General features: G+C 40.1%; 2 protein-coding genes across 9 annotated transcripts; both read right to left on the bottom strand.

The window, feature by feature from the left end:
- Window positions 1-5,247: 5,247 nt before the first annotated feature.
- Window positions 5,248-67,030, bottom strand: TRIP11 (thyroid hormone receptor interactor 11). Of its 3 annotated transcripts, none has more exons than XM_060620584.3 (21): window positions 66,505-67,029; window positions 62,524-62,582; window positions 56,048-56,158; window positions 53,092-53,370; window positions 50,857-50,925; window positions 49,221-49,386; window positions 45,980-46,345; window positions 42,773-42,813; window positions 42,103-42,189; window positions 38,621-38,833; window positions 35,066-38,086; window positions 34,043-34,183; window positions 32,587-32,780; window positions 28,526-28,689; window positions 27,163-27,266; window positions 22,221-22,320; window positions 10,778-10,859; window positions 9,850-9,964; window positions 9,320-9,436; window positions 7,873-8,017; window positions 5,248-5,760 (listed from the first exon to the last, which is right to left on the bottom strand). In XM_060620584.3, the coding sequence occupies exons 1-21, from the start codon at window positions 66,641-66,643 to the stop codon at window positions 5,540-5,542; spliced, it is 5,934 nt and encodes a 1,977-aa protein (XP_060476567.2). In that variant the 5' UTR covers window positions 66,644-67,029; the 3' UTR covers window positions 5,248-5,539. The 3 variants fall into 3 exon arrangements, with proteins under 3 accessions (XP_060476567.2, XP_060476566.2, XP_060476568.2); XM_060620583.3 differs by having other exon boundaries at window positions 62,524-62,585; XM_060620585.3 differs by lacking the exons at window positions 5,248-5,760; window positions 7,873-8,017 and adding an exon at window positions 8,161-9,036 and having other exon boundaries at window positions 62,524-62,585; window positions 66,505-67,030.
- Window positions 67,031-82,325: 15,295 nt separating this feature from the next.
- ATXN3 (ataxin 3) lies at window positions 82,326-120,968 on the bottom strand. Of its 6 annotated transcripts, none has more exons than XM_078447893.2 (11): window positions 120,887-120,968; window positions 113,810-113,974; window positions 113,536-113,580; window positions 111,514-111,599; window positions 110,974-111,040; window positions 106,198-106,285; window positions 100,207-100,339; window positions 99,402-99,568; window positions 97,766-97,862; window positions 91,876-91,964; window positions 82,326-86,640 (listed from the first exon to the last, which is right to left on the bottom strand). In XM_078447893.2, the coding sequence occupies exons 1-11, from the start codon at window positions 120,908-120,910 to the stop codon at window positions 86,546-86,548; spliced, it is 1,056 nt and encodes a 351-aa protein (XP_078304019.1). In that variant the 5' UTR covers window positions 120,911-120,968; the 3' UTR covers window positions 82,326-86,545. The 6 variants fall into 6 exon arrangements, with proteins under 6 accessions (XP_078304019.1, XP_078304018.1, XP_078304021.1 ...); XM_078447892.2 differs by having other exon boundaries at window positions 82,326-86,643; XM_078447895.2 differs by lacking the exon at window positions 120,887-120,968 and adding an exon at window positions 120,041-120,656 and having other exon boundaries at window positions 82,326-86,643.
- Between the last annotated feature and the right edge of the window lie 3,699 nt (window positions 120,969-124,667).

The following is a 124,667-nucleotide window of genomic DNA, read 5'->3' on the forward strand; positions in this document are numbered from 1 at the left end:
TCCCATGAGAACTGGTTAGGGGAAGAAATGTTTGACTTTTATCTGACATTTAATTTGCCAGCTTGCTTTCTTCTAGAGCTCAACTCTTGCTCTAACACGTGCTTAAACACCATTCCCCCTGCTCCTGCCTGCCTGCCCGTGAAGCCCCCAAGCACTTGGTACTCTCCCACTTCTCCAGTGATCTGGACACGCGTCTGTCTCTACCAGTTGACTGGATCTCGCATGCCTCAGACCCTCCCCACCCCATCATTTTCAGCAGATCAACTCCTTGGCAACCTCACCTAATTCCCACAACTTCCCTCCACCCTGATGCACCTGCCATCTGCCTCTGCTCTTTCATCACTCCTGTCCCGATAAAGGCATCTTTCCTCTCTCCCAACCCTCCGAGTTCTGATTCTATCAGCTCCCCCTTCTCAGGAACTCTCCACACTGTCTTCAGCCTCTGAGCTTAACACCACTCTCCCTCCACCCCATTCCTCGCCTCCTCATGTCCTCTTTCCCTTTCAAAGTCTGACTTCTCCGAAGAGTTGCCTACAAACACATCTCCATTTGCTCATCACCTACTCAACTCACTTGACGATATGGCTTTTCCTTCTGCCACTCCACTAACACTGCTCAAACTCAAAGCCAACAACTTCCAGGTCCCTAAATCCAATGGATTCTTAAAACCTATCTTCCCAGTGCAGCAAGCACTTCATACTTTTGATCTCTCCCTACCTTCTTGAAACAACCCTAGGCTTCAGTAATACCCCACTCCTGACATTCTTAGCCACTTTGGGGCAGTAATAATCACAACTTCTAACATCTGTGTAGAACTATAGATTTTGTAAAGCATTTCCACAACTGGTACATGTATTCATTTAATATTGTGAATGAATGTGTCATTTGATCATTTACTATGTGGGTGTTATTTGAGAGATGAAAAAAAAATCTCATAGCCAAGGCAATTTTGTTAAAGGTCGCAAAGAAAGGGTCAATCAAAATCAGTACTTCATCTCTCAGCTTTAAAAGCCATGCTCCTTAAAGACATGAATAGACACTTTTCCAAAGAAGACATCCAGATGGCTAACAGACACATGAAAAGATGCTCAACATCACTCATCATCAGGGAAATGCAAATCAAAACCACACTGAGAGACCACCTCACCCCTGTCAGAATGGCTACCATTAACAACTCAGGCAACAACAGATGTTGGCGAGGATGCGGAACAAGGGGAACACTTTTGTGCCGCTGGTGGGAATGCAAACTGGTGCAGCCACTCTGGAAAAAAGTATGGAGGTTCCTCAAAAAATTAAAAATAGAAATACCCTACGACCCAGCAATAGCACTACTAGGAATTTATCCAAAGGATACAGAAGTGCTGATTTGAAGGGGCACATGCACCCCGATGATTACAGCAACACTATCGACAATAGCCAAAGTATGGAAAAAGCCCAAATGTCCATCAACTGATGAATGGATAAGGATGTGGTATATAGATACAACGGAATATTACTCAGCAATCAAAAAGAGTGAAATCTTGCCATTTGCAACAATGTGGTTGGAACTAGAGTGTATTATGCTAAGCAAAAGAAGTCGGAGAAAGACAAATATATGATTTCACTCGTATGTGGCATTTAAGAAACACAACAGATGAACATAGGGAAAGGGAAGGAAAAATAAGATAAAAACAGAGAGGGAGACAAACCAGAAGACACTCTTAAACACAGAGAACCGAGGGTTGCTGGCAGGGTGTTGGGTGGCCGGGGGGGGGGGGGGGGGGGGGTGGACTAAATGTGCGAGGGGCGTTAAGGAAGGAGGGCACTTGTTGGGATGAGCACTGGGTGTTATATGTGTAAGGGGTGAATCACTAAATTCTATTCCTGAAATTGTTATTACACTATATGTTAACTTGGATTTAAATTTTTAAAATCTTAAAAAATAAATAAAAGCCATGCTTCTTCCAACACTACCATCACATGAACAGTTAACAATACTCAAGTGCCGCATCTCAGGAAAAATGAAGACATAACTGATTATCTTGCAGAAAAACCAAGCCCCGAATGAGCATATTACCTCTGAAAGAAAATTAAAAGGCTGGCTAAAACCTCTCAGATCCTTTTCACACAAAATCCTCAGCATCTATTAAATTGTTCATACTTAACATTTCCAAGGCTCACATAGTATCCTAACAGCCACATCCGGTGAACACTTGAAGACATTAGCTTCCGTAGTTCATCAACGGCTGCTATAAACAACATGTGTAAGTCATTTCTCCCCCTTCTAAAGAAAAAGTCAGCAGCTGTTTGCTAAAAAAAAATTTTTTATTGTGGATAAAGACATTGCCAACTTACATATATCATTTTTATTTGGAGTATTTTTTTTTTTTTTTTTGCCTTGCAGTGCTCCTGAGAAATTCAGAGATGCATTGACTTTAGCTCTATAAAACACAACCCAATATTAAGGTTGGGTTGTAAATTTCCCGCACTTAGATATTTCCCTAAAAACCAAAAGACAACTTATCAATTTTAATTAGAGAAATCTTAATAAGTTAAAAAGCAAAGACTGGAAAATAATCACATGTCAGAACATTAAAATACCATGACTTTTTCCATAGGAATATAGAAAATAAATATCAGTTATACTTACTTGATATTTACAAAATTAAAGATAATTTTTGTTGATGGAAGACGTTTTCAATACTTTGATATATGGAAAACTTTGTTAGCTTTAAAAATCAGATTCAAATGCTTTAAGTTTGACGCAATATGGCACTTCCCCACTAATTCTTATCACTCCCTATCCCTGAAGACATAGTTTGTTTTCCATCTACTGACTGGATAAGTATTTTGAGTCTTTTGTCCCCCTTTCAGTTAACCATTAGAAGGTTAAAATACACAGGAGGCTTTATTTGCAGGGGATAGCTGAAATTGGAATTCACTAGTTTTAAGAAAGTCACTCCTACTCCATGTTTTTGTTGTTCTGGTCTTATTTCCTTTGGTTTTTTATTTTTTTCTTTTAAAAATCAATAATGGCAGGGACTGAAACTCGACCAACCGTGATACAGGATTCTATTAAAATCAAATTCAATGGCTGGATGGCTTTTCTACCGTATTATAGTGGCTGAAAACCATTAGGAATGTTGTGAAAGCCTGGCAGCTAAAGCAAAATTCAACCACAAATTCTAGTAAGTTTACAGAGAAGTAAACAAGAAAACTACTGTAGTTAAAATATTGCAGTAAAAATACTGTTAGCAATGGCCTCTTGCTAACATTAGAATGATATGCTTCATCATCGTATGGTTACTAAGAAGATTCCTTGAGCAGATGGTTCATCTCTGACTCAACTTCGTTTCAGAAAAGTGGATGAGTTAAGTCTGCTTTGGATCAACAAACACTTAGTATGCATACCAGTGAGCTATAGTTTCAACCGGGATACAACTGAAACATTAGGTACTACAGCTTGAGGACAAGGTCACATACTTATTTAAATAGCAGCCATGTAAGGTCATGCTGTGAAGTTTAGATATGCAACCCACCCATAACAGCTTTCAAACTTACGTTAAACAAGGGGTGGGAGGCCAGGCTGTTTTGAGCAGGGAAGGAAATACTCAAAATGTCATAAAAGGCATTTAAAATATGATATGTTATTTAAATATGCACCATGCATCTCCTTTTCAAATTAAAAGACAAAGCTTTTTTGCATGTTCTAGTTCTTCAAAATGAAGGATCGTGTGTCTTTTTTTTCTTTTAACTTAGAAACTTTTATTTCAGATGCTCCACACTGAAATGAAACTTCAATGGCAAGCAGCAAATAATTTAAGATGGCCAGTGAAAGTATCTTTGGAAAGATCATATAAAACCCAAGGGTAATAATTTCATAAGAAATCATAATGGGCAAAACGGACAAGAGGCAGTCGGCCAGTCCTAACATAGAACCTGGACGACAACTTCCTTTAAAGTGTACTAAATCAAGAACGGCAGTGTAAATACATTAGCTCAGGAGACAGGTGATGTTCTGAAGCAGCAATGTCTCAGCTACTGCACATTTCAGAGAAACACGTTTTACCCATCCGTACGCGAAGACTTCCAATCTTCCAATCTAAATACAGTACACAGAGTATACAGTTAATCACAGCAAAATTTACAAACAATGAAACTGAGCTCTGGCCAGAGCCAGGCCTATTTACATATTTGGATTAGTATTATTTTCACCTTTCCTTGTTACACAGATGTTTCTATGTTAAAGACATACTGAAATGTACAAAATTTGCAAGAAATGTCTTCAAATGTACAACTTCAACAACTAACACAAACATGAACGTCTTGATATAATTAAGTTCCAAGTCAGGGACTGAATCTTATGACGGGTTTATAAAAAATTAAAGACCTACTCCCTTACTCTTAAGTTCCAAACACCAGGTGCTGGTGTTGCTGCAGTGACGTCACTACCTTCAGTGACCGTGAGGGTGAGAGGACAATGGAGAACTACTGCATCTGCGTACCTCTCCCTTCACGCCTCGGACAGAGGCAGGAGGTATCGTGTTTAGTGATATTGCTAATTATAGCTACCTAAATGCAGCTGTGTGACTTAACACTTACATGAAAGTTGTGCGTCTGTGTGTGAGGAAACGGTTTTAAGAGGATACCTTGGCTCATAAAACCAAATCCTACCTCCACAGTATGTACTCATGTCAAAAAGGAACAAATTACCCATACGGGCAACAACCTGGATGGGTCTCAAGGGAAGTGCGCGGAGTGAAAAAAGCCAATGTCAAAGGTAACAACATACCGCAGGAGTCCATCTACACAGCCCTCCCGACGTGACAAAGTTACAGAGCTGGAGAGCAGTCGGTGGTTGCCAGGGGCTGGGAGGGGATGTGCGTAGGGAAGGAGGTGGCCACGATTATAAAACATCGCGGGGCAGCACGAGAGGCCCCTGATGAAACCATCTGCTCTCTGTACTGTAGTGGGGATCACGTCAATCTACACCTGGGATAAAATTGCATAGAACCAAACAAACACACATTCCACCTCAGGACACCTACAAGCTCCCAGGGACAACCGTGTTGCTGGCCTGTCGACACAGAGCCCTCTCAAGATGAATCTATGTTTCAGCACTTACAGAAAAGCCGCTACTTATTTTCTTCTGCCGCTTCTTCTTTTTCTAAGTCTCTTGATTATCTTTAAAAGATAGACTATGCGTCTCTAACTTAAATGGGCTTGAAAATCATAGAAAGAAGTAAAGAGCTGATATAAGCTACTAGAAATTTTTATCTTTATCTTTTTTATTATTTGTAAATTAAAAAATAAAATGTTTCTAGCTTAAATGAAAGGTCAAATCAGAGAAGGAACACAGCATGTATTATAGCAAACACTTCCTCCTGGGACACCTGCAATTTCTAAAAGCAATAAGAATATTTTTATTAAGTTTAGAGAATATACAACTGCAAACAATTACATGACTTTCTCCAAAAGGCCACTTAGTGATCAAGTACACACACGTAGTGTTCATGGTTTCTTTAAAGTGCCACGTGTTTGTCTCTGGCTTGGGAATCATCTACTGCTTTAAAAGGTCTTTCAACACAACTCCAGCACTGTTGTCGGGTGACACTGGCAAGGGTGTAAACGTGGGCAACACATCGGAGATGGGTTTCAGGAGCAGATGCCCAGGCCCACCAGGTCCAAGTCCCGCCGGGTTCATAAGAGGCACAGCCGCAGAGCGGGGAGCCAGGAATGGATTCACATCTGTTCTTCTACCAGATCTGGATTCTGTGCCATCTACATGATAAAACACAAGCTGTTCAGTCGCCTATATGTGATTTGGTTAACGGCGTACATGTGTTCTCGGTTCCTAGATTGGGCCCCCAAATAAATTTAATTCTTACGCTGCTGGGTTCTGGATCTGCTAAGCAGAGTCTACGACACATAGAGGGTGAAAGAAGACAAGACAGCAAGAGAGATGAACGGACAAAGAACAGGGAAGGGATAGGAATACCTATATATACAGCTAATACTTTATGAAACGCATTAACATTGTTGTTTGACACTTAAATACCACTTATATAACTGATAAACTTCATTTCCTTTAGGAACTGCCTTTGAGAGGGCGTTTTCTATGTTACGATGCACGCAAATTTTGTAACTACTTACCATAAAGATGACAGACTTGAGAACTTGTTTTCCCCCAATAATTAAAGGCCATGAAAAAAACTGGCACCAACACCACGGTGGTAACAATCAGATCTGACATTAATTTATCCAAAGAAAAACAAGATATACATTATGTTACCTGATCCTCCTCTTTTTAACATTCAAAGGTTTGAAACAATTCTTCCTTAGATTATTTCTCTATAAAGTTAGGCTGAAACTAGTTTTTATGGGAAGAGGTATTTGTTTATGCCCTGATGTCTTGGTGGACAGAATTCCGCTTTGTTACCCGAGACCGCTAACCACGTCACTGTTAAGAGACAAGCACCACTCAGCAATGGGAAACTCAAATGAAGAGTAACCTCTAGAACAAAGAAAGCATTGAGACAAATTCATCAAATCAACTTATCATCAAGTACCCTGGGTCTCCAAGCTTTACTTCTGTGTGAATGACAGCTTTCCAAACTCTGGAAAAGCTTCCGGTGCCCCTTAGTAAGCTCTGACCCTTGCCACATACTTCTGAATCCAGGATTAAAGAGTAGGCTTGCTTTTCTTTAAATGGAAACCCTATACCAGCTCAGAACATCACTAGCTTTGGTCTCTGATCGATCCAAACCAAGCTGGGAACATAGCCTGGTAAGTGGAGAGGAGGAGAGAAAGAAAGAGGAGGAGAGGGAGGGGCAGAGCAGGGAGCAGGAGATCTTGCCGCAATGAATTCTGGAATTCACATGAAGACACTACAACCTAGTGTAGCAGGAAGAAAGCATTTTTAGTATGGTCTTGATGACTTTTCACTAAATTTAGTAGCCAAACCTTTTCTCAAAACAAATTTTACCATTTCTCTTTTTATCAAAATTCAGGAAAATAGAAACAGCTAAATGACTTAAGGCAATTTGTTTTGAATTTCAGAATATAAATTCTTTAATATTTTATTCAAATTTACGTATCTGATGTGCTATGAACTTGGGTATATGATAACACACACCTTTATAGTCCAACTAGCAAACAAGTTAGTCTGTATTAAAATATGTAGACTTCAGATAAAAGAGAGACTTTCTAATCAAGAATCTGTTTATAGTCTAATGGATTATACTTCATTTTCAAGAAAATTTCATGCATGCCAAAATAGGTGATATAAATATAAATAAGACCCTTATGACCTAGTGGGATAGAAAGCTATGCATACAGATCATACAACCACCAGACCATTTGCTTCTAGGCAGACCGTTTAACACATAAGAATACTTTCAATACATTCTTGGATGTCTAAGCCAGTTTACTGTACTGCTCTTATAAATATTATTAACATACCACGGTTTGGTTATTGAGTGTAACACTTAGGTGTTCACAGGGAAAAAAATCTTTAACTATAAACTACACTTTTAACTCTAATTTAGCAATAAGTATCCTTAGTAGGAAGGAAAACAGGTGACCAAACAAAGGTTTACCAGTTCACCAGCACTTCCAAGAAGAATTCAAAGTGGCTTATGCAGAGAGGAGAATTATTCCAATATACAAAAGAAAAATACTCCACATTGTTTAAGCTAATCCAAGCCAATTAAGCATCAGATTGCTATAAGAATATATGAAGCAAAATCTAATGCCTTACTGGAATGTTGGGAGAAGTCACTGTACATTTTCAGAAACACTAGAAATTTAGTTAATATCACTATAAACCATAATTATATATTAAACATTCAATTTTTTAAACTGTAGAAAAACTAAGTAAGCATCTGGTTTTACCTTTAAAACTTTCTGGCACATTTGTAACTGCCTTTCTCCTTCCTGGTGAATCCAGAGGTTTCAGATCATGAACAGAAAGCTTTGGTGGTGGAACAGATGGGTGAGATTCTGTTTCTAGAAATTTAACAAAAAGTTCTGAAAAAGACTAAGGAAACAGTATTTGGGTTAATTAGGCAGATATTATAAATTACATACATTGTATATTATATTTCTACAAAGAAGAAAATGTACCAGCTACTCCAAATATCAAAAACAAATCATGCCTTCTGAATCATTTTTTTATAAGTCATATGAACAATTAATGAAACAATTGTTTATATGAACAAATAAAACTACTAGTGCTTTAGTTACAGATCAATTAAAATCTTTAGCAATGTAATCAATAATGTTTGATCAAACACTTGTTACCAACCTCACAGTCGTAATTAGCTACCCGATGGCACTTCAGACATCAAGCCTTAAATCATTTTAATGACTGTTTACATGGACATGAAACACTATATTGATGGAAAACAGTATTAAATAGTTCTATTTTTCTATAGTAACATCCAATCGATGAATACACAGCAGCAGCTCACCAGTAAGATTATCAGATTAACACAATGTAGTTGTAGATTTTTCCTTTAAAACAAACTTTATGCCATCCAATTTAAAATAGGGTATTGTTTATCTTCAACCAACTCTGGGTATATCACCTAGCATCAGTTTCCTCTTTATTAAAAAACAAAGTAAAATAAGAAAATTCCACATTCTGATTCACAGAGCTACTACTCAATTTATTGTTTTTATTTTTAAATTTTTTTAGTTTTTATTTAGTTAAGTAATCTCTATGCCCAACGTGGGGCTCAAACCCATGACCCTGAGACGAAGAGTTGCCTGCTCTAAGCCAGCCGGGCAGCCCGAGCTACTCAATTTATCAGTATTCATGAAGACTAGTAGGCACTATGTTTTCATGTTTATTAATGCCTCCTCCTGCCAAGGTGTAGATCTGTTGAGGGGAGGTGCTTTGTCTTCTGGTTTGCTGGTGCATCCCCCAAGCTGAGAACAGTCTGGTACAGAGCAGGTGCTCGGTAGTAAGTGTTCAAGGACTAGGTGGACACAAGCATGCATAGCCTCTGTCTTTAAGAATCTCATCATTTAGTAGCAAGACAAATGGCTGTGTGCCTATAGCAGCATGATCAAATACAAAGAAAAAAAATACTTAGTACTTTGAAAAATAAAAGTACCATGTAAATAAAAAGTTCAAACGAAACATATATGCAATAAAATTATTTAAACTGGCTTATGATCCTTAAGCTAATCTCTCTGGAGATCTCAGTTTCCACAATTCCAAAATCAAAGGTCTGTATAATAAAGTAACGTAAAAAAGAAATCTGGTTTTTGCGAATGAATGTGATGTACAATCATTGCGGCACTCCTATTCAGCAAGAATAAAACTGGCTCTTACACTGTTAAGCACAGATTGCTGATTTGGTCTCAGAGGTGTGTTGGGGACGCTTTTGGATCCTCCTCCAAGCCATCCAGTCATCCACCTGGTAACACCACCCTGATCTTCATGAAGCAACTGAAAGATTATTTTCAAACAGAAAAATGTTATCAATACAAGAAAAGAAAAAACTATTTTTACATGATTTCAGATGGTAGCGAACTATGCTTTTCAAGTCCAATTCCTAGTAAATGTTTCCTATTGAGAGAGGCTACCAATACAATAAAATGTCATCCCAAGCACTATCTCAAGTAAAAGTTGAGGACTGCCAGGTCTCAAAATTTCAGCCCTCTGATAGGAGACGTAGTTACGGAACTAATACCATACAAATTGAACAAATTCACCTCTTCACTATAGTATGAAACGGTTCCATTTCCACGTTACTGAGAAAAATGAAAAGTTACATAATATTGAGTAAAGAAGATAATTTTAAATGATGCCACCATGTGAATTATGAATATATTCAGAATGACTTCCAATTGTTTGGTTACCTGCTCCATTTCCTCCCTCTTGATACCCAGGACGCTTCCCATTAATCGTAACACCTCATGGCGCTGATGTTTCGGTGTATGGAAATGTCCAATGAAGAGGTTTCTCATTAGGACTCTGTGAAAATAAAGGCAGAAACAGCTCAAGCTAACTCAACAGTTATCCCAATACTTAGTGTACCCAAACAATAAACACTAAACATATGAATATTTAATTATACTTAAGCAATTGTTACAAGAAACACTAAACGATAAAACGTTTTAAAGTACTTAAAAAAAAAATCTTGACAAGTCTAATGGAGAGTATTTCGAACAACCTAAAAAACGGATACCTTTTAAAACATCATTTATTACCCACTCATTTTCTCCAACAAATAAATCAATCAACTGAGACAGCGCCTAGGTAAGTAACTTTCGGTGCCTATCTGGGCTCTACTGTAAGATACTTAGGATTTCTCCCTCCCCACCTTAAGTGCTGACGACACTTCTTGTGCTTAACAGTTACGCTTATACCTCCCCACGCACGTTTATTAAAAATTTGCTAATAATATCTAAATCTTTAAAACATTAATGACATGTTACATATATACCTAGGTTTCAGACAAGGTATGTTTATTTAAGGACAGCTAAAGAGAACTAAAAAGAATGATAAGAATAAAACTTTCTATTTTCTAAGTGCTTCATATTATGGTGGTGTTTTAACTCTTCCATATGGTTTCGAGAAAAGTAATTTGAGCTGGGAGAAGTCTTTAAAAACCAAGACAAGAGAAGTTATTCTACTGACTCCTCATGAAAACGACCTACATCTCATCACCATACAAGAAAAGGCTTTTAAAAAACTTAATCACATATAAACATCTACATGTAGAAGCTGTTTTCACCATAAAGGTAATCTCCATAAAATACATAAAAGTTAATAGGCAGAGCATACTTGTCCACTTTTCCTTCTGTGCTGTTGACTAAGTTCATCAGTTTCTTTTGTACATCATCCAGCATTTCTTGTCGGAGCTCATCTGTTTTAAAACATGTGAATAAAGAGAGTCGTTAACGGATTAAAATAGCCTGGATGAATATATAATGAGGTTTATAACATCTTTCCTGCAAAATCTGAATACATACACTTATCCAATTAGTGACATTCAATTACTTCCATCTCTTCTTGGTTCAAGAAGCTAGGCTTTCTGGTATAGAAATTACCTAGCAGCCAGAGTATGCACTAATTCACGTGGTTTATCTGCCCCCCCAAATCAATTGTTTAATAGAAAATTTAAAAACCAAAAAAAGGGTTTCATTCTCTTCAGAAACTTAATAGCAAAAAAGAGATTTTTCACCACTGCTTCCTTGTATAAAACATTTCCAGAGCCACTCTTTAATGGGAAGAAATGGAAAGGACAATTTTAGATTTTCCTTTTTCCATTTTCCTGGCTGGACTGGTTTCTGGTGAGCTAAGAAGAGTATTTAACACAACTAAGAGCATGGCTCGGATGCAGCTCCTAGGACAAAGTATTCTGAGGCATAGAACTTGCAACATACAATTCAGATCACTGGTTCTAACACACTAATCAAGATGACTGTAGCTTATATGACTAATTCAGAAGGATGCTGGACTACTTTATAATTCTCATTTATTTAAAAAGGAAGCAAAATCTGTAAAATCTTGGTGAAACAGCTGGAATCCAAGCAGTATTATAGGCAAAGTCTAGAATTACAACAAGAGTACCCTGTTCATATATCCGGCCGTGCCATGGGGCCAACGATCCCCAGGCTAAGGAACGCTCGGCCACGCCCATGGGGTGTTGATACCTGCCACCTGAGAAATGGAGAGTTTGAGCTGAAGGAGATGCTTATCCAAGTTAGATGACAAGTTTGGATCTGAAAGAAATGAAGAGGCGACTGCTTTGCAGCAGAGCTCTACTTTTCGAATCGAGAAACACTCCAATCCAAACACTGGACTCCGATCTCTTTCCACAAACCTCCTCTTTGAATTATGCTGCATTTTCCAGGTAGTAGCTGGATACAAGTCCCTTGTCAGATACAGAACTTGGAAATATTTTCACCCATTCCGTGGGATGTCATTTTGCTTTCTTGATGGCATCCTTTTATTTATCAGAGTTGTCAATTTTGATGAAGTCCAATTTATTTTTTCTTTTGTTATTTGTGCTTTTAGAGTCACATCTAAGAAATCAATGCCTAATTTAACATCACAAAGATTTACTCCTATGTTTTCTTCTGAGAGTTTTATAATCGTGACTTTATTTTTTTTTAAATGTTTTTACTTATTTTTGAGACAGAGAGAGGCAGAGCATGAGCAGGAGAGGAGCAGAGAGAGAGGGAGACACAGAATCCGAAGCAGGCTCCGGGCTCTGAGCTGTCAGCACAGAGCCCGACGCGGGGCTCGAACTCACAGACTGTGAGATCATGACCTGAGCCGAAGCCGGACGCTTAACCGACTGAGCCACCCAGGCACCGCCCCCCCCCCCTGCCCTTTTTTTTAATGTTATAATTGTGACTTTAAAATGCAGGTCTGTGATGCATGTTGAGTTAATTCTCACGCACGGTGTGAGGTAAGGGATTGATTTTGTTCTTGTGCACGTGGACATCCGGTTGTTCCAGCACCATATGTTGAAAAACTATTCTTTTGGCACCCTTGTTGAAAACCAATTGATCATAAAAGTACGGTTTATTTCCAGACTCTCAATTCCAACTATGCAACCTCTACCAATGTTTTTTCTTCTACTTGAAAAGCTCTTTTCCATCAGCACCTCCATATCTAAGGTCCTAGGGTCACTTCCTCAAAGTTTCATCTGAACCCTACAGATTAGGCCAGGTCCATCTGCTTTATGTTTTCATTCTGCCTTGCACAATGCCTAATATTCTGATTTAGAGTACTAAACGCATATATAAAAATGTCCAGTTTAACTGTTTGCAATGGCTTGTGGTCCTTCTAAATTGCAAAAATCTAAATTGCAAAATGTAATTCATATAATAGGCTAACTTTACCAAAATAGAGATGGTTGCCATAACCATATTATAAAAGCAAAGTTTGTGTTCGGAAAATCTACTACAAACGTTTCCTTTCCTGTCTTACCAGTAAGGAATTTAAGCTTGGACATTAAAACGAGAGAGAGGGAGAGGGAGAGGGAGAGGGAGAGGGAGAGAGAGAACAAGATTATTATTAAAGTTTGAGTCAGTAAAAGACATTCTGGATTCTCAACAGGCACATATATACAATGAACACGTGGTACTCTTTGGACCCTAACACCGCATTCTGAACGTAAATAGAATTCTCAACTACGAATAGTGAGTAAACTAATCTCGTGTCAAAGTTCTGAATCTACCATCCCACTCATGAGCTAAAGCAAGAGCCAGAGTAACAATGAGCACGGTCTTCTGTTTCACCCTCCCCCACTATGGAAAGGTAGCAGAAAACCAGAGGTCAAGCTTACCTCCACCTTTCTCGTCTCTCATATTGCCCTTCTCCTATCTAACTTTTTCTAAAATTAATGATTTTTTATATTGATTATATATCAAAATTATAATATTCTGGATATACTGGGATATATAAATTATGTTACTAAGATCAACTTCACCTGGCTACTAAACAGTATTAAATTATACATGTGGCTTGCATTATATTTTTATTGGATAGCACTGCTTTGGAGCATAACCAGGATATAACCACTACAGTATATCGTCTCTTATTAAAAAAACAAAAGAAAGATAAAACTGAACGACAGACATCTTCAGAGTAACGTGCACAAAGCAAAGAATTGATTCTGATTAAAATTTTAGTAAAATTAGAAAAATTTAACCTTGCTCTATAAAAAACAGATCAAGAAATCTGTCTTAATAAAGTTCAAGTCAAAAATATTTTCTTGATGACAATTCATCAAGAATGGTTACAATTCTGATTAAAATCTCTGTTCTGAATGGTAGGGTCATAACATCCTCATGGCCAAAATAATAGGGTAAAAATTTCTCAAACTCATCAGAATATTAAGTTAGTCCTAAACTAATGTGACAGAATTGATAACCCTGCATATGCTTGCAGGCACGCCTGGAACGGTTCAAACTCATGTAGTACTTTCAATGTATTCTGGTTTTTAAGTCTAGGAAAAGACCCTCAGAATTTTGGGGGAGGGCTTGGAAGAACCGTATGAACTAGGAAAGGTTTAGAACAGAAAGGCAATACAGACTTCAAAGGCCCCTATGGACTTCTCTCTTTCTCGAGGCACCCTTATTTTCCTCCCATCAGAGATCCTGAAGATTTCTCCACAAAAACTGAACACTAATTCAAACCACAATTTGAAATCAGAACTGTATTTATATGGGCAGACAAAATAACGGTTATTCAGAAATGGGTTTTTAGCCAAATATAATATCCCTGTGAAATAATCTAACATGCCAAAATAATTCTTTGGAAGTTGAAAACAATAATAAAAAAAAAAAAAAAAGGCAGGGGGATACACTTGAGAGTTGAGCAATAAAGCAAGTGAGATTAGTCTAGTTTAGGGGAAGAATTACTCTAAGTATAGGAGATCCTCAAACCTGCCATATCACAGCCTCTTCTCTGTGAATGCCTAGAGAGGACACCATGGTCTTCATCACTTGATTTACAATCAAAATTGAACATAAAATGTAACTGACTACAACAAATCGGCTCATTGTAACTTTACATTTTATTTGTGATGAGTAACACTGCACTGTAATACTATCTTCACAGCACATCGTAAAATTAAGTCACACTCCTTACAAAGTCATTTGGCTATTGCATGACTTAGCTCTCTTGGACGAGACTCAAGTCAGACTTTTTAACAGTCACCTGACTGAGAAAAGTGACTGGAACAGGACTTGAAGGTCAGGAGAATATATGAATCACGGTCCTGTAATAAGACCTGGATAGGAACCACGGTCCTGTCACCAGGGCCAGACTTTGTTGCCTATTTTGTCAAATATGCATGCTTAATCTCAAAGGATTTTGAATCTACTGATTAAATGTGACTTTTCTAAACAGTGAAGTGCTATATAAAGCATTAGGACTCGTTCATCTGATTTCTTAAAATAACAAAATAATCCATCTTTTAACCTACCCCTAACCAATACCAATAATGTATCACTGTGGTTATATTAACATTGATAATTTTGCCTCCATTTTGTCTTATCCTCTTTTTGAACCAAGGCAAAGGAGCCAAGGAAGAAAAAAATGTTAGATTATTTCATTTACAGGTGTGTCGGTAAATAAACTGAGTCTAGTGTCTTACTTGCACTACACTACCTAAAAAATAAATTTAAATCTAATACATGAAATTCAATATAAGGAAACATAGCCTCTTCGTTTAATATTTAATTAAATATAATTAAGGCAAAGGCTAGAAGTTAGATGGTCTTTTTATTACAGAATGTCAACTTAACATAGAATCATTTTCTTTATAACACCAAAGAAATCTTTTTAAAGAAATCTTATATTTAACACGTGAAGTTGAGACATATTACATCTGCTTTGTCTTTTAACTCCATTCTTTTCAACCATACGATAGAATTTTAAGGTCTAGATAGAGTACATGGTAAGTGCTTTCTCATTCCCTAACTGTAATTACTCACTGATGAATGAAAAGTAATTTTTGAAATTCCACTTCCTCGCAATGAACTCACAGGAAAAGAGTTTTATTAATACAGTATAACCTCACTAATTTGAATTTCACTAGATCAGAATCTGGACTACACTGAAACAGCAACATTGAGGTCTCCTGGATTATTTGTACAATTAAATTAGAGTTGCCATGTGCATTTAAGAGATTTTTTTATAGAAACGTCTTTAATGGAACCAGATCAAATTTATTTTCCCCCTCTACCCCCCTTCCTCAATCCTTCAGCGTGAATTCAAGTAATTTGTACTGCATTCTTCCATATCGAAACAAAAGTTTTTCAAAAGACAATACCGTGAATCAAGTTACATATTTTCATTTTAAAAGGTTCACACAGACTAGCCAAATCCCAAAAGAAAGGGCCGCAATTTTGTCAGAGAAAAGTAAAGTCATTATAATAATGTTGCCACTTACTGAGTATCATCATCACTATAGAAAACAATGACAAAAGGCTAAGCTGCAGACCGAGCCTCAACTCATTTCTGAAAGTTCCCTGTTGCAAATGAGCACTGACTCAATCTGGCCCCCAAAAATGCTTTTTCAGCCCACACAGGTTGTTTTAAATTCAGTGTCACACAGAAAACTGGAACATTTCACACAAAAGTCTGCATTTCCAGTGTCTCTTGAAGGAGCCGGAGATTTGGCAGCGCTGGGCCTACATGCCTGCGTGGCGACAGTCGGGTGGAGCCTCCGTGAGGAACTCTCCGATTCAACACTGTCTCTCCTTGGTCCTCTTTGCGCTTTCACGTGACTATGACTTGGCCCCCAGTTTATAAGTTGTGTTTGTGATCCACACTTACAGTTTCATTTCTCCACAGTAACTACCACTTCCACCTCCGCCTTCCCTTTGGTCATTAGCGGTCACCAGATCTTCAGCCGGTTTCAGATATATGAATTCCTCCCTCTGTCTAGAACGCTCTTCCCCAGCTTCCTGCCTGCTTAGCTGTACCTATTCGTCACTCAGGTGAGGTCCGGTATACTGTACCTTCTCCACCCTTCCACGTTACCATCATCAAGTAGTATGAATTGTTCCTTCCTTTTGAAATCTGTTGCCTATTTGTGATTACATGCAACCTTCCCCTTCGTGGCTGACTACAAGCCTCCTGAAAGTACCAGTCCCCTGTCTTTCTCTCTCCAGTGCCTATCCTGGTGCCAGGTACACAGCAGGAAACAATGAATTTTTGAGAAGTAAATGCGAGACCGATTCATTTTTCTCTAGGAAGGGAGAGGATCTGGGAAGACCAGAACACAGGACAAAAAAGAATACATGATTTATGTTCTGAATTACCCCATCCATATGAGGGAAAATACACAAAACACATTAACTCAAAACATTCTCATCTCTACACAATATACTTTTCCCTTTGTACTTAGAAGAATTAATAAAACACACATTTAAAAATATGACCATTAAGTTTAAAAGGGCTTATTTACCTAATTGATACTAACTTTTTTCTTAACTAAAATCTTGGCATTGTCTAGTATACCCCCAGATGTTTATATCATCACAAATAATTTTTTAACCATTTATGGCAATTCAGAAAACTGCATCTGGTATTTCTTATATGTTTCCTCTAAAATCACCACTTCTGCCAAAAACATCTATAAAGAAATCCCTCAAAAGGTTTGGGTAACAAAGCGTCTGGGAATGTATTTGGCCTATGTTCAACAGGACATTATATGTTTTCTTGTATAAATCATGTCCTGGAAAACGGAATGTCTTTATTTAAAATAAAAACTCTACCATCTAGCACCATAAAGGTAGTTCCATGAAAAACATTTTAAATCTCTTTTATATTTGTAGCTTTAAAACCTATTTTTATGCTTCATATTACAGTAGGTTTATTGGGACTCATTTTATACATTCTTTTAGATTTCCTTCAAAAAAAAAACACAACTACACACTGTAATTTTCCATTCTCAACTTATACATTTTTTAAAAAGCAGTCACCAAAATTTCCTAAAAAATTTTTTAAATGAACCAAAAACCTTGACAACCTCACCAAAGAAGATGTATAGATGGTAAATAAACGTATGAAAAGATGTTCCACATTATTCGTCTTCAGGGAAATGCAAATGAAAATAACACGGTATCACCACACACTATCAGAATGGCCAAATGCTGCAACCCTGACAACAGCAGGCGCCAGTGAGCAGGAGGCGGGGATGCAAAGTGGTGAGGCCACTCTGCAAGAGTCTGGCGCTTTCTTAACAAAACTAAACATGCTCTTACCATACGCTGCAGCAACCACACTCCTCAGTATTTACACAAAGGAGCTGAAAACTTACATCCACACAAAATCCTGCGCTCGTAACTTTATAGCATCTTTATTCATAATGGCTAAAACTTGGAAACAACCAAGATGTCCTTCATTCAGTGGGTGAGTGGATACATAAACCGTGGTGCATCCAGACAATGGAATATCATTCAGCGCTAAAAAGAAATGAGCTCTCAAACTATGAAAAGACACGGTGGAACTTTAAATGCACATTACTAAGTGAAAGAAGCTAATCCGAAAGGGCTACATACTGTCTGCTTCCAACTATATAACGTTCTGGAAAAGGCAAAAACTATGGAGGCAGTAAGAAGATCAGCGGTTTCCAGAGGTGAGGGTAGAGGGAGGGGGAAAGAGATGAACAGGTGGAGAGCACAGAGGACTTTTAAGGCAGCGCAAATCCTCTGACACTATCATGATGTAATTCATTAGACATCTGCCCCAAACCCTTAGAATATATAACACATAGAATACATAACACCGGGAGTAAACCCTAAGGTAAACTGAGGACTTTGGGTGATCATGACGTGTCACTGTAGGTTCATCCTTGGTATATAAACCCAAAAAGTACCGTTCCGGTGAGTGATGTTGATAATGGAGGGAAAACGGTTACATGGGAAATGCCTATACCTCCCTCTCGATTTTGTTGTAAACCTAAAAGTGCTCTAAAAGATAGTTTTAAAAAAACACACACCAACAAAACAAACTTAGTTATGGGGTCCTTTAAGGCGCAGCCATAGACAGGCAGACATACCAGAAGATATTTCCAATGCTAGAATCTAAATTTGTATTGCTTATGAAAACTTCTTTTTCTTCATGTATCGTAACATTCACCATCCTTCTGAATAACTTATCAAAACAAGAACTATTTTGTGCTTTCTACTTCAATTTTATCCCATCTTTTCATTTAAGCAGGAACTGATCTCAAGGATGAAGGTGGAGAACAAGAAGTGAAAGAAGGAAAATGTCAAATCTGGCCATAAATACAGCAAGGTCACAGATCTTTTAATAGCTCAGCTGTAGTCTAGGTTTCCCCAGGGGTACACTTCCCCGTGTCTGACAATTCCACAGAAATTCTGAACGCTGATCAGTTCAGAACAGTTAATGAAAGACACTGTCGTCCTATTTGCTTCACAGAGGACCAGTGTCGTAAGTTTGAAAATCAGGAATACAGGATGGTGTGCAAAGTAAGTCTTTGGAACTGTACTGAACAAAAACACTTGCAGGTAAAATGCTGAAAGAACAATTTATAGAAAGAAGGAAAGCAATAGATCTTCTACCAGCCAACTATGAAAATATAGCACCTATAGGATCATAGGGTTTCCTTTCAATGTTATTTTATGGAGAAAGGGGTCACACTAAGGAGGGCAAGGGAGAGAGAAGTTCTTACATTTTGGGGGTGAAACCCTACTACTAGTTTAGGGCTCTGCTCAAGATCCTTTCCTCCACAGAATGCCCTTGACCCTCAATGAGATTCTCAGGGAAGAAAATACACACTCTTTTATGACCACTGCAGCACATCACTGTCTTACTCTGTGAACCTATTCTGTATCTACGCTACATGGTACTTAACTAAACTCCTTGGAAGAAAGGATCCTATCTAGCATCTCACACAGCATCTAACATGAAGCCAAGTCGTCGGTTCTCATTAATTACTTAATGCCTGAGAAGGCACCTTCATACATTTCACACAAGGGCTGCAAATACCCGGAACCTCAACCTACTGTTGCAAGTACCTAGCACTATAAGAACGACTGAAATCATCAAAGACCTACTGCTTTCATACTGGTGTTATATGTAATAGCTCCCTTTTCATATGTTTGACCAGAATGAATCATCTCATCTCTGGTAGCAAGAACATAACCAAGCATTTTGAGTAAAATACCACTTTTAAGGTGAGTTTCCCAATATTGTTTAAATGTTGAAACTGCGTATCAACTAATCATCAGTCTACAGATGTTTAGAAATAAAACAATGCTTTGCTTCTACAATTCAAGTCTCTATGTACTTTCTTGCAACAAAAGTCAATCTGTCTTTTTCAAAATTGTTTCTCCTGGCAAATATTTTCGCTGTCTGGCCAAGTTTTGTGTTAAAAATAAAGTACAGTATTACAACATCAATCAACATTTAAAGTACTTAATGATCTATGAAAGAAAATATACAGTGATTCTTTTGAAACAACCAAGCCAATCAAGGTCTTATTTATATTATCAAATCAAGAGTGCAGCTTTGAGAAAATAAAATCACATTTGTGTTTACAGATAGAAAAGCAATATTAAGCACTGAGGTAATAAAAGAAAACAGACTGTTAAGAAGAGGCAAGAATGTAAATGGCAAGAATGACTTAAAGACACAACAGAACTGTCTCTTCACTCCCCTTCCCGTCTGTGCTACACTGGCCTCCTGCCTGACCTCTCAAATACCTGCCTGACCTCAAGCATAACCAGAGCTTTCCTGAAGCTAATATTTACTCCACACAAAATGAGTCCAAAGTTCCTACACATTCACACTGCATGACTGCATGGTAACTGTAACTTTTTACATCAGTAGGGACCGAGGCCACCCAAGCTTTGTCAGATATAATCTGAACCTGATATATTCTACTACTGGGAGTTTAAGTGAGTGTCTGAACAAGTCCTAAGTAGCACAGGGACTCATACTATTTAGCAACTACCGTAAGTCACAGAATCTTTAATCTTACCATCATCTGCTGGAAATGACTCAGGTAGATACCTAAAAGAGGATGTGGCCTTAAATATTACACAGAAGCATACCATACAGCACTGGCATGTCCCAGACCAATGAGTTGGCTTAGAATACTGCTTTTTCACTTCCATTAGTCCAGAGCTACCCTAAGCTGTCAGTTCTCTGGCCAATCCCTGGGGTACCCAGTGTGTCCTCTCTGGGTTGGCCGTATGTCTTCAGATAATGCTACAGTTGCTCTGGCATTTTCCCAATAAATATGGCCTTCCCATAGGAGCGATCTTTTCAACATGTAGGGCACAATATAGAGGATGCTGCCCTATCTTTAAAGGAGACAGAGATATACAGAACAAAATAGAAATCAAACTATAAATAACCATCTTCCTGACCGGACAAAATAAAGTAACATGGAAAGATATGAGCTTTGGTCAAGGGCAAAAAGATCAGAGTTTAAGGGTTCAAATCTCAGTTCCTTTGACTTATAAAATGGAACTCATATCACCCACTTTACAATTGCTTGTGAAGAGTAAATAAGAGAAGACTAAACGTGACAGAGTATATGTTACATAAAATGTTCATGATGCTCAATCTTTAATTGTTTCCTGGCTGCCCAGCCCTGCCGCCTATGAGATTTAGAGCTCCAAGGCTGGCCAAGTTCAACAGAGCAGACACCGGACTTTCAGTTGGGCAGTGATTTGCCTCAGAAATCATTATCTTGAGGACAACTACCTCACATCATGTAGCTTCCCGTCTTTTATATTCCTAAAAATCTCTCATCTGCTGTCTGTCGTTAGATTTAGGGCAACTTCCTTTGGCTTGGCTCGTCCTTTGGTACCCGTGCTTCGGTGGTTCCTGCCTGCCTCCTTAGCGGCCGAGTCGCTGTTTCTGTCAGCCGGCAGTGTCTCTTTCTGCTGTGCCATCTCCTCCTAATTTTGCCTATTTCTAATTTCTATTTTACATTAATAAAACATTCTGAGGTACTTAATTCCTTTAATTACGTGCCTTGGTGCTACCACACCCAACCCAGATACCTAAAGGTGGTACATTTCTGGGCTCCACGGTCACCTTTCTGATAACCTTAGATCACTACCTACTGCAGGCAGCCCTAGAATAGCTTCAACTCCCCGGGAACCCTTAAATCAGAGACTGAACGATGAGATGCCAACTTGGTCAGCGGTTAGACTCAACAAAGCATTAGGAACCCCCTGATTACTTGAGGCCCAACTGACAATCCCAAGCACAGGACTCACCTTAGGGAACTGGCAGGGCTTATCTTATAAGCATCACATCATTATATAAATGAGTGTCTATTTGTAAAGCATCATCCATAATCATAAAAGGCTAGTTATGGCCGGAGGTTCAGTCCACAAGAAGTTACTCTTTGGCTCGAGAATACTGTCTTAACACGTCCGATGGCTTTAGGTAGGATGAACACAGAATGATCAGGGACGCCTAACCATAAAAAGTCAGGTCAGTAAAATCATTTCCCTTGATGACCGACAGGGTGACACCCAACACAACTGGACTGCCTCAACATCCAGGAAAACTAACTGGACAGGCAAGGCCAACTTTTGACTCTGGTTTCACGAGGACTGTATTAAAACTGAAGCAAGCTGGTCGAGGGAGATGGAAATAGAGGTCACACCCAGTGGAAGCTGCTCTCACTCAACGGCACCAGTGCCTCTGAGAAGACTACACCTGATTCAGCACTAGTGTTGCCAGGAAAAAAAGGAAAAGAAAAAACACCTACTTTGCTTTTTAAGTTCTTCAATTTGTTCTTCCTTTAAATCTAACTGTTCTGTAAGTCTCGATGCCGAATCCAACGCAGCATTTGCTTCATCGAACCGCTCCTGAGGAAGAGAGAAGTTGGTTAAAAAGCAGCCTGGAAGAACTACTTCACAAACTACGCGGCTGGAGGACAGAGTCTATCAACCCTCTTCTATTCAGTTGATGAAGTTGTACCACTGTGACCTCAGGCAAGTTCACACAGTAAGTATCAAAGACAGAACTGGTACTTCACAGCACAATACTAGCTCCCTTAGTAAGTAAGTAAGATGCTACTAAAAGACAGTATGGTGACAAAAGGGGGAAAAAAGTGACAAGAAGAGAATAAAAACTACAAAAAGCAGATATAAAAAAAGTCAAGAAACGTAACAAATGGTCTTTTTAATTTTTGCAAGCCTGATGAGTATAAAATGACATGTCATTACTTTATTAATTTTTATTTCTCTACTAGTGAATTTGAGCATTTTTCCATTTATAGGAAATTCACAGGTTTTTTTTTTTTTTTTTTAATTAAAAATTTTTTTAATGTTTATTTGCTTTGAGAGACAGAGAGTGAGCAGTGGAGGGAAAGACAGAATCCCAAGCAGGCTCCACACCATCAGCATGGAACCTGATGCGGGGCTGGAACCCATGAACCGCGAGGTCATGACCTGAACCGAGGACCCAGGCTCCCCCAGGGGTGCTTTTCTGTGAAAACTTCTTTGCATATCTTGCCCATTTCTCTACTAAACTTTCTCTTGTTGTTTGTAAAAGCACCTTGTAGGGTAGATGTGAACCCTTTGTCACCAGTGCTACAAGGATTATTTGCCAGATCTGTCATTTGTCTATTGACTGCATAATACCTTTTGCCATGTACAAGTGTTTAAACTGTCTATAGTAAACATGTCCTATTTTGCTTTCACAGATTCTGGAGTTTTAGTCTTGCTTAGGCTCCTCCTCCTTGCCCCTAGACTCTACATGTGGTCTTCCAGGTTTCCTTGCAAAGTTGTTTTAATATTTACACCTTCCAAACAGTGTTTCTCAATAGGTGTGCTTTTGACATTCCTGGCCCCCACCCACTAAATGCCAGAAGACCCATCCGGTCAGTTACAACCAAAAACAGCCCCAGGTTTCCAGCACCACTCCCAGTTGAGAATCCAAGCTTTAATACAATTGGAATTTACTTTCGTATATGGTATAAGATAGGGATCCAATTTTATTTTCTTCCAGACAGACAGCCAGCTGTGGCAACGTCATGTATCAGTTGGATAACCTATCCTGTTTCCATGAAGTTGAAATTAGTTTAGGGCTTGGTTTTAAATGCTCAAATGTATCCTAAGCTCTATTTCTGGATTCTCCTTCCGTTCTACTCATCTAGTCAATATTTGATATTTAGTAAGCAAGCCCCTCCTTACTGTTGTTGTTTCACACAATTTTCCTGGCTATCTAGAGTACTCGCCCGTGTAAATTTCAGGTCAACTTTTACCATCTTGAATCAGAGGGACAGTGTTTTTGATGTGTCATCTTAGATAGACGACAGCCCCCAGTTATGCAATCAAACATAATCTAGATGTTGCTGTGAAGGTATTTTGCAAATGTAATCAAAGCCCCTAATCAACTGAATTTGAGGAAGGCATTTATCCTGAATGATCAGGGTGGACCTGACTGAGCTAGCTGAAGCAAGGCTGAGCCTTCCCTCAAAAGGAGAAAAAATTCCTGCTGTAGACTGCAACATCAGCCCTCCCCGTGGAGTTCTGTCCTGCTTGTGATGTTCTTTCTTGACCGTCTGTGGAGAATACCTTTGGCCTATGCCTGTGGGTTCCAGCCTGCATGTGATGGGATCTTCCCATTGTGACTACCAACTCCTATAATCACACTGCCAATTCTTTAGAATAAACCTCATAGGTGTGTACCTCTACATATCACATATATCACTGTGGGGGTGTGTTACACACCCCACACCCCCTACTGGTTCTGCTTTTCAGGTTGAACCCTAACTGATACACAGAGGGACTGAGCTAAAGATGTTAAATAAAAAATTTAATATTTGAAATCCACAAAACTAAATTTAGTATAAAAGAAATTTAAATAAACCTTCAAATAATTTTTCAACCCCATAGCATTTCTATTTAAGAAATTATTAAAGCTCAAAACTATGCTAAGACTCTTTCTAAAATTAACACTTAGACTTCATGTATATGTATTATCTACCATTTGTTTGGGTTTTATTTCACTAATTTCAGCTTTTATTTTTACTACTTCCTGCATAGTTTTTGTTCGTTTTCTAAGTATATGTTACATTTTAAACTTAAAAAAATAAACAAATAAAGCTGGTTTAAAAAAAAGATCTGGACTTCTGACAGTATCAGAGACGTGATTCTCTGGACCCACTGGAAACAACTCAAAGCGTTAGATAAAATATCTGTTTAAATGTATTAATGAGCTGACCAGGAAGTAAGCATAAATGGCCAATAAACATATTAAAAGATGCTTGATTTTGGGACGCCTGGGTGGCTCAGTCAGTTGAGGGCCCAACTTCGGCTCAGGTTATGATCTCACAGCTTGTGAGTTCAAGCCCCGTGTCAGGCTCTGTGGTGACAGTTCAGAGTCTGGAGCCTGCTTCAGATTCTGTGTCTCCCTCCCTCCCTCCCCCCGCTTCTCCCTCTCTCTGCCCCTTCCCCGCTCACTCTCTTAAAAATAAAAAAAAAATTTTTTAAGATGCTTGATTTCATTAGCAGTCAGACAAGTAAAAATTAAAACCACAGGAGGACAGCCCTTCCCACCTAGTCCATTGGCAAAAACTAAAAATACTGAGAATGCCAACTGTTGCTAACGACACAAAACAAGAACTCTCCGGCACCACTGGTAGGAATACATTAGCACACCTGCTTTAGAAAATAACTTGCCATGACTGAATAAAGTTGAAACTGCCCACACATGTCTCAGGACTCAGCAATCGCAATCAAGATACAGATAAGATAGCAGATAATGGCAATGTCCTTTATCAGTAAAATGGGTAAATAAATTATACATTCATGCAATAAATGCGGCAGTGAAAACAATAAGCCATGCACCCACAGGAACACACAGTAAAATGGCTAAAACTCATGAATATGATAGAATACTAAGTGAAAAAAAGCAACTTTCAGATATATTGAATTTACATACATTTCAAAATTGCATTTATACAGAGTTCAAAACTATGCAAAACCATACAGTGAACTATATGGAGATGCAAACATATGTGATAACCATACAGAAAAACAAGGGGTGTTAAGCATAACGTTTTGGACTAGTGGTTCTCTCTGAAGTAGTAATGATGGGAGGAGATATGGAGGATGCATCAGGAACTTGCAAGGACAACATTTCTTTCCTTCTACCGGGTGGCAAGGGGTTATCTGCAGTATTGCTATTCTTATATTGTATAAGTATTATCTAAATACTCTTCTGCAGCCACTCAGTAATTAATAAAAATTTCAAAACTTTACGTCTTCTTTTATTAGGAATTTAATAGACCTGAACAACATATTTACTACTAATAACAGGTAAACAAATCTTATTACTTTCCACCAGCTATCAACAAAGTCTACTTAGAAAAGTTCACCTTAAATTCTTAAAGTAAATCACTTTCATGTCATCTCTCTTCATGGGGGTTCATTTTATCTATATTTTATATATGATTCTTGTACATATGAAATCTAATAAAGATACTTTATTGTTGTTATTTTTTTATTTTAGAGAATGCACACATGCATGTGAGCAGGTGAGAGGGACAGAGGGAGAAAAAGAAAAAGAGAGAGAGAGAGAGAGAGAGAGAGACAGAGAGACAGAGAGACAGAATCTTAAGCAGGCTCTATCCACACTCAAAATAGAGCCCAATGTGGGCTCCATCCCACGACCCTGGGATCGTGACCTGAACCAAAATCAAGAGTCGGATGCTAAACTGACTGAGACACCCAGGCACCCAAAAAAAGACATTTTAAAGGATTATGCTGCAAAAGAAAAAGATCTAAAGGATAATCTACATTATTTTAATCCATGTGAAATAAAGTGCTCAATGTATCTAGTTGAACACAGAAAATTATAGTTACAAGTGTAGACTAATTTTTTTAGCGTCCCCTAAAACATTCATCTATGCTAAAAAAATTTAAATTTCCACCATCTTGGGGTGCCTGCATGGCTCAGTTGGTTAAACATCTGACTCTTGGGGCGCCTGGGTGGCGCAGTCGGTTAAGCGTCCGACTTCAGCCAGGTCACGATCTCACGGTCCGTGAGTTCGAGCCCCGCGTCGGGCTCTGGGCTGATGGCTCGGAGCCTGGAGCCTGTTTCCGATTCTGTGTCTCCCTCTCTCTCTGCCCCTCCCCCGTTCATGCTCTGTCTCTCTCTGTCCCAAAAATAAATAAAAACGAGGAAAAAAAAAAAAAAATAAAAAAAAAAAAATAATAATAAATAAAAAAAAAAAAAAAAAAAAAAAAAAAAACATCTGACTCTTGACTTCAGCTCAGGTCATATCTCATGGTTCGTGAATTCAAGTCCTGCATCAGGCTCTGCAATGACAGTGCACAGAGCTTGCTTGGGATTCTCTCTCCGCCCCACCCCTGCATGTTCACTCTCTCTCTCCCTCTCAAAAATAAATAAACGTAAATAAATAAATACAAGTAAAAATAAATACAAATAAAAATTCCCATCATCTTATATGTGTTTTGTCTCCTCTAAACTCTAAGTCACACGGAGAAAACCCTGAATAGCCCATCCATCATTAGGCCAAAACATAGGGTAACAAGTAGCCACTCAAACAACATTTATATTGTATGGAGCCTGCTTCATACTGTTTAGGAGATTAACTGTTAGGAGATTATTTCTAAAACAAAAACTCTACAATTGTTCATGAATAATAATACATACAATAGAAAATTATTTTGACCAACCTGTAATGACATCAGTTTTCCTTCTAAATTTTCTGCCTTTTTCTTCCATTCAGCTACAAGCTGTTTGTGCTTTTCTAGTTCGGCAGAATACATAGCTTTTTCCTCTAAGGAGAAAAAAAAGTTACATTAGTATTTGGCAATTATGTGATAAAATTAGCATTTTAAACCACTTGAAAAGTTTTTTTTTAACATATATATTTTTATTTATCTTTGAGAGAGCGTGACAGAGAATTTGAAGTGGGCTCCGTGCTGACGGCGGAGAAGCCAACGCGAGGCTTGAACTCATGAACCGTGACATCATGACCAGAGCTGAAGGCAAACGATTAACCGACTGAGCCACCCAGGTGCCCCCAAACCACTTGCAATTTTAACAGTTCAACAAAAACAGTTCAAATGTCTCAACAAGAAAATTATATATGCCCTAGTTTTTACTCTGCCATAAATCCTTCTCCACTTTGTCCATCATGCAAACTCTTCCCTCTTTTCAGAACGCCACTCAAATATCCTCTCCTTGGCAAAGCCTTCTCTATGGCCATATAACTCTGTACACATGTCCATTCTACTTAGGTATAGCCGGCCTAGATACTTCTTACTTTAAAATTCGAGATTTCAACCATGAGTAAGCCTGAAGATCTACATATGTATGAATTTAAAGGTGTACTTAGGCACAAAATTGTAACGCCTGTTACTTCATAAGCCTCATATCCCCTAATCACCTGCCCCTCACTAGCAGTTAATTCACTGCCCATCACTGCTGAGTGTATGAATAAACAAACGGATGGGTACAATGAAGGACCTAAAGGAGGTACATTTGAGGATGGTGGGTAGATATGAAAAAGCATATTTGGTTATCAGCATAAAACTGCTCTCTGCTCATAGCTACCGTGTCTCCAGAAAAGTATCTTCCACCCGGACTAGAAACTGTAGTTACCTCAAAGTCGAGATGAATAACCGAGAACAAGCTAATCAATATTCGAAGGACAGTGATTCCCAATGATTAATTCTCTGAAGCATATTTAACCTCTGACCAGTATTTCAAAGCTTAAGCACTGTTTCTAGTGATCCTTTCTTCATCACATGATCATCCCTTCTATGTGACTTCATCCTTCCCCAACTCTCACCTTCACGGATCATATGATACCAAAACATGTTTTTAATAATTACCACATGGAGTTCATGTTCTCCAGGCCTAACCGTAAAAAGTCTACGTTGACTTGTTGACGGCTACTTATTTTTTCCTCCTCCAAGTGGGTAACCTTTCAAAGACTCCCCCATGCCTATTTTAAAATAGCACCAAAATAAGCCCAAATTCCCAGTAACTACAATAATTTATCTTCACTGAAAGCCTGACCGCACCACTCACCTTGCTGGAAATGCTCTAGCACCATCTGCAGGTTGGAGAGCGACAGGGCGTACTGCTTCACTTGCTCCCGAGAGACAGACAGCTGCAGGGCGGTTTCGTCCCTTTGCTTGGAGACCACATTCAGCTGCTCCTGCAAGGACTCTACCTGCAAACTGGCTTGATGGCTTCAAACAAAAAGCATACAAGTCAAGTTGTTTCTGTTTACTTGAACCACATAAAACATCTTCCCTACTTCCAACCGAGCCACCCAAGTGCCTCCATTTTAACCATTTTTAAATGTGCAGTTCAGTGGCACTAAGTATATTCGCACTGTTAGGCAACCATCACCACCACCAGCTCTAGAGCTTCATTTCCCCAGGGGACGCTCCACATCCGTTAAACAATAACTCTCCACTCCCAGCAGCGATCATTCCACTTTGCCTCTATGAATCTGACCCTTCTTACATCTTATTGCATTAAACTCATGTTAGATTTCAAAGAAACTTGAAGAGTCCCTCTGATCTTTGTTCTCCCTGTTTTGTTAATTCACTCATTCTTCCCATGAAGATGACTCTGAACAAATGGCAGTCATTTTAAAGATTAGAAGCTGGACTCAACAAGAAGCGTCAGTATAATAAAAATGTACAAATAAGCTGGACTAAGCAAGAAACACCAGCATAATAAGAATTTACAAATAGCCTGCAACTTTCATGTTTCCAGGCTAAAACCCTAAGATGTAATTTACCATAAAATTGTAAGTTGCAGGGGGCCTTGGAAGTTATTTTGACCAGCTTCCAACCCAACAAGCGATGGATTCTGACACCTCCTTGGCTTTTGACACGTGCACTTATGGTGAACTCACAACTTCTCAAAGGCTATCCCATTGACAAAATTTCCTGATTACGAGTTAATTCCCTTTACTATCGTCTTTCTTTCTCATTACGTTAAATAAAACAACTCCTACCCCCGCCACAAATAATCAATCGGAGATTCTGAAGAGATTTATGTAGCGCCTGCCCAGGCTTAGGTCGTTGATGTACTTCCTTGACGTATAATGATTACAAAAAAAAACAAAAACAAAAACAAAACACTGCAATAGCCTTTCCTGGGTTTTTAATATCCAGTTAATAAATTCTTATTCAAGAGCAGTCCCTTAGAGCCCGCTGAGGGGCAGCTCACTTTGAAGAAACTTTACACAACAGCACCCTCTTGTGGGAAGAGTAGTAAATTAATAATTAGGAGACTGAACTCTACCCTCAGATGTTCCTGGACTTTAGGCAACGTTGCTGGTTAGCATATCACTCAACAGTGATTTTAAGGATGAGATGAGCCATGATGTCACTCAAAAAGCTAACAAATACCAGGTATTACTACGGTTAGGTAAGGGCTCAAAATACTACTATCTGGTTTATAGATCTGAGTCACTCATTCAACAAGTACTACTGAACATCTATTAAACTACATGTAAGAACATATGCTGCGGGAAGGTACAAAATAAAGGGCATCACCCTTACTCCCAGTGACCTTACATTTCACTGGATGGGTGAAGACAGAAGATGGGTCAGCGATTACCTGTACCCTAAAGTAAAATAGAAGCGTGCTACCAAAGACTCAAACGAAGCACTATGCAGATTCAAAAGAAAAACATCACACCAGGGTTTGGTTTTGAATTGGAGGAGTGGGATGCTAAATGAAGCATTTTTCATGAAGGAAATGCTATTTGAAGAGGTGGGATTAACGGAAGGGTTAGGAATCAGGCCCGCTCTTCAGGTGGAGGAACATGAAACGAAAAGGCAGAAGAAACAGGAAAACGGTAGCCCTAACTAAAGGACTGAGACACTTTGGCTGCATGGAGATGACAGTGCGGAATTAGGCTAAGGTGGCAGATAGCCCAGAGACAGTGTGCGCGTGCACAAGCAGTAGAGGGAGAGAGAATCTTTTTTTTTTTTTTTAAACATTCAGGAACTTTTTTTTTTAATATTTATTTTTGAGAGAAAGAGAGAGAGAGAACGCATGTATGTGTGTGCGTGAGTAGGGGAGAGGCAGAGAGAGACAGGGAGACAGAATCCGAAGCAGGTTCCAGGCTCTGAACCCGACATGGGTCCCGAACTTACAAACCATGAGATGGTGACCTGAGCTGAAGTCAGATGCTTAACCGACTGAGCCACCCAGGAGCCCTGAGGGAGAGACAATCCTAAGCAGGCTCCATGCCCAGTGCAGAGCCCAATGGGGGGGACTTAATTTTACAACCTGTGAGGTCATGACCTGAGCCGAAATCAAGAGCCAGACACTTAACTGACTGAGCCACCCACATGCCCTCAAAACTATTAGAGAAAAATAAGGGCCCGAAAATGCAAAGATTATCAATTTTATAGTCTGAGGATGTTTTCCCATTTCTGCCAATGTGAAACACATGCACAAATGTTCACTCATTGTTTTAGTTCTCATCTGAAGTAAGTCTTTCTGAAACTAAAGGTACAATAGTATTCCCTGCAAAGGTGGGGAGTTCGTCTCAAAGTGTTTCCTCTACTGGCCTACAATCTCTTCGCAGACAGAGGTAATCTATGATCTCCTTAGATCTCCCTCAGCATCATACACAGTATAAAAAACAAAAAAAACAAAAAAACAAAAAAAAAAAGAAAGAAAGAAAGATGTATTTACCACTAATGGAAATATACATGGACATGATTTTCTGGAAGATTATTTGCCAGTACATCTCAAAAATTTTAAAAACGCCCTTTGAACCAGAACTGCCAGTTCTCAAAATTTATGCTAAGGAACTCATTTGTCATCGACACAAAAATACCTATCTTGGGATATCACGGCAGCACTCTTAGTAATTTTGAAAAGTTGAAACATTTCTAAGTGTCCAATAATAAATGACTGGATTAAAGAAATTATGGAAAATCCAAATAATGGTATACGATGTAGCCATAAAATGGTACTGCAGAAACATGTGCTTTGTGAAACAAGGTTTAACTCATATTATTAAGTGCAAAGGTTACAAAACAGTATGAATAGTATGATCTCAACTTTGTTTTAAAAATACATATATAATATGTACACACATGTACAAGAAGCATGCGAAAGCATAAAAAAAGGATGATCTCTGGGTGGGTGGGACTATGACTTTATGATCTTTTTGGTTTATGAAATTTCCCTGAAGTGGAAAATATGTTTTGGTAATAAGCAAGAAAAAAAAAAAAAAACCACACCTCATTGAGAGAAAGAACATTTTAAAATATGTTAAGCAGGGAATCAATCATGCGGATGTAATGAGGCCTCTGTAAAAACTCACAAAGAGAGGGCTGATGAGCGGTGGGAGATGTGGAGAGAGGTGCTTGTTGGGAGAGAGCTAGAAGGTCTCTCCCAAGAGAAACCAGGCCTTACCCTACAGATCTCTTCCACCTGGCAGCTTCTGAGTTAAAACCTTTTATAATAAACGGCATTCTAGCAAAAATAAAATTTTGGATAAAAATAGAAGTACGGAGGGACCTAGTAACTGAAAATTTCTAACAAACCAAGAGTTAATTCATACTGACCTACTTCTTCACCTTGCTACCTCTTTCACTCTCTCCCTTCTAATATCCAAAATCTGCTCACCCTTAGATCATTTGATTAAGAATAAAATCACACAAATCAAATTAGTTCTTTGGGAGCCTGACAAAGCTAATTAAAATCAGTCAGAATTTAAGTCTAAACTCCTAAAATGATGAGAGGCAATTATCTCAACAGTTAGATTCAGAGAGAGCTAGTACACTTATCATGATAAAAAAAATAAAATGTTTTGGTTTTTTGTTTTTTTTTTTTTTAAAAAAAAAGGGGGAAAGAAAGATTCAGAGAGAGCTGTCTGAATGCCAGATACGGTCAAGAGTTCCACACCTTAGTGTAAAACCCACACACATACTCTGAGCCTGACCTTGGGCAGGTTACTAAACCTCTCTACCCTCTGTATCTTCATCTGTAAAATGGAGATAATGACTCTGTAAGAACAAAATTAAGTAAGCTAGGGAAAATGCTTACTAACCCTGACGCTCAAGAAGTGTTCAGTTAACGTGAGTGCTATGAAGGGGAAAAGTTACCTTGCATTTTCCATCGCATTAGAAGATGAAACTAGCTTTTCCTCCAATACTGTGACTTTTTTTCTCAGTTTGGCCTCTCTATCTTCTGCAGCCAAAGCTTCACGGGTGTAAGAATCCTCTGATTCTAAAAGATGGTTACGCAATCTCTCTAGCTCCTGGTTTAAGCGTAATTCTTTGTCGCGTAAATGTTGAACCTAGGCAGAGGACATGTCTTTATTTTTCTTCTATAAAATGTTCCCCTTTCCCCTCTACAAGCCACTTTGTTATCAGATCTTCTGCCCATTACTGAAGTCTATCAACTATATACTAATTTCTCATACTGTAAGATGTATTTGTATTAGAAAAAAGTCTAAATTCACCTTGAATACTCATCTGGAAGTTTTACTTTGTAAGATCTCATCCCCTGTGGCTATAATGGAAATGGAATTGTGCAAAGTACTGGGTTCTTTGTGACAGATCACCTTTTCAGTAAAAATCCCATTTTTACATACCTTTTGGGTGAGAAATTTTTAATTTTTTTACACTGAAGTGTATTTAACAATGTTCTACTAGTTTCAAGTGTATAATACAGCGATTCAACAACTCTACATTCTACTCTGCTCACCGTTAAGTGTACTTATCTGACACCATACGTTACAATATTATTGACAATACTCCCTATGATGTATTTTACATCCCTGTGACTTATTTACAACTAGAAAATTTTACCTCTTAATCCACTTCACCTAATTCGTCCCTCCCCTCTAAAAACCACCAGTTTGTTTCCCATATTTATGACTCTGTTTCACTGCTTTGTTTTTTTGATTCTACATAAGTGAAATCACATGGTACTTTCTTTTCTGCATCTGACCTATTTCTCTTATCATTATACTCTCTAGGTCCATCCACATTGTTGCAAATATCAAGATCACATTCCTTTTTATGGGTAATATTCAACTGTGTGTGTGTGTGTGTGTGTGTGTGTGTGTGTGTGTGTGTGTGTTGTATCACACCTTCTTTATCCACTCATCTATCGGTGGACACACTAGGGCTGCTTCCGTACCTTGGCTATTGTAAATAATGCTGCAATAAACATAAGGGTGCATGTATCTTTTCTGAATTTGTGTTTTCATTTTCTTTGGGTAAGTAACCAGTAGTGGACTACTCGATCGTATGGTATTTCTATTTTTAGCTTTTTGAGGAACCTCCGTACTGTTTTCCACAGTGGTTGCACCAATGGGAAAATTTTATTTTATATCCAAGATATGCCACGGTTTTCACTTTTGGAAACTGAAATAAAATGCACTCTGGGAGATCAAAATCAGACCATAGCACATCAGAGGAAGACTTAGAAAAGAAATCATCTAAGAGAGAAATTACTTTTAGTTGATAAATCATGCTGCTTTAGCTGCTTTTCTTACTTAAAAGTTATTAAGCTTATTGCTTAAATCACTGTTTCCTTAAAGAGAAAGCATACCTCGTTCTGTAAAGCAGTGTTTTCCATTTGTTTCTGCTTCAGGGCCAACATGACCTGGTCTCTCTCCTGTTGAAACTTAACTGTCTTCTCTTGCATCGACTTAACCGCATTTAAAAGCTGATTTAACTCCCCAGTCTTGCCCTTTTGGAAAGAAAGTAACTTTCACTTTAAGAAAAATACAGAGACATTTTCTTCATTAAATAATTCTGAAATATAGTTAACCATGTCAAGGTCATCAAAAAACAGAGTCTGAGAAACTGTCACCGTCTAGAGGGGCCTGAGGAGGAGTGACTCTAGACATAATGGGGTGCCTGGGTGGCATCATGAAGAGAAAAAAGACTTTGGGAAAAAAATTCCAATAAAGTATGAACTTTACTTGGTAATAATACATCAATATTGGTTACTTAGTTGTTACAAATGTATCATGGTAACTCAAGATGTTAACAAATACGGGAAACCGGGTTTGAGGCATACGGGACTCTACTATCTTTGCAACTTCTCAAATAATCAAGGTATTCTGAAAGAAAAAGTTTATCAGAAATGTTTTTAAAAGAATTCAAAAGATACAATCTCTTCAAATTTACCCCGTGAACAACAAAGTGTTCCCAGATCCCAAAATCCCTCAAGAGAGGATGAGTATGTGTGTGTATGCTCATTCACTGGGCACACACACCCGTCACTAGAGAAGGCACGAGTCACTGGCGGTGAAGAGACGGGGAAGTCCTTTCCACAGTTCTGTTTTCTAAAGAAAAGTATTAGTTGCTACTAAGCTCTTTTTTTTTCCTATTTAAATTAACCTGTTGCTAAAACGTATTTGGAGAGACACAGTAATTTGGGGGAGAAACCCTCCAGGTACCTCTGAGAAAAATGTATTTAGAACGAATCACAAGAGCTTGAAACGAGTATTTCTCAATCAACAACTTCACATTCCCCTTCAAAGACAATTATCAATGAAGTCAATTGACCCGCTGGAACACCTCCTCCACCCCAATTCTCTCCTACAGAACTCCATCCCCAACATACCTGCTCTTTTTCTTTCAGCAGCTGCTCAAAAGCAAGAGCCTTTTCCTTCATTGAATGGCACTCAAACTCTTTTTCTCGAAGCATCATGGAAAACTTCATATTAGTCTCCTGTAATGCTTGATATTCCATTTCCTTTTCCCTGGTTGTTTCTACTAGTTTTTCATTTTCCTCTTTCAGTTTACAAATGTCCATTTCTAAAATCAGTATCCGCTCCTTCAGGTTTGTTACCGCCTGCCTCAAAAGTTCATTTTCATTCACTTTGTTAGTGAAATTTTCATTCAATGAAAGTAACTGATCGCTTTTGGCTTTGATTAAGAGGTCTTTCTCCTTAAGGGACTTTTGTAAAACATCTTGTTTCTCCTTTAGCTGCTTAATTTCCGAATCGGTCTGTTCGTGTTCTTTTCTTTCCAGCTCTGAGGAGGCAGCAATCGAATCGGACAATCTGTGATTATTTTCCTGGAGCGTTTTAATTGTTGCATCTTTTTCCTGCAGTGATTTTCTTAGTTCTTCCAGCTCTCGTTTAGAAGCCTCGCTCGATGGGTCGGGCTTGACTGTTCGAAGAGACTCTGCTGACTGGGAAGACAGCGATGATCCCGAGGACAGCTGAGGCGAAATAATATCAAGTTTTCCTAAAAGAAGATCTTTGGTGCTGCAAAGCTGCCCTATGCTGTGCTGAACTTGTGCTAATTCCTGCCCAAAACTTTTGAGTTTGGTTTCATTCTGTTCGTAACTCTGGATCAGGCCAGTGTAGTCCACTTGTAACTTGGAATTATTATCGCTGTCGACCAAAACTTGTGCCTGAAGCTGATGCAGTTCTTCCTGAAGTTGGGCGGACTCGTGCTGCATATTCTGGACCGTGGTCATCACCTGCTGTTTCCACTCTTCCATTTTCTTTACTTGCTGTTTTAATTTGTCGCGTTCCTGTAGGAGCTCCTCGAACTGGTTACTATTGACACCTCCGACCTCGTTACCAGGGCTGGATGTTTGTAAAACCGTCAACAGGGTCTGGCATTTCTGACTCAAGGCATCTATCTCGATGTCTTTTTCTCGAATGATACGTGATAAATTCTGCACGGTTTCTCTGAACATATCTTGACCACCACCTTCAGATCGAGCGGCCAATTTTTTATTTTCATCTTGCAGCTTCACGAGAGCCGCTTCTTTGGCAGCAACTATATCCATCATTTTGTGGTATTCTGTTTTCAGCTGGCTATTCTCCCTGGTCTTCTCGCTCAAAACAGCTAATACTTGCTCCCGCTCCATAGCATAGGCCTGCAGCTGCTGCTGAAGGTAAACGACATCCTGGGTGTAGGAAGCCGAAGAAATTCTAGCGTGAAGAGCTTGTATCTCCACGTCCTTCTGCTGGATGATCTGCGTTAGCTTCCCCACCTCATCTTTGGACAGCTGATCGATCTGTTTCGTTAAGGATATGTTCTTTTCATTTAGGAGCTTAATCTCCAATTCTCGTTCTTTTATTCCTTTCACTAATCTCTCCGTTTCAGCTTTAGATAAATCATGCTTTTCGCCGCCATTTTCTATATTGAGGCTCCGTACTTTGGTTTCTTGAAACAGATCAGAATTCTCTGTTTGAACATCCTGCCTTTCTTCGTGCAACTGGGCTTTGATTTGTTCAATTGTTTTGTGCAAATTCCTAATCTCCTCATCTTTCTCCAAAAAGAGCTGGGTGTGTGTGACAGTCATTTGCTCGTGCTGGCATTTAAACTCATCCATTTCCTTCTTCTGCTCCTCTAAAGACTGAAGCAGCTGCAGTTTACTCTGGTTTTGATCTTCAATTACCTTTTGATGATGTTTTATTTCCTCCTCGAGATTACCCTTTATCACATTCAGCTGCAACACTTCCGACTCGAGCTCTGTGACGCTATCGAGGGGCTTAGGCTCCGCCACAGGTGCAGCTCGACTCTGCTGGTCCCGGAGTCGTTCCAGTTCCTCTTTCAGATGATTGTTTTCTTCTTTCATGGACCCAAGGCTTCTGTCTTTTTCCTCTATGGTTTGCTTTAAAACTTCATTTTTTCTTAAGGCCTCCGTATGTTTACCTAATTCCTCCTGAAGCTCTGAACCTCTTTCTTTAAGTTTTTCGATAAAAATTTCCTTCTCGCTTAGAAGTTGTGTCAATTGCTTCTGCTCTTCTAGACTAGATGACAAAACTGCCTTCGTTTCCTTACAATCAGCATCCATCTGTTCAAGGTTCTTTTTGAGTTCTGCTATTTCAAAGTCTTTCTCTTGACTGAGTTTCCTTAACTGCTGCTGTTCCAGCTGTAAAGCAGAGGTACTCCAATCACGTGCCTTTGACAGTTCTTTAATCATCTGCTCATACTTATTGGCTTCTTCCAACCGCCTCTCTTCAGCCCGACTCAATTCTGCTTCTAACTGTCCTTTTTCCATTTTTAGGACGTCCACAATAGTGTTTCTTTCCAGAGAAATCTGATTGCTACCAGCAATGGATTCCTCCAACCGACGTCTTACATCCTCACACGCTAAAGCCAACTTTTCGTTTTCCATTTTGAGATCAAAGGCAACTTTGTTTAAATTGTCATTGAGCTGCTCTATTTCTGAAAGACTTTGCTTTAAGCTTCTGACTTCCGCTTCCCTTTCTTTAAGTAAGTCAACCTGAAAATCACTGCCAGAGTCTCGATTTAGAGATTGCGTTAACTCATCCCTGACTCTGGAAAGCTCTTCCTCGTTTTGTTTAATATGCTCCTTAAGTCCAAAGTTCTCCTTCTGCATATTTAAATTACTTTTTTGTGATTTACTTAGCTGATCTACTAAATCTTCTACTTTATCCTCAAGCTTCCGCTTGGCTAAATGCAGATCATTCAGGACCAGTTCACTTTGAACTAACTTTTCTTTCTGCACATCCAACTCTTTAGTCATGTTCCTTTTGTCATCTTCAAGTTGATGGACTCTCTTTTTTTCATCATTTAGATCTTTTTTCAGTTTACTAATGATGTTGTCTTCCTCATTTTGTTGTTTTGTCAGCTGATCTTTTATCAGAATCACGTGCTGAAAAAAAATAATTTGCATGGTAACGTTACGGCATTCTCTCATTTTAGTCACCTGAAGAAAACTTTGTAAAATGTCATAAATAATAGAAGAATAATCTTCAGATATCTCTAATCCTTCTTAAAACAATACTTTTTAAAAGAATCTCAACAAAGATAAATGGTCTATGTTGTTCATCTTCAACTCTTAAAACGCTGAAGCAGGAGTCAATCAACTACAGCCCAGGGCCCAAATCAGGCCTGTCACCTGGTTTTGTAAATCAAGTCTTACTGAAACACAGCCACATTCATTGCTTACATACCACAAGGGCAGAGTGGAGCACGACTGAGAGCACTAAATGGCCTGCAACACCAAAAATATTCACTATCTAACCCTTTCCAGAAAAAGTTTGCCAACCGCTATGGCTAGATTATCAATGAAGCAAAATACCGATTAAATCACAAATTTAAATCACACCCATCGGTTTTGCCTGTTACCCCCGTGTTCAGGCTACTGAGAACAATGTGCTGCCACATTGTTTCTAACATCATGTACCTGTGTGGCTTCTTGGTTCTGTCTGTCTAATTCCTCTAGCTCAGCTAGCAGTGTTTCCTTCTCGGTAAGACTCTGACTCAGTTCCCGTTCTTTTGCCTCCAAAGTCAGCCTTAAATTGTGTAATGTGGAATCCAAATCCATGTCTCTTCCAGTTGTACTTTTAATTACTTCATATTCATTGTTCAATTTTAGAAGTGATGCCTGAAGTTCTTCCTGAAATGACAAGAAGGGAAAAAACAACATACACTGTCAGTTGGAAGAAAACACCAAAAGATTACTTCTATCTATGCATCTATATCTATGTCTATATCTAGATCTACCTATCTACATACACGCGTGCACGCGCACGCACACACACCCCTTGGGAATCTATTCCCAGATGCCTGTGTCAGAAACATTACTGAATAACACTTCAGCAATGATACAGAAAATTCAACAAACCAGACTTCCCTCACGTGCAATTTTACGTGCACCTTCAGGCCAATATTTCTAGAAGATCAGAAATAACATCGGACAAGACGGAATGGCTGTTTAAGTTTCCAGTTCCGGCTTCCTCTTTACCCAAAAACTTTCCCATTTGGGAGCCTTCCTGATTCCACCCCCCACTGCTGTCTTCTCTTCTGTCTGCTCCTTCCCTCCCACCACACACAGTTTTTAAAACGTCCCACATCTTCTGGGCCTCTGCACTTCCTTCCCCTAGCGGCCAATCACCAATAGCCACAAACTACATAAACATCTATAAAATTCAATGCTCATTCGTTCTAAAGTTTGTCCTCTCTAATTAGAACACAAAAGGCTTCTTTTCCCTCACAAAAGGAATTTCCCTTATTAAGGGGTCCTGTCAGAACATGAAACTTTTATATCATCCAAGAAAGTAGACTCCTTCCTTCTTTTCCCATGTAACTTGAACACAGACTAGGTTCCCCTCTTGCAAGCCTAACATCCCTAAAGATCTATCTTTAATTTTTAAACTATATCTTATGTTCTGTTCTACTGGTATTTAATGCTTTTCTTCCAAACTCCAGAAGTGGAACAGTTCTCTTTGCTTCAACACTTTCAACCTTAGATTATGATATTTGTGGCACAACTTTAGAATCTTCTTTCATTGATAGAGAAAACTCAAACTTCTTTTTTTTTAAGGTTTACTTATTTATTTTGAGAGAGCGAGAACACGCAGGGGAGGAGAAGACAGAGAGGGAGAGAGAATCCCAAGACGACTCTGTACTGTCAGCATGGAGTCTGACGCAGGGCGCAAACTCATGAACCCCGTGAGTTCGTGACCTGAGCCCAAACTCATGAACCCTGTGAGTTCGTGACCTGAGCCAAAATCAAGAGCTGGACGCTTAACCCAATCAGCCACCTAGGCACCCAAGAAAAATAAAACTTCTATGGAATCTACTTTAAAGTAAGAATCTCAAAATTGTACAAATAGACTATACATACCTTACCAGGAGTTCAGCGAAAACTAGACTAGAACAGCTGCCTCATGATTCCCATTTCTCTTCCAATTCAAAAGTTTATTCTGAACTATAGTTGATGAAACTAGCATTCTCTTGTCTTTCTAGATTTATATGTCAATCAGGAGAACCACAAAAAGTTTTTTCAGGTAGACGTTATGAACATACACAGCCTTGCAGTTACATTTGGCAGTCTTTTTTTCTTTCTTAGCAATTAAAAAAAAATTTTTTTTAACTTAAAGTTTGTTTCTTTGTTTATTTACTTATTTATTTATTTTGGGGGGGGGGGGAGAGAGAGAGAGAGAACGAGTGCAAGAGCCAGCGGGTAGGGGCAGAGACAGAGAGAGAGAGAACCCTAAGCAGGCTCTGCACTGTCAGCACAGAGCCTGATGCAGGGCTCAAATTCATGAACTGTAAGATCATGACCTGAGCCGAAATCAAGAGTTGGATGCTTAACCAGCTGAGCCACCCAGGCGCCCCAGTATGGCCTAGCATTCTTTTTTTTTTTTTTTTTTTTAACGTTTATTTATTTTTGAGGCAGAGCGAGACAGAGCATGAACAGGGGAGGGGCAGAGAGAGAGGGAGACACAGAATCTGAAACAGGCTCCAGGTTCCGAGCGGTCAGCACAGAGCCCAACGCGGGGCTCGAACTCATGGACCGTGAGATCATGACCTGAGCCGAAGTCGGATGCCCAACCGACCTAGCCACCCAGGCGCCCCTGGCCTAGCATTCTTAAGCAGTGAGTTGATCCCTATCAGAGATAATGAAAGGAAATATTATGAAGGATTACTTAACATCGAAAGAAAGGAGCAAGAGGGACCAGGAACGGCTGCAGAATCCGAAAATATCAAGAGAAGGTCACAGACCCTATCAGGTATGTGCAGAGATCTGCAAACTACAAAGTATACCTGGGCCAATTAGAGAAAGGAGTAACTGAAAGAACAGAATGCAAAGGGAGGAGAAAAGAGCAAAAAAATTATATCTGTAATACAGGAATAAAAAAAGACTGGGAGACACTACTGGCTCTTAGTGGGTAGAAAGAGTTGGGGGGCAAGGACCCCACAGTGCATACGACAGTACACAGAGCTAAAAATTTTCCTGTCTACATGCCAAAACGTCCCTTTGAGAAACACTGCCTATACACTAATGTGGAAGGACGCTGAAAACATGTTAAGGTATACATGAATATATGTATAGTATGCTAACAGTTTTTTCAAATCTATTTAAATAATCATACATACTTAGGTGTAGCCTGAAAGGATGGACATATGAGAAACTGGTAAGAAAGACTTCCTTTGGAAAACAGGCCAACCAAGGGAGGTGGAAAGGATATTCCCTTTGTACCGTCTGAAGTTTTTCGGTATGAATTACCGTATTTGTACATCAGTGAGTATGTGTTACCTTTTAAAAATTAAGATTTTAAATTGAGTTAAGACACTAGCCTATAAATTAATACCAGCCGACAACTATCCTCTGTTTAAACACCTACCTTAGCCAAGGAACTACCCCCAAGTAGTACAAACATAAAAATACCTCTCCTGATACCCAACAGTGCATTATGGAACCTCGTTCCAACCTTGCTTCCAATATACACAAAGACCTTATTTCTGCCAGTGAGATTATATCCCCTTTATCTCTCACCACTAAGAAACTCCTGTCCACAACAGATACGTTCTGGGACGTATCTGCAGCTACGGTTTCTGTAAGATGCCAGTCCAAGCTCGCGACCCACCTGTGTATGTTGCTGCTATCAGGACTTCATCAGAAACCAAAACAGAGCCTTTATCTTTTCTGCTCATATCTGTATGCCTACTGGCTTATCTGTGTGTAAACGTAAACCCTGGCCAGCCCTCATACTCTGAACCTTGCCCAAGTACTTGAACCTGGTCTGACAAGCATCAATGAGATCAGCTTTATTCTAAGGCCTCTCAAGACCTAAATGCTCCATTTATATAAACTGGCCCTTGGCTTGATCTGTAATACACACAATATTTTAATTCTGGTCCCATTTTTATCGCACCCACCTTTTCTTGACTCAATAAGGACTTCTCTTTTTCTAAAATTTCAACATGCATTTTAAGTTTCAAATTGTCTTCAGTGAGATTGTTATCCTACAAAATGTTAAAACAGAGTTTTCAGATAAATTTCAAGTTTATAAAAAAGTAGGCAAGCCATACAAGTGTGCATTTCTACTCAGCATTTCTCTAGTGATATATAAAAATTATAAGCATACAACACTAGACCATCTAAAGTCAATCACTCATTTTACAAACATTCTTATAGATATTTTTTTAATTTATTTAAAAGCATACACAAATATACATAACACATAAATACATTTACAAACTAACCTGGAATCATTAGCACTAGAAACAACTCTAAATTCCTTAAGGGAAATCAAAATGCATTCCTCGGTTGGTGGGAAATCTGCTTCCACTCATATACGTAATATAATGTCTGTCAAATTAATCTTGAAAGTGATATACCTGCATTTTCCAATTATGTAACTTTAAAATTATGACAATTTATGATTCAAAAAATTACCGTTATCAGCAAACGTAAAATTACTAAGATGCAAGTTCCCAGGATAAGTTCATGTGAATTTGTAAAAAAAAAACAAAACAAGCAACTACAATAATCGAAATACTTTTTCTCGATAAAAGCCAGAAGGTTTTTCTCTTAGCATTAGTTTACCTGGTTTAAAATACTCAGTCTCATGATTTCATTTTCAGCATCTGCAAAAACAAAGAATCTGACATTAAAATACTTCAACTTCTTACCTCCTATGTAATAAACTCAGAAATAAAACTCATTTAAAATAAAGTGTATTTATAAGCACAATCAGCAAACCCTAATGGTACTTACTGAAATGTATTTTTGTTGTTTTACATTTCTATTTGACTATACTATAGAATTCATAACATAAATGCCAGTTAGAAGCTCCATTAAAATGTAATTCTATGAAACAGTACAAGAAATAAGTATAATCATATCTGGATGAGTCATAAGTTATTGCCTTGATAAAAACACTAATAACAATGTTTCAAAATGAGTTGATTAGTTTTTGTACAGGAAAGAGTAAAAGGACTGAGATTGAGGGGAAATGGCTAAAAACAAGAATACATATTTATACCACAATAATACAATAATCTCTCAATTCTTTATTTTTTAAAATTTACTTACTTATTTTGAGAGAGAGCAAGAGAGCGCAAGAGTGAGCAGGGGAGTGGCAGAGAGAGAATTCCAAACAGGCTCTCCACTGTCAGCACAAAGCCCGACATGGGGCTTGAACCCCCAAACCGTGAGATTATGACCTAGCCGAAATCAAGAGTTTGACATTCAACCAACTAAACGACCCAGGTGCCCCAATTCTCAATGTTTACAGTGACTTAGAAATGACAGGGGAGCCTGGGTGGCTCAGTCATTTAAAAACCTGACTTTGGCTCAAGTCATGATCTCATGGTTCTTGAGTTCAAGCCCCATGTCAGGCTCTCTGCTGTCAGCACAGAGTCCACTTCAGATCCTCTGTCTCACTCTTTCTCTGCCCTTCCCCTGCTCATGTGACACACGCTCTCTCTCAAAAATAAACAAACAGTAAAAACATAAATAAAGTGACTTGGACATGACAACAGATAGAAAGGCCATTCAAGCTGGTATTATGGATAGATCCATATATAGAAATAGTTCTGGAAGAACACAAAGACAGAATACTTTAAGTCCAGCTGAAGTGATTTATTCAATGTTCACTCAGATAATACTGAACGTTTACTGTGAGGTCAGTTGCTAGACAACCAGATGAAAACCTTTAGTCCCTGCTGGCCCTCAGGGAGCTTTCTATTCAGAGGAAAGACAAACAAGTAAACACGTGACCACAGTACTGTATGATACAGGGAGCGCAAGGTGCTACAGGGAGCAGAAAGGACAAACACCTGCTCGATCTGGGGGTGGGAGAGGGGTGAGGAAGGCTAGGAAAGCAGCAGCATAGTATCTCCCAGTAGATACGATACCTGCAATGAGTTGTAATGTACTTAAGAATTAGCAGAGAGAAACAGAGACACTCCACACAGAGCAGCAAATGCAAAGGCGACAGACCTAATAGACAATAACATCATCAGCTTAAGGAGATGTATAGAAAGTTCAGTACGGCTAACGCCTAGCACGTGAGGAGAATGGGAAGAACTGAAATTAAAGGGGGAGACAGGGACCAGATCATGAAAGACATTTTATGGCAAGTATGAGGTTTAGACTTTATCCTGAAGTTCACAAGGGAGCCACAAAGTATTGCAATCAGGGAAGTAAACTGTTTTGAGTTTCTGAAAAACCATCCTGGCTGCAGAAAGAAAAAAAACTGATTCAAGGAATCATGGAGACCAGAAAATAATAACAGCTAACATTTCTGTAATGCTTACTACGGGATAGCCATTGTTCTAGAGAGAACTCTGCAGGTAGTAACTCAGAGAATCCCCATTACTACTACTGTAACTATGGAAGATAGTATCATTATCCCAACTACACAGAAAAACAAAAGCATAGAGATGGTAATTAAATTGCCCAACGTCACTGAATTAGTGACAGAGCTGGATTCTAGCACAGTCATGTACTTAACTACTGTGCTATTCTGCTCCATGAAGAAACTACTACAGTTAATCAGGCAAAAGAAAATTGATTGGCTGAAGTTATTCAGTGGCATGGAAACTGGAAAAAGAGGAAGGACTAGGGCAGTAGGTTTGTTTTCAAAGCAAATGAATTCATCTGAGTCACCCAATATGTGGAATAAACAGATGCATTTATTTTGAAAAGAGCAGAGATACTCTGAAGTCAAACAAGAAAGAAGTCTAGATCCCTAGTCAACAGCCTTCTCTTTGCCTTCCTGGCAGCTCCTAGAATGGAGGCACTTGTGAGAAACCCTAGAATGCCTCTGAAAGAGTACCAAGCCAGAGATGCTAAGGAAATAGAACCTTCAGGATATGCTAGGTGATGACTTCAAAATCTCTGTTTTGGCAAACTGGTAAATGCCACCAATCACTAAGGCTGGGAGAGGAGGAGTAGGAGGAGGAGGGGGAGGAGGAGGGGGAGGAGGCCAACGACGACCCTGAACCTAACTTTAATATGAATTTATAGAGTTGGCCATCCAGGTCAGGCACTCAGGATAAACAACTAGGCAAGTGAGACAGATTGGAGGCGGGGATCGGGGAGCAGAGCACCCAAGGGCTAGAAACACCCTCCAGAGCAAGAATCAATCAGTTCATAATGTGAGAGTTTATATTGTGAGAAGACAAAAATGCAAAATAAAACACATCTTTGCAGCTAAAGAGCTCCTATTATGTTTTCCTGGCATGAACGAATACTGGTGTTTGGCCTATTTCATTCAATAACTTATTTTTTCTAACACAGAACACAGGTATGGTAACGAAGTACCAGCTTCAGCATGGAAAATGATAAAAGACCTATGGTTATCACTCTTGTGTCTGCTTCGATACAGGACATCATTTCAAAAGGTGATACAGAATTTTAAAAAAGGGAGGCTGCATTCCCTAACTGGAGGGTCTGGACCCTAATGAGTTCCAGAAAGTATTTGGTTCTACACAGATTAACAGAAATACACCCACACCTCCTCCCAATAAACAGCTACTAAACATTTCCCAAAAATCTACACTGCCTCCTAAAGCAATGAGTCCCCTGTAAATACTTAAGGATGAGGCAGGGAGTGAAGCCTTTTTAGTAGAAAATTCCTATTTGTTATCCGTTAATTATGGCACTGAAGCGAAACCAACAATTCGATTCAAATTCTACACAGTCATTTCCATGACTCCTCCATTCCCATACAGTACTCAGTGTGCCTCTAAAACAACTGGTACGCAATAAAACACCCATCATCAGTAAGTTCCAAACATTTTATACCAGACAGTGCCTGCTGCAGTTTGAGCACTTCCTCTTGCACCGAGGCCCCCTGCGACAGGATTCCTTCTCTTCCTGTCACAGCATCGCCTTGCCTCACGGCATCAGGCTGCAATTTACTACATTCCCGTTTCAAGTTTTCACACTCTTCCGTTATTTGTCTGTTTTCAACGTGCAGGCGTTCTTGTTCCTTCTTCAAAACATCTCTGTCATTTTCTGCAGAAGATAATTTTGAATTTATGTCCTTTATTTTATCCTCAAGTTCTTCAATTTTTTTTGTAGACGCTACTTTCTCAGTTTGTAGATCCTGAATAGTTTTTTGCATCTCATGGATTTTCAAGTGATCAGTGACTGCAATTCCTGAGCCACCTAGAACATGAACAGAAAATCAAGGACAGCAAATGTCAGCTACCAAGAGATAAGTAGCTTGCTATATACAGCTACGAGATTGAACAGACGTGAGAACCTGAAAATCTTTGGAAGTTAAGACAACGAGATACCATTACACTCCCATCAGAACGGCCAAAGTTCAGAACATGGACAACACCAGATGCTGATGAGGATGTGGAACAAGAGCTCTCGTTCACTCTTGGTGGGAATGCAAAACAGTAGGGCCACTTTGGAGGACAGTTTGGCAGTTTCTAACAGAATGAAACATAACCTTACCATATGGTTAGCAACTGCACTCCCTGGTATTTACTCAAAGGAACTGAAAACTCTTACCCACATGAACACCTGAACAATGATGTTTATAGCAGCTTTATGCATAACTACAAAAACCTGGAAGCAAAGAGGTCCTTCAGGAGGTGAATGGATAAATTGTGGTACATCCAGGCAATGTGATACTATTCAGCACTAAAAAGAAGTGAGGGATCAAGCCATGAAAAAACATGGAGGAACTTTTTTTTTTTTTTAATTTTAATTTTTTAACATTTATTTATTTTTGAGACAGAGAGAGACAGAGCATGAACGGGGGAGGGGCAGAGAGAGAGGGAGACACAGAATAGGAAGCAGGCTCCAGGCTCTGAGCCGTCAGCCCAGAGCCTGAAGCAGGGCTCAAACTCACGGACCATGAGATCGTGACCTGAGCCGAAGTCGGACGCCCAACCGACTGAGCCACCCAGGCGCCCCAACATGGAGGAACTTTAAATGCACATTACTAAGTGCAAGAAATCAATCTCAAAAGGTTACATACTGTATGATTCCAACTATGTGACATTCTAGAAAAGGCAAAACTATAGACACGATAAAAAGATTGGTGGGGAGGGCAAGTGGGGGGTGAGTAGGCAGAGTAGAAAGGATTTTAGAGCACTGAAACTACTCTGTATATTATGATGAATATGTGCATAAGTTTGTCCAAACCCACAGAATGTACAACACCAAGAGTCAACCCTAAGGTAAACTGTGCATTTTGAGGGATCGTGATGTGTCAGTGTAGGTTCATCTTTGGTGGAAAATGGGCCACTCTGCTAAGTGATGGTGATAGGAGGGATGGCATGCGTTTGGGGGCGGGGGTATGTGGGAAATCTCTGCACTTCCTTCTCAATTTTGTTATAAAAACAAAGTCTTAAAAAATTACAATAGGGACGCCTGGGTGGCTCAGTCAGTTGAGCATCCAACTTGATTTTGGCTCAGTTCGTGATCTCACAGTTTGTGATCTCACAGTTTGTGGGATCAAGCCCTGCGTTGGGCTCTGTGCTGACAGTGTGGAGGCTGCTTGGGATTCTCTGTCTCCGTCTCTGCCCCTCCCCCCTCTCAAAAATGAATAAACTTTTTAAAAAAATTACCATAATAAAGCATTTTTATTTTAGATCTTTTCCCCCTGTAATCTCTACTCCCAACATGGGACTCAAACTCATGACCCTGAGATCAAGAGTCACATGCTCCACTGACTGAGACAGCCAGCTGCCCTCATAATAAAGCTTTTTAAAAATAAACAGTCGAGGGGCGCCTGGGTGGTGCAGTAGGTTAAGCGTCTGACTTCAGCTCAGGTCACGATCTCATGGTCCGGTCCGTGAGTTCGAGCCCCGCGTCGGGCTCTGGGCTGATGGCTCAGAGCCTGGAGCCTGCTTCCGATTCTGTGTCTCCCTCTCTCTCTGCCCCTCCCCCATTCATGCTCTGTCTCTCTCTATCTCAAAATATAAATAAACGTTAAAAAAAATTTAAAAAAAAAAAAAAGAAAAAAAAAATAAACAGTCGAGGAAAAATATTATTTGAATGAACTACTAAAAAGCCTATGTATATGAATTTAAAAGACAGTGAAAATAGTTCTATTGGTTTTTAAGGTTTTTTTTTAACATTTATTAATTTTTTGAGAGACAGAGACAGTGTCAGCAGGGAAAGGACAGAGAGAGAGGAAGACACAGAATCCGAAACAGGCTCCAGGCTCTGAGCTGTCAGCTCAGGGCCTGAACCCACAAACTGCAAGATCATGACCTGAGCCGAAATCGGATGCTCAACCAACTGAGCCACCCAGGTGCCCCAGAAAGTGAAAATAGTTCTAATCATTTATTACCAAAGTACCACCACCAAACAATACAAAGAAATCTATGTATTGTAACTATCTGTCACAAAGGCAAATGGACCTTTCCATTTCTGCATAATCTTTCCTTTTTAAAAAATTTTTTTTTTTTTTTAAATATTTTTTTTAACGTTTTATTTATTTTTGAGACAGGGAGAGGCAGAGCATGAACAGGGGAGGGTCAGAGAGAGGGAGACACAGAATCTGAAACAGGCTCCAGGCTCTGAGCTGTCAGCACAGAGCCCGACGCGGGGCTCGAACTCATGGACCGTGAGATCGTGACCTGAGCTGAAGTCGGCTGCTTAACCGACTGAGCCACCCAGGCGCCCCTTTAAAAATTTTTTAAATGTTTATTTTTGAGAGACACAGAGTGCCAACAGGGGAGGGGCAGAGGAGACACACACACACGAAATCTGAAGCAGGCTCATGCTCTGAGCTGTCAGCACAGAGCCCGACACAGGCCTTGAACTCATGAATCTGAGATCAGATCATGACCTGAGCTGAAGTCGGACACTTAACCGACTGAGCCATGCAGGTGGCCCAACTTCCACATAATCCTGATAATAGTGATGCCACTGCAAATTTCTGGCAGGTGAACAGAACTAGTCATTCACTCATTCTTTAGAACTTAGTCCAAGTTTACATCAGTGTCTTGATCACACATTACTAGGCTGGTCTTTTAATTATATCATCTAATACATTAAGTTAATAAAAACTAACAACCTTGTTGTAACAGCTTTTCCAGTTCTTCAATTCGTTCTTCATAGTCACTTAATTCTTCTCGATGCCGACGACTTATTTCTGTCAATTTCTGTTGATGTGCATTTTGTAACACTGACATTTCATGTTGATGGTCATCAATTTCCTGACTTCGGTTCTGTTTAAGTTCCTTAAAAAATAAAAACAAGGTTAACCCCATTTATAATCAATGATACACCTAAGCTATTTCATTGTGCAGAAGTGTGTATTAAGAATAATTCTCTGAACACGCTATGGTTGAAGAGAATTTAAACACAGCCTCCAAATCTGGACAATTCTGACTCTACCCTTGCCTTTCTTGGGTCTTAAGAACAATTTGAATATCTTTTTTTCTTCATATCTGTGACCATGAGCTTCTCTTGCTAGTGACATATCCCATCGATGCCAGTCCCAACCTTCAGTCTGTAGCTGGTGTCCTATTACTCCCACCTCTTGCTCAGCCCTTCCTTCCACCAGTCTTGATGGGACTCCCAAACTGTTAACCAAGGCACGTTGCTACCCAAGTTGAGACCACCAGTCTCTCTCCTAGGAATCCAGATCTTGAGCAGAGTCCTTCAAAGAGGGAAATTATTTGGACCAGAAGCACTGTGATAGCTACACCCAGAAAAGTTGGTCCACTGTGTCCCACTCTCTAGATCCCCAATGTTATTCCCAATCCTGTCCATCCCCAATGCTATTCCCAATCCTGTCCATCCTAAAACCAAAACGCTCAATACTTCTTTCAATCCTGTGGACAGACTAACCTGGGTCCTTCCAGTAAATCCTCTTTTGCTTTACTTTGCCAGTAATGACTTCTGTTGCTTGTAACCCAAGAATCTTAATCTATAAATTAGCTTCTACTTCCTGAGAAGACAAGTAAGGTTGTTCCTTAATCCTTTGCGCTTACTTCAGTGCCAGCGCTTGGCAAGGATCTTTACATTTAAACTTTAACACAATCCTACAGGGAAGGTATTATGAGATCTACTGTACTAAGGATAAAATGGAAGCTTGGAAAGATTAAGTAACTTGTCCAAAGTAGAACAGCTGGTAAATAGTAGAGGCAGGATTCAAACACAGGTCTGACTTGGGAACCCACCCATGTTAGTATTACAATAATAATAAAACCAAAAACTAAAAAATTCTATATCTGACAATAATTTATACACTAAAAACAATTCAGTGCCATATGATAATTTTATGTAACTAAAATTTTTCTTGAATGAAATAATAATAGACACAAACTAGCAAAATTCCACCATTAAAGGAAAATAATTAGTTACAGTGAATAGTATCAGCATTTTATTTTGTCAATATCCTTTAAACCCTGAAAACTTCAGCAAAACCTTGGAATTGTTTTAATAAAGACCATTTTACAAGATATAGTAACTAGTACAGACTAATGAAATATACTTAAAAAAAATAAATGTTCAAAACCAAACAATTTTGAAGAGACATTTTTATACACCTTACTGTCATAAAGAACGAAGATACAAAACGGAAAAGAAACAATCATACTCTATATAATTAGCTTTATAACTGAGCCTTCCATTAATTTAGACATATATTTTTAATAAGCCAATTTTAGATGTATAATAGCCATTGTTCCAACAACCTGTCTTACCTTAATGATACTTTGCAGTTTGCAGATTTCACTTTGATCAGAGCTATTTGATCCTTGTGGTTTAGAAGTCTAGATCAGAAAAACAGAATTAGAAAATAATTGTATTGATTTTCTTGTAAAAGAGAAAGTCACAAATTAATTTTATTAAACGACATCTTTCAAAAAAGGGAGCATTTCCCAAATTCTGATTAAAGAATGCCAAGCACTTTTGAAGAACCCAGTCCAGTTGTAATACACAACAAATAAAAGATAATTTTCAAGAGTCTGTTAACTAATTAGGGAGACACTTTTACAAAATAACTGTTAAGAAGGAAAACACCAGAGAATATTTTACTTAGCTTAACAAAATGTAAATTTGATAATCAAACAGCTTCCTAAAAGACAATCTTTCAAAATGGAAAGTTATCCAACATTAATTCTAATCATAACCCAGCAAAAATCTTTCTAAAATGATTTTACCTGGATCTCTACCCCAATACAGAACAACCTTTAGTTTAACAATTAAAAGAACTTTTGGATTTTTCTCTTCTCATTCAAAGCTGAATGTTGTTCATTTATCTTTTTAACATTTACTATACAGTGTGTTAGGGAACAAAAAGCTGCTCTCTGGATAAAAAAAGGAACAAAGTATACCAGAAACTCCAGGATTCAGAGTCAAAAGATGTCTGGTTGAGTCACAACTTACTCACTGTGACAATATGTGTATTAAACTTTTACTTTGTTTACCTGTAAAACAGAGGTAATAAATACCTCACACAGTTACTAAGATTAATATATATTAGGATAGCATATATACAAACATCTTGTAAAATATAACACAAGTTTTACTATGCCTTGCTGAAAAATTAAGTCCTGTGAAAGATCCCAATTATGCCTTTTCCACCATGATATCCTACTATAGGTAATATAGTAAACCTTCAAGATATGCTTATATATACATACTCAAAAAACACCTCTTCCCTATGAAATCTTATGTTTCTTAAAATACGTATCAGAATCACCTGGGGTATTTACAGTTTGAATGCAATTTTCAGGGCCCTAAAATAAGCTACAAAATCCTAATCTCTGAAGGTAGGACAGGGAATCTACAGTATTATAGTAGCTTAAGAGCTACTACATTTTTAAAGATAAAATGGACAAGCTGATCATCCTAAGATGTATTTTGGGTACGGGAAATGTCTAGCAACTTGAGAAGCAAAAAAATAATTGGTAGGGTTTCTCCTTTATATAACTAGATCACACTCACAAAAAGAAACAATTTCTTTACTTTTATACTTTTTCTCTACATTGAGGAAATTAAATCCAAATGTGCAATGTTCGAGTTTACTTCGGGTCTCACATCTATTGACAATATCAATAGTATATAAAATCTGATACATAAGATGGAAAGTGTTCCTTAAAAGAAAGTTTACTGTCCAAATAGCAAAGATTTAATTTCTACTGCACAAAAAATAATACAAAATAGTTTAGTGTATTTTATGATACCAATGATCAAATTTTCATCGTACACATAACTAATGATAAAGGAACTTCAGAGAACATCTATGCAAGTAGTTTCAATCTGGTATCTCGGAGCCCTGGAATTGCCATCAAAGAAGCCTCAAGGACTCCAGGGGAAAAGATGGCTAGTTCAACCATAGCAACTCCATTTTTATCTCTTTTAAGTCCTGGACTTGTAACTTTTTATTTAAAAGAAAAAAAATGTTTTTTTAATTATGGAGAGAGGTGCGTGCAAGCAGGGAGAGAAGCAGAGGGGGAGAGAGGGACAGAGAGAGTGGGGGAAGGAGAGAGGGAGAGAGGGAGGGACGGAGGGAGAGAAGGAGAGACAGAGATAAAGAGACAGAACAAGAGAGAATCCTAAGCAGGCTACACACCCAGCAAGGAGCCCGATGCAGAGCTTGATCTTACTACCCTTGGATCATGACCTGAGCTGAAATCAAGAGCCAGACGCTCAACCAACTGAGCCACCCCGACGTGCCTTTATTTTATTCTAAAACATAGTTCTGTTGCTCTAAACTTTTTTGAGAATTTCTTCCAAATATTTTATAGAGGGAGGAAAAAACTAAGATGAGAAAGAAAGATGATCTGATCAAAATCACTCAGAAAATCACTGGCAGGATTAGAATACAGGTTTTCAATTTCCTAGTCTGGGGTTCTTTCTGATAGCAAAAGTTCTACATTCAGAACCACTCTTTCTACTAAGAATGTTCAAAAACTCATGGCAATTTTACCAACCTGAGCAATATGCCTCCAGTGGCCAACTTCAGACTCGAGTCTTGAAACTTCATTTGACAATCTGTTTATTTCTTGTTGGGATGAAATTATGTCACCAAAGTCCATGTCGTCATCATGGAAAGCAGCAGCATGACGACTGATGCCATAACCAAATGAAGACGATGCAGGTGCTGCTGGTACTCGGCCAGCTCCTGAATTTACTGACTGGGCAGCTGACTGAAGCTTCAGCACCTGATCCTGTAGTGCGATCTGTCTTGCTTTAAGATGGCTGATTTCTACCTATACATTTATAATCTGCGTTTTAGAGAACGTACTTTAAAATAACCACATTGATCTGTTTACAGATTCATAACATTAAAAGTTATAATGATTTAAAGCTATCCAATGATGGTAACTCTACCAACTGAATCCTAGTATTTTATAATAGCCTAACCACACATTTTTATTTAAAAACCAAACATGAAAAAAAACACACATGATTACCAGTTAAAGCACAGATAATATTTCAAATAGTGCAAAGATCAGAATCTCACTCATATGTTAATTGAAGCAATTAAATTCTCAATTAAACACGGGTTTACTATTGTCGATGTATCAGGTAGTACAGGCAATTTCCGAGGGTTCTATTTGTATTATCAAACTCTAAGTGAAGAGAAAATGAAAGCTGCATCAGCCTACGTATCAGAAGTTTCCTTAGAGCATCTTTGGAACAGTCTTATATAACTGATCATGGCTGAATTTAGACTTAAAATGCACCATGAATCAGAGGTAACTTTCTACTGGTCTGTACAACAGCTGGAAGAATGCTTTATTAATCTAATCTTAGCACAGTGAGCCTGTGGTTATTAGCCCATGAGTCTTAGGAAAACATCATACATTGAAAGAGGCCTTTGCTTTAGCCTTGGCAAAAAGGAGCCGGTGAAAATTTGAGTTTACTCAGGGAAAGAATAGTACAAAAATACTGAAACCTACAGAGGAGTTTTGACTGAGGACTGGCAATACCACCTCACTGTCCAAAAGAAATTACGGGACATACCATAATGCCAGATCCATTTCGGGTGAGAGATTACTCAAAATATAAAAGTGAGTAAGATAGGGAGAATTGAGATAAGCTTTCTATAAAATACCTACTCTGGAAGACACCCCGCCACGACAGAGGAGAATCTGATACTGGGAGTCAGCCAACAATATTTCTATGCACGTAAAGCCAAGCAATTAGACAAACAAAAACCAAACACAATGACGTCAAATATATTAACAAACACGTTTCTCATCAGAGCCTCTTCTCTAATAGAAATCTATAGCAGTGCACATATTTCATTCATTTTTCCATAAATGTCATGAGATGAATTGCATCTTTAGGGATTATGAACATCACAATGACGGCAGAAAACAGCAGATCTTAAGTATAGTCACATATTATCTTTCATTCTGGTAAAAAGTATGGAAATTCATAATTTTTTCAAGCATAGCTTTAACACAAAGCAAGTTCTGCCTATAAAATGGACACATATCAAGTTGTAGAGTTAAAAAATGCAAACTCTAATAACAAAGAGGCATTTCTAAACTTAAATGCCTAATTTGCCCTCTAATATTCAGTTAAGTAGAAAATTAAATGCTGAATTTTCCACAGCAGTGTTTTCAATTAGGATGTGAGTATCAGAATCACCTATAAAGTTTTTGAAAAATACCAATACCAGGGCCCCTTCCCAGGACACTAAAATCAGAATCTCCTGGAGGGCATAAACACGTATATTTTTTTAAGGTGTCATGGATGATTCAGCTGTAAACCCCTGGGTGGGAACCACGGCTCTACTGTAATACCTAGAGGTCACTGCTGCTCAAAGTGTGGTCTGTGGACTATAGGCATGAATGTTTACTACCAGTCCATGACAGGTACAGAAATAGAATGAGTAAGGCTTAAAGTCTTTTAAAGCAATTTGACAGAGTAATTTTATAATCTGTTAAATCTTTTTAATAAGTGGGCCTTTAGCTCTAACTCGAACCTGTAACTCTGCCTTTTTATATTCATTTTAGTTTTGAAGTAATTTTATTGTATTTTATGAAATCAATTCCCAACAGATTGGAAATTTAACCTCTTCTTTAAATGTTTATAATTATCTTTAATGTGGCTTACTTTCATTTTTCATCTTAGTATGTCACTAAAAGAACTAAAAAACAATGTATTTAAATTTTAAAAACTCATATAATGAAATTATGGTAGAAATGAACATTTACTCAACATACTGAAGAGAGCCCAGATGATCTGGATAAAACAAGAAATAGTTCAATTCAATAGGAGCATTTACTGAATTCCATTTACATACTAAACACTGAAGAAAATTCAACAGAATGAAATATGGAAACATCATCTATATTTTAAGGATTCATGATAACACTGGTTAAATTACAGAATATCTATTACCAGCACTGCGAAGAAAAGATAAGCCAACTCCAAAATAAACATTTCTAACAAACTAAAGGGAAAAAATATTTACAGAACAATGTAAGTCAACTTAATATACTTAATATTCTATTTTCCCATGGAAAATCAAGCAAATGTCAATTCAATATATATTAACACTAGTAGTCAAAATCATTTTTAAAAAATGTCATTAGCAATTATCACACTGATTGACAACTTAAAGTAAATAGATGAGAAATTAGGTTTCATAAAATCAGAAATTATAAGCAACAGATGCCTAAAGATATTTTATTGAAAGAGTTTTCCTCTTTGGGAAAGTAGAAATTAAAGGCTAGCTTATAAAATATAAATATAACAGAAAAGCTTAGAGTTCTTGTTAAATTACTGGTATCAAACTGAGTTGGGGATTATTAACTTCATCACCGTTTCAACATGTTTTTCGATCTGTATATAGCTTGATTTATAACTCTCAAAAACCCTCCTAAATACATTAGAGTGAAATAAATATGAAGTAATTGTAATAAATTTTACCTCCTTCTGCTGTAGCTGATTTCGGTAATTTGTAGATTGCTGCTTTATTTGAAGTTCTGATGCTTCATGTTTCTCTTCTAGATCAGTACAAAGTTTTTTGAGTCTCTCATTCTAGAAGCAAAGAAAAAAGTATTTTCAACAAAAAGACTAAAGTAAAACATGTAAGTAACAGTTATGTGTATGGCATCATGAAAAATATATTGCTTCACACAGAAAATGATATAAAATATAAAAGTTCTCAGAATTCTGGGCTTTTTTATTTTTTTAAAGTTTATTTATTTTGAAAGAGAGAGAGAGAGAGAGAGAGAGAGAGCGCACAAGTAAGCATGAGCAGGGGAGGGGCAGAGAGAGAAAGAGAGAGAATCCCAAACAGGCTCCGTGCTGACACAAGGCTCGAACACACAAACTGTGAGATCCTGACCTGAGCCGAAACTCAGAGCCAGCCACTTAACTGACTGAGCCACCCAGGTGCCCCCAGAATTCTGGCTTTTAAAGTACACTTTCAATCAAAGCTACAAGTGCAATAGCCATGTTAATAGAGATTATGCAAAATTCTGAACCAAAGTAAAAAAAAAAAAAAAAAAAAAAAAATGCTGCTTATTTGATTTTCTGCTAATAAAAAGCCAATGATCAATGCTTCCCCCATCTCTGCATATCCGGGGTCTAGCCTATAGTACACAATATATGTCAAGTTAACGAATAAACTGGATTACATGTCTCAACTTCTGGTTTCTCCCCAAATAGAACTTTTTAATAGAAATCATTTCAAAAAAGACTTGTTGCTGAAGTACAGGCAGGAGGCCAAAGCACCTTATTACTTGTCTGCCTGTCCCCCAGGTTCCTGAGGCACTTCTGAAAAAAACAATTTGAAAAGCATACTGAAACTCAGTTCAAAAACTAGTTAGAAGTTGGAACACCTGGGTGGCTCCGTCAGTTAAGCGTCTGACTCTTGGTTTCGACTCAGGTCATGATCTCACAGGTTCCAGCCCCACATTAGGCCCTGTGCTGACAGTGCAGAGCCTGCTTGAGATTCTCTCTCTCGTTCTCTGTGCCCCTCCACTGCTTGTGCTATTTCTGTCTCCCTCAAAATAAATAAATAAACTTAAAAAAAAAAAAAGTTAGTTAAAAGTACATGAAATATTCTAATTCAATGAATCCAGACATTATAGTCTTTTAAGATTTTGGAAAACATGTTTAAAAAATTAATTAAATTTTGGGTACTCAAATATTAAATTACCATTATGTATTATCATTCCTTGAATTTGAATGAATAAGCACATAATGGAGCAAGATAAATGGACACTAAAACTTTTTGCAAAAGAATTTACAAATTATCACAGATAACTTCCTAAGAATTCTACTAATACCTACAAACACAGGTTAACAATGATAACGGAGAAAAAGGTGAATGATGTGGTAGGGAAAAAAAAAGCTCGTGATAGAAGGTGAAGACTTTTTCACTTTGAGAAGGTGACCTGTTTTCTTAGAGTCTAGGAATTTCTTACGTCAACAGATGTGAAAATTATGATCCAGGGAGATTGGATGAATTCACAGAGAAAATCAAAGGAGTAAATCAACGGAAAAATTACAACACACACAAACCCTACTTTGAGAGTCTATCTCTAGAAATCTAATATAAATCTTGGTTATCTTGAGGAAATTTAAGACACAGGCCCCAAAGTCACACAACTAATTACCTTCTATTCTATTGGCTGCTTTCGTGTGACTTTCTGTAATCTTTTAACATGAAAACACCATGCGTAAAGCAACACAATATACTGAAGTCAAAATCTATTCATAACAGTCCACTCCAGGATTTTTCAGATAAAAATAATTCAGGCTATTTGTTGAACTCTGGTTGAGAATGAGAACTTGAAAGCTTCCAATTTGGCCAATAGTTGTGTTTCTGCCCTCATCTCCCTGTCCATATGGGAGTCACAAAGATGGACAGAGTACACGAAGGACAGATTCTCTTCATGCAGCTGATCTGTAACATATCACTTGTCAGTGGCCATATTTTCTAGAATGTGGAATATGGAACCAAGAGGGCTGGTCTGAAAGGATGAAGAATAAACACATGCAAAGAAGAACAAAGAGGAGTAAAAACGAGAGACAAATCCCTGGTGGTCTGCAGTTCTGTTTGCAGCCCCTTTCTAAAGTCTGGCTATGATTTTTGCCCTTGAAATCTACAACATTCTCATATCCTTAAATTATTCCATCCTGATCAACCCTTGTTACACCATCAAGGTCGGAACCAACTTTACTCAGTGAGTTTCTTTGTTGAGCAGTCCTAACTATGTGTAAGGACAGATATTGATGACTTTTACTCTTTCTTAGATGTCCTCCAACAAAGAGAGAAAATGTACTTATTTTTTTCTTAAGTTTATCTATTTATTTTGAGAGGGAGACAGAGAGCGAGCTGGGGAGGAGCAGAGGGAGAGATGGAATCCCAAGCAGGCTCGCAATGTCAGCACAGAGCCCAATATGGGGCTTGATCTTGTGAACCATGACATCATTGAGTCACCCAGGCGCCCCACTTATTTTTTAAATAAAACAAAACTTGGGGCACCTGGCTAGCTCAGTTGGTGGAGTGTGCAACTATCGACCATGAGGTTGTGGGTTCGAGCCCCACACTGGGTACAGAGTTTACTTAAAAATAAAATCTATAACTAACTAACTCTTATTCTATCTTGTCATTATCATAAGGGGATATCGGGCCCTTTAAAAATCTAACAACATTCATGAGATTGTAATGACCTTGTTTTTTCTGTACTTGAAACATTTTGATTTTTTTATCATCCTAAAAATTTTTTTTATCATTATTCATCAATTATTCTCAACTAGGTTAAAAAAGTCTTAGGTAATAGGAAAAGAGAAGACTGACAGAATCACCCAGTGATTAGTGAAATAACCAGCTTTCTGACTGCAGTGTCCAAAGCATTACATCATCTTTTAAAAAGAAAAAGCTAGAGACACCAACTTTGTGGTGTCTCTTTTATTCTGTTGTGTTTTGCTTTCATTGAACATAGCTGCAAATTCAGAATTTTCATTTCAACAAAGAGAAGAAAACTGACAGAGGAAAACGTTTCACAATTATTAAGACAACACAGAAGATAAATGTGAAGAGACAGAAAACAGCTCTCCAGAGTCTAATGGTTGTGAACAGGTTGTAGAGGTAAAATCCCAACCAAGTCTTCAAATAACGATATCCTAGAACAATTTTCTCAAACTCCAGAACTGATGAGTGAACAATATATTTCTAAGAACAAAAAAGAAACATGGTGTTCTCATCAAGTTAGTCATTCAATAGGAAAAGATTTTATCTCCCAATATTTTGTGACAAGGACCTGAGCCATCCCACTTTGCTAAATGGATATGTGACCAAATTCTTTCATTATACATGATATTTGTACACTGAAGTTTACTTGATATAGTTCATACACTGATAAATGCTGTAGGAAAGTGTGTATACAAAGGTGACTGGGAAGAAAAAGACATAAAAATGGAAAAAATTCAGTAGCCTGATCATTCTAATTGGTATTTATAAATCTAATTAGTATTTATAAATTGGCTTTGTAATTATGGAGCAAAGATGATAGCTATCGTCTCTTCAACAAAATCATGAGCAATCAAAGTTGTCAAAAATATTGGTTTTGGGGGCACCTGGGTGGCGCCGTTGAGCATCCGGCTCTTGATTTTGGCTCAAGTCACAATCCCAGGGTCGTGGGATCGAGAGCCCCATGCTGGGCTTTGTACCGGGCATGGAACCTGCTTGAGATTCTCGATCTCTCTCCTCTCTCTCTCTCTCCCTCCCCCCCCATCCCTCTCCCCAACTCGGGTTCTTGCTCTCTTTAAAATAAAATTAAAAACAAAAAACAAAAAACTGGTTTTAATGACACAAGTCAAGAAGAACCAGAAGTCATGATCAACTAAACTCTACTAGAGATACAACTGAAATCTGGAACCAGTATTTACAAATAAGATGCATTTCAGTTCATGCACAAGAGTTAATAAGCAGTCGACTACATTCAAAAAACACTGCCTATTTTGAGTATATATTTTCAAAACGAGAAACGTATGGAAAATATCGATTTGCTATATTCTTACTAAAATTTCTAATCGGGGGGACTCCTGAGCAGCTCAGTCGGTTAAGCGTCCGACTTCAGCTTAGGTCGTGATCTCATGGTTCCTGAGTTCGAGCCCCGCGTCGGGCTCTGTGCTGACAGCTCAGAGCCTGGAGCCCACTTCAGATTCTGTGTCTCCCTCTGTCTGCCCCTCCACTGCTTGCACTCTGTCTCTCGCATTGTCTCAAAAATAAATAAACATTAAAAAAATAAAAATAAAAATAAAAAATTTCTAATTGGGGCGCCTGGGTGGCTCAGTCAGTTAAGTTCAGGTCATGATCTCACAGTTCGTGGGTTCAAGCCCCATGTCGGGCTCTGTGCTGACAGCGTGGACCCTGGCGCCTGCTTCAGATTCTGTGCCCCCTCCTTTTCTGCCACTCCCTGTTCACACTGTCTCTCTCTGTCTCTCTTTCAAAAATAAACATAAAAAAATTTTTTTTTTAATTTTTGTAGTAAAGTTTTTCATTATCACCTTATTCCTACTTCTATAAATCACTCACAAAATGATTTAACATAAAAAGTAAAGAGTTCACTGGATCCAGATGGGAATTGTGATGCCTATTTTTCTTGGCTCAGAGAATTAAATTGAAGAAATCTAACTAATTCAGTCCACTTCAAGTATTAATGCCTGTAAGCAAATCTAATTTCCTCTGGAAAACACAACACCCTCTGTCTATACCAAAACTTTCTAAATAGAATTTTGTATTTTTAGTTTCCTGCTGGCTTCAATCGTAGTTCCACCTTAATCTCTTATTGCACAATCAAGTAAGGGGTTAGAGTATGAAGCTCTTTTGTGCTGACACATGGCAAGGATCAAAATCACCTCAGAAAACAAAGCCCTTGGGAATTCCAACAGTCTCTTTTCCTCTAGTATTTGAGCAGCTCATGCTACTGTGAATAAGCAGCAAATGAGGAAGGTGGCTTTCATCTGGGGATGCGTTATATAAAAAATATATTTTTTCATTTTTTTAATTTACATCCAAATTAGTCAGCATATAGTGCAACAATGATTTCAGGAGTAGATTCCTTAATGCCCCTTACCCATTTAGCCCATTCCCCTCTCCAACACCCCCTTCAACAATCCTCTGTTCGATCTCCATATTTAAGAGTCTCTTATGTTTTGTTCCCCTCCCTGTTCAAAAATATTTCTAAATGTTAGAATCATGCTCACCATAGTCCAGTGATAACCCTATGAGAGATCAGAACTGAGATCGACAGAGGGACACAAGATCTCTCTCTCTGATCTCAAGCTGAATAAAGAGCAGACATTCACTAAGCAGGTTAACTCTATTTACTTTTTCCCCCAAATGTACATGGGTGAATTTACCTAAATTAATGCCACTAAACACAACTCTACCATTTAATTTTTCTGGGTGGGCCAGTACTAATGAGTGCCTTCGTAAGGATTTCTTTAGGGATTACAGTAACACCTTCCTATCTTGGCCGTACAAAGAAAGAAGCTATTAAGTTCGTCTGTCACCGAAGCATCTACTTATTAGGCAATTATAGCTAAGGACTCAGGTGTCACCAAACTGCCATATCCTATTAAGACAGAATACCACGATAGTCCCTCTTGAGACATCTCTCTACCTCCAAATTCCACAGTCTCACCTCGGTATCCTGGGCCAGAATTTACTAGTGCTTGTTAGTAAATATTTTCTGATATTTTAAATTCAATTTTCTCTGTTTATGGACTCAGCAAAGAGGAAAACGTGCTTAACACCCTCACCCCTCGCCATTCTTATCCAAAGGCTAACTGAGTGTCATTAGTACTTTACAATAGATCCCATTTTAAATCATTTCACTTTCTTTATGGCTTTCCTTTGAACCCTTCCCAAGTTGTCCTCATCCGCATTAAGTATAATGTCCAGAGGTAGTCACCACGAGGCACTAACAACAGGAAAAGAAATGGTGAGATTAATTTGGTATACCTATACCCTTAACTTCTTTGTATACAAATATCGCACTTCTTTTAATGTTAGCAAATTAGAGACGTCTAGAATGAACAGAATTGCATTCTTCGCATGATACTTGAACAAATGCACTACTGTAACTGAGCACACTGTGAGAACATGGTAACTCCTTGATCAATTGGTGCCACCATGATGTCTACACGTGGCTGTTTTCCTACATCCAGCATAGAGAAGCAGAGACAGGAATATAAAATAGCAAAGTGCAGCAACATATATTCTTCATCTAAAGGAAGATAACACTGAAAAAAACCTGAGATAAAGGGGAAGAGATAAAAGTGGTAAGCAGTGCAGTAAAAAGAACTGAAATACAGTATGAGTCACTGTCATGCCTTCAAAAAAGAAAAATCTAAGTTCAATAATAGTCTTTAATTTTCCTTACCTCTGATCTTAAGATTGCATGAATGGCTTCAATTTCCTTTCTCCTAGCATTAGGTAATTCTGCTACGAAAGAAACAGCATACACTGAATATATGATCAACACCATGTGAGTAAACAGGCATTTTAAAGTACATAGATTTCACTGAGCTTTCATCAGAATGGTATGATCTGGGATCAAATTCAGAAGACAAATATCACTTGATTTTTACCACAACTTCCTATTGTCACAAATGTTCTTTATCGTCATGTAAGTTACTCTTTTCGCCTATTGTCTGTACCTAGGTAGAACACCTACATTTCCCCCTTGGAGGTGTTCCTTAAAATTTTATATGGGTAATTGAGTTTGAAAAATTCAATCTCTCTCTGTTGGCTTAGTATAATTTTAGATGAAACTTACACAACTAGGGTTTAGGCCTTATTTCCAACTTCTGCTCCCAACACTGTAAAAACAATAATGACCTATAAATGAAGAATAAAAATGCACTAAAACAACACTCATTTCAACTAAAACGGGCACAATTTATTTAAAATGCAAAGGAGCTCAGTTTGCTTTTGTACATTTTCGTTTAAAAGGAGAGTCAGAGATGGAGCCTGGCTGGCTCAGTCGGTAGAGCATGCAACTCTTGATCTTGGGGTAGCTGAGTTCAAGCCCCACACTGGGCATAGAGTTTACTTTAAAAAAAAGTTTTAATCAAGAAAAAAAATTTTTTCTTTAAAGGGAGTCAGAGGCCAGCAGTATCAAAATGGCACTGTTGATGCTCCCAAAAATTCACCATCCACACAGTTAAGATTTTTTCCTAGGCAGTAAGGTTTTTCATCAGCCACAGCACTTCAATACTATAGAAATAACTTCTCTGATTTACAGTTTAAATAAAAAGAAAATACAAGTGACATCCAATAAATAATGACAAACCCACTTTTCTTGTTTTGAAAATCACCAGGTGCGGTTGCTTCTGTGGTTGTTTATACATCTTGCTTGAAACTCTGACAGGACTGTCTAATTGCTACTCAGAAGAGAACAAATTATAATCTAGTCTGTTTAGGAGGGTCATTGTTAGAAGCAGCAATTGTTTCAAAGAGGGATAAAAAAAGGTTTATGCAGCCCTCCTCCCCTTCCACCCACAAAAAAAAAAAAAAATCATGGCCTTTTTAAGAATAAAGGGGAGACGTTGTGCAGATCAAAAAATTCTTCCTTGCTGAGGGAAAACAAAAATAACAGTTACTGTTTATTAATGCTTACCATCTGCTAGACATTTTACACTCATTTCACTTAATCCTCCTAACCTCATAGTAGGTATGATTATATCTATTTAGCAGATAAGGAAACTCTGCCTACAGAGGTTAAGTAAGTAAAACCTTGGTTTGCAAGCATAATTCATTCCAGAAACATGCCTGTAATCCAAAGCACTTGTATGTCAGTGAATTTCAAGAACCAATGGCTCAGTTGTGATCATGTGACATCCAGCGTCACGTACTACTCGTGGTGCAGGACATTGCTTTTTTATCAAGTTAAAATTTGTTACAAATGTTTGCTCGTCTTGAGAACACTCAGAACAAGTTACTCGCAATCCAAGGTTTTACAGTATTTAATAATTTGCTAAAGATCCCACAATTTGAAATGCATGAAAATGGAATTTATCCATGTCTAATTTAAAAGCCCAACTCCTAAGCCTCAATAAATCAGTACAGTTTTTGGTACAATAGCAACTTTCTGATACTGTAAATATGGAGGATTTTCAAGCTGTACCAACAATGCTATTGTCGAACTGTTATCTTGTTCACTGCTGGCACAAGGTAGATAATTACTTGTTAAATGAATACGTGAACTGGCCCTGTTTTTAAATGATTTACAAAATCAGTAAATTAGGTTCAAGCAAGTCCTATTTTAATAGAAAGGGAAAATAAGAGAAGCATTAAGCAACTTAGCAGATTTATAATCACTAAGCAATTTTTTTTTTTTTTTTTTACTAAGCATCTACTATGTACCAAGGAAGGAGCCAGATACTAGTAATATAAGGATAAATAAAATATAATCCGTACCCTGGGCATCAAGGAAAGAGGTAAATCATAACCCAACGTGGTAAGCGCTCTCCAAGAGAGATCCACAAAGTTATGTTGAAACACAGATGGCATGCAATCAACTCAGCCTACCTGCCACGGACTGAAAATGGTTTCACCAAGTACCGGGCACATGAGCAGAGTCATACTGGAAAAAAGTGTTTTCCAGGCAAAGGAGGGTAGAGGAGGAAGTAGAAAAGGAAGGGCTTTCCAGGCAGAGGCTTGGAGTTGTGCAGGTACTTCACAAAGTTCCATGTGGCACACGCTCTGGGTGCAAGCAAGCAAACCGCGCATGTGTATGTAAGTGTGCACATGTACAGCAATGTGAAGAGAAGAGGACGTAACAGCTAGGACTAGAAAAGGGATGTTGATCATAGCGAGGCTAGGTTTCCAGTGTCCCAAAACTAAGAGGTTTGGATTTTATCCTGTAAGGAACAGAGCTAAAAGATTTTAAAGCACTTAATGTTTTAGAAAACTGGCAACACGCAGAAAATGGGAGTGGAGGAGGGAGAAACGGGTGACGGGATGGGAAGGACAAAGTACACGGGAGAGAAAAGCGCTACTGAAATAGAGAAAAAGGGAGAATTAAGGAAAGGACAAATATAAGAAACAATTCTGGCACAGGATGAACAAGATTTGATGACCAACTAGAAACAGGAGATGGAAAAGAAAGGCAAAATAAAAGTGACAAAGACTTCGTGTTTAGGAGATTGGGCAGATGATGAAACCATTAAAATTGAGAATACAGAACCACATCTGGTAGGAAGAACAAAATGAATTCCACCTTAAGCCTACAGGACAGTCATGTCAGAGGGGATGCTATTTTCTAGGAATAGCCAACTGTTTTCCCCTAACTAGGATACAATGAGAGACTAGTCGTTTCCCTTGTTATCCAGCCCTTTTCTGTTCTAAATTTCAAAGTCACATGACCCTTTCCTTTCCCTTTCATCCCCAACCTGTCCCACCTAATGTACCTCCCACCCAAAGTGTACTCCAAGCAGTAAAATGATTTCTGCAGCTCTCCAAAGTTTCTGCCTTGTAGAAAGGCAGAAATTCTAAATATACTTTCTTTTTATCAATTTATCAAAACTGGGTTTATTTCAACCCAATAAACACAAAGGCTTGATTAAATCAGGATAAAAAGTTAAACCAGAATGCTAGTTTATTAATTTATAAGAAATAAAATTATCCAAGGAAGTGCTCTCATCCAAAAAACCAGCCCATCCTCTCTCTGGAGGCAGACCTACACTGAAATTAAAGTACTCTTTAGATCTAAATACTACTTTCGGAAAGAATATCAAGAAATCAAAATATTAGTTAACATAACTACCGATTACCATGTAACTCTGGGTCACTCTTCATTAGTAAAGCAAAATAAGGACTTCAAAAATGAGCGAAAGTTGCTAAGGATACCCAAATGGGCTATCTTCCTTATTTTACTGTCGAAATATGGGTGGAATGGTAAGTAGGCACAAAAATACATTTCAGCTGGAACGTTTTAACAATACGTTCAAGTCAGAAAGGGCTTAAGACTCTGTGAATATTTTAATGAGTTGCTTCAACTGTTAAAAATCGAAGGAATACAGTGACTATGTGTGAGGCACAGATACTTTTTAACCGAGTCAATACAAAGGAAAAGGATCAAGATCAGATCCGCCCCCAAGTTAAAGGCAAAGTAAGCGGTGGGCGTGGAAGAACCAAACAAAAATAAACTACTCGATGCAGGAACAGTTTCATTCTGAGGTATACAGAGTATTCAACCAGAACTCTTCTCCAGACCCCAGTGGTCTAGAGAAAATCGGTTAAGAAGAGGCAAAAGTGTAAAGAAAAAAGGGAGTGACACTCCTGACGGATGGAAGTGGGAACCAAACGGGAGCTCCCACGGTCCCAGGAAAACCCTCCCTCCCATCGCTCCAGCTGTTACCTTCCACTTCCTCCGTGCCCTCCATCAGCATATCCTTCGTAAAGTTTGAAATCTGGCCAGTGAGGGAAGCCAGGCTGCCTCCGACTTGACCCAGAGACTGGCCCAAGCCGGAGCCGAGGCCCCCAAGCCAGGACGACATCGCTGCAGGTTAGAGAACGACCCGGTCCGCTCCGAGCAAAGCGTCCAGCGTCGTCGGACGACCCCGCCAAATGTCCTCGAACCACCGCCTTCGCGGGGCTAGTCCATATCAAAACACTCAAGATTCCACAACACAATGAGGGGTTCCTAAGCAACGCCGGCTTCGGGGGGCTCCAACCAACGGCCCGACTCTGCCTAGAAACGCAGAGGCCTGGCCCGGGACGTTACCAGGGGCCCGCCTCCAGTGCCACAGTCAACCCCGCGAGGCCTCTGCTCATTCCTACGACTTCCCACCGTCCGGGTTGGGCCACTTCTTCCTCTGCTTTAGTGACTTCCCCCAGTTCCGAAGGCAACTCCTGCCAACTCGACGCCGACCGCCATGACACCCACTCCAAACGCGGCAATGGATCATAGAGAGGAGCCGCGGTGGCATAGAAGGGCTCTGCGGAGCCGCCGGACGCGTCCTTGGCGCAAGGGAGCGTGGGATCGCGGAGGACCGAAAGCGGCCGGCCAGGGCAAGGTCAGCCTCCACGTAGCGCACAGGCTTTGGCCGCTGGGGGTGTGGTCTCATGAGCAAGGGGTGACGCAGTGGCGCCTGCTCCCTGCACCTGAGCTTCAGGCAGAGCCCTCTGCGAGTGGTGCCTTTCGAAGCCAGAGCGGCCCGGAAAGCTCCTGGACCCCCCGACTGTGTCGGTGAAACCTGAGTGTTTAATTTTAACTGTACCACGAATTCAGCATCGCAAGGGCCCTTGCGGGGTCGCTCCACTGTGCAGCAAGAGGCTTTACTTATCGGTTACTGTGTCGCTTCTTCTACAGCTTGTCGGGCTGCTCTGTACCGGACACTAGGGTAGGAGTTAAGGATACACAAGTAAAAAGGATGGGTTGCGAACTCTTGTTCGTGCAGGAAAAACATGTTGGTTACTTTCTATAGTAGTGATTTTCCCTGGTAGCTTTACAGCTCGTAGTTGAAACCCTGCGTTCTTGAATATACCAAGAGCTTTGTTCAAGAAGCCGATTTAACCCATGAAGTTTAAAACGCAGACCACCTTAAAAGCTTTTAAATGAAGAATTTGCATCCCATTCCGGAGGTGTTTATCAAATGTTTTCCGTGTATTTTTTTTTTTTTTTTTTTTTTTTTTTTTTTTTTTTGGAAGACATCAGTGCCGAAGAGCTAGGTATGCAGACTCTGGGACCTGCCTGGATCTGTCACTGGCTGTATGACCGTGGGTAGGTTACTTAACCTCTCAGTGCGTCAGTTTCTCGTTTGTAAAATGGAGAATGATGGGGTTGTTAGGATGATTAAATAAGGTAATAGTTTTTAAGTGCTCGGAACAGTGCCTGGTGAGTTCTCTTTAAGTGTATGTAAAGTTTCAAAAATGTAGCACACAGATGACCTGAGAGTTGGTATGTCTACCATTATTCTGGGCACTGGGGATACAGCAGGAGAAGACATACGTAGTCCCTGGTCTCTGGAGCTTGCATTCCATTGGGAAGGGAGAGCTGATAAACAAAATGTACTAAATATAAGACAGGTGACTGCTTGAAGAAAAAAACACACACACACACAGGGTAAGGATAATATGGAAAAGATATGAGGAGAGGGGACACTTGTAATGTTATAGAAGGCAGTCAGGAAAGGCTTCACTGATAGGGTGATACTTAAACAGATACTTGAAGTAATTAAGAGAATGACATATATCCGGGTGCCTAGCTGACTCAGTCAGTAGAGCATGCGACTGTTGATCTCAGGGTTGTGAGTTCAAGCCCCTAGAGCTTACTTAAGGAAAAACAAAGTGAAATATGTGGGTATCTGAGAAAGAGCAGTACAGGCAGAAAGAAACAACTGATGTAAAGGTCCTGAGGCAGGAGAATCCTTGGCAGGTTAGAGGATTACCAAAAAGGCAAGGATGGCTGGAGCAGAGTGGGGTGGGGAAGGATGATAAGGGATGAGGACCAAGAAGTAAGAGTGGGAGGACAGAGATCACATAGGGCCTGGTAGGCCATTGTAAGGACTCTAGCTTTTATTGAGTGGGATGGGGCGCGATTATTGAAGTGGGAAACTGCTTTGAGATGAGTCACATGAACATAGGACCTAAGTGGGTTTCTGGACAACTGAAAAGTTTAGCTAGTGTCAATCAAGCCTGTGTTTCCTACAGCTGTAAATTCTCTGGAGCGCTGTCCCTCTCTCTCTGCCCCTCCCTGGCTCGCACTCTCTCTCTCTCTCTCTCTCTCAAAAATAAACAAATATTAGAAAAAATAATAAAGTGGCTATAAGAATGAGAAGTCCAACACAGAGACCCTTAATAGTTTACCTTAGTCCTCCCTCCAAACCAGAAACTTTACCAGTCATTAAGAGAAAGGGAAGGATTTTGTAGAGCCTCAATTTGAGTATTCATATCTTTTAGTAGTCCTGTGACATTTTTATGATAATCTGGGATGTATACACAACATTATGTTTTAATAATGGCACACGTACCTCCCTGTGCCATTTGTTTTGCAGAACTGCTTTGCACATTTGTGCAACTTCAGTATTGAGTAAGGAGATGCTGGTTTGTGAATCATTGGGTGCCTTTATGGTATATTTGTTAAGGGCTTCCACATGCCAAATTATACTTTCTAGCCCTGCAGATGGTGCAAATGTGGATGCTAGTGATCATGCCAATGAAAAACAGACCATATCCATCTTTGTTTTAAATTGGGAAGATTAACCAGGGTAGTGATGGTTTTATTAACATGCCCATGAATCCAGGCAAAAACCAAGGTACGATGACCTATACACCCTGGAGAAAGCCAAGGCCGTTGATTAGTTCCACATAACCAGTGGGTTCTGTTTGGAGCTAGCCATCTGACTCCAGGTGGCTGTATTCAAACAGAAGCAAACCAGTCAGCCTGGAGTATAATGGTCCAAGAGCATGTTTCTAGAGATAGCCACGCTAGATGTCATGTGCTGTTTGCCCAGGTGTCATGGGTATGATTTCTTTGTCCCCAGCATAAAAGTGCCTTTTTTTTTTTTAATGTTTATTTATTTTTGAGACAGAGAGAGACAGAGCATGAACGGGGGAGGGTCAGAGAGAGGGAGACACAGAATCTGAAACAGGCTCCAGGCTCTGAGCTGTCAGCACAGAGCCCGACGCGGGGCTCAAACTCACGGACCGCGAGATCATGACCTGAGCCGAAGTCGGCCGCTTAACCGACTGAGCCACCCAGGTGCCCCATAAAAGTGCCTTTTGACTGAGCTATCCAGTAGTGGGTGTGAGCCATAAATATGTATCCCAAATTTGATACATACCCTCCTCAGTTATAGCAATAAGTAGGATTTCATAACTTAAGACACTCACTGGCAGGCATCAATTTGTGGGCTTGCAAAGTCAGTTAATATTTTAATAGTTTGAGGGTCTGAGAAAATCTGGGAACGTCCTGGTAAATTCCATGTCTTACTGATCATGAGCCAAGGAGAAACATTCCCATTAGTGATAGATTTATCGCAAAAGAGGGTATCATTTTATATTATTTCTGAAGTATAAGTATGTAGAGAGTGCCAATCAGTGCCCTGTAATGGGGAAACCCACCAGGGTAACCTGGATGTACTTGACACGGGCAAGGCTCCACATAGCCAATAAGTGGTTTGATTTTGTAGCTCAGCGTAATGCTGTGTCCATTGTAGAAAGGAATTGTCAGTTCAAATAGGTGAACAGAGAACAAAGAGAAAATATACAGCCTTCCTTGTCATTTGAAGAGGAGTTTGAGGTCTCCTACAGGCTCACGGGAGTAAGAAGGCATGTTAGTTTGCTCATTGGTTTCCTGCAAAGGAGGTACAGCTTTTCTTCTAGGTATAGGACTCTGGGAAGGGTGCCCTTCTAATTTTACTGCAGCGCAAATACATATGGCCTGATATGGACCTTTCCATTTTGGATTTAAGTCCCCTGCTGTCCTCGATTTCCAGTTTTTTAAATAAACCATGTATGTCTCTGGAGCTTACACAGGTGGACTTCCAGTTACAGTTGAGTCAGGTTTTGGAGGCATGTGTTAGGTATATTCATTAAGTAACTGATGAATTAGACCAGCCTCGAATGAAGAGTTTAATAGAGCATGGTAATCCTCATCTAACAAGTCCACTGTGAGAAGTGGCTTTCTGTATAACTCAGAAGGGCTAAGTCCTTGGAGCAGCTCTCATTCTGAGAAGTCCTATTGTGGCAAGAGAATAACCCAATTTTCCTCATTCTGTAAACTAAGTTTAGTTATGGTGTCATTTACATTTTTTTTCAATATTTATTTTTGAGAGAGAGAGCTTGAGAGGGGGAGGGGCAGAGAGAGAGAGAGAGGGAGACGCAGAATCTGAAGCAGGCTCCAGGCTCTGAGCTGTCACCACAGAGCCCAATGCAGGGCCTGAACCCACAAACTAGATCATGACCTGAGCCAAAGTTGGACGCTTAACTGACTGAGCCGCCCAGGCGCCCCGTTTTAAAGCATGATCAGCTTATTCTGCCTTCCCATAGGATTGTGGATGCCGGGCTTAATATAGAAAATATTTAATTTTTAAAGCCTGTGCTTTTTGTTGAGTTATTTGTGCAATAAAAGTAGGACCATTGCCACTTTGCAGGGATTGTGGAAAGCCAAATCTAGGAATAACTTCTCGCAACAAAACTTTGATTACTCCCATGGCCTTTTCTTTTACAAGGAAAGGCCTTGATCCATCCAGTGAAAGTATCAACAAACACCGGTGGAAACTTAGAGCCTTTGTAAGGAGGAATTTGTATAAAATCAGGCTGCCGGTCCTCTCCTGGATATGTTCCACGCCTTTGGACCAGTTTCAAAAGTGGAGGAGGGTGAGCTGCGCTTTCTGGATTTACTTGTGCACAAACAATACAGGATCGGCAGACCTGTTTAATTGTGGTTGTTAAATTTACCCCATCAAATATATTTTTAATTAGGGGTGCCTGGGTAGCTCAGTTGGTTAAGCATCCGACTTCAGCTCAGGTGATGATCTGACAGTCTGTGAGTTCGAGCCCCACATCGGGCTCTGGGCTGACAGTTCAGAGCCTGGAGCCTGCTTGGGATTCTGTGTCTCCCTCTCTCTCTGCCCCACCCCTGCTCATGCTCTGTCTCATTCTCTCTCTGTCTCTCTCTCTCTCTCAAAATTAAATAAACATTAAAAAAAATTTTAAATATATATATTTAAAATTATATATTCTAAGGCATTTTTGCCCAAATGAGTAGCCTGGTGTAAACCCTCTATTACCTTCCATTGGTTATTTTTGAATATAAAGATTTTTCCTGGGGCACCTGGGGGGCTCGGTCGGTTAAGCGTCCGACTTCGGCTCAGGTCATGATCTCACGGTCCGTGAGTTCGAGCCCTACATCGGGCTCTGGGCTGACGGCTCAGAGCCTGGAGCCTGTTTCAGATTCTGTGTCTCCCTCTCTCTCTGCCCCTCCCCTGTTCATGCTCTGTCTCTCTCTGTCTCAAAAATAAATAAACGTTTAAAAAAAATTAAAAAAAAAAAAGATTTTTCCTTTTAACAAGCCGGTCCTGTGCATTTTTGGATATCCCCATTCCTGTACTATGTGAGCCTCTTGGTCTGAGTAGGCTGGAGTTATGGACTTTACTGGAGTCAAAACTGGTATAAGACTTAATATTTATTTTGTGCTGCCTGCTTGGCTGCATGGTCTGCCAAATTATTTCCTTTAGATTCTAAAGTAGGTGTACTTCCTCACGGAGAGTAATGATTTCAGGCCCATATTTGATTGGGTAGTTATGGCTTGATAATAATCCCCTTTCTTTCCAGATTGCCCCATGGGCATGTAGTATTGGGAAAGCATATTCAGAGGCCTTTTGCTCATTGAAGAGCACAGGTAAGTGCTATTAATTCAGCCTTTTGAGCAGAAGTATTTATTGGAAGGGCTTCTGCCTTAACGGTCTTGATTAAACTAACTATAGCATATCCAGCTTTTCCTTCTCCATTATCCAGGATGCCACTGCCATCAGTCAACTAATTGTCATCTGCATTTTCAATAGGGGAATCTTTTAATTCAGGTCTACCAGAGTAAATAAGATCAGTAATTTCTGAACAATTATGTTCTAACAGAGAAGTATGATGGTCAGGTCCAGGCTTAAGGGTAGCTGGACTTAAAGTCTGAGAGGTTTTAAGTACTATTTCCAGTGTGTCTAAACGTGTAGCCTCCTGTTTAGTAAGTTGGCCTCCCGTCATCCATCGGTGGCCTTTGGTCTCTGAACACTTTGAACCTGCTGTGGAGTCATCACTGTCAAGGACTGTCTCATAGTAAGTTTTGAAGCTCCTTCTACCAGGAGGACTGTGGCAGATACTGCTCGAAATCAGCCACTCTTGAGCTACATTACCAAGTGACTTTGCAAAATATCCCACTGGCCTTGTTTCATTTCCTAACTTTTTAAATGTTTATTTATTTATTTTTGAGAGAGAGAGAGAGAGAGAGAGAGAGAGAGAACACAAGCAGGGGAGGGGCAGAAAGACAGGGAAACACAGAATCTGAAGCAGGCTCCAGGCTCTGAGCTGTCAGCACAGAGCCCGATATGAGGCTTGAACCCACAAACTGTGAGATCATGACCTGAGCCGAAGTTGGACTCTTAACTGACTGAGCCACCCAGGCACCCTCTCATTTCCTAATTTTTGAGTAGGAATTCGCAAAGCTTGTCTCTGTTTTTCTGCTACTTATAAAGTGAAAGGTTCTTCTAAATTTGGTAAAGCCAAAGCCAGGGCTGTTGAAAGTTTAGTTTTTAATGTTTGAAAGGCCGTCTGCTGGGCTTTTGTCCAGAGTAAAGGTTCTTCCTCGGGGCCTTTAATTGAATCATATGATCGTTTGGCTAAGACCCCAAATCCAGGAATCCACAGGTGATAAAAGCCTGCCATACCCAGGGAAGTGCAGAACTGTTTCTTTGTAGCTGGGGGGTCCAAGATCTAATATAGCCTTTTTTCTGTCAATAGACAAGGTACGATGTCCTGGTGTTAGTTCATATCCCAAATATTGTAATTTTTGTCTAGATATTTGTGTCTTTTTAGGGGAGACCCAATACCCTCTGTCTGCTAAGAAGTTAGGTAAAGTTGTAGAATTACTGTCAGGCGTTTCTTTACTGGGACTACAGATTAAAATGTCATCCACATATTGAATTATAGTCCCTTGTGGTGAGGAGGTTCCACGGAGGTCTTTGCCAAGTGTGGCCCTGAACAAAGGAGAATTTTTTCTAAATCCCTGGGGCAAAACTGTCCAAGTCAATGGAGCAGGCTGTGGGTTTGAAGGTGAAGCCCGTTCCAAAGCAAATGGTGGCTGTGTTTGCTCACTTAGAGGGATGCAGAAGAAGGCGTCTTTTAAACCAAGTACTGTAAACCAGTTGGGATCACCAGGGACCTGGGTGAGAATAGTATACGGATTTGGCACTTTGGGATGAATGGCTCTTAAATCTTGTACCATTTGGCTTCTTTTACTGGTAAAACTGGAGTGTTATAAGGAAATTGACAAGGTGTTTGAGAATACCATGTTTGAGAAATTTGTCAATAAGTGGTTGTAGCCCAGCTTTCGCCTCAGGTTTTAATAGGTATTGCTTTTTTAAGAGGTATAATGCCTGGGTCCTTTAAGGTCACTTTAACTGGCTGGGCTTTAAGAGCCCATCCTGGGACATCGCAATCCCAGACCTGTGAATTTACTTCCTTCCAGATACTAGAAGGGATACCAGGATAAGGTTTTAATTCCCCAGATGTAAAAGAGAACAAGCTGTCCTCTTCTTTAGTAAGAGCAAACCTGCTTCCTAGTTTATACAGTAAGTCTCCTCCAAGTAATGGAGTGGGACAAGATGGAAGGACTGAAAAACATGAGCTACCAAGTGACAGTCTTGTACTTACGAGTTAAAGGCATTGTTTGGCGGCATGTTGTAGTTTCCCCCTCTCCGCCAACAATTTTATGGCTAGAAAAACAGGTAGAGCCAGAGTGCTGAATAAGAACACAGTAAAGTGGCTCCTATATCAATAAGAAAATTGACAAACTTACCTTCCACATCCAGGGTAACCCGGGGCACAGTCATCTTGATGTCAAAGGGAGCCAGACCAGCCCCAGGGCCCCATCATGCCTCATCCTCTGGTTCCTGCTCTCAGGCAGGGAAGCAAGTTCCTGCCTTCCTTTCTTCCAATGTCACTGTTTTTTTCTTTTTATTTTCTTTTTGTTTTGTTTTTGTTTTTGTTTTTGTTTTTTACAGACAAGACATGGCCCCGGGGGAGAGCCTTTGTTTGGACATTCTTTTTGTTTGTTTGTTCTTTGTTTTTCTTTAAGTTTATTTACTTATCTTGAGAGAGACGGCTACAGTGCAGGAGCAGGAGAGGGGCAAAGAGAGAGAATCCCATACAGGCTCCGTGCTGTCAGCGCAGAGCCTGATGCCGGGCTTGAACTCACAAACTATGACAGGGCTCAGACTCACAAACTGAGATCATGCATGACCTGAGCCAAAATCAAGAGTTAGATGCTTCCCTGACTGAGCTACCCAGGTGCCCCTGTTGGAACATTCTTTACTCCAATGTCCAGTCTGGCCACACCCATAGCGTGGGAACTTACCTGATTCTTTGTCTGATACCGGTTTTTTCTTTGACCCCTGGTTAGTCTTATGTTGTAGGGAATACGCGATAGTGGCAACCAATATCTGAGCCTGTACTTACCCTGCAATTTAGCTCTCTGGTCCTTTCTTGCTTTAACACCGCATCTCTATTACTAAAGACTCCAGTGGCCACCCCTAGTAGGCACTGGGTGGGGGTTTGAGGGCTGAGAGCCATTTTAGTCCGTGTTCAGCAGATGTCAGGTGCCAACTGACATAAAATGAGTGTTTAGTATAGCCGTTCCTTCAGGTGAGGTTGGATCCAGATTTGTATATTTATGGATGGCTTCTATTAAATGGCCCTGAAATAGAGCTGGATCCTCATCAGTTCCTTGAGTAACTTCTTGAATTTTATCATGGTTTACAGGTTTAAAGAATCCTTCTTTCATTCCTTCTGTTAAACAAGTGATCATATGATCTCATCTCTCCCTTCCCAGTCTACTCTCTTGGTATTTCCAGTGTGGCTCAGTGTTTTGGACCGCAGCGCCACCTATTGGATAACGTTCCCTGTCTCTCATTGCCAGTTCGTCAGTGAACTTTTTTTTTTCTTTTAACTTGTTTTATTTATTTTTTTTTTTTTTAAATTTACATCCCAATCAGTTAGCATCTAGTGCAACAATGATTTCAGGAGTAGATTCCTTAGTGCCCCTTACCCCTTTAGCCCATCCCCCCTCCCACAACCCTTCCATCAACCTTCAGTTTGTTCTCCATATTTATGAGTCTCTTCTGTTTTGTCCCCCTCCCTGTTTTTATATTACTTTTGTTTCCCTTCCCTTGTATTCATCTGTTTGGTCTCTTAAAGGCCTCATATGAGTGAATTCATATGATTTTTGTCTTTCTCTGACTAATTTCACTTAGCATGATACCCTCCAGTTCCATCCACATAGTTGCAAATGGCAAGATTTCATTCTTTTTGATTGCTGAGTAATCCTCCATTATATATGTATACCACATCTTCTTTATCCATTCATCCATTGATGGACATATGGGCTCTTTCCATACTTTGGCTATTGTTGATGGTGCTGCTATAAACATGGGGGTACCTGTGTCCCTTCGAAACGGCACACCTGTATCCCGTGAATAAATGCCTAGTAGTGCAATTGGTGGGTCATAGGTAGGTATTTTTAGTTTTTTGAGGACCCTCCATACTGGTTTCCAGAGTGGCTGCACCAGCTTGCATTTGAGCCCCTGCCCAGATATGGGTTGTTGTTTTTTTTTTTTTTTACTCTCAGGTCCAACAACAAGTTAATATGATATATATATATCTTGTCAAGTCAGATCAAATATCATAAATGCTTAGCCCTCAATAAATTGAGAAGGGCTTTCGGAATATTGTCCTAATTGTTGTTTTATCTGAGCCAGATTGGCCATCGAGAATGAGACCTAGACTCTAATTGTGCCCATTTCTCTATTAGCAACCTCCCTAAGAGGATACAATCCAAATTTAGTGAAGCTCCTGGGAGACAGGGAGTTCCCACTCCTAGTGTGTCCAGCTGGGCTGGGAGCAGAGGGGTCTTGGGGCTTATAAAAGAGGGGGCTAGTGACAGGGCCAGGTTCCTGTTTGTCTGGACTGGCCAGTAATTCCTCCAGATTTGTTAGGTGGCATGGGTCTATTTAGATATTCATCATCCAGTACGTCCAGACGGGGGTTTGTTAACCTGGCTAGTGGATAGACACATTCTGCAGGAGGCCCTCAGGTCTGGATCCTGATGTAGGGCCGTGAAAGCCTGGACATAGGGTACCTCAGTCCATTTGCCCTGTTTCTTGCAGAAGAGATGTAACTGATAGATTGTATTAAGGTTTAATGTTCCATTAATGGGCCATTTCCCTCATCTTCTAAGGAGTACTGAGGCCAGGCAATATTACTAAAGAAGATCAGGGTTTGTTTGTTTGTTTTTTTTCCCTTGGATCATGCAATCCGAATCGATTCCAGTGGGTTAAAAGGCATCCCAAGGGAGAGTCCTTGGGGACTGAAGAAGATCCCACATTCCTAGAAAAGCAGAAAAGGTCCATGACCAAAAAATCCCCCCTGATTCCCAGGTGGCATCCTACACAGGATATTTAGAGGTTCCAGGCATCAAAGGCAATCAGAGGCGTCCTTCGAATATAATCGCTACTGATCACCATTCCAACATAAAGACCCCATGGGAGGGATGCCCGTGTCCCCCCTACCCTGCCCCATTGCATCCTGGGTTACAAATGGGTGCCTGGTGAATGGAGTGAAATACCGTGCCTTGCCTTGCCTTGCCTTGAAGGCTATGCCATGCCTTGCCGTGAAGGCCATGCTGTTTTTAACCCATAAAAAACACTCAAAAAGTTTTACAAGAGGAAATTATCCAATTTGGTAACCTCAGTAGTGAGTAGGGGACACTGATGAAAAATAGTAAAGATAGAAGTCCATCATGTGGACTTCTAAGTGACATTCCAACACATGTAGTCTGTACAGCCAACTTCCCTACGAAATGGTCCCCGATTGGGTTTTAATTCAGTCCGGTACTGGTTTCAGCAGGCTCCCGGTGGAGGCCCCTCGGCCAGAAGCCGCTAGACCAGAGGTGGAGGGGATCACGTTAGGCCAATGAGGAGGAAACCTCAAAAGGGAGTCTTTAAGATTAGCAGCCGTCCTAGTGACTTAGGTGGCTGTCCCGTGCCCAAAAGACAGACAAGTTTGTATAAGGACAGGGAAAAAGAGGGGGCATCAAGTTTCTGGGTCTTACTACTATTCTGGCCAGGGTACTAACTTCCAGCCAAAAAGCAGGTTTTCTCCTCCCCATACAGTAAGTAGCCACAGGCTGGAGGATTGCAGCCTGAGCACTCGACTTGAAAGTGTTCCAATGAGACCACACTCCTTGAAAAGCCCCTGAAGTGAGAGTAAAGGAAGAGGAGAGAAAATACTCACCAAGTTCACACTGAGACTCAGAGTCCAGATTAAAAGACTTTAAGCCACATGTAAAGGCACCAAAATGATGAAATTATAAACTGAGGTTCATGGGCAAATGGCTAAGAAAGAATTCTTGAGACGTTTTTGGTGCAAAGACGTGATTTTATTCAAGCACAGGGACAGGACCCGTGGGCAGAAAGAGCTGTACGTGCAAGTGGGAGGGGTGGCTGATGATATAGTCTAATTTGTGGAGGGACAGGGGTAGAGGTAACGTAGGTTACTAAGGAATTTTTGTATGCCGAAGTCAGGGTCTTACAGGACCTTTTAGTTTTTAGTGAAGTGTAAACATTAAGACATTAAGGCAGCCGTGAACTTCTTGAGGAATGTCACGCACTGCGTGTCTCAGGTATCAGGGGGCCGCAAGCTGTAAGGAGATTTACTTTAAAATACACTTTTCTTGTCTTTGTTCTCCTCATCAAGACCATGACCTGAGCTGAAATCAAGGTCAGACGCATCACCGACTGCACCATGCAGGCACGCCACAAAAGCACATTTTAAAGCAGACTTTTAAGTATCAGTCTGATCTTTCCCTCTGAATTTCTAAATAAATGATGCTTAAAATTGCCACTTTCTCATTAATTTTAGACATTGTCTACTAACTTTCTATTATGGAAAGTAAGAGATTTAGTACTTTTGTACTAGCCTCTACCTCTGATTTCCTTTGAGCTCCCAGGACAGTGATATGGTAATTATCGGTAAATTGGTAATTGATGTTTACCTTATGTAACCACATCAGCATTGTTCATCACTGAGCCAAGTGGTTGTATTAAGATTACATTTCTTGGGGCGCCTGGGTGGCTCAGTCGGTTAAGTGTCCGACTTCGGCTCAGGTCACGATCTCGCGGTATGCGAGTTCGAGCCCCGTGTCGGGCTCTGTGCTGACCGCTCAGAGCCTGGAGCCTGTTTCAGATTCTGTGTCTCCCTCTCTCTCTGACCCTCCCCCATTCATGCTCTGTCTCTCTCTGTCTCAAAAATAAATAAATGTTAAAAAAAAAAACAAAAAAGATTACATTTCTTTAAAAAAAAAAAAAAGAAACAAAAGAAAGATGGGGCACCTACTTGGGTGGCTCGGTCGGTTAAGCGTCCAACTTCGGCTCAGGTCACGATCTCACAATTCGTGAGTTCAAGCCCCGCATCAGGCTCTGTGCTGATAGCTCAGAGCCTAGAGTGGGCTTCGGATTCTGTGTGTGTGTCTCTCTCTCTGCCCTTCCCCGCTCACAGTCGGTCTCTGTCTCTCTCAAAAATAAATAAACGTTAAAATAAATAAATAAAAATAAATAAAATTTTTAAAAGATTACATTTAAAAATTTTTTTCAACTCTATTTTTCTGAGGTTAACAGGTTCCATATTTTTAAAAATGTTTATTTATTTATTTTGAGAGGGAGAAAGAACAAGCATGAGCAGGGGAGTGTCAGAGAGAGAGAGGGAGAGAGAGAATCCCAAGCAGGTTCCATGCTGTCAGCACAGAGCCTGAGGTGGGGCTCCATCTCATGAACCCTGAGATCATGACCTGAGCTGAAATCAAGACCCAGCCACTCAAATGACCGAGCCACCCAGGTGCCCCTCTATATTTTTTAAAGTTTATTTATTTATTTTAGTCATCTCTACCCTCAGCATGGGGCTGGAACTCATGACCCCAAGATCAAGAGTTGCATAATCTTCTGACTGAGCCAGCCAGGTGCCCTTCCCCATCAGGTTCCTTATTTTTAATTTGCACATTTTTCTGTCACTACAGAATCGCAAGTCCTTCTAGAACGCATCAAGAGAATTGTAAAACATGCTAATTCTGTGTGCAAGAAAGCATCAAGAATTCTATTTGCTTAGACTCAATCTCTCTACCTAGAGCTCTGTGTTTTCCTGCTCTATTTTTCTCTGATTATTCTCTGTGCCTTGTTTTTTTACCTCTGATGCTCTGAAATTAATGATGAGTTTGTTTGTAGTGTCGTTCATTATGTCGGGCATTCGGCAGACCCTTTCAAAAGCCATGTCTTTTGTTTTGTTTTGTTTTGTTTTGTTTTAATTGATGAATGCCTTCTTTTTGGGGAATCTATTTTCAGAGACCTTTAATTAATCCTCCTGATTTCATTCCACATCCTACCCCCACCTTTCAAGATAGTTGTTTCTTTAGTGTTTACTGTTGGGTGTACTTCTCTTTAACAATTCGTATTTAACTTCCTTATTTCCTTTCCTTATCTCTGCTCATTCCTGTATCAACTTTCCATCTTCCCCCAAAATGCTACATCTTGCTTTTGCTGTTGCCTCACCTGGCAGTGACTGCTAATTGTTCCTCAAAGTCTGTTCTCCCCTTCGTGCGTGGTTATCAGACCCTAACTTTTTGCCTGGATAGATGCTATCGCAGAAGATGCCGGTGGCCCCTCCTGGTCCTTTCACCCCTTTACCACTTCTGTGCATACTTCTTCCTAGGGTGCTTTTGCTCCCAACAACCAGCACCCATTTCTGTCTGTCAGAGAGGATTGCCTTCAAGCTGCCAGAGCCCCCACCGCGTGTGCACCCAGAGAGCTGAAACAACCTTGTTTAGTAGTATGTAAAATGATGCAGATCCCTTGCCCGTGTTGTGACAGCTCTGAGATGGTCAAGATTTCCTCTGCCTAACAGCCAATCAGAATGCAAGAACCATGAGGGCACAGTGTCTTATTCATGACTGTTTCCAGAACTCAGAACCATGCCTGGCACATGGGAAGTGCACAAATGTTTTGTTGAATGAGTGAATGAATGCCACAGCAATTATTTCTCTCTAGCAGCCAGGAACAAAGGGTAGCGGTGGTTCCTGACACAGAAAGAACTGAAACAATCTTGGGGGAGAGCATGGCACAGCAAAGGTGGGTAGTCCCAGTTGAAAGAGTCCTCATAGCAGGGGATGGCCAACACACTTCAGGGGCGGGAATATGAAAACAGCAAAGGGAAGGGGGCAAGGAGAATGTTATAGAGCCCCGGGGGCGGGGGAGGGTGGGGAGAGCACAGATTATTTGAAGACCCATAAGGAGGCCTGCTAGAACCACAGTGTGTAAAGGGGAAATGTCAAGAGGTCAGCCTGACCCAAATTACTTAAAAAATGAACTTGTGAGCATTTGGTGACACAGATACAAAATGGTTAAAGGGTCCTCAAACATGCAAATCTTCAGGATAAAGACAACCCTCACATTCCCTTTATAAAAGATAGTTAAACATTTTTTTTTAATGTTTATTTATTTTGGGGGGAGAGAGACACAGAGTGTGAGCAGGGGAGGGGCAGAGAGAGAGGGAGACACAGAATCCGAAGCAGGCTGCAGAGGCTCTAAGTTGTCAGCAAGCACAGAGCCTGATGCGGGGCTCGAACCCATGTGCTGTGAGATCATGAGCGAAAGTCGGCTACTTAACTGACTGAACCACCCAGGCGCCCCTAAAAGATAAAGTTTTTAGCTGATATATAAAGTTTTAGCTTTGAATCAACGTATTTCTTAGAGCCCACAAGTAGGTGTTGGTGAGATCAGAGCCATTTGGTGGCATCCAAATTCAATGAAATGGTCCTTCTAAGCATTAAGCTATGAAGCTTTGCTAAGATGTACGTGATCAATTTGAAACTTATATTTCAACATTTGCACCCAACCGTAATTAAGGATAAAATGGATATACCGCCCTCATTATGATTTGAGGATTCTAGAATTCTTCATAGGTCCAAGTGGATTCCCATCACTACAGCTGGATTCTGGTGTCTAGAATTGGATAAAATGAAGAAAAAACAGTACTCTTAAAAACTGTTACTAATGTGCTTTGTTTGGCCCTCAAGGTTAAAAAACAATTGAGAAACCACTTAAAAATCAGATTTCAAGTAAACTGGAATTCTTAGCGTCCCTTGGAAAAGACCAGAGGATCCCATAATAACGGGCCCTTCGGCAGCAGTTAGCTGGAACTCAGTATCAGTGCCAAGCAGCCCACAAAACAGCGCCTCTCGAAGTTGAATCTCTGTGAATTCCCTGGGGGATCTTGTTAAAAATGCAGGTTCTGACCCAGTAGCTGCGGCCTGAAGCTCTGCTATTCCGAAAAGCCCTCAGGCGTACAGAAGCTGCTGGTCCCTCCGCCACACTTTGCATAGCGAGACTAGGAATTAACAATCAGCACAAACGGAAGCAGAAATAAAAAAGCAAACATTATCTTTATTTAATAATCTTTGATATTTAAAATACAACTCATTGAACATCCACATTAATAAGAGAACCGTCAGTGTTCAACAGTGCTTTGGAAGCCCGGCTTTTCCGAGGACCAGAGAGGAAGGCCTGTGTGTGTCTAGTAACCGCAAGAGAGCTCAAGAGGGAGGAGGAACACACCCCGAGGGCCGCACAGTTGGGTCCTGAGCAAACGGCAGTGCCTCAGTGCACTTGTGTCACGGCCAAAAGACAATGCTTTTTCGGGTGTGTTTTGTACTTGAATTTCAAATAATTTATACACAACAGTAATTTTTAAAAAGTTATTTCTAGTAGTCCAGTGTTGTAGAAATTCTATTTTTCACATTCAAATGTACGTTTTTCTCTTTTAAAAAAAAAACTTTAAAAAATTCCTGGAAACATTCACCTTTGAACTATGCAAGAAACAAGTGAAGCGCTTCCTAAATGAATCAGAAATTTCCACATATATTTCACTATTGCTTCCCATTCCTTGTCTATGAATCCGGTCTTAAGATATTTACTGATACACTATTATTAATTAAACATGCGAGCCAAATAACTGTAAATTTAGAAGTGATGTTACTAGCATTAATTCTTAAAATGCCAGAACATTGGGGGGAAACAAAAATAGCACAGATTTTCTTCAAAACAAATAAATAAAAATTCAAGAATTAACCAACCATATCAATGTTTTCATTCATGAAAACAAAATGAACAAAATACTTTTGTTAACGTAAGACTTTAAAATATAAGCCAGTTCCTTTCTTTAGCAAAAAACACTGGTTTACGAAGAGACCAGGAATACAGTTTTCTTTTTGAAAATATGAAAAAATGATCGACACTGGTGAAATGGTTAGTTGATCCAATCTGGTTTTTCTTAATTAAGATCACATATACAATATCTCCATTCTTGTTAGGGCTCAGATACAACAATTTAGAGTAGTGGCCGCTGGGCTTCCCAGTTGCAAATAAAGTTAATAGGAAATCATCATAATATTGATTATTGAGTCCTCTCGAGAATTTAAAAACATAGATTTATTTCAACTGGAGACATTTTAATTTCTATCACTATACTTTGCTTATGCACTGACTCAATCTTTTTTGAATCTGCATGGATCCAATGGGCCAATTTTAAGACATTTAATAAATCTTGGCACTCGCATGATACTATTTAAGGAGTATCAAACATGCAGACATTAAAAATGTAATTTAGGCTCTGACAGGAATAAAAATTACTTTATTCAACTTAAGTGAAATAACACAGACTATTGGTAGTTTTACCTATAATGATCTTCAACCAGTTTTGAGCTTTTTTCCGTATTAACTTTGGCATGAATAAAGTCTTAATTAAGAAAAATCAAGTTTTAAAGAAAAAAAAAAAGCACCTCCTTACATATTCTGTGAATTGTAAATTATTTGACCAAGATCTTAAAAGTTAAAATAGAGTTTACCTGCAGAAATCTTTTCAAACAATGTACATTATTGAAATATTTGTTATGTTAATTACTGTAAAAAGTGTTTATTGATGGTTTTAGATCAGAGGTTAACCTGTGAATTTTTTTTAACTACTGTGATTTTAAAAACATAAATAACTACTTATTAAATCCATAACATCTCAAAATATGAAAGTGGTGTTTCCAAAACTTGTTTGAACTTTAAACACTAGCATAGCCACTGTAGGTATTTTATCCTGGTAATGCAACTTATACATTAGAAAAATGATACCAATAGTTTAAATGTTAAACATTAAGGTGTTCCCAATTGGCAAAACAGAATGGAAAGCTTTATATAGAGATCTTAGCAGGACAGTTTTTGTGAATTTCATTGTTTCTGACTTTCTTGCAGGATGATTCCGGTAAATAGCAGTTACTGATGTGTGAACTATACTTTTGTATAACTAAGTTTTCTGATACTGTAGTTACAGGCATTGGCATCTTTTTCATACTGGCCAATCGATTAAGAAACGGAATCTAAATTAAGTTTAAGCCAATTCAAACAAATTGGCAGTTCCCTAGTCATTCTGGATCTGCCTGCCGAGTATAACATTCATAAGAAACTAACTAAATAAACACATTCACAAATGTATCCAGTGTGTGCTCAGCTCTGCTTAAAAAAAAAAAAAAAAAAAAGAAAAAAAAAATCCCTAAATGAAGATCAACATGCTATATCTCCTTAAGTGCTTTAATAAAGGTGTGTAATATAAGAACTTTATAAACTCTAAGGTTAAAACTTTCTGCATATTTCTTTACTCATTTTTATATTAGGTAGCTCATCCATTTAAGTGTATGAAAAGTCGAATGTAATTTTTCAATGGGAAAACGTAAAAGCCAAATATCCATGGAAAACAGGACAAGCATACTGGGGATAATGGCAGAAATGTTCACTCTTAAAATATTTTGGTTTGTAAATCTTGAGAGTAGTACTAAACTCCAATGTCTCTTACAGTTCTAAAGTTTTGTAACTCTTCTGAAAACGTTTCGATTCTCAAAAGAAAACTTTAGATTTTAAAGTAAAAGTGTCTAATTTTGCAAGGGAAACTTCAGAAAACTTTATTTGGCACAAAATAATGACTAAAAAGAAAACCTGTCTCTATCCAAAAAAAAAAAAAAAAAGCTACTTCATAATCATACAAAGTCATTTTCTCATCTCTTTTCAACTCAGCCATAAATCCTAGATCAAAAAAATTTCCCTGATAAAATGTGTACAGCCATACACTAGTCATGGCAACATATCATACTTTAATTTTCTAAGCCGTCGGCTGAAATTTCCTAACTTTTAGCTTATGAACAACTCAACATTCAAAAGAGCTTCAAAAGGGGGATGGAGAATGAGGGATGGGGAATAAGTGACGGAATCCGAAATGTCCACTTCAGACAGACAATTAATTTCCACCAAAATCATACCACTATATTGACCCAGATACAAACTCTGTGCATCCCAATCAAAATGTTTATCAAAACTAAAGACTTTCGTATTTACAGACCCAGTAAGTACTGTGTGACTTCTGTAATTCTTTAGCTACTTAAACATGATGCAAGTGTCAAATCACAGTATAAATTTAAATGTATTTTTGTTAGTAGATTATTTTCATGTTCCAGACCATCATCTCTGGCAAGCTATCTATCCTGCTATAAGATGTATATCAGAAGCAGACATCTACGCTCCGTGACTCCACTGTAAACAGAACGGAGAGCTCCAGGCACAAGAGAGAAGAAAATGAAACTGCAAGTAAATCAAAAGCCAAACTTTGTCCCTCATACATTCATGGTGGGTATTATTTGTTAAATCATACACGGAATGAAACTTGCTTGCATACCGTGCTTCTCTTATTTTTCTCAATTGGAGAAGACAAGGAAATATCAAGGTGCCAGAGAAAGGGTTACAGCAAAGCTGTAAAGGTCTGACATAATTGAGAAGACATTCATAAAGCATCTGGAAAAGGATGTGCTCACATACTTAAAAAATTCTCATTTCTTCTCAAATATTTGTGCAGAGTTGATTTCAGAGTTGAGGAATGCATCAGAATCACGAAGCAATGATCCCATCTTAGAGGGCTTAGGAAGCAAAACCTCAAGAAAGATTACCATCTTTCAAAAGAGTTGTAGAAAAGTAAGGAAAACCACGTCCCAAAGAAACTGTGATCAGAGAAAACATCCAAGGGCACGCCACGTGACTGGAGGGAAAGCAGCTAATCCTTCTGGAACCGTTACTCCTATCAACATAGAAAAGACTGTCCTAAAAGGTTAACTTGGTTAATGAGAAATAAAAGCAACTAAGAGATGATGAAAAGCGAGCCAACCGACCAGACCAGAAAGGATGAAAAGAAAATGAACGGAAAAAGTTCTGTGGCAAGAGCTAATTAGCTGGTCTGCAAAAAAGATCCAAGAAAAACGCCCTAACTTTAGACATGTTGGATATTGCACACTCAAAAAGAAAAGGAACCTCTAGAAAACCATTTTCAATGTCTTTAATTGCTAAATGCCTCTTTGGCTAGTGTTTGGAGGATCGTTATTTAGTCCTACAACTGACACATTTTTCCATTTGCTCATCTTTTTGTTGCAAACCGCCTAAAGCCTTATTTCCTCTGTTGAACGTTGTTCCTTGGACACATTACTAAAATGGACCGTCTATGCTGTAATCACCCAGGATAATGCTGGCAAGTACGAAGGTCTAAATGATTTATAAAAGCTATTATTTTTTCCCTTCCGTTTTGAAGTTATTTCTAACAACTTCTAAAGACATGGTCACAGCTGCCTGAAGCATGTCTTCTTCGCTCATAGCATCTCCTGCTGGGAAAGAAAACAAGCGTTATCTCTTAGACATTTCGGGAAAATTCTCAAAGTCATCAAAAGGTAAGCTCCTAGGGGTGCCTGGGTGGCTCAGTCGGTTAAGTGTCCGACTTCGGCTCGGGTCATGATCTCGCGGCCCGTGAGTTGGAGCCCCGCGTCGGGCTCTGTGCTGACAGCTCAGAGCCTGGAGCCTGTTTCAGATTCTGTGTCTCCCTCTCTCTCTGACCCTCCCCTGTCCATGCTCTGTCTCTGTCTCAAAAATAAATAAACGTTAAAAAAAAAAAGGTAAGCTCCTAGAAAATGTATTTCGGTCTGACCACTACAACTGCCTATTTTGATTTGTAATAGTTGCATAAAGTCACATGCATTCATTTACTGTTTTACGAGTCCTGACAAGTACACAAAGCTGTATAACCGCCATCACCACCCAGGTGCAGAACTGTTCCACTGCCCTCCAAAATTTGCTTATGCTGCCCCTGTGTGGTCAATCCCCAAAGTACATTTATTCTATATTTCAAAACAAAGGCATTATGCTGTGAAAGAAAATTGAACTTAGTTGTATATATACGTAATCTGTTCCTTAAACTTTGTTTTGAAATAATTGTTTATTTACGGGAAGTTGCAAAGATAGTTCAGAGCGGTCCCGTGTACACTTCAGCTCAATTTTTAACTCAACAATTAAACTCAGTAATTAAATCCTATGTAACTACAGCTCAAACCCAAACTTGGATGCGCCATCGGTACAAAGTTGTGTGTCGTGCCGTGCTATTTCATCATACGTGTAAGATTTTGTGTCACCACCAGCACCACTATCAGGATGGAGAACTGTTCAAGTGCCACAAAGATCTCTTTCCTGCTCTCCACTTCTCTGCCCCGACCTTCCTTAACTGCAGGCAGCCAACTAATTTGTTCTCCACCTCTACACATTTGTCGTTTTTAGAATGTTACACAAATTGAATCACACTGTAATGAGATCTTTGGAGATTTTCTTCTGCACTCAGCATAATGCCCTTGAGACTCATCCAAGTTGGTGCATGTATCAACGGCAGGTTTGTTTTTAGTCCTGAGTGGTATTCCACGGTGTACTACTGTTTGTTTGACCATTCATCTTCCTGTAGCACAGTATGATTGCTTCCGGTTTTTGATTGTAAGAAATAAAGCTGCTTCTATGAACATTTGTGTACAGGTTTTTACATGGACGGTTAAGTTGTCATATCTCTGGGATAAACGCCCGGGAGTCTAACTGCCAGGTTGTATGGTTAGTACTTGTTCAGTTTTTAAAGAAATTGACAAATTATTTTCCAGACTGGCTGTAATAGTTGAAATGTAGAAACTTCACCTCCTTTTACCTCCTTTACTCTCCCAATATTTTCTACATATACACCAAACACCAAATCAATGTTCTAATTCTTGCTTCAATCATTAAACATAATTTAGAAAACTCAAAAGGAGAGGAACATCTATTGTTTACCCATATTTTTACTCTTTCTACTGTTCTTTTTTTCCTTTCTGAGGTTCCCAGATGAATTCTCTTATCATTTCTGTTTAGAAAGCTTCCTTCAGCCATAATTTTAGGGTGGGTCTGCTGGTGAGAAATTCTCTTAATTTTTCTCTTCACTCCTGAAGGAAATTTTCACTGGGAATTCTTGGTTGAGAGTGTCTTTTCAGCACTTGAAAAATGTTATGCCACTTCCTACTGATCTCCATGATTTCAGATGAGAAATCTGCTGTCACGCAAACTGCTGCAGGCAAGATGTCTCTAGCTGGTTTCAAGATTTTCTTCTTTTGTTTCAGTTTGCAAAAGCTAGATTATCATGTCTTGGCATAAATTTCTTTGGGCTTAACTGTTAGAGGTTTTCTCAGTTAAATCTGGAGTTTTAGATCTTTTGCCCAAGCTGGGGTTTTTAGCCATCATTTCTTCAAATGCTTTTTCAGCCCACCCTCCTTATTTCCCGAGATTCCCATGGTGCACACCTTAGATCTTTCCACTATGGTCCCACGGGTGTCCAAGGCTTTGTTTGTTTTGTCCAGTCTAATTCTCTCTGTTGCTGAGAATGGGTACTTTCTATTGTTCCGTCTTCAAGTTCATGGATTCTCTCCTCTGTCCTTCCATTTACCTTTGGACCCACCCATTACATTTTTATTTTTATTTATTTATTTATTTTTATAATAAAGCCTTTTATTTTTTTAATTTTTTTTCCTAAATTTTTTTTTAACGTTTATTTATTTTTGAGACAGAGAGAGACAGAGCATGAATGGGGGAGGGGCAGAGAGAGAGGGAGACACAGAATCGGAAGCAGGCTCCAGGCTCTGAGCCGTCAGCCCAGAGCCCGACGCGGGGCTCGAACTCACGGGCCGAGAGATCATGACCTGAGCCGAAGTCGGACGCTTAACCGACTGAGCCACCTAGGCGCCCCACCCATTACATTTTTAAATTTTAGGTACTGTGATTTTTCAGTTCTAAACTTTCCATTTAGTTCATCTTTATATCTTCCTTCTTGAAGCTTTCTATTTTTTCATTTGTTTTAAGCATGTTCACAATTGCTCAGTATAACATTTTTATGATAGCCGCTTTAAAAATCCTTGTGAGGGGCGCCTGGGTGGCTCAGTCAGTTAGGTGTCCAGCTCTTGGTTTCAGCTCAGGTCATGATCTCCTGGTTTGTGAGATCTAGCCCCATGTCAGGCTCTGCACTGACAGTACATAGCCTGCTTGGGATTCTCTCCCTCCCAGTCTGTCTGCCCCTCTCTTGCTCATGCTCTCTCCTTTCTCACAATAAGTAAAATTAAAAAATAAAATAAAATAAAACTTCTTGTGAGATTAATGAATTCTAACATCAGTGTCATCTGGGTGGTGGTGTCGATGAATGGTCTTTTCTCAAGTTGAATCTTTCCTGGCTCTTGGTATGATAAATACTTCCGATCAAATCCTAGACATCTGCCATGTTGCATGTTACAAGCCTGGGTCTTCTCTTCCAGCAGGCCTCTTCTGACACAGTACCAGTGGGGGAGAGGGTGCTGCCTTGCTATGGCCAGAGAGGGGGAGCGTGTGTGCGATCGTGACTGCTGTGCACACGTGGGACTTCTGGCTCCCCACTGTCCTCCATTAAGATCTCCCTGACTGGAAGGGTAGGAATGCCTCCGGACTGCCTCTCACCGACGCTGGGGGTGTGGCCTCGTTACTGCCTCAAATCACTGCCTCCGGATTCTCCACTAGGCCTCTTCTGAAACTACCCTGCGGGAAACCAGAGGGACGCCTCGTATGGCTGGGTGGAAGTCTAGGCTCCCTGTGACCACAGACCCCATGGGAAAGGGCCCCTCATTCTCTCCGGGAGGAAATGAAAATCCCAGTTCCTCATTTGGCCACACCACCCTGGCCAGGCAAGTGGGACGTTCAGCTCGTGCCTGCCAGCTGGGGATGCCAGTCTATGCTCCCACCTGGCCTGTGCTGATGCGGTGGGGTGACGATAAGGCCAGTTTATGACCCTCTTTGGCTGGACTAGAGTATTTATTATATAAAAGACTCTACTTGCTCCGCAGTCCCTTTTTTTTTTTTTTTTTTAATTTTTTTTTCAACGTTTTTTATTTATTTTTGGGACAGAGAGAGACAGAGCATGAACGGGGGAGGGGCAGAGAGAGAGGGAGACACAGAATCGGAAACAGGCTCCAGGCTCCGAGCCATCAGCCCAGAGCCTGACGCGGGGCTCGAACTCACGGACCGCGAGATCGTGACCTGGCTGAAGTCGGACGCTTAACCGACTGCGCCACCCAGGCGCCCCTCCGCAGTCCCTTTTGACTACACAGAGCAGGCTTACTGGGTCTGTGCCATAGCTTCTTCACCAAATCCAGGGTGTGTGAAGCAGAGAGCACCCAGGCCACATGCCACTATGTGATCCCTCTGGTCCTGAGCCCCCTAAGCCGTCTGTCTCTTCTCTAGCTTTCAGAATTTTCTTATGTTCTTTTGATATAAATGTCCGTGGTTGTTAGCTGTAAATAGCAGGAGGAATCGGGAAAAGCACCAGTTCGTCCCTTTTTATTGTTAAATAGTAGTCCGTGGTTTCCAAGTACCACAAACATGCATCCATTCACCAGCCGAAGGGCAACTTTTGGGTAGCTCCCAGTTTTTGACAAGTAGGAAGCTGCTCTAAGCATTCACGTACAAGTTTTCCTGTGAACCTAAGTTTACTTTTTTTTGCTTACATACCTCAAGCGGGACCTTTGAATCACATGGTTAAGTGCACATTTAAGTTTATAAGAAAATACTAAACTATTTTTCAAACTTTTACATTCCTACTAACAGCACAGGAGTGTCATGGCAACCCTGATCCTAGTCAGCACCTGGTATTGTCAATTTTATGGTTTTATGAAGCCATTCTTATAATGAGGTGTGTAGCTTTAATTTGCATTTCCCTAGGGAAACCTGGGGGGCTCAGTCGGTCAGGTGTCCGACTTCAGCTCATGTCATGATCTCATGGTTTGTGAGTTCAAGCCCTGCTTTGGGCTGTGTTGCTGACAGCTCAGACCCTGGAGCCTGCTTCGGATTCTGTGTCTCCCTCTGTCTCTGCCCCTCCCCTGCTCATGCCCGCTCGCTCGCTCGCTCGCAGAGATCTCTCTCTCTCAAAAGTAAATAAACATTAAAAATTTTTTAATTTGCATCTCCCTAACGATTATTAATATTGATTGTATTTTCACATGCTTATTTGTCAACCATGGTGAAGTATCTGTTCAAATCCTTTGCCCCTTGAGTTTTCTTATTTCAGTTTTGAGAGTTCTTCACATGTTCTGCTTACAAGGCCTTTGTCACATAGTTGCTTTTTCACTCAACTGGTACTACCAGGAACTGACCAAAGTTTAAGACCTATTAAACCAAGGCCTGATCACTAACTCTCGATTTCCTATTATTTAGACTACACTTGGGCGTTTTCAGTTTTCCAGGTGGTAAAGCGTATCTTCCCGCTACCAATATTCTTTATCTCCGAGGAACTTTTGGAGGGTGTATTAATTACTGTGAAGTCGCAAGTACTGTTTAGAATTTTAAAGCAACATATCCACTGAATGCTCTAGTCTGCTTCTTAATCTTAAGTCTGCTTCTTAATGCTTCTTAATCTGAGGAAATTTAGTAGATTCCAAATTCATACATGAATTTCAGTGTAATTCAAGAGGGGAGAAAAAAGCCTGTCAAGCCAAAAACCACATGGAGCCCGTGTCAAACACAGCACAGTCAGGGAGGCATACCTGGATCGCTGCCCAGTGCACCTGAACTTGTGGTTGGCCTCTCGCGTGGGTGGGAAAGCTGTGCTGGTGGATGCTGCTGCTGCTGCTGCCTGAAACACGTGAAGGTGAGTGTATGTTAAAACCCAAACCCGAAGAATAAATATGCCACGAGAAAAACTGCGCATGGAAACTAAATGGTTCCACAAAACAAAAGAGTCACTGTCATGACCTCCACAAAAGAAGGCCAGAGCAATCACTCTGATATATATTACTTAAAAGTAGCACAGTGCTGATCCTAGGAGACCCAGATATAAAATCTGAATTATCAAATCAACAGGTAAAGATTTTCACCGCGAAATAACACATAAGCAAAAGCATTCGCTGGCAGGTAGGTGTTTTGACTTACAGATCCTTAGTATTGTTGGAAGTCGCTGGAAATAAGCACCTTTGAGAACATTAAGCATCTCAAATTACCATGCCAGTTAACATGACCTTCCCACGGCTGCCTTCTTCTTGCCGTCCAGCTCCGAGCTTCAGCATGTCCTCAGAGACACCTTTGCTGACCAGCCCACATACAGCAGCCAGCAGCCATTCTCACTATCTCCTCACTTCCTTTCGATTTCGGCGTCACCTTAGCACCATCTGATACTCTTCTGTTTGTCTCCCTCTTCAAGCTAACAAGAGCACAAACCTTATCTCACTTCCCAAGTGCCTAAAACACTGCCCGTCACATGGTACGCATCCACCAAATACTTGATAAAGGGAAAGAAGTTAAAATAACTTTTTAAGATGCGTTATCAAGTTGCAGTACCATCTATTATATTAAAATAAATTTTCCCTGGATTTTTTGCAGAAGGGAGAACGACGTCAGAAAAATCCACGTTTGAAAACATTTAAACACGATGGTTATGATGTAAATACTTAAAGAATATACACTAAAGTACTGAAATGTAATGGCAAATCATGTCTGCAAGTTATTCTCAAATTCCTCAGAAATGTCCACAATTAGGGAATTTGGGTGAGTATAAGGAGTTCTGGGAACTAGTTCTGCTTTTAAGTAAATTCAAAATTATTTCACATAATACATACATAATATGTTTAAAATTAAAAAAAAAACATAAACAGCTGACACTGCAATGAGAAGCCATAGCTTTCAAAAAATGCATAGAAGGATTTTTAAAGGAACCAGAATTTTAAATTTGCCAGCAACTCTACAAATAGAATAGCACACGATGTCTTCCAGAGTCTCAGTCTCCTGCTTTAAATATGAGCAACAAAGAAAACCCAAGCATATTGCCATCTGCCTCAGTTTACTCTCAGGCGTGCGTGGCTAACAGTGCACAAGAGGGTAGGTTCCCAGCAGCCCATCCCGACAACAGGGTGTGCACGAGAAAGCAGTCCATCCCGGTAACGGGGTCCGCCTCTGCAAGGCAGGAGGAATCAATCCTGGCACATCAGATCTCTCCGCCCGCCCTTTTCCCCCTCTAGCCAAGCCAACATGTCAGAACACAAGAGAGTGGTGGGTGAGACAGCAGCTTTAGAGGGACAGTCTTCATCTACTTTAAATTTATGAAAAGTGAGAAGTAAAGGAATTGCCAGCCTTGAAACAGTCCTGACCCCTCTCATATTTGCTGACACAGTAAGATGCAACATGTTCAAACAGCAAATCAGTACCCACTCCCACTGTGTCTTCGAATGTGCCCTCAGAATCAGAAGGTAGAAAGCTAAAAACACCACTGGAGGTCACTGTACAGCGAGGATGCTGGTAATCAACTGAGCGCTCGCAGAAATGAGGCACGACCATCTTCCTGCTGCTTTGGTTGTTCTCTGTGGGCAAGTCAAGTCATGGAGCCGGTCCCAGGATGCGGCTTCCCGGCAGCCGCAGTGGGGGCTGACTTCCTGTTTCCACGTCTAGGCAACCGTGGTGGCAAGCTTCCAGACCCTAGGATCACAGCTATGGCAACGTGTTCTTGAACTCCGTGTCCTGATTTCCCATCCTCCCAACCGGGGCGGTTGGTTGCACTCTTCCAACAGGCTGGTCTGTGGAATTCTGGAAGCCTGGCTACAGCCCGCACCGCCTGCTTGCTCTTCCTAAGACTGCGTAAGCCCTGAGTCTCTGTGTTAAAAGCTTTCCTGCTCAAAATACCTCTAGCAGCTTGTTTCTTAAAGTGAATCGCATTATGCCGTGCCACCGAAGCAGTGGCTCAGGTGTCAGACAATTAAAAAATCATAGCAATCCGCGACCATGGAAACAATGCCCAGTAACTGCCTCTTTGTTGGGTAACACTTTTTTAGTAACAGAAGGAGAGAATCTGCATCATTTCAGAGCTACGCTTAGAGAAGACGATGATGCTAACACATTTGTGGAATACTTTACGGTTTACACAACAGTTGTACACGCACTAATTCAATTTGTGAATGCGGTAGGTTTTATACTGACACTGCTGGTGTAGTAAGAGTTTCACTTGGGCTTTTATAATAGGTAAAATGGATTGAGAGATTACTACTGGAAAAAAAATACGGCTGTGAAAACATTGCCTGACACTCATTCATAAACTATGACTTACTTTGTAACAGGTAGATTTTTAAACAGTATTTTTATGTTTGATCAAGCATGAATACGGTGGTTACTACACTAGGCATGAAGCTTCAAATAGTCTATAAGAAAAAAAACTATTAGAATGTGTAACAAAATAAACTATTTGAATAATAAAAAAAAAACCCTGAATTTGAATTCAGAATTTGTTTGAATAACAGTTAGCACCAGGGTCAGTTTGGAGAGGGTCAGAGGGAAGAGCGCGATAACCTTAGAGCCAAGTTCCCAGGGACAGAAGCTAGAGAGAACCTGTAGGCCTAATAATCAGGAATTCCGGTGAAAGGCCTAATATTTGAAACTACAGCTGTTCCTCAGCTCCTTTACTACTGAGTCTAACAAGACTCTGGATGCTACGCAATGGTGGACAGAAACACCAAGAAGTTCGTTCTGAACTCTTCTCAGCAACTTGTGACTCTATAAGATATTCTCTAGTTCTCAAATTCCCACCGATATTTCGAAGGTCAGGCCAGGCTCAGAGGATGCCGCTGGGGCTGGAAACCATCACTGCCCATGTTCCTTCCCAATCCACTGTCCTCCAACCAGGAAGGAGCCTCACTGATGCTCAAACATTTAAAGAAATAATTTTTTTTTTTTTTAATTTTGAGACATAGAGAGAGAGCATGCGCACATGATGGGGGAGAGGGGCAGACAGAGAGAAAATCTTAAGTAAGCTCCACGCTCAGCACAAGAGCCCCACACGCACGGCTCGATCCCATGACCCTGGAATCACGACCTGAGCCTAAATTAAGAATTGGATGCTCAACCGACTGAGTGACCCAGGCTTCTCCAACCTAAAGTAATTTTTTAAGTAAAGAAGGGATTTGTTTTTCTACTTTAAAGATGTTTTCCTTTTCTTAGATCTACTTGTGAATCTTGCAGTTTGTCAATAAGGTACATCTGTTTGGACCAATTTGTTCTGGCAAAAAATAGAATGTGAAATAAGCATGATAGAAGTATCACTTGAGAACCGTTCTGGAAAGCAGTTTAGAAATCCATACCAAGACCTTAAAAAATATTTCTGTCCTTTAACCCAAAAACCTCAGAATAACTGGAAGAAATGGTGAGAAATTTGAGGCATGGCATCAGTACAGGATTGCTCACTGCACTATTAATTATATAATTTTTTTTTAACATTTATTTATTTTTGAGAGAGAGACAGAGACAGAACACGAGCAGGGGAGGGAGGGGCAGAGAGAGAGGAAGACACAGAAGCTGAAACAGGCTCCAGGCTCTAAGCTGTCAGCACAGAGTCCGATGTGGGGCCTGAACTCACAAACCGTGAGATCATGACCTGAGCCGAAGTCGGGCTCTTAACTGACTGAGCCACCCAGCCGCCCCTGCACTATTAATTATAATAGCAAAAATCAGTATATTACAAAGACTATTTACTATTATGGGAAATGGGTGTAACTAATAACACCATATACGTGTGTGTGAGTAGAAGAGAATGTGTCAAAATACTAACATTAGTTATTAAAATAAAGGATTTTTTAAGTTTATTTATTTTGAGAAGAGAGGGGAGGAAAGAGAGAGAGAAAGAAAGAGAGAAAGAGAGAGAGAGAGAGAGAGAAAGAGAATGTAAGCGGGGGAGGGGCAGAGAGAGAAGGAGAGAGAGAATTTAAAGCAAGCTCCTTTATGTTTCAGCACAGAGCCCAACAAGGGGCTTGAACCCACAAACTGTGAGATCATGACCTGAGCTGAAACCAAGAGCCAGATGCTCAACCGACTGAGCCACCCAGGCACACCAAAAGTCAGGATTGTTTGATTTTGATATATCTTAAAATAAATTTTCTCAAATGTAAGTTTTTATCTAATTAGTTTCACTTTTTTTTTTTTAAGATTTTATTTTTAAGTAATCTGTACACCCAACATGGGACTTGAACATGGGAGTCGCATACTCCACTGACTGAGCCAGCCAGGCACCCCTTAAGTTATTTTTTAACACTAACTAGACATTTGATGACATGACAGAATGATTAATTATCATATGATAATTATTAACAGTGTGACGACAACATTTGGCAATATTAAAAAAAAATGGATGAAATGATACAATAATTTAGATCTGTTACCAAATAATCCCAGCTTGGGGGTGGGAGAGTGGAATGCATGAGAGATGGGGTCACAGAAAACCAAGCCTGGCCACGTGCTGGCATTTGTTAAACACGAGCAATGGGTAAACGGGTTCATTATGCTGGTTTCTCTACGTTTATAGATATTTGAAGTTTATCATAATCAAAGAATTTAAAAGTTCACTTTAAAATTTGAAAGGAAGTGAAAAGCACTAATAAGCACAATTTTGAAATTTTATATATAATTAAATCCATTAACCTATCGCTGAATAAAGACTAGAAATATCTCACATTAAGAGGATGTCAGTTGATCAGAACTTTCCTTCATATACTTCTGATTGTAACTTAAAAAAACAAAACAAAACAGAAAACAAGGTAAATATTATCTTCATTACACCATCATAATGCTCCACTATTTCAGCTCCCACTAATACTGCCAATTAGGATTGTGAGACGCTTCTCGATTATAGAGATGTTGAACTGTGAAAATACATACATCTCAGAATTGATGAAATACAGTGAACAGGCCAGATTCAGCTGCTGGACTTTTGGTTTCTGACCTGGGATCCGAGGATCTGCACAGTCTCTCTAAATACTACCTTGTAACCCCCTTTTTTTTTGTCCCCATTAAAAAAAGAAAAAGGGAAGACGAGTTGTGAATGGTAGTTACTGGAAAGGATGATAATTTTTATTTTCTGGTTTGAGAGCACTGACAGATTTAGGTTTTAGGATTTACGGTTTGCCCCATGGCCCTGATGCGGACAGGCCCGCAGTAACCCCTGAAGTGGCAGTAAGAACAACAAGTAACCACCGTCTGTATCTGGGCGTGTGCTCCCCGACCACAGTGCTGTTTTCCCTGTTAACTGACAGCAGAACTTTGCAAGGTTGCTCAGGTCACCAAGAAGCACATCCAAAGGCATTGTTCTTGCTTTGGTCCAATTCCATTTTCGTTTGATGACTTACATTTGACTGGGTTTCCTTCACCCTATTTCATATAAACCCTATAATTAGTATTGAGGCAAAGACTTTCCTTAAAACTACATATCATTTCAGTTTATTAGCTATAAATTAAAAACAAAACAAAACTCAGATGTTCACAGGGTTCAGGTAGTAACCAATCTTTTAAAAGGAGAGAATCTTAAGTAAAATAGTTTAAGCCAAAGCTCTGTATGTAGAGATTGCAGACAAAACAGACAAAGTACACGTTAAATATGCAATTTTAATATTGTACCAACTACTTTACTTTTCAAAGTAGGCTTCTCTTCTCTTCCGTAGCTCTTCTGAAGTAAGATGTGTACCTGATGTCTGTGGAATATCTTGGGACACATTTCTGGAACTACCTGAAAAGAAAACAGAACAAAAAAAGCAATCATTTTATTTACCAATTCAAGCGATGCTATGTTTATGCTTTTTGAGCAAGCTTTCAAAAAAGTTTTTTTCTTAAAAATATTGTGCTATGTTGTAACTAGAAGAAAGTCTCATGGACAAATCTGAATAAGGCAGTTCAAATATAACCTGTGTCCACACCCATCTGTGACATAGTGGACGTAAGGATGTGAGTCCAACAGCCAACCCATTAGGGAGAGCCATCAACACCACACTTGTGTTGCCCTCTTTAACTTACTAGAAATGCCCCAGCACTTTCAACGAGAAGCAACGAGAAGTGGGTGACTGTAAACCCATTCTCTATATTCCGATCTCCTACGATATTTGCATGCTGTAACAGCTCAAGTGTGTGTCCCAGAGATCCTGACAAGATTGTGAAATAAGGTGGGAAGAAAAGCAAATGACACAAAAATATCTAAAATTATAAAGAGCTGTTGTCTGTCCATTACTGGGCTAATCCAGCAGGACTCTACTAATCAAAAATGGGACCGCACAGATGAAGCACTCCGAGCTGTGCCAGGAGGTGTGAGAAGTTCAGGACAACACACAGGATAAAAAGGATAATCTTCACAGTAATGGAACCTCAATTTTATTTAGGTATTTAAGAAATCCCATTGAATCATCTCATTAAGAAAATAGAAGGCTTGGGGCGCCTGGGTGGCTCAGTCGGTTAAGTGTCTGACTTTGGCTCAGGTCATGATCTCACAGTTCGTGGGTTCAAGCCCCGCACTGGGCTCTGTGCTGACAGCTCAGAGCCCGGAACCTATTTCAGATTCTGTGTCTCCCTCTCTCTGTTCCTCCCCTGCGCTCACTCTGTCTCTCTCTCACTCTCTCAAAAATAAAGGTTAAAAAAAAAAGAAAGAAAAGAGAAGGCAAATTTCCACATTAATTAGATGAAAACAAAACTGCCAAAAAACCACACATACTTTTCAGTAAGCTCTTTGAGCTACCTGCCAGACAACTCCCGCTGCCTGGATTCCCGAGGGGAGACATCTTCACTCTCCTCTGCTAGTGAGTTTATGTCACTATCACGGTGGGTCCATGAAGTGGGCTTATGCTGTAAGGTACATGGCCACTAAGTGTTACACTTTTGAAATATTTTCTGCCCAGGCCTTTTGTATCCAACAGCATACATTTACAAAATAGCAAGTCTGGGTAAGAGCCCCCCCCCAACCCCCCCAGCCTCCCCCATCCCCCCCCCACTTTTGCCCACAAAGATTAACCTCAGGTTATTATTGTTCTGTTACTACAGTTTTTTGACCAAACGGAAAAACCAGACTAAAAATATATCCAATCCTAATATAACTTAGGTTGTTAAAAGGTATTTACATTACAAGAAAACCAAAACAGCTGATTGTCGTATGTCCATAGTCACTGCTTCTAGAGTAATTGTCAAAGAACTTCTACCAACAGTACACTGACTTCCGGGGGAACTAAAGATGATCTGACTCAATCCATCAACAACAAATGAAGGTGCGGCCGAATGTCTGTACCTTGCATACTGAGCTGAATAGCCCTGCGGAGATCTGCTTCTTCATCTTCCATGTCGATTTCCTGGCGACTCAGTGCCAGAGCCCTCTGCAAATCTTCCTCATCTTCGTCTAACATGCCTGACCCATCATTTGCTTCTAAGACTCGTTCCAGATCTGTTTTCTGAACCCTAAAGAACAATAACACTGATGGTAACTGCAGACCAGTCTTCTATTTTAGATAAAACAGAAATATTTATAAACCAAAACATTTCTTAAATAATTTTTTTAAAAAGATTTTATTTTTAAGTAACCTCTATATCCAACGTGGGGCTTGAACTTACAACCCCAAAATCAAGAATCGCATGCTGCACCAACTGAGCCAAAGGGGTCCCCAAAGATTTTATAGAAGTCAAAAATTACACATTTTCTGGCAGATAATCTAACAACCTAATGACTGTGCTGTGCTGTGCATCTAAGTAAATAAAGTAATTCAAATAGTCAATTCAAGTTTGGACCAATAGACTTCACTAAAAATATAAAAGGTCTAAAAAAATCACCAACAATAAAAGGACCACACATTCAGTGTAAGCAGGAAAACATTATTCTTGGGGCACTTGGCTGGCTCAGTCAGTAGAGCATGATCTTGATCTTGGGGTTGTGAGTTCGAGCCCCATGCTGGGTATGGAGATTGCTTAAAAAAATAAAGTCTTGAAGAAAAGGAAGGAAGGAAGGAAGGAAGGAAGGAAGGAAGGAAGGAAGAACATGTAATTCTTATAATGAAATATGAATTACTATCATATACTCCCTACTGCAGGGTTCATCTCACCTCTGTTCTTTCAGCTGTGCTAACTCTTCTCCAATGAGTTTTGGTCTGTGCATCTGTTGGACCCTGATCATCTGTAGAAGTTGGTCAGCTTCACAATCTGGCAGATCACCCTTCACAACAAATATAGAATAACCTAAAAAGAAAAAAAAAGGCAAAAATAAACGAAAACAGCCAGTAAGAGATTAAAAATAGATTTAAAATGATAGCAGATAGAAAGGCAGCACAGTCTAGTGGGAAGAACACAAGTTCAAGAGTGAGGAAGACCTGGGTTCAAATCCCGACTCTCGCTGATCTCAGACAAACTACTGAAAGCCTCTGGGCCACTTCCTTGGTCTGTAAGATGGGAACAGCCATCTCACAGAGTGACTGTGAGAAATAAATGGCATAATGTCCACAAAGGGCCCCTACCAAAACAGTGTGTGACCACATAGTCTGCTCACTAAATGGTATCGGAGAGGCGGGTGAAGGAGTGGGGAAGAGCAAGGAATTCGGAATCAGATTGTCAGGGTTTTTGTCCTAGCTCTTCCAATTCCAAGACCAAGCATGGTCTCTGGTAAATTACTTTACCCAGCTATGTCTTGGTGTATACAACCATTAAACTGATGATAACGGTACCTTCCTCAGAGGGCTGTGGTGAGGACACACTCAGATGTGTGTAATAATGTGAAATACGGGTAAAACGAACAATCTATAGAAATAGCTGCCCCCCCCCCCGACACATTCTCTCTCTCTCTCTCTCTCTCTCTCTCTCACACTCACACACACACACACACACACACACCCCTCCTTGCTGAATATAGGAGCTGGGAAACCAATGCTCAAAATCTAGCCAAAGTATTGATGATGTGGTTCATATTTTCAAAGAATTATACTGATTCAGTGAATTTTTTATAAATGTCATCCTAGAAAGCCAGAGTTTTCTCAGCTAAATCTTCTACACAAAAAATGAACATGGGTAGACTATACCTAAGTCATTGTGATCAATTTAAGCTTTTCTACCATAAATTTTTCTTAAGCTTTGGTACTTATTACTGGATATCTTTTGTGAGTATTAAAAGATAATGAAACAAAGAACAAAAGAACTATTAATGGAAAAAATACAAAACAGCACATTAATATTTATTTTTTCAACAAGACATAATACGATTAATATACTTTATTTAAACAAGAACAAATGTGCTCAGAGTTCAGATGGTCTAGAACGTTGTACGCCAGTAAAATTGTTTCTAGACCCTAAAGTAAATGTGTCAGCACCATGGCAGTCCGTGAGGAGCATCATGAAGAACAGACACTCAGCCTTGGTTAGGTGGCACAGTAAATACCTCTGGTTTTATTTAAGACATATGCCAGTGAAGACACCAAAGGGTGGTAAGAGGGTGTGCTGTAATATGCGTTACACTTTTTAAAAAGCACTCTGGGCTGCTTTATCAATATAACGTATAGGAACCAGAGTGCAAGAAGACAGAACCTTACCAAAACAGAAAACCTGAGGGACAACATATATAGGGAAAAGAGATATAAATTTTTTCCAGACATGTTCAGTTTGAAATGCTTCCCAAGTGGAGACATCAAAGCTAGGAGTCTGGCTGTTCAGGGTAGATGTGTAGGCAGAGGATAAAAGTTTAGGAATTATGGGCATATAGATTTTATTTAGAGATGATATTTAAATTTTTTTTTTAATGTTTATTTATTTTTGAGACAGAGAGAGACAGAGCATGAACGGGGGAGGATCAGAGAGAGAGGGAGACACAGAATCTGAAGCAGGCTCCGGGCTCCGAGCTGTCAGCATAGAGCCTGACACGGGGCTCGAACCCACGGACCGTGAGATCATGACCTGAGCCGAAGTTGGACGCTTAACCGACTGAGCCACCCAGGTGCCCCTAGAGATGATATTTAAAATAACAGGATAGCAAAATAAAAATAATAATAGGACAGCCCATAATCAAGAAATCGTCCAAGGATTGTCTCTAGGTCACTTCCAACCATAAGAAATTGGCAAGAGTAAGATCCACAAAAGGAAATCTGAAAGAAGAAGCCAATGAGATAGGAGGAAAACCAGAGCATAGTGGTCTGGAAGCCAAGTGTGGATAGTGTTTCGAAAAGGAAGGATATACTTAGGAACAGAAGTTTAGGCATGAAAGAAAAAACATACTAGAATATGATATCAAAGAAGTAAAACTACTATAACCCTGAATGTGAATTGGAAAGAACAACATGACAGACAACCAACCCAGCAGCAATAAGCACGCTAGTCGGGGCGCCTGGGTGGCGCAGTCGGTTAAGCCTCCGACCAGCCAGGTCACGATCTCGCGGTCCGTGAGTTCGAGCCCCGCGTCAGGCTCTGGGCCGATGGCTCGGAGCCTGGAGCCTGTTTCCGATTCTGTGTCTCCCTCTCTCTCTGCCCCTCCCCCGTTCATGCTCTGTCTCTCTCTGTCCCAAAAATAAATAAAAAACGTTGAAAAAAAAAAATTAAAAAAAAAAAAAAAAAAATAAGCACGCTAGTACCCAGACTGAGCTTTACACATCATTATTAAAAGTTAAGGTAAGCAACATACAAGGTAAGCCTGAAACATCTTGTCTTATGAGAAAAAAAGCCTTCAAAAAGCTACAGTGGTCATTTCAGAAACTGAGGAGTCAATTTCAAAAGGTACCCCCTCATGCAAGTGGCACAATTTGAGTATTGATATGAATAATCACAATGGACTGAAACACACGAACTACGTTTTGATGGATTAGTTTACCATCACAAATCAAAACCTCCAAACTAACAGGTTATCTCTGAATGTTTTTAACTTTTGAGAGAGCGCGAGCGCACGTGCATGGGCGAGGGGTAAAGAGATGGGGACAGAGGATCCAAAGTGGGCTCCGTGCAGACAGCAGTGAGCCTGATGTGGGGCTCGGACCCACTGACTGCAACCCACCAACTGCGAGACCATGACCTGAATGGAAGTCGGACACTCAACTGACTGGGCCACGCACGCGCCTCCCCCTTTTTTATTTTGCTAACTGGTTATCTTTGGAGGAAGCGCACTATGAAACCAACTCATCTTAAAAACCTATAAAACGGAAGAATATTTATTCTGCTTTTCCTATATGAACTATACTTCAGGAGAACCAAATAACTGATGAAAGTTTATTTGTATAAAAGTATGCAGCGAATATGTGAAGACATCATGGGAATCTAACACCACCATTTTGCAACCCTGAATGAAATCATCGATCCAGGCACCGATCATCAGTGGTTGCTCAAAACACAAAAAGAGAGCCAACCAGATGTCAAGTGTCACCCCATCTGTGAAGTTTTCCACGGTCTCCCCACCCTGCCCCCAAATCAACCTGAATCTGATTAAGCCTCAGTTCTAAAGACCAGATTGTTGGGTATTCAGGGCTCAGAGCAAAATAAAGATGTAATCAGCAAAATTCAGAGTGTGGGGAAGAACAAATGACCCAGTTTCTTTTTTTTTTTTTCTTTTATAAAGTTTATTTATTTTGAGAGAGAGAGAGAGAGGGAGAGAGAAGATCCCAGATAGGCTTCATACCATCAGTGCAGAGCCCAATGCAGGGCTCGAACCCACTAACCATGATATCATGACCTGAGCCAAAATCAAGAGTTGGACGCTCAACTGACCAAGCCACTCAGGCACCCCAACCCATTTTCTTCTAAATAAATAAATAAATAAATAAATAAATAAATAAATAAAATCAAGGGGGAAAAAGATGTAAGGAAACCTACAGTTAGACTTGGAAAACATCAATCAATGAATGCAATTAGTGAAACTCATTTCAACCTAGTTAAACTGTAAAAATCCTAAGACACAACCAAGGAGACTGGAGATTTGGAACAGACTGGATATTTGATGTTATTAAAGCACTGTGGCTCAATTTTTTGCATGCTTATAGTACTGTGGATATACATATATTTATATACATACACACACACACATATATATACACACACACATATATATTTAAGAGTGTTTGCTTTTAAAAATTTTAATTTTAAAAAATTTGCAGAGAAAATAAGATGCTCAAAATTAGCAGGGGAAGGAAATGTGTATAATAAGATTGACCATGAGATAACTGTTCAAGCTGGGTAAAGGGGACATGAGAATTCATCACGTTATTTTCTCTTTTTATTTGTTTGAAATTTTCAATGAAAAAGTTTTGTTCTATTCTACATGAGGGTATACTCCACTCCACCCTCAAGATGAGGTCAAATAAAAAGAAGACTGAGAACCGAATACAAATGTGGAGGTCACTGATGAATTGAGAAGGCAACTTTTTGGTGAAATGTTGGCTATGACAATGTAACTGGAATGAGTTCAAGAACAGGAGACAACACACTAGAGGGGACTCTAAGGAGAAAATAAAAATGGGAGGCAGCTGGCCTTTCCTGGAGTAAAGAGAAGCTTTTTCTTATTTCTCTGCTGATAGGAGTAATACAGAAAGAGGGGGACAGTGACCATGCAGGCAAGTAGAAAAGACAAAAGCAAGAGCAAAGATCCTGAATAGGTGAGAGGAACTGGGATATAGCCCCAAAGTGGACAGGCTGGTCTTGGTCAGGAGCAGGGGACAATTCACCTATTTTAATAGGCTCAATGCACAGGCTGGGATACAGGCACGTTGATAGACTGGCATAAAGATGGAGTTCTCTTTTTGTTGCTTATTTAAAAAAAATTTTTTTTTAATGTTTATTTATTTTTGAGAGAGACAGAGACAGAATGCGAGTGGGTTGGGGCAGAGAGAGGGGAAGGCACAGAATCCGAAGCAGGCTCCAGGCTCCGAGCTGTCAGCACAGAGCCCGACGCGGGGCTTGAACTCACAGACCTTGAGATCATGACCTGAGCTGAAGTCGGATGCTCAACCAACTGAGCCACACAGGTGCCCCTCTTTTCATTGTTTCTGTTTTGTCAGAATACAAAGGAAGGTCATAGCTAGGGGTCAGGAAGAGGTGAGTGGTTAGAGATTTGAAGAGAGGAACTGGAAAATAACCATCTTGGAGAGTGGCAAGTGACCTTACCATGAAAACATAGTAGCAAGGTCAAGTAGCCCTAAAGGATCATTTGAAATTTGTCATCATAAATTTAAAGCAAAATCAGTCACCCCATTTTATGTAGCTATGTTCAGCTGCTCTGATGCAGGAATGGACAAGCCCAAGATCTAGTTTTAACCAGGGCTGGCATTTCGTCATGAAAGTATAATAGAGCGAAGGAAAGAGGAGTGGAGAAACGCATCAGATTGATTATAATGATGGGTTACAGAAATAAGCAGGGTCAGACAGGAAGTAAGGATATGAGGGGAATGTTTGGGTAGGGTTTAAAGACTTGTTGGATGCAGAAAACAGAGAAAATATGGAATAAAGATAGGCAATTGTCAAAGACTAAAATGCTTGTAATTGGGATTTGAAGGTGATACCGTTGTTGGTAATGGCAAAGGCAAGATGAAAAAACTGGTCTTTGAAAATAAAACGGTATGGAACCGGATGGATTTCTGATGTAGAAATCACTAACAATGATGAAGAGTTCAAGTTGAGAGAAAACAGTGAATCAGACCCTAAAATATTCCATGGAAAAAGAGGATCACAGGTGAATGGAAAAGAGCAGGAGGTAGAGTTTACTCTCGTGCCAGGTATTTTAGAGAAGCTGGAGTCTTTAGGTAAGAACAGTGGCCTGAAGAAGCAAGAAGCAAGAAGAATACCCCCACCCACCACGCCTGGCCATGGAGTCCGTGGGGTCTGGAAGGAACAAGAGCCATTACTTCGTGGGGTTGCTAAGGCAGGAGCAACCTCAGGGGAGGGACAAGTGTCCGTGAAAACTCTAACTGGATGGATAGTATCATCCAAATCACAGATTAAAGTTCACCAACAAAAACATAAAGATGATTGCACTGCCCCTGCCATAAAAACAGTATTGTTATACTTACATCTAATAGAGCTGGTTTTATTAAGCTACTTTGAAAGACAATATTATAAAAATTTCAGTCTTTATTTACCTTCCTGTTGTAATTGAGCCAAGAAAAGTGCAAGGTATGTGTCTGATATCAATTCTGGACCCGTCAAGAGAGAATTCAAGTTGAACCACTGGAAAAAAATTTTAAGTATTTAAGTTAATGTACATTATAAGTAATAGGGAAGTTCCATATGTTAAGAATAAATACAACCCATCTAAACTTACTAAGGCTATCTAAACACTGAAAACATGTCAAACCAAGATTTTTAAAAAGTAATTTAATAATATGATTTTTAAAAACTGAAATAAATGTTGCAGATTTACCAGTATTAAATGTTTTAAAAATAAAATTTTGCAGGGTGCCTGGGTGGCTCAGTCAGTTAAGCATCCGACTTCGGCTCAGGTCCTGATCTCATGGTTCGTGGGTTTGAGCCCTGCGTTGGGCTCTGCGCTGACAGCTTAGAGCCTGGAGCCTGCTTCGGATACTGTGTGTCTCTCTCTCAAAAAATAAACAAACATTAAAAAAAAAATTTTTTTTTAATTAAAAATAAAATTTTGCTTGGGGTGCCTGAGTGGCTCAGTTGGTTGGGTGGCTGACTTCGGCTCAGGTCCTGATCTCACGGTTTGTGAGTTCGAGTCCCGCGTCGGGCTCTGTGTTGATAGCTCAGAGCCTAGAGCCTGCTTCAGATTCTGTGTCTCCCTCTCCCTCTGCCCCTCCCCTGCTCATGCTCTGTTTCTCTGTCTCAAAAATAAATAAAACATTAAAAAATTAAAAAAACAAAATAAAATAAAATAAAATTTTGCTTTAAGTCATAAACTTTGTATCTCCCACCCCAAAAAAGAGTACAGAAATTGATACTACTTTAAAGTATCTTTATTGATAGGTATAATCAAATCTTTTTTCAAAGTAGCAGCCCAACAAAACCCTAATCACATTATACTGAAGAAAAATGAAACCAACACAAAGTCTTCCCACTGCTGGTAATTTTGGCCAAAAGATTCCAACTGTGAGAAAAGTAGACATTCCAGGAAGGGAATTCAAAACCGCCAAATGATTTTACAAGGATCACTGAGCCACTGTCACATGTAATTAAAATCACTTAGTCACTATCTTATAGGATTCCTAATGTAACCCACAAGATACAAAAGTTTCCAAAGTTACTGTCAGCGTCGTGACCAACTACTTTTCCTGGATTTTGACAGAGATTATAATACTTTTCCAGTCACCCATTTCTCCAAAGAAGACATCCCAGATGGCCAATAGACACATGAAAAGATGCTCACCATCACTCACCATCAGGGAAATGCAAATCAAAACCACCATGAGGTATCACCTCGCACCTGTCAGAATGGCTGACATCAAAAACACAAGACTCAGGTGTTGACAAGGATGTGGAGAAAGAGAAACCTTCCTGCACCGTGGGTGGGAATGCAAACAGTATGGAGTATGGAAACAGTATGGGGTTTCCTCAAAAAAATTAAAAATAAAACTACATTTCGATCCAGTAACTCCACTACTTGGGTATTTTCCCAAAGAATAAAAGCACTAATTCGAAAAGACATATGCACCTCTATGTTTACTGCAGCATTATTTACAACAGCCAAATTATGGAAGCAGCCCAAGCGTCCACCAATAGATGAACGGATAAAGAAGACAGGAGATACACACACACGCTCTCACTCTCTCTCTCTTTCTCAACGGAGTATTATTCAACCATAAAAAAGAATTAAAATTTTGCCATTTGCAACAACACGGATGGATCTAGAGAGTATAAGGCTAAGTGAAGTAACTCAGAGAAAGACAGATACCATAGGATTTCACTCATATGTGGAATTTAAGGAACAAAGGGAAAAGAGACAAACCAAAAAACAGACTCTTTTAAAAAAAAAATTTTTTTTAATGTTTATTTATTTTTGAGGGAGAGAGAGACAGAGTGTGAGCAGGCAAGAGATAGAGAGAGAGACAGACACAGAATCCAAAGCAGGCACCAGGCTCTGAGCTGTCAGCGTAGAGCCTGACACGGAGCTCGAACTCACGAACTGTGAGCTCAGGACCTGAGCCGAAGTTGGATGCTTAACCGACTGAGCCACCCAGGCGCCCCAAAAAACAGACTCTTAACGACGGAAGACAAACCGGTGGTTATCAGAGGAAGGTGGGTAGAGGACAGGTTATATGGGTGAAGGGGACCAAGAGTGCAGTCACTGTAATGAGCACTGAGTCATGTACAGAGCTGCTGAATCACTTACATGTACATCTGAAACTAATATAGCATGGTATGTTAACTATACTGGAATTTTAAAAAATATATATAGGAAAAAAAACGTTTCCAGGCATCTTTTTCATAATACAAGGACCTCTAACAAAACGGTGTACAGTGAAAAACATAACTGTAAACAAAAATATAAATTAGAGCCAAATATAATAAGTTAAAATTGGATATTTCTTGTATTTATAAAAGATTAAGTAATTTAAAATGTGAAAATTCAATTTCAAACTAAAATTTGTAAAATCTCTCAGAATAACGATGCAAGTTTACATGCAAATCACCAAAGGAACTTCTGGAACCTAAGTCTTCAGATCTTAAAAAAAAAAAATCCAATGATTATACAGGAAAGGTAAAGAATACTTGATCATAATTTTTTAAAGATGTAAATAAAAGCCAAAGGTTAAATAATCTCGGCAGTGTCCTCTCTGCTTTCTCCTTGGAGCTGACCCCAACTCAGGTCAGCCTCTACTGCAACGCACCTCCTTACTTGCTCTTTGTACAACTCAGGAGGGACCTTTAGAAATAATCGGGTCACAGGACTTAAAAGGACTTAAAACATAATAGCAGGGTTTCTATGTTTGAATTATCTTTTATTGATTTAATCAGTGCACTCATTCTTGATTTCATTTTCCTTTTTGCTTCGTATTATTTTATTTTCCAAAAGTTTCGTGGAGCTATAACTGACATGCAAGAAACTGCACATATTTAAAAATGTTCAATTTGAAGCTTTAACATATGTGTACACCCAAGAAACCATCACCACCACCGAGAGTTTCCAGGGCCCTTGTGATCCTCCTCTCTCACTGCTCCTCACCTTCCTCATCCCCAGGCAACAGCTGGTTAATCTGCTGTCATTACAGATTAGTATGCAATTTCTAGACTTGTATACAAATGGAAACTTACAGTACATAGTATTTTGTATCTGGCTTCTTTCACCCAGCATAATTATTTTTAGGTTCACCCACGTTGCTGAACGTATCAATAAGTTCATTTCTTTTTATATTGGACCATTTCTAATATTCCTCTTTCCAAGATTCAAAACATTTTTTTTTTAAGTTTATTTATTTTGAGAGAGACACAGACGGTGTGAATGGGGGAGGGGCAGAGAGAGAGGGAGAGGGAGAGAGCGAGAATCCCAAGCAGGCTCCGCACTGTCAGTACAGAGCCTGACGAGGGGCTCCAACTCACGAAACCGAGAGATCATGACCTGAGCTGAAACCAAGAGTAGGCCCTTTAACCAACTGAGCCTCCCAGGCGCCCCAAGATTCAAAATTCTAATAAAAAGGGCTTTTTTCTTAAGTTTATTTATTTTTGAGAGACAGAAAGAGTGTATGGGGGGGAGGCGCAGAGAGAGAGAATCCCAAACAGATTCCACACTATCAGTGGAGAGCCCGATGTGGGGTTCAGACCCACACAAGCGAGACCATGACCTGAGCCAAAATAGAGAGTCAGATGTTTAACCAACTGAGCCACCCAGCCGCCCCTAAAAAGGACTTTACATAATTGTTTCAAAATAGTGTCATGTATCCAAAGATCTTTGGTAATTATCTTAAAAAATAACACCTTAGGTACGTTTCTTGATCTTAAGAAAGGCTTGTTCAAGACACATTCCGTGTTCTTTTAAAAAAAATAGAGTTTTATGTAGACGTACATATTACATCCGCATAGATTTTATGAAGCCTTATGTATTACATGACATTTTGGAATATGGATAATCTTGATATGCTAAAGCAAACATGACTGAAAACTTTTTATTCATGCTGGATGCTATTTCAGGCTTCATGACACTACTGTATGCCGAGAACAAATCTATAAAGTCATAGTTAACTGGAAGAACATTTTTATCCCATAAAAACTCACTAAAAGTGACCCCTTCTGTACTGTATTAAATAGAAAGCTTTTCTTATGTAGTTAAATTGTACAGTTGACCCTTGAACAACGTGGGGGGTTAAGGGTGCTGACCTCTGGCACAGCTGAAAATCCACGTATAGCTTGACTCTTCAAAAAACTCAGTACTAATAGCCTACCGTTGACTGGAAGCTTTACTGCTAATGTAAAACAGTTAACACACATTTCGCATATGTACTGTATACTTTTTTTTAAGTAGGCTCCATGCCCAAAGTGGGGCTTGAACTCACAACCCTGAAATTAAGAGTTGCATGTTCTATCGACCAATCAGGCACCTATGATATACTTACTTTCACAATAAAGCTAGAGGAAAGAAAATGTTACTAAGAAAACCATAAAAACAAAAGGAAGATCAGAAGGAAAATATATTTATAGTACTGTACTGTAAAAAACAATCCACGTGTAAGTGGACCCATGTAGTTCAAACCCATGTCGTTCAAGCATCAACTGTGCATGGTTGTTACAAATAAACCTATAAGGGAAACTGATACTGTCTTTGAAAATAGAAAATTTCCATTAAGATTAAAACCGTACCATACACACACATTACTGGTAAATTTCTTCATCCGTGAGGTATCGATCCTTTACATTTTAGTTGCAAATGGAGGGCAAAATGAGAAAAAAGACAAAAGGGGAAACATTACCTGTTTTCCTAATTTTCGAACTGTAAACCAGTGTTCTTTGTAATTGCATATGAATGATCTTTCATTTCTAGAAAAAGAAAAAAATGCATACACAATATTAAGTTGAAATAACAGAGTTCACATTCATTGAGTTTATCTACTAGCAAGTATTATATAAAACATGATAGTTTAGGATTGTGCTTACAGTGAAGCATCACAGATTTTGAGAAATTACAAAATAGCATGAAAAACAAAACCAAAACCAAAACCCAAACAGTAGAAATCTCTCTGCAGGTTAGTGATGCCACATGCAAGAATGATGGCACCACACACCCTTTAAGGATCAGTTCTGTGCTGTCAGACACCGAAGGGAGGAGGGGAGTTAATGGGCAGATGTTCACGGACATCCCCAAAAGGTGTCACAGCGAACTCTGAGGGAATGAAACAGGGAACATCAAGCAAGACAAAAGCATTCAAAATACGCTTTGCTTCTTTAAGAAATTATAACTTTAAAAATCAAGTTTAGAAAAAGCCATGTGGAAGAGCAAAATAAAATCTTACATGGGATCGATCCTGAGCCTCTGATACTCTGGACTGTTGAAGAGAATTAGTTCTAAACCCCAAACCTTCAAGGCATTGCTTATAACCTGTTTAAAAAAAAAAAAAAAAAAAAAAAAGCAACTTTTCATGAGCTAAACCATTCAATTCCAAATTAAGTAGCGCAGCCGTGTTAGTTGCATAAACAACTGTACTTCATAATTTTCCCTAGAAGGCTATGCTTTTTAAAAAGTATGTGTATAAATACATCACTGAATCCATAAAAGAAAAAAGTACCTACGAAAGAGTCCTTTTTACACTAGGTTTCTGGAACATTCCAGAGAACCACATAATTCCGAGATAAAACTGTCTCAAAAATCCAGATGTATATTCTACTCAGTATTCTTTTTTTTTTCAATGTTTATTTATTTTTGACAGAGAGAGAGAGACAAAGCATGAGCGGGGGAGGAGCAGAGAGAGAGAGAGAGGGAGACACAGAATCGGAAGCAGGCTCCAGGCTCTGAGCTGTCAGCACAGAGCCCGACGTGGGGCTCGAACCCACGAGCCGTGAGATCATGACCTGAGCCGAAGTCGGACGCCTAAGTGACTGAGCCACCCAGGCACCCCTAAGTATTATTCTTAAAAGTAGTCCACTATATACACACAGTAATCTGGCTGCTCCGGGTCCTGCTTTAGAAAAGTTATATTCGGGGCGCCTAGGTGGCTCAGTCGGTTGAGCGTCCGACTTCGGCTCAGGTCATGATCTCACAGTCTGTGGGTTCGAGCTCCATATCGAGCTCTGTGCTGATGGCTCAGAGCCTGGAGCCTGCTTCCGATTCTGTGTCTCCCTCTCTCTCTGCCCCTTCCCTGCTCATGCTCTGTCTCTCTCTGTCTCAAAAATAAATAAAAACATTAAGAAAAAAAAAAAAATTTAAAAAAAAAAGAAAAGTTATATTCAACTCACTACCTGGTATGTCAGTAGTGATAAAAATTTTGTCTATTAAAAATGGATTCTTCCTGGGAATTTAAAGTGAAGCTTTCAGACTTTGAACTACCATCATGGGTTTGTAATTCGTAGGAAAAAATAAATAAATAAGCCTGATTACTTCCAACTGGGGGAAAAAAAAGGACATTTCTGAAAATTCACTCTCCGCCCTCCGAGGCAGCCAACAGAGCAGCAAGTGAACCAGGTGACAGCTAGCACAGATAAACAGTGAACACAACACAGGGGGCAGACGTGAATAGGCACCAAGACCAGTGTCCCAGTGTCGCACAAACAGGCAACAGCAAGCGCAGGGCCCGCTCGAGCTTCCTCTAGCGCTGCGGCAGCTCTCACCAGGTACCGCCCATGTGGAGCAGTGCTGGACGGAGAGGCTACTGAATGAGGGGTCCAGGAGGACAATACAGGGGAACGGAACAGGCTCCTCGAGAGAGCTTCTGGAAGAACTCTGGATATACCTCCCGGCTGTTAGAATGAAAGATCCATGGATAAGGCAAAAGAATCTATCACGTACATACACATTCACCCACAGAATTCAAGGGGAGCTGAAAGTTTAAAAAAAGAAAGAAAGCAAAAGCCACAGACCATAATAAAGGAATCCAGTCCTGGTACGCGGATTTAAATGGAAGGTAGTGAGGTGCTGCATTTTCTCAAATTTATCCAAGATGTAGCAAGTCTGAAATACTCTTATCAGAACTACGGTTAACAGCATCCAAATGTAAATTACATAGTCTTCTTTCAAAACGCCCTACTCTAAAATGAAGGTTCTACAATCTTAATTTTCATGTTTATCTCTATAAAAATCTAGTGCTCTAGAGTATGATCTTACACTTTTTCCCCCCAGTTTTTTCCTTGTGTTCTATGGCTTTATTTTTATTTTTTAATAATCTTACACTCTTAGACACAATCTACTAGAAGGACCGCTGAAGGTCATATCATTACAGTGACCGTGAAAGGCTGTGAGAAGAGATGCGTATCGACCACATCCTCAGCGCGATCAGTGCCCGGACATCAACAGCCCTTAGTACATGCTTCTAACCACTTACTTGAATAGAGAAAAAACCACTGTCGTCCATATTTCCCGAGGGCTGCTGTTTATTTCGGATGGGTCGTTGAGGCGGGGGTGGAGGGTGGGGAGAGAAGGATAGAAACCGTCATTGGTGTGCATATTTAAAATAACATCTTGCGCGGTCCCGTTTATGAAGTCAAGAGCATAGTTATAATCGACAAGTCAGATCCCCATAGGAAGAATGCTTCATCCTTTTCTAAAGGGTACCCACATTTTTTCAGAACCTGATTCGGTGAGTTGAAAGTCAGTACCTGTAAAAAAGTGCGATAGTCCTCACTGGTGACTCCTCCTTCTGCCATTCTCATTCTCTCCTCTTCGTCCAGCTGATGGGCAATGGAAGACAGCTCCACAGGGCTAAAATATTCTCCTTGCAATAGGTTATTCAAGCAATGTTGAGCACAAAGTGAGCCTTCTTGCTAATATTTTCAAAAGAAAAAATTCAAATGTGATTTGCTGAACAGATTTGTACGGTATCTTCCTCTCAAGCGGAATTTAATCACTAACGCAGCCAAACCGAGCCTTTTTGGCTTTCAACAGCAATGATTTACGGAAGTACCTGAATTTTCATGTAACACTTGTTTTATAATTTTACCATTAAGGAAACTACCATTATTTAGCTCTATGATCAAAAACTTGAGAATGACTTATATAAACAAACAGCATTCTCTACAAATATGCCAAATTTCACATTTCACTAGAAACTACTCTATAAAAACATTAGCACCTCTCATTTTCAGTACCTAAAATATATCTCTTTGGAGGTTCCATGGAAAATTACTAACACTGAAAGCGAAATTTTAATCCCTAGAACATGTGTGTTCTTTTAACAAGATAATCTACTCGATCAAGAGGCCTGAGTGGCTCAGTCGATTAAGCCTCTGACTTCGGCTCAGGTCATGATCTCACAGCTTGAGTCCGAGCCCCATGTCAGGCTCTGCGCTGACAGCTCAGGGCCTGGAGCCTGCTTCGGATTCTGTGTCTCCCCCTCTCTCTGCCGGCGCCCCGCTCACGCTCTGTCTCTCTCTCCTTCAAAAATAAATAACCATTAAAAAAAATTTTTTTTGAAGATAATCTATCGATCTAAATGCTTATTCAAGGAGTTTCAAATCAATGAACAAAAGTATCTCAAGAATTGATACAGGTAGGAAAGATCCTGCTTGACGTTAATGAAGACCTGTAGCCAACCGAACCAAGGTTCTCTTCGGGGAGCTCTGCACAAAATGTCTACGCAGTATGTACAACAAGCAAAACTTCCCCAAACCACACCTGGAGCTCGTTTCTGAACAAGCCAGCAAGGAGGGCTGCATCCAAGGAGGCATCACTGGCTTCGTATCGTTGGGGGGGTGGAGGGAGTACAACTTCCCATGGGCCCCAGGGTCTTCAGCTGCTGGGCAGCTGGCCCTCACACAGTTGGCACCCCAAATGTAAATCCGAGCTGCCTCGGGCGCCTGGGCGGCTCAGTCGGTTAAGTGTCCGACTTTGGCTCAGGTCATGATCTCACAGTTTGTGAGTTCAAGCCCCGTGTCGGGCTCTGTGCGGACAGCTCAGCACCTGGAGCCTGCTTTGGATTCTGTGTCTCCCTCTGTCTCTGCCCCTCTCCGCTCATGCTCTGTCTCTCTGTCTCTCAATAATAAATAAACATTAAAAAAAATTAAAAAAATAAATAAATCCCGGCTGCCTGGCCCTGAGCAGTCTGCTTATCACCCTGCTCCCCACAACAATGTCACTTTCCCATGCTTGCCCTGGAAGAAGGGAAACTCACTGGTGAAGGAGATCCCTTCCTGTGAACACAGACCCCTCTGTGGAATGATGGCAGAAGATGAGAATACTTTCTTCTCCCACTAACCCTGACCCTCTAAATTCTCCTTTCCTCCACTAAAGTCTATGCCTTAACCCAGCCTGTCTTACCTTGTACAATTTGCTCTGTCACTCAAGAGTGACACAGAACTCTTTGGTGACTCCAAAGAGCAACACCTGGTGAGACACATATTTCTCCTGGTTCTAGGAACAAAATTCAGCTTCAGAAAATGATACAGGGTATATGTATTCAATGGAATAGGAAGGCAGCATTGAGAGAGTCTGAGCGCAAGATAGGGAGGGGGCCAAGATAAGCTTATCTTCATATTTTGGTATAGAAGTATCTTGAAGCTGAAGACAGTATCCCTGAAGTCACAGCCACATAGTGCAAGAGAAAGTGTCTCCACCTCTTTTTCCTTCTACTGTATTCCCACCTCTAGAAAGAAACTTCCTCTGAACAATACAACGTGAACTGAAGGAATACACAGCCATCCTACTTATATTCTACTGAGAAACGGGCAAGACAAACAAGTATTCACAAACAGACAAAAAGATGCTCAACGTCATCAACCATCAGGGAATGATATATTAAAACTGCAGTATGTTACTACTATACGCTCTCCAAAATGGCTAAAATGTTGGAGATTAGAGACGTCAAAATACCACTTGTGGACATGTAAGTTAGCACAACCACTCTGGAAAACTATTTGGAGTATCTACTAAAGCTTAACATATACGAACCCTGTGGTCTAGCAATTCCACTCTTAGGTACATAATGCCAACAACAGAAATGTAAACGAACATTCATCCAAACACATATAAAAATGTTCCTAACACTACTACTGGTAATGCCCCACCCTGAACCATCCAGATGCCCATCACAGAATGGGTAAACTGTGCTCTTTTCACAAGGGAAAACTATATGACGATGAGAATGAATCCACTACAACGACCTGCAACAACACAGACCAATCAGCGTTAAAGAAGACAGATTCAAAGAGCAGCCGCTGGATGATGCCATTTATAAAAGCTCAAAACCAGGCCAAACTCATCTATGACGTTAGAATTCAGGACAGTGATCACCCTCACAAGGGTGAAGGTGGGGTGGAGGGACAGTATCTGGAGGAAGGCCTAAGCGGAGCAAATAAATATTCTGTTACCTGATCTAAGAATTATTTACACATGTGTTCACTTTGTGAGACCTCACTTAGCTGTACTCTTAGGGTGTGTGTACCCTTAACGTGTGTTTGTTACAGTTAAAAAAGTTCAAATAACAACCACAACAACTCTGCTAAGATACAGGTATTTCACATATCGAGAGCTTCCTTTTTTTACGTTTATTTATGTACTTAACTTTTTAAAAGTTTATTTATTTTGAGAGAGAGAGAGAGAGAGAAAGGCCACACACGCATGAGTCGGGGAGGAGCAGAGAGAGAGAGAGAGAGAATGAATCCCAAGTAGGCTCTGCACTGTCAGTACAGAGCCTGATGTGGGGCTCAAACTCATGAACTGTGAGATCATGACCTGAGCTGAAACTAAGAGTTGGTCCCTTAAATGACTGAGCCACCCGAGCACCCCATGTTTATTTATTTTTGAGAGAGAGAGAGAGAGAGCTCATGCAAGCAGGAGAGGGGCAGAGAGGAGACAGAGGTTCCAAAGGGGGCTCCATGCTACCAGCACAGAGAAAGTCTGATGTCGGGCTAGAACTTACCAACCGTCAGATCATGACCTGAGCTGAAGTCAGACGCTTAACCGACTGAGCCACCCAGGAGCCCCAAGAACTTCCTACTATGGTCACCAGACACCGGATTTTCTGGGAACAGTCCTAATGCAAATTTTCTGTCTGGCTGTCAGGTTACATGCCTCAGTTTGGTGCTCTCAAACTGTGGTCGTCACATTTAATACATATATTGAAATAGTGAAGCCAACTATTTAATAAAAAATTCTCTCTCTAAAAAACTCGCTTTGGGGTGACTGGGTAGCTCAGTCAATTGGGCAGCTGACTCTTGGTTTTGGCTTGGGTTGTGGGATTGAGTCCCACGCTTGGAAAACTCTCTCTCCCTCTGCCTCGATTCTCTGCTCGATCTCTGTAAAATAATTTAAAAACCTAGCTTTGAAGTACAAAAAAATAAGCACTTGATATCAAACTTTGTCTAAGTAAAACTGTACTGTCACAGGAAATAGCAAGTTCTGTACTTCTAATATGATTTAATAGAAGAAAAGAACAAATTGTTCAGTCCAAATTTAAAATCACTTTTTAAACAAGGTGAATCAAATTCTACATGAACCAAAAAAAAAAAAAAAAAAAAAAGAAAAAAATTGTACAAGGGCCCCACCTAATATTATGCATTCCCAGCCCACCAATTTATCCCCACCCACCTCTTCCTCATGGAGCTTTAACCAAAGTTGGATAGAAGTTTATATGTGCTATGGTCAAAGTTCAGTAGCATTGAAATGCCATGATTTTAGGCCCAGACTTCTTGTATTGGGATCAGAGGATGAACAATCTGTATGTTCAGCTTTACCGAGGTATTTTACAAAACCACAGAGGGTTTTATAAAATACACTTACACAGAGGGTAAGTGTAACCAAATCATTCTCTCACCGTCCTTAAAGTCTTCAGGACCAACCTGCAACGAGTTCAAATTCCCACAGACACTACTGATTACAACGGAAACCAGGCATAAACCTTCAGGTGCACTCAGGATCGGCCTAAAGTGCCACACAATCAACCTATGAGTACTTCTTCATCTCATGTCAGTGACGCTAAGCTCTCACCCCCTACGGCGAGGTCCAGCAAACACAAGTATCTGAGTAACAACAATGGCCGGCACTTCCATAGTACACGTGCCAGGAAGCATTCCGAGTGTTTATAACTGAGGTAGACACTTCATTATCCTCACACCACAGAGGAGGAAACTGGAGCACAGAGAGATAATGAGTAACTTGCTCAGGATCGTATGGATTGTAAATAGCAGAGCCGGGATTCAAACTCAGGCAGAAGTGAAGTCTGTGCTATTATTACTTCCTCGAGCCACTCATTTGGAATTGGGTTGTCCCTAGACCTCCACTATCCTAAAGACAGCTAGAAACCAACAATCACAAAAAGGCCAAATGAATAGCATCAAGTCAAAGCTCAGCATCTTCTGGCATTTTCATTAATTTTAAACACAATCCCAACAAGTGTGGCTACACTCTCAATTTACATTAAAAGTACCAATTTGGATGGCACTGTGCCCACACCAAGAGCAGTTAGCAATAGAAATGGTAACAGAAATGACAGAAAGCAGACATCAGAACTAAAACAAACACCAAAACACCGGGCAGTTAGTGGCCATTTAGTACAAGGGTTTGTTAGGGCTTGGCAAACTCTAGCCAATAGGCCAAATACAACCTGCTCCGGTGGCTAAGAGTGGTTTTTATGACTTCAGATGGTTGGGTAACACACCCACACACAAACAAGAACATGTGAGAGGCAGTATGTGACCTGCAAAGCCTAAAATATTTACAGAAAAATGGTTTCTTTTAGATAACTACCACCATACACATCTCAGATCAAGAAACTCTCTTAATTCACTTAAATATTTATTGAGCAACTATGTGCTAGGCACCATCTTAGGCACTGGGGATATACCACAGAACAACTGTTAAGTTTACATCCTAACTTAACAAAGGGCACTCAAGGTGGCGCCACTGTGAAAATGGGGAAACCAACATTCCCAGAGGAAGTAGTTGCAAGGCAGGCATCTCTATATACACAGCTTCCTTACGGCCAACGCTGGTGCTCTGACAAAGGTCATATGTATGCGGCAGACGGGGAAAGGAGGGTGCTGAAAAACGGCATATTAAGCTCCAACATTCCCAGAATGGACTGTGTATGAGATTCACGACGGGCCCTGTGGTTATAGGTATTTTCCATACTCTTGAAATATGCCTAAAACACTTCAAAAGCCCTCATCTGTTAAGTACATATAAGTTGATAAGGATAAATGTATTCCGTAAGTACCTTTAAGCCTACACAGATGTTGATAATCGAGAGTGACTTCTTTCAGGAAAAGCAGACTTTTATGAGGCTGGCACCCAGGTACTAAACCACCCAGGTTTAGTAGTTACCTTCACTGAAATTCACTATCCCAACAGTGCCAATGGCTGTCAATCAATATCTGTAAAAATACGTAACTCTCAAGAGGTGGTGTGGAAAAAGTTTAAAGTCTTCCATTTGAAACATCTGGTCCTATACCAAAGCTTTTGAAAATTAGGAATAAAAATATGTATATGGAGGGTTCTCTTCATTCAATCTCCTTAGCCAGGCAACTAAATTTCTCTTGTCCAAGATTCATCAATCACATCAATCAAGTCAAAAGATTAGTGGTAACTATAGGAGTCCTTCCTCCCCCCCCCCCCAACATAAAAACTGGTCTACTCCAGTGCCAAAACGTTCTAAAATGTTTTCTATAAAGAAAAGCATTCCATTGAACAACTTGTTTAGATCCATCCTGTCTCTTTTGTCTTTGATGGCTTTGTGTGAATGGATAAATGATCGTTTACAAGTATTTAACAAAACCAAACCCTGCTGCTCCTACTAAACAAAAGCCTCCCCGACAATCCTTTCCAAACACGAAACTATTATGAAACAATGTATCTATCATGTGCCAAAGTTGTCCTGAGCAAGGTTTCACTCACACCCAAATAGCTTGTTTCTCCACATGCCACCAATCGTATCTTCAAGTGCGTGGTCGTTAAAGAGTAAAAGCAAAACAGGCTAGGTGAACGACAACAAAATTATTCCAGTCTAGTCCTGATAACTAATAAGGAAGCTGGCCTCCTGATCCGGAAAGATGCAACTACCAAAAGAAACGAAACCTACACATCCCGTAACAAAAACTCCTGTGACGACTTCCCTGTTCAGGGGCGCTCAGGATTTCCTACCTCACTTCCCCAAGTGTCAGGCCCTACGTGGGACGAGCCAAGGTCCCCGCCCTAGGGAGGCTCAGGGACCCGGTGCAGGAGGACAAGAACACAACCCCGGAGATCTAAGTGTATGGGAGGTTCCAATATAGAACAGAGGAGCCCAGAGGAGGAAAAGTTAATTCTGCCAGAAGTGGGACTGAGGGAGTGGGGTGGAGTTGGGGAGGGTCGAGGGAAGGGTCCAAGAGGTGACTAACTAGAACCTAGAGAGACTGGGGGAGAAGGGAATGGAGAGTGAAGACCACGGAAAGTGGAAGGGAAGCGCGGAAGCTAACCCATTCGGTGCCACCGCACTCCCGTGCCCCCGTGGTGTCCCCGGCCCTGCCCTCACTCCCTCCCAGCTGCCCGGGCGTCCCGAGCCCCGGACACCTCGGGCACCGGCCTCTTTGGCAGAGGGTGCGGTGGGGGCGTCGGTGAAGCTGCCCTCCCTACGAAGTTCCCCCGCCCGGCGAGGCTGGGATGGGGGCGATCGGGCCCCCGCCAGCTCTGCGGGAGGAGGTTGTACCGCGCCCTACCGCAGCCACGGCACAACAGACAGCTCCCCACCGAACGCGGACACTCACTTTCTCGTGGAAGATGGACTCCATGTTTATTTGTCTGGAGCCAACGGCCCCCGCGCCGAACCACCCCCCTCCAGCCCCGCCCCTCGGCCCCACCCCTCCGCCCACCCTGCCCCGCCCCGCCTCGAGCCACCCCTGCCCACGTGCCTCGCACAGACCAATCATCTCCGAGGAAGTGAGTCACGTGGAGCGAAGAGCTAGTGAACGCCGGGGCGGTAAATGCGAGGGCACGTGACATGTGTAGCGCGTCCTGCGATCTCCCTTTATCTGGCCAGCTTGGGGCGGGTGGGGGTGTTGCAGCGCCACCTAGGGTCTGGAGGATCTCCGCTTCCCACCCATTGCTATGGATTTTTAGGCTATTAGGGGTCTGGACAAGGAACACCTGGGTTCTGTGTTCTTTTATGTTTTCCACTTTGTATTTTATGCTTATCATATTTGCATTTAATTATTTAATATCTTTCTCCTCCTCCCCCACTGAAAGCCGGATTAAGAAAAAGACATCATTGCATCCCCCAACACCTAGCACTTGTGTAAAAATGTAATTAATACTTATACAGAGCTTACTGTAAGGTAGGCATTATTCTTCTTAAACTACTTTGCATATATTAACGAATTTAATACAACCTTTGATGTAGGTGTTGTTATGATCCCTATTTTACCTATGAGGACACTGATGCACAGGGAGATTAAGAAAAGAAGGGTGAACAAAGTCAACTGGTAAGTTGCTGCGCTGGGGTCCAAATCCATACACCTTGTTATTAGTGTCTGTGTTCTGGCCCTGAAGAGGAAGCATGAGTTGGAGGAACTGAAAAATCCAGTAAAATGGGGGGAAGGTATTTGAGGAAACTGAAGGAGTAGGGAAGAAGCAGATTTTGCACCTTGAAATTAAGAAAGGTATGCTTTAAAAAAATTTTTTTTAATGTTTATTTATTTTTGAGAGAGAGAGAGTGGGTGAGGGGCAGAGAGAGGGGGACAGAGGATCTGAAGCCGACTCCGTACTGACAACAGAGAACCCAATGTGGGCCACCCAGGTGCTCCCAGGAAGGTATGCCTTTTAAAGGCAGTTAGGGAGTTATATACAGTTTTTAAAGGAGAAGAGACATGCTCAGATTTGCATTTTATAAAGATCACTAGCTACAGAAAAGAGCTGACGCCGTCGAGGGAGTCTTAGGAGAGCTGATGGTGTTTGGACTAGAGTATTGACCTGCAGTTGAGAGGAGACCGTTTTGAGAGATAATGAGGAATTATGGAGACTCAACAGAACTTGGTGACCATGGGGAGTGAGGGACATAGAAACATTAGGGATGATGTCTGGGTTTCTGCCCTAGGCAGCCACTGTGGCAGGAGCAGGAGGAAGGGCAAGGTTTGGGAAAGAGAAGATAGAGGTTACCTCTTAGAGATGTTGAATTTGACAAACCTATGATCCATGAGAAAAGTAATGGGTGGGCACATAGATAGATGATAGATAGATAGATAGATAGATAGATAGATAGATAGAGGCACCTGGGTGGCTCCGTTGGTTGAGCTCAGGTCATGATCTTGTTGGAGCCCCACTTTGGGCTTGCTGATGTCAGCCTGTAAGTGCAGAACCTGCTTTGGATCCTCTGTCCCCTCTCTCTGCTCCTCCCCCGCTTGCACTCTTCCAATAAATAAATATTTTTTAAAAGATAGATAGTCTGGAGTTCAGGGGTTTGGTTTTGCTATAGAGCAGGGAGTTATTCACAGGAGTGAATAAAATCATCTAGAAGAAAAGGAAGAGCTTAAGAAGAGGATCTAAAGCAGAATCTTGAGGGTAGAGAAGGAGTAGTGGAAGAGAAGGGAGGAAAAAGCAGGGGAGTGTAAAGTTATCAAAGCCCTGAGAAGGGAACGTTTCAAGGAGCAGTCGGTATCAGTTGCTGCCAAGAGGTCCAGCAACATCAGGACTTAGCAAGATTCCACTAAATTGTGTTGCTATGGAGACTATTGTTGACTTTGGTGAGTGCAGGTTCAGAGGAACACAAGGGGCAGCAGGAGGTAAGGAAATGGAGAGTCCAGTGAGGACCGGGTGCTCTGGGATAGGATTTAGTTACCATTTATCAGATGATGCTGTGTGCACAGTCCACAATCCCATATTGGGGAAACAGTCCATGCATGTTCTTAAGGAACTGTGGACTGACTGGGGAAACAAATCATGATCTCACGAAGTGAAAAAATATGCAAACCACTTTTTTTCCTGATTTTTTTAAAAGAAAGTTTGTGTCTATGTACAGAAACATGTGTTTACTTTTTTGCTTATATACATTACAAATCTCTGGAAGACTATATAGGAGACCCAGAGGTTACCTACATGTTTGAGATGGGAAGGGAACTAGGCAAATAGGCAGGGGTGGGAGGGAGACTTTTCACAGTATACAATTTTATTCTTGATTTTTGAACTATATTGTATTACTTATTCAGAAAAAAAATGTGATTATATTCATTTTATATGGCTACCGCAGCAAATCATCACAAACTTGGTGGCTAAAAACAGAAATGTATTCTCTCGTTGTTCTTGAGGCCAGATGTCTGAAACAAAGGTGTCAGCAGGCCCATGCTCCAAAGCCACAGGGAGAAATCCTTCCTTCTTCCAGCTTCTAAAGGCTCCTAGCATTATTAATTAGTTGGCTTGCGGTTGCAGAATTCCAACCTTGGCTTTGGTCTTTACATGGCCATCTTCCTTCTGTGTGTCTCTGTCCTCTCATAAGATACCAATGATTGGATTTAGGTCTTACCTTAATTCACGCTGCGATCTTTAACTAATTTCATTGGCAAAGAACCTACTTCCAAACAAGGTCTTTGGTTCTGGGTGGACTTGAGTTTTGGAAGGACATGCTTTAACTCTCTCTAGTGAGTAACTCCTTACTAGGATGAACAATATGCTGAAGGACTCATTGTTTCGTTCCCTCTTAAATCCTCCCGGCAATATTCAGTGATGTTGAATTAATACTAATCATTTCATTAGGGCTTCCCCACCTGTTGAGCATGTGATTAATAGGGAACATTGTAAAGTGAAAAGACTGATGCCTGGGAGTCAGAATGAAAGTTCTGGTTTTGGCTTTGCCATTGAAACAGTGTATGATCTGCATATTAAATGTGTTGCATTTCCTATTCTTATAATTCCACTTGTTATTCAGCACATCCTAAACTTTTAACTTTGTAAGATAACTCATATCATCCTTCAAAACTCAATGACTATACCCTATAGAAAATGTTCCCTGCTTTCCACTGAATTTAGAAGTCCCTCTCCCCCTTCTGAGCTCCTGTATGTGCCTCTATCATACATAGTCACTTTTACACAGTATCATAGTAGTTGGTTTAACCATACATCTTCCCCAACATCCTATAAATGTCATGATGGCAGGGCCCATGTCTTATGACCATTTGGTAGTTGATGTCTTTCAAATGAATTAATGAAGCCAAGTGTCTGGGAATGATTCGTGATTCCCTAACTCTTCCCCCTCACTCCTTGCATTGGTCAGTCCTCAAATGTTGTGTATTCACTGTCTCCCCTCTTTCTTCATTGCTGCTGGTAGTTCAAGCCCTCTTGGTCTGTTGTGTAGCCAGCCTGGTTTGAGGATTTCTGAATTGGTCTTCTAATTCCAGTCTCAATATGTAAGATTCATAGTACTGTCAATGATCTCTCAAACATGCAAATCTCATCAGTTTTTCTTCCTTTTAACAAATGGAATACTACTATGTGTCAGGCACTGGGACCATAACCATGAAACAAACAGTCCCATCTTCATGGAGCTTATATTGGGAGGGA

Source organism: Panthera onca, chromosome B3, assembly GCF_046562875.1.
Source record: "Panthera onca isolate mPanOnc1 chromosome B3, mPanOnc1 haplotype 2, whole genome shotgun sequence".
Lineage (NCBI taxonomy): Eukaryota > Metazoa > Chordata > Mammalia > Carnivora > Felidae > Panthera > Panthera onca.

What these genes read in the sequence shown, in the direction of transcription:
- ATXN3 (XM_078447892.2), bottom strand. Translation starts at nt 120,910, where the DNA reads ATGGAGTCCATCTTCCACGAGAAA. An exon ending in AGGCTCAGGATCGATCCCAT is followed by an intron (nt 111,041 to 111,513) that starts GTAAGATTTTAT and finishes TTCTTTTTCTAG; the next exon opens with AAATGAAAGATCATTCATAT. An exon ending in TATTCAGCTCAGTATGCAAG is followed by an intron (nt 97,863 to 99,401) that starts GTACAGACATTC and finishes TTTTCTTTTCAG; the next exon opens with GTAGTTCCAGAAATGTGTCC.
- TRIP11 (XM_060620583.3), bottom strand. Translation starts at nt 66,643, where the DNA reads ATGTCGTCCTGGCTTGGGGGCCTCGGCTCCGGCTTGGGCCAGTCTCTG. An exon ending in TGAAGAACTTAAAAAGCAAA is followed by an intron (nt 10,860 to 22,220) that starts GTAGGTGTTTTT and finishes GTTTTAAAACAG; the next exon opens with ATGAGCTCCGACAAGAAATG. An exon ending in AGAGGGAGGAAATGGAGCAG is followed by an intron (nt 9,437 to 9,849) that starts GTAACCAAACAA and finishes ATAATCTTTCAG; the next exon opens with TTGCTTCATGAAGATCAGGG.